The sequence below is a fragment of the Alexandromys fortis genome, unplaced genomic scaffold, assembly GCF_014885135.2.
Source record: "Alexandromys fortis isolate MF-2015 unplaced genomic scaffold, M_Fortis_MF-2015_v1.1 scaffold_130, whole genome shotgun sequence".
NCBI classification, from domain to species: Eukaryota; Metazoa; Chordata; class Mammalia; order Rodentia; family Cricetidae; genus Alexandromys; species Alexandromys fortis.
In genome coordinates this window covers 449268-563684 of record NW_026068016.1, presented here as the reverse complement: position 1 = coordinate 563684, position 114417 = coordinate 449268, and the positions used below count along the sequence as shown (strand labels likewise).

General features: G+C 42.1%; 4 protein-coding genes across 12 annotated transcripts in view; 2 read left to right on the top strand and 2 right to left on the bottom strand.

The window, feature by feature from the left end:
- The first annotated feature begins 32779 nt into the window (after positions 1–32779).
- On the top strand, positions 32780–44798 carry Gnpnat1 (glucosamine-phosphate N-acetyltransferase 1). Of its 8 annotated transcripts, none has more exons than XM_050162365.1 (7): positions 32780–32904; positions 33959–34028; positions 36967–37134; positions 38639–38701; positions 40231–40358; positions 41019–41080; positions 44230–44798. In XM_050162365.1, exons 3-7 carry the CDS (start codon positions 36981–36983, stop codon positions 44375–44377), a joined length of 555 nt encoding a protein of 184 aa, XP_050018322.1. In that variant the 5' UTR covers positions 32780–32904; positions 33959–34028; positions 36967–36980; the 3' UTR covers positions 44378–44798. The 8 variants fall into 8 exon arrangements, with proteins under 8 accessions (XP_050018322.1, XP_050018321.1, XP_050018325.1 ...); XM_050162364.1 differs by having other exon boundaries at positions 33959–34045; XM_050162361.1 differs by having other exon boundaries at positions 32782–32904; positions 33959–34016.
- Positions 44799–45941: 1143 nt separating this feature from the next.
- On the bottom strand, positions 45942–73386 carry Styx (serine/threonine/tyrosine interacting protein). The gene is made up of 11 exons (XM_050162360.1): positions 73016–73386; positions 67537–67569; positions 66113–66166; positions 62171–62268; positions 59838–59898; positions 58874–58910; positions 58257–58296; positions 58133–58183; positions 54791–54863; positions 51685–51778; positions 45942–49188 (listed from the first exon to the last, which is right to left on the bottom strand). Exons 1-11 carry the CDS (start codon positions 73070–73072, stop codon positions 49115–49117), a joined length of 672 nt encoding a protein of 223 aa, XP_050018317.1. The 5' UTR covers positions 73073–73386; the 3' UTR covers positions 45942–49114.
- A 1947-nt stretch (positions 73387–75333) lies between these two features.
- On the bottom strand, positions 75334–100009 carry Psmc6 (proteasome 26S subunit, ATPase 6). Its single transcript, XM_050162418.1, has 14 exons — positions 99852–100009; positions 98979–99058; positions 98853–98892; positions 98234–98286; positions 94475–94542; positions 93720–93834; positions 90612–90699; positions 87906–87967; positions 87700–87823; positions 87302–87363; positions 84272–84392; positions 84084–84164; positions 77804–77875; positions 75334–75821 (listed from the first exon to the last, which is right to left on the bottom strand). Exons 1-14 carry the CDS (start codon positions 99976–99978, stop codon positions 75703–75705), a joined length of 1212 nt encoding a protein of 403 aa, XP_050018375.1. The 5' UTR covers positions 99979–100009; the 3' UTR covers positions 75334–75702.
- Positions 100010–112409: 12400 nt separating this feature from the next.
- Positions 112410–114417, top strand: part of Ero1a (endoplasmic reticulum oxidoreductase 1 alpha) — a 45214-nt gene continuing 43206 nt past the window's right edge. For both annotated transcript variants that reach the window (XM_050162358.1, XM_050162357.1), the window contains exon 1: positions 112410–112606. In XM_050162358.1, coding sequence (XP_050018315.1) covers positions 112493–112606 — 114 coding nt within the window. In that variant the 5' untranslated portion in view covers positions 112410–112492. The remainder of the gene's footprint in view (positions 112607–114417) is intronic.

Genomic DNA, 114417 nt, shown 5'->3' with positions numbered 1-114417 from the left:
ATGACACTCTTTACAAAATAGAAACAAACTTTCTCAAATTCATACGGAAACACAAAAGATTCCAAGTAGCCAAAATCATCATGAGAAAAAAAAATGGCACTGCTAGAAATATCACACCAGATTTCAGACTCAACCATAGAGCTGTAGTTATAAAGCATTGGAGTTCTAACATTCAGAATTATGATGTTCAAGAATAAAGTTCAAATCCTTAAATATACTCATGAATTTCCCTGTTGTTCCTACTTATTTTACATTGCAGTAAACTAGTATTTAATATTTAGATTTATCAAAATTTAATAATCAGGTTTTTTTTTGATTTTTCGAGACAGGGTTTCTCTGTAGCTTTTGGTTCCTGTCCTGGAACTAGCTCTTGTAGACCAGGCTGGCCTCGAACTCACAGAGATCTGCCTGCCTCTGCCTCCCGAGTGCTGGGATTAAAGGCGTGCGCCACCACCGCCCGGCCTCGAACACCTGATTTTTGACAAAGAAGAAAAAAAATATCAAATGGAATAAAGAGAGCATATTTAACAAGTGGTGCTGGCATAACTGGATATGAACATGTAGAAGAATGAGAATAGACCCATATCTATCACCAGATTTTCTCTGTGTAACAGCCCTGGCTGTCCTGGAACTCAGTCTGTAGACCAGGCTGGCCTCGAACTCACAGAGATCTACCTGCCTCTGTCTCCCTAGGACTGGCATTAAAGGTGTGCGCCACCACTGCCCAGCTATTGAGTTCACAAGGCCAGCCCTTAATTGTGGTTTGTGTACACAGTGAGACTCCACTGGAGAAAACTAATTTGTCTTTTGTAAGTGGTCATCAACTGGAGGCAGCTTCTGGGTTAGGGATGGGGCCTCATGTCTGCTTGCCCACTCTGTGCTGGACCGTCTTGGTCTGCTTCTGTGATAGAATGCTTTTGTCGATTTACATATGCTGAAAGATCCCTCCACATCTGGGATGAAGCCTAGTTGATCATGACAGATCTTTTGGGTGTGTGCTTGGATTGGTTTGTAAGTATTTTATTGATAATTTTTACATCTATGTTCATAAGGGAAATTGAGCTATAATTTTTTTGTTGCTGAGTTTTTATGTGATTTAGTTATTAGGGTAACCATCTTAAAAAATAACTGGGCAATGTCCCTTCTGTTTCTATTTTGCAGAATAATTTGAGGAATATCGGCAGTAATTCTTCTTTGACTATCTGGTAGAATTCTGCACTGAATCCTTATGAAATTTGGCTTATTTTAGTTGGGAGACTTAATTACTTCTCCATCACTAGAGGTTCTGGATGGTTTAAATTGCCTAACTGACCCTGATTTCACCTTGGCAGGTTGTGTATATCAAGAAATTTATGCACTTCTCTTAGGTTTTCCATTTTTGGTGGAGTGTGGATTTTTAAAGTAGGTCTTTAGGATTCTCTGGATTCCCTTGATGTCTGTTGTGATATCCCCTTTTCATCTCTAATTTTTTAATTTGCATCTTTCTCTTTTAGTTAATTTAGCTAAGAGTTTATCAAATTAATTTTCTCAAAAATTCAATTCTTGGGGCTGGAGAGATGGCTCAGAGGTTAAGAGCACTGACTGCTCTTCCGGAGGTCCTGAGTTCAATTCCCAGCAACATGGTGGCTCACAACCATCTGTAATGAGATCTGGTGCCCTCTTCTGGCCTGCAGGTGTACATGCAGGCAGAACGCTGTATACATAATAAATCTTTTTTAAAAAATTCAATCCTTCATTTCATTCCTTGTATTGTTCTTCATTTGTTTGTTTCTATTTTATTGATGTCAGCCCTGAGTTTGATTATTTCTTGCAGTTTACTCCTTGTTTTTGCAGTGTGGTTTCTCTGTGCAGTCTTGGCTGTCCAGGAGCTTGTTCTGTAGACCAGGCTGGTCTTGAATTCAGAGATCTGCCTGCCTCTGCCTTCCGAGTGCTGCTATTAAAGGGGTGCACCACCACCTCTTGGCTTGTTCTAGGTCCTTCAAGTGTGCTATTAAGGTGGTAATACATGAGCTCTCTCCAGGATTTTGGTGTAGGCACTTGCTGCTGTGATTTGCCGTCATCATTGTGTTCCAGAGGTTTGGGTGTTGTGCTTTCATTTTCAGTCAACTCTAAGAAGTTTTAAACTTCCTTCTTTTTTGTGTGACAGGTTTAGCTATTTAGCTCTGGCTGTCCTGGAACTTGATCTGTAGACTAGACTGGCCTCAAACTCACAGAGATCCTCCTGTCTCTGCCTCCTGAGTGCTAGGATTAAAGATGTGCACCACCACCTTCTGTCTTGAACTTCCTTCTTAATTTCTGTCTTGACCCAGCTTTCATTCAGTGATTAGTAGTCCAGTTTCTACAAATTTGAAAAGTTCCTGCTGTTTCTGTTGTTGATATCCAGCTTTAATCCATGATGATCAGGTAGGATGCAGGGCATTATTTCAACTTTCTTATATCTGTGAAGATTTGCTTTGTGTCCAAGTATGTGGTCAATTTTGGAGAAAACTCCATGAAGTGCTGAGAAGGTGTACTCTTTTGTGTTTGGACGGAATGTTCTGTAGATGTCTGTTAGGTCTATCTGGTTTATGATGTCAGCCAGCCCCAGCATTCCTCTGTTGAGTTGTTGTCTGGCTGACCTGTCTGTTGGTGAGAGCGGGGCACTGAATCTCCCACTATCACTGTATGAGGGTCAATGTGTGATTTCTGTATAGGAGTGTTTCTTTTACAATTTGTTTGGTGCATGAATGTTTAGAAATGCAATATCCTCTTGGTGAATTTTTCCTTTGGCTGTCAAGTTGCAAAACCATACACTGATTTATGCAATAATCATATCTAACACTATAATTCATTTCCTTCTATATAAGTATGTCCATACTTCTGATTATTTCCTTCAGAGAGGATATTAGAAGTTGCAGTGTTAGGTTAAAGTCTGGCCATTTTAAGATTTCTCTTTCTGTCTTGAGACAGGGTCTTACTATATAGTCAAGTTCTCCCAATGCTTTAGCTTCCCTGGAGGGGACTGCTTTACAAGACCTATTCCTAAAACGGACACCCCTCACTTTAGTGTTGGTTTGATTGCTAGTGAGCTTGCGTGTATTTTCATACAATTATCTGCATTGTATTTCCCCTTTAGTAAATCATCTTTGTGTTCTTCATGCATTCGGAGTTTCTAATAAAGTAATTTAGGTGTCCAGGAAATAATGTCCTCAGTCAAAAGAAATGTTTTCCTTTAGAGTTTTCTGAGGAAAATTTTATAAATCAATAAACTGAATTCTTAAACCTATCACAATAGAACAATGCTGCGTGGGGCTGAGAGACGGTTCAGTGGTTACGTTCGGCCCCGTTCTTATAGGAACCTGAGCTCGTTTCCCAGCACCCACATCAGGCCGTTCACACCTGCGACTCCAGCAGCTAGAGGATTTCACCAGCCGGGCGGTGATGGCGCCCGCCTTTAATCCCAGCCCTCGGGAAGCAGAGGCAGGCGGATCTCTGTGAGTTCGAGGCCAGCCTGGTCTACAAGAGCTAGTGCCAGGACAGGCTCCAAAGCCACAGAGAAACCCTGTCTCGAAAAACTAAAAAAAAAAAAAAAAAAAAAAGGATTTCACCAGGCAGTTCACGCCTGCGACTCCAGCAGCTAGAGGATTTCAATACTATGTGAAAGAACCTGCTCTTAGGTGCACGCGCATGCACACACGCACGCACACGCATGCACACACACACATAACTAAAAATGATAAAATTGCTGTTTAAATAAATATAGCATGACTAAATTTTGCCAAATAAATAATATGTTGATATTAATATTTTGTCTCCAAGCCATAATTTTTCCTCTGTTGGCTTTTTGAGACAGAGACTAAATAAATAGAGATTCAGTTCTCTCTCCTACTTACTGCCTTTGCCTGCTGAGCAGTGCTATGACAGGCATACCCCGGCATGCCCGGCTCCCAACCCTAAGTTTTTACTCCAAAATTTGTCAAAAGCTGTGGTGCCTTCTGCTTATTTAAAAAAAAAAAAAAAGAAAAGAAAGAAACATAGCGCCATCTAGAGGTAACAAAACACTTCTCTATATATTTTTTTATTTTTTTATTGAGAATAAGAAAAAAAAGTTTCCGCCTCCTCCCAGCCTCCCATTTCCCTCCCCCTCCCCCCACTCTTCTCCCCCTCCCCCCCTCTCCTCTCCCCCTCCCTCTCTAATCCAAAGAGCAGTCATGGTTCCCTGCCCTGTGGAAAGTCCAACTTCTCTATATTTTTTACTTATTAAAATTTTTATAACTAATCATGTAGCTCAGTTGTTAGAGTGCTTGCCTAGTATGCATGAAACCCTGGGTTCAAGGCCCAGCATCACGTGAACCAAGCATCCTGGCACACACCTGTACTCCCAGCACCTGAGAGGCAGAGACTGAAGAATCAGCACAGCACGTCGGTCGAAACTATCTTCAGTTACATACAAATGTGATGATAGCCTGGGATACATGAGGCTCTGTCAAAAAAAAAAAACATTAATAATAGAAGATATTTCAGGGGTGAAGAGATGGCCTGGGGGTTAAGAGCATATACTGCTCTTCCAGATAACCCAAGCTCAGTTCTCGATCAAGTATCTCACAACCACTTATAACTGGGTGACACACACAATAAATAAATATAAAAAATAATAATTTTAAAACCAAATTGTCAAGTCAATATACTTAAGATTCACAAAAAAACTACCTGGGTAAAAATGTCAGGGTTTTCATAGAGCTGTCATGTGCGATGAACTTGGTGCGAATATGTGTGGTTCTGGGAGTGAATTTAGGGCTTTCTGCATGCCGGGCAAGCCCTACCACCAGGCTGTGTCCCCAGCTTTGAAGACTGTATCTTGTTTTGTTTTTGATACAAAGTATGTAGCTGTGGCTAGCCTGAAACTTGCTAGGAAAACAAGCTAGGCTGGAATTTGTGTTGTCTCTTTCTCTCAAGTACTGATACTACACACAGAGAGCGCCAAGGATAAAACTCCCGGCCCCCACCCCTTGAGACAGGGTCTCACTATGTAGCTCCGGCTGAACTGGAGTTCCCTCTGTAGACCACTGGCCTCTAACTCAGATATACTCACCTGCCTCTGCCTTCTGAGTGCTGGGATTAAAGGTGTGCTCCGTCACCTCCTGGCTATGGACAAAGTTTTTAAAATGAATCCATCATAGCAGCTACAAGAACTCTTGACTCACATGCGACTCTCAGTGGGTTTTCTTTTTCCATATTTAACTCTAGAATAAATGCTATTTTCTTCAGCCTCCTTTAAGAGCACCAGGAACTAAGGCGCCGAGTGCCATAGGTGTCACCCTTACCCAGTCCGGGGACACATTCTTTATCCAGAGGTCTGTGGGTGGGATGATGAAATTTATGTGTCTGTGTTCACGCACACTGACATCACATACATACAGGTACCCACGGAGGACAGAAGAGGGCATCAGATCCCTGGTTCTGGAGCTACAGGGAGCTGTGAGCAGCCAGACTTGGGAGAAGGAAGCTCAAGTCCTCTGTCAGAACAAGCAGCGCTTTTAACCCTGAACCTCTCTCCAGTCTCATCAGCCACCCCCTCCCCCCCAGTTAAATATCCAACGTTGTTCCAACCTTCACAGCAGAGAAAGAATGCTTGAATTAGGAATGTGGAGAAGAGCAACCGAAAATTGCAGTGGTGATGCTCTGAATCTACTTAGACCTGGAAAAAAGAAAAGAAAAGGAATCGTGTACACACATGAGATCTGTGGATGTCTAGTTGCCATGAACACACAGCTTATTAGGAGAGCTTTGTTTCACATGTGTGGGTGATGGTTTCTTCCCCATGATCCCTTTTGGAACTGCTTTGTTTTAGTTTTTCTTTTTCTTTTTTTTTTTTTTTTTTTTTGTTTTTTGAGACAGGGTTTCTCTGTAGCTTTGGTGCCCATCCCAGAACTAGCTCTTGTAGACCAGGCTGGCCTCGAACTCCCAGAGATCCGCCTGCCTCTGCCTCCCGAGTGCTGGGATTAAAGGCGTGCGCCACCACCGCCCGGCCTTTGTTTTAGTTTATACGTCTAAGTTTTTCTGTGTCTCTCAATTTCATCATGATTTGCTTTCTATTGGAACTGGGAACTCTTCGAGGGAAAGAGCATCTTGTGTGTGCTCTCACAGACCCCCCAGGAGTGTCATATTATAATAAACATGTGTGTGAACTGTAGGATGAAGTTTGTTTATGACCGCGGAGACCCACTATCTCTGGTAAACTCGATTGTACGAAGTCCAGTGGAGTCTGGGTAAGTAGTATTTGATGATCGTTGTGACAAAGGTCAGGAAACTGTTGCTTCAGATCTGTGTTTACCCTTGAGTAATGATTTTTAAAACACACACAAACACACACATATACAAAATCTGCTTGAAAATTCTTCAAATTTGTATGGTCTCCAATTTCTAATTCATATTTTGGGAAGGGATTCCCTTTGGGGGAATTACATAATCTTGTTTTTGACAGAGAAAAACAAAACTAATGAAAATCTTTCCCAAAGTTTTTCTTCTGAAAACAGTTAGGCAGCCAGAAAAGCTTAAAAGGAGGAGAGCAAGCTGGGGTGTAGGTCCAGGCACAGGTTTGCCAAGCATGCCTGAGATCCCAGATTCAGTCCCAAGTACTGTAAACCTGCGCATGTAACTCCTGTTGTTCTTTACAGCCATTATTACCCACTGTTAACATACCACAATAAATAGTACCAGTCACCCGCATTTAGCTATTTCTTCCATTAGAACTCTTATTAGCTATTATTAACACTCTTCTTCATCTAACCATGTTTCTTCTTTATTTGTTGGTTCATTTGAGACAGGGTCTCTTTACAGAGCCCTGGCTGTCCTGGAACTCACTCTGTAGACCAGACTGGTTTCAAGCTCACAGAGACCTGCCTGCCTCTGCCTCCTGAGTGTTGGGATTAAAGACATGTGCCACCTTGGCTGACATCTAACCGTATTTCTGAACCACTGAAAATAACTTGTAGATTGTCATGACGATTTGCCTCTAAATACTTCCTCCATCCTCACTTAAGAACAAGTGTGCATTCTCCTTCAAAGCCCCATTGTTACACCTGAGAAAACAAACAATGCCCTCGATTTCCAGCTCAAACGCAAATGTCTATAACTGTCCCAAGGGTGTGCATTAGAGATGTTGTAAAAATCATGATCTATTGGATATTTATATTCCTACGCTGCAGATGATTGTGCTGGCATTGAAGTTTCAGGTACTGGGCACTTTCGGTGTCCCAAGGCGCATGGCTAGCCTGTTTGCCACAAGAAGGTTAGAGATTGAGTCTTGGAAAATGCTGGTGAAGTGTTTATCTCTGAATACTTCAATGTCTCTTAATGATCTGCCATTGCGGTCACAAAACCTCGGCTAGTTCTAGGGACTAAGAACTGTGGGACCAATGCGGTGGCATGCTTTCCCAGTCTGGGGGAGAAGCTGTATGGAAGTGTGGTGGGATGCCCCCCTAGTTCTTGTGACAGTGTGCCAAGACAGCCTCACCGACCTCTCCAGACGATCAAGGGGGTAGGTTTGAAAAGCCTCGCATCAGCTTCCTAAAGCTAAGGGTGCAGGAGAACAGACACAGTTTATGTTGATGGGACCTAAACTGTGAACTGTTGTTCACCTTACTGTGGTCATTGTACATGTGTGTATGTGATTGCACGTATGTATGCACGTGTGTGCTCATGTGTGTGCAGTGAGCGTGCCCCTGACCGTGGACTGACGTCGGGTCAGGTATCTTCCTCCATCACTCCTTCTTATTTATTTGTTGTGTTTTTGAGGAAGAGTCTCCCGTTGGTTTTCGAGATACACTGGATGGCTAACAAGCCCTGGGACGCACCTTTGTGCCTCCCCAGTAGGGGACTGCAGGCTTACCCTGCTACAACCAGCTTTATGAGGTTGTTACAGATGGGAAGTCGGGTCCTCATGTGTGCAAGGCAGGAACTTTACTGCCCTAGTTCTCACTCAAGTCCAACATTTCGTTCTAACATTTTACATGGCTCTTAACATCAAGGAAGAAAGAGTTTCCCATCTGTCTTGTTTGTCTATGAGTTGTATTAAATTTGGACACCAAACTACTCCCAAACCAAACACTGGGTTTAGTATCCAGACAACTTCTCTTTTCTTGGGTCATGGAATTTTAAGAACCTGGAGTCACATAAAGATATAAATATAGAGTAGCTGCCCGCCGCGGGAGCCAGAGGTGGGCTGGCAGGCCTGCGCATCAGAGGACAGACCATGTTCCTGTTGGCATAGAAGATGGGCGCCTAACCCAGCGCACATATCCAGGATGCCTGCAGGGGGCTAGCACTCCACTCCTCGTCATGGGCTGCCCAGGCTGACCATCACTCCTTGTGGGCATCTCCTGCTGTGATCTGGGGAGACCATGTTCAAGCCTCCCGACTGCCTGCTGAGGATGCTCCGGGGCACCCCCAGACAACGGGTCTTCACTGGAAATGGCATAGGCTCTGGAAACCTCAAGCTCACTTAAGGTAACACATCTCCTCTAACAAGGCTACCCCCTCTAATCCTTTTCAAACCAGTCCACCAACTGGAGACTGAGGATTCAAACAAGAGCCTGTGGGGGCCATTCTCATTCAAACCACCACAGACAGTATTAAAGGTGAGCAGTGAAGGCATTCACCCTACAGTGGGTGAGCAGTGAAGGCATTCACCCTACAGTCGTATTAAAGGTGAATAGTGAAGGCATTCACCAAATTCACACCTTTTTATAAGGCATTGTGCTATTTTTCAGTTCAAAGACGCTCCTTCCAGCATCTTCCCCTAAGGTAGTTCACCCCCCCCCCCCCAAGAGCAATCATCAGTCCTTTTGTGTCTTACCGATTGTACAAAATGGCCAGCATTTCTAAAAACAAGCAAATGATAACAGATACAAAGCTTGGTGTTACCTGCCTGTGACAAACAAGCAAACAAACCCCAAACTTGACAGCACGGATCCTTTCTCCTTTTCTTTATTTAATCACGCACTCAGGAAGTAAAGAGGCCAGCTGGGCGTGGCAGTGCACACCTTAAACCCAGCACTCAGGAGGCAGGCAGATCTCTGAGTTCAAGGCCAGCCTGGTCTACAGAGTGAGTCCCAGGACAGCCAGGGATACACAGAGAAACCCTGTCTTGAAGAACCAAAAAAGGAAAAGAGATCAGTTCTCTTGGGTGAGGGAGACCAGAAAGGCTGCTGGTTGGATGAGGCTTTGGTGGGGGCCTCTCGGGATCTCTCCATTACCAGGTGCTTTGCCTCTGGGGAATGATGAGATCACTAAAGCATTAACTTGGTCTAGGAAATAACACAGTGTTTACCCAGCAAATGTAAGGCCCTGGGTTTAGTCCACTAAAACAAAACCAAACAATAAAATATTTCACCTTTGCTGGGTTTTGACCCAAATAACAAAGCTTGTTTTCAGATTAACATGTTCCCATGGCTCAGATGGCCAAGCATGTCCTTCCACAGGTCCATAGGCAGAAGGCTTTGATAGTGTTGGAAGGTGGCAACAAGCTCAAAGAAGCTGGGCCTCCTCATCAGAGAGTGGAATGATGAAAACGGGAAGTAGAAATTGGTTAGGCAGTTTAGGGTGGAAAAGACCCCAAAGAGAAGCAATCAGTTTTCTTCATGACTAAAAGGTAGTGTGAGAGGGCTGGAGAGATGGCTCAGAGGTTAAGAGCACTGCCTGCTCTTCCAAAGGTCCTGAGTTCAATTCCCAGCAACCACATGGTGGCTCACAACCATCTGTGATGAGATCTGGTGCCCTCTTCTGGCCTGCAGGCATGCACACAGACAGAATATTGTATACATTANATAGTAGTGTGAGAGAGAAACAGGAAAAATGCATCATGCAGGTCAAGGGATTGCAATCGAGACAGTTAGGAATAAGTTCCTGTTTGTCTGACCCATCTGCACAGATGTCCTTGTTCACATGTGGATGGTAGGTATGTGGGCAGGAAAAGTGTCAGGATGTATGCTTGCCCCTGATTGAATGTGGGTGTGAGGAACATGGGCAGGAAGGATCCAGCTTGCCCCTGACTAGACCTGTATGGAAATATGGTAGTCCTGTGGCTTTACCCTTTTGAGTCCCTTCAAAAACAAAACTCATGGCCATTTCCTAGGAACCCCGGGAAGTCTTGGCCAGTATTTAATTAAAGCTTGCTTCAAATTTGGCTCAAAGTTGTGGCTGTGGTCCTAGCCCAGTGGGATTAACACCCAAAATGTTCTTGGGCCACTTGGGCCTCATCCTCTCCACAAGCCAGAGATTTCAGTACTGTTTAGGGGGTCTGATCTCTGATCTAGTTCCTAAATGATTTTAGAGAAATTAGACTATTTTATAAGTGGTTAGAGCAGTAATAAAGGCCCATTAAGAAAAAAAAGAAAAACTCTTGGGTGTAGTTAAGAGGTTTCTGTTCTGCCCGGTTCCCACAGTCCTTAGGTCCCAAAGAAAATCACACAAAGGTCTGCATTAGTTATAAACTGGTTGGCCCATTAGCTCAGGCTTTGTATTAGCTCTTATAACTTATATTAACCCATTATTCTTTTTTTAAATGTTTATTTATTATGTGTACAATATTCTGTCTGCATGTATGCCTGAAGGCCAGAAGAGGGCACCAGACCTCATGTGGTTGCTGGGAATTGAACTCAGGACCTTTGGAAGAGCAGGCAATGCTCTTAACCGCTGAGCCATCTCTCCAGCCCTAACCCATTATTCTTATCTATGTTAGCCACGTGGCTTGGTACCTTTTTTGGCAGGGCAGGTCATAATCCTGCTTCTTTGGTGTCTGGGGAGGACTGCGAGAAGAGCTTCCTTCTTCCCAGAATACTCCTGTTCTCATTGCTCCACCTCTATTTACTGTCTGGTTTTCCCGCCTATACTTCCTGCCTGGCTACTGGCCAATCAGCGTTTATTTAAAATATAATTGACAGAATATAGAATTGTCCCACACCACTTGAGGGCCAGAGAGATGGGTTAGTGGTTAAGAGTACTGGCCACTCCTCTAGAGGATTCAAGTTCAATTCCCATCACCCACATGGCAGTTCACAGCTGTCTGTAACTCTAGTTCCAGAGGATATGACACCCTCATACACACACACATACATGCTGGCAAAACATCAATGTACATAAAATAAGAATAAATAAATCATTTTTTTAAAAAGCTGGCAGTGGTGCTATATGCCTTTAATCCCAGCACTCCTGAGGTGGAGGCAGGTGGATCTCGAGTTTGAAGCCAGTCTGGTCTACAGAGCTAGTTCTGGGACAGTCAAGGCTATGCAAAGAAACCCTGTCTCAAAAAATCAAGAAAGAAAGAAAACTCCTAGTCAAGATAATATAGTTCCCAGCCTGGATAGAGACCTAAGATTCCCATTTGAACCAGATCAATCACCTGGGTAAAGGACCACTCTCAGGAAGGCAGGCAGGCTCACCTGAAGTCATGCTAAAGAGATGGGCGGAATAATTATTCCTTTAATAAGATGCTGTACTTCCTTGAGTTCACATCTCCAGTTCAGCTTCACCAAGCGCAGCTGGCCTAAGAGTACCCACCTCACCTCTCTATCTGTGCTCTGGAGTGCTTTTCCTAACTAGACTCTGGGCTTCCTCAGACATTCTGAGATTCACTCTCTAAAACTCCCCAGTATATGACTGCTCATCAGCCATGTGTCTCCTCCTTGATGTGGCTTTTCTTCATTCTCCTCCATTCTCCTTTCCCCAGCAGTTGCTGAGATTTAGAGTTTGCCTGCCCTATTTTTTTTTGCTTTTGTGTAGTTTTTTTTTCGAGACAGGGTTTCTCTGTAGCTTTGGAGCCTGTCCTGGAACTAGCTCTTGTAGACCAGGCTGGTCTCAAACTCACAGAGATCTGCCTGCCTCTGCCTCCCAAGTGCTGGGATTAAAGGCGTGCGCCACCACCGCCCGGCTTTGTTTTGTTTCTTTTAAACACTAACAAAATTGCCCTCAAGCTTCAGAAGAAAATGAGGAGGAGTGAGGGAAGACCTCGTAGCCCAAGGTCTCAGTGTCTATAGAACGGAGGAGACTAGAGTTTTCAGGGGATCCTTTGGTAGTCCCTGAGAGTTAGGAAAGGAATGGCTTCAAACTCGAGATCTACCTGCCTCCACCTCAGGAGTGCTGGGATTAAAGGCGTATGCCACCACTGCTACGTATCCCCTCCGCTGCAAATGCCATTGTCATCAGTAGGTGACACAGCAATCAGGATACCTCTACTGTCTAAACTTTGAGCATCCCAAGCTGTGAATTAAATAAACTTTTTCTTCATCAGTACCCTGCCTAGTGTGTTTTATGAACCTCGTGAATACTTACTAATGCACCTGTGTTCAAAATGTTTCCAACACTTCTAGACTAGACTATAAATGGCGCACAATCGGCCCTTTGTCTAGCTTGACTACAGTTGCAATGCTACTGTGTAGCAGCATTTGACGTGTTTACTGGATGTTTTATCTCTTCAGACAGCCACTCATCTCTGGGGAGATAAGGGGTCACCAACAGAGCTCAAGGTGCCTCAAAACAAGTACTTTCTGATCCACACAAGTTATGATCTAAGATAGTGCTGGCAACCAGATAAAGACTCAGAATCTGAACCAGTACTTGAAGACATAAATAAACTTTAAGAGACGGGAAAGGAGGGAGTGAGGGAGACGGAGAGGAAGAAAGAGAGAGAGGAAGAAAAAGAAAAGCAGGCACTGGGAGGGACAGAAGGAAGGAGGGAGACGGAGAGGAAGAGGGAGAGAGAGGAAAGCAGGCATTTTATGTGCTCACCCTACATACTCTGCCACACTACTGTTCCCCATTCTACCTTCAGCTATGGTACTATGGGAACATCTCTGTAATCAAGAACTGAGGTAAGAGCTGGGCGGTGTTGGGCTGGAGAGATGGCTCAGTGGTTAAGAGCATTGCCTGCTCTTCCAAAGGTCCTGAGTTCACTTCCCAGCAACCACATGGTGGCTCACAACCATCTGTAATGAGGTCTGGTGCCCTCTTCTGGCCTGCAGGTATACACACAGACAGAATATTGTATATATAATAAATAAATACATAAATAAATAAATAATTAAAAAAAAGAGCTGGGGGTGGCACATGCCTTTAATCCCAGAGGCAGGTGGATGTCTGTGAGTTTGAGGCCAGCCTCTATAAGAGCTAGTTCCAGGACAGGTTCTAAAGCTACAAAGAAACCCTGTCTTGAAAAACAAAAAAAAAAAAAAAAAGAAAGAAAGAAAGAAAGAGAGAAAGAAAAAGACAAAAAATAAAAAAAGAACTGAGATAAGAAAAAAGCCAAACTTACCGAGTGGAGGTGTCACAAGCAGGTAGCTACAGTTCTCTTTCTCTAATCTGGTAGAAATCATAAACAGGCAAAGAGTGTTTGAGGCTTGGCACCCTGTGCCAGGAGCTTGTTGAACTAGCCTTACACTCCCCAAGAATTATAGCGCTAGGGTCTGAGCACCGTGTGCCTATGGTTCCAGGTGTTAAAAGTAGGTGGATCCAAAGCGACCTAGGTTTGAGAAAGGCCAATTTGAAGCCAACCTGGGACACAGGGGACAGACTTTAAAAATAAGGAAGCGAGCTAGAGCACAGTTGCTCTTGCAGTGAACTACCACGGATGGTTCAACGGTTAGATGGCACTAAGTCATCACACTGTTGTGCGGCTGTCACACAGCTACACCTGGAGCTTTTGGTCTTCCCTTCTGCTGAAGCAGAGGACTGGAGAGGATGAAGCTATGCAGAGAAGGAGCTCCCAGATCTGTACAGGAGACTTCTGAGTCTCGCTAACTAACAGCCTTTGCTGTCCTAAGGTAAAATTCTATGAGGTTGAGTGCAGAATAGCAGACATGTTGGAGGGCCATGAGGCTTCCAGATTCTCCCCCACCCCAGACACTTTATCAACGCGGATCTAACTGTGGGGCAGTAAAGAAAATTCCAGCTGTCGGCAACAGAGCTTAAACATCAACTCTGTGGCCAAAACATTGTAGCACATGCCTGTAATCACAACACTCAGAGGCTCAAGTGAGGAAATCACAAGTTGTAGGGCGGCTGGGCTACACAGAAAGATCCTGCTCAATTAAAAATCAGTAACAAAAAGAAAAAAAAAATCTTCAACATTATCTAGATGGCCCGCAACTAACCTAACTATTAATCTGTATGTCAAAAAAAAAAAAAAAAAAAAAAAAAGCCTTTCAAAACTCTCTGGGAAAACAAAATAAAAATATTCAACAACAGCTTAACACTTATAAAGTCTGATATCCAGCACTAGAACCATAAAAGGACCTTAAAATTATATACATGCAAACATGTGTATATATATACACACGTTTATGTGTGTATGTATACATATGCATACACTTTCTCCTTATCTGAGATAGGGTCTCATGTAGCACAGGCTGTCCTCAAACTTGCTCTGTGACTGGAGATGACCTTAAATTCCTAAGTCTCCTCTCCCGGCCTTTCAAACATTAGGATTATAACCATGAGCTGCCATGCCTGGCTCAAAGTCATGTGTTGTAATAGGAGCGGTGGGGCTGCGTGCCCAGCACCCCGGCCGCCTGCTAGCTTATGCCCCGAAATAATTACACAGACACTGTATTCTTTAAGCACTGCTTGGCCCATTATATCTAGTCTCTTCTTGGCTAACTCTCGCACCTGGACTAGCCCATTTCTAATTATCTGTGTAGCCCACGGGGTGGCTTATCAGGGAAGATCTTAACCTACGTCCATCCTGGGTTGGAGCTTCATCGCGTGTCTCAGGAAGCAGAGCTATTGCGTCTGCCCAGGAGAGGGGAGCATGATGTCTCTGAGCTCACTTCCTCTTCCTCCCAGCATTCTGTTCTGTTTACTCCTCCCACCTATGTTTTAACCTATCAGGGCCAAGCAGTTTCTTTATTGCTTAACCAATGAAATCAACAGATTGATATATGACACTCCCACATCAGTCATGTATCTTTATATTTAATAGTATGTAAGACATAAGTGCTCAACTACATAATTATATTCCTTTTTCACTTTGGCTCACCTTTAGTACTAATGCCATCAAATAAGGAATGACTTTTGTTTAAACAGTATGAGGCATTAATGTTGCAGAAAAGTAAATGGACTCAAAGTATATTTTATGCTTGGATTGGGAGAGGGACATCGGGATGTATTGTGATCTTCCTTGCTTTAGGTTTTAGATGATGAGCTGTAAGGTGACTCAGAGCTGCCCTTCCAGAGGACTCCAGTTCAGTTCCTAGCGCCCCAACATCTGGCCACTCACAGCTGCCTGTAACTCCAGCACCAAGGGACTTGTTGTCTTCTTCTGGTGTCTGCAGGCCTCCACACATACATGGCAAACACCTACACAGACACATAGGCAAGCATGTAAATAAAAATACCTTCAGGAAATCTAAATGAGGAAGGGCTGTGGTGGTGCACAACTTTAATCCCAGCACTCAGGAGTTTGAGGCCAGCCTGGTCTACAGAGTGAGTTCCAGGGTAGGGAGGGCTGTTACACAGAGAACCCCTGTCTTGAAACAACAACAACAAAACAAAAACCAACCAAAAATATTAGGAAACATTGGTGTGTTTATTAGGTGATATTAACATCATAAGACCAGAATCTTTCTCAGAAAAATTTGCAGGAAGATCAAAAAAGAAGAGGAAGAGGAGGAGGAGGGCTGAGGCAGTGGATTGGAGAAGTAGTTCAGTTTGGTAGCAGAGCACTTGCCTAGCATGGACAAGATCATGGGCTCAAACCTCAGCATCACAGAGGCATGGTGGCATATCTGTAATCCCAGCACTCTGGAAATGGAGCAAAGAAATCAGAAGTTCAAGGTCATTCTTGCCTATAGAATGAGTCTGAAGCAAGCCTAGAATTCATGAGACCCTGTCTCAAAAAAAAAAAAAAAAAGTGGAGGGGGGAATAATTTCAGCCGAATAAAACCTTTGGGACAGGCAAAAGCAGACTCCGCCTCTGAGTCACCGATGCTCATGTTCTCTCTCTCTCTCTCTCTCTCTCTCTCTCTCTCTCTCTCTCTCTCTCTCTCTCTGTCTCTCTCTCTCTCTCTCTCTCTCTTAGACTTTGCCCTTGAAAACGTGGTTGCTGGAGTAGGCCTGTGATCCCAGCTAATCAGAAAGCTGAAATAGGAGACTCAGGAATGCAAGGCCTTTCTGGGCTACAGAGTGACTCTATCCTAAACTAAAAGGTATAAAGAGGGTTTGGGGTCTACAGAGAAGGCTCTTGAGTAGGATCCAGGTACTGTCCCCTACACTCACAATAGTCTCTATCTCCAGTTCCAGGGGATCTGACCCCCTCACCTTACTTCTGTGGGCTCACAGACACATGTGGGGTGTATAAATCACCTGGCATACACACACAAACACACACACACACTCTCACAGACACACACAAATAACTCTTTCAAAGTAAAAGGGGGCTGAGGATGTAACTCAATGGTGAGGCCTTGCTTAGCACCTAGGAGCACAAGGTCAATCCCTACAGCCTGGCAGTAGGGTCACCCTTCTATGTGTTACTATCACAGCAAGAAAGTTTAAAAGATATAGAAAGAGCAACGGAAGAGTTGTCTTCTTTCATTTTTTATTTAATTTAATTTATTCATTTATTTATTTATTTATTTATTTTAGATAGGGCCTCATTATGTAGCCTTGGCTGGCCTGGAACTTGTTATATAGGCCAGGCTAGACCAGGCTGGCCTTGAATTCATAGAAACCTGCCTACCTCTGCTTCCTGAATCCTGGGATTAAAATTTGGGCCACCAGGCCCAATCTTTCTCTTTAAAAGGAAAAAGGGTTTAATAACTTGCATCTGGAGCAAGTGAGATGACTCAGCAGGTGGTTAACCTGAACGTACAAGTTCAAGTCTGGGATCCACAGGCCGCCCTCTGCCCTCCACGCGTGTGTCCTGGCATATGCTTGCACGTGCACACAATAAACTGATAAAAATGTAGCAAACCATCCAGAATGGATATTTGCTGCCCGTGCTCGCCACGCAGCCTCTCCCTTCTTCTGGCTCTGATTTTGAACCAGGAGAATTGAGGGTGGAGGAATAAAGGGCCCTGCAAGGTGGGCATCTCCCTTGCTTTAACCGAGACGTGGATGTAGGAGTGTGCTGGACGTTATAATAGAAGCAGCCTCTGTCAAGGCACAAGGAAGCATTAGGCTCATAAATTTTCCTCTGTTCTTTGGCATCTGTTAATACATACCTGCCTGGCTTCAGCATAGTGAGGGGAAATGGGGCCTCTGCCCTCAAGATTTTTTTAAGAAACATTTATTTTTATTTAATGTGTATGGATATTGTGTTCACATGTATGTCTTTGTACCAAATCCATGCTTCTGACCTACAGAGGTCAGAAGAGAGCGACAGATCCTCTGGAACTAGAGTTATGCATGGTTTGAGCCACGATGTGGGTTCTGGGAATTGAACCTTTTTCCTCTATAAGAGCAACCAATGCTCTTAACAGCTGAGCCATCTCTACAGCCCAGCCCTCAAGATTTATACTGTAACTTATTGTCAGGAGCCATTTCCCCCCAAAATTGGCAGAGCCTATCCCACACCCAATTATCTGTTAATAGAGAGCCATCTGTTAGCGGAACCCGCCCCACACTCCAATAATCTAGAGAACTAGGAGTGTCAACTTGCGACTTCCTGACCGTGGAATCGTGACCTGACCGATCATAACCTCCTGGCCAAGGACCTCGCGACCGGCTGGAACCACCGCTGCAAGAATCCTTCCTGCCCATGCCCCTGCCCCCCAAATTCCTCATCCTATATAAACTGTAACCATGACTCTAATAAACGGAGGAGGCTCTGACAAACCTAGCATGGTCTCCTTCCTCTCTCCCGCCCATGTCTTTCAGATAGCGCCTCTCGGGGACCCTGGAATTACTGACCTGCCAGGCGGGTCACAACCCTAGACTGAGTGACCCGCCAAGGGGGTTTACAACCTTCGTCATGAAATTAGCAGACAGTGAAATCCATTAGACTGAATGCAATCAAGGACTGTATAATGGGACAGAGACCTTGGGGTGGCGAGGTTTGGAGCTCAGGGTCTAGCCCAGCCAGTCGTGTTTATAGGAGCGTCTTTCAGCCTGGAGCTCAGACGATCCACACTGCTAAAAGGACCAGGACCGGGTAAGCGCTCACATTCCTAGAGCAAGCATTTACGAAGAACCCGGAAGGAGAAAGCAGAGGCGAGGGCTGTGTGACACACACCAGGAAACTGTGGCTGAGGGAGAGGCAAGGCAAGAACACGAAGGGAGGTCTTTGATGAAGAGCTCTGTCACCTCCTGCCGCTTTATTCTCTGCCGTTTTCTTTCTCATTTCTTCTGTCAGAAGCAAATGAGCGTGGCCCTGGAAACAGTAAACGCATCTGAACGCTGAGCATTCGGCAGGGTGGGCAGTAATGAAGGACTCAGACACTGGCTACCCTGGACGCGAGGCTGTAGCTGTGAATCCCGAACTAGGTTGGCGGAGGGAACGGAACCAAGGGGATCTAGTGTTTACATACATTTCTGTTAAGAAGGAAACAATATTTACATCTAAAAGAAACATTTTTAGGTAGATACAGCTGGGTATTATTAGTACACCCCGAAAAGGGGAATTTGGTGACTGTGGGCACGTTACAAGGATTTCGCTCTGAGAGTGTAGTGCACTCACGCAGCGTGCATCAGGGCCTGGGTTTAAGTTTGAGCGACAGAGAAGGGACAGGAGAGGCGGAGCTGAGGACACGGGGAAGCGCAGGGATGGGGAGAGGGAAGGAGGGAGAGGGAAAGCAGTTTTGACTGAATGTTTATTTGTGGGGTTCTGTGGGAGGGAGGGCATGTATGTAAGGTTTGTGCCTGTTTAAGTCGCTGTTGTGGGCTGGAGAGATGGCTCAGAGGTTAAGAGAACTGACTGCTGTTCCGGAGGTCCTGAGTTCAATTCCCAGCAACCACATAGTGGCTCACACCCATCTATAACGAGATCTTGTGCCCAGAACACTAATACATAATAAATAAATTTAAAATAAATAAATAAATATCGCTGTTGTCTATCACTTGCCTGCTTACTTTCTGGAGACAGTCTCGCTGAAGCTGGAGCTAAAGATCAGCCGGCCTCAACCAGCCTCAGCCGGCCTCAGCCAGCCTCCGGTGTCTGCCTTGCCCAACCATCAGCCTTTACGTGAGTTCTGGAGAGCTTAAAGCAGGTCCTCAGGCTCTTCGCACCGGCAAGGGCTCTTGCTGCCTGAGCCATCTCCTTCGCACCTAATTTCTGTGGGACCCTCACCCCTATTCTCAAAGGGACAAGAAGGAATTTCCTAGCAGAATGTTTTAAAATTAGAAACACAGACTAGCTTCACGGTCCCAGAAAGATAGTGCTTTCCTTGCCCCCTCCCACCCGGGAAATTCCTGGTGATAAAGATGGCAGAGTGACCTTGCTCTAAAACAAAGCTAACGTTGCTGGATGGGAAAGAGCAGAAGACCTTGCACCCGAACCACAGCAGCTCTGAAAGGCTCGCCTTTAAAAACTAACCCCCCCCCAACCCTCAACCCCCTCAAAGGAACCTTTTAACTCCTCTCTACCTCACTGCAACTGGGTGTTGGAGTTCTGAACTACTTCGTATATTACGCTGGCAATAAAACCTTGTTAATTGTTTTGGGTGGTCTCCCTGGGGGGTCGCAATCTGGGCACAACACTTCCTGCATGGTTTTGGTTGAGATAGGGTCTCCCTGTGCAGTCAGGCGGCCCGAGGCTGAAGGCCTCCATCAGCCTCCTCCCCCACCCCCTCACCCCCCCACCCGTGCTCAGATGGCAGCTGGGCACCACCACACTCAGCTTCTACCCGTTTGTATTTGTTGAATTATGTGCCAAGTGTTTATATGACCTACTTAAAAAAATAAATAAATGGCTGAGAAGAGATTTAAGAATCTTTTTTTTTAATTTATTTATTATGTATATAGTGTTCTGGGCACCAGATCTAATTATAGATGGGTGTGAGCCATCATGTGGTTGCTGGGAATTGAACTCAGGACCTTCAGAACAGCAGTCAGTTCTTTTAACCTCTGAGCCATCTCTCCAGCCCGAGATTTAAGAATCTTAATCCTTTCTTCTAAGAGGCATCATTGCCAACGAGCCTTGGTTTTGGAGGTTGGCTTTTGTGTTTTTGGTTTTGTTTTTTCCAGACCTGATTTTGAAACCCAGTCAGTTATTATTACTTTTGTGGTCTTCGCCAAGTTTCTTAATTTGGCAAGTCTCAGTTTCAGCATTAAAGTCATCGATATAACAAAAGCAACTTTGTGTGGCCCAAGCGCCGTCTAAAACTGCCCTGTGCTCACTGGATGGCAGCTGTTGGTCTACGGATCACTGCAAACTCTGCTACCCATGACTGCCAATTATCAGCTAGCTGTTGATAAAGGAAGCCTGATACAGACCAGCTAACGATAATACCTACGAGCGAAAACTAGTCACCTTTAAACATTCTCCAGGAGGGGAGTTTGGAGTGTTCAGGTACAAAAGTTCAAAGGTTCCTATTCTATCCCGACAGACCAAATAATTGCTGACATGAGCGCTGTCACACCACTTCCTGTGGTTCTTCCATCTTAGGTCTGACTCTCCTTTCTTAGCCCTGATCCTTGCCAGAGATCCCCTGACTAGAGGACAGAAGACTTTTACTGGCAGCTGCCTGATCTTACTGAAAACAGTCTGCAGCTGCTGCCCAGGCCCTCTGCCATGAGCTTTGGGCCTATCTATCTCCTGTCCACACAGCATCCTCCCTCTGCTCAAGGGCTTTGTCACCTGAGCCATTATGTTCTTCTGGGCAGCTTGTTGTCTTTTCATTTTCTTTCTTTCAAATTTTACACACAGGGTATAGATATTGAGACGATCTCAGGACTCAGCTCTAGAACTTTCCATGTAGATCAGGCTGGCCTCAAAATGGCAGCAACCCTGCTTCTGGCTCTCATGGGTAGGATGAGAGATGTACCGATACCACTATGCCTGGCTTCTTTGGTTTGACATGGTGTTGGTGTCATTTAGTCCTGGCTGACCTGAAACTCTACTGTTATCAAGGGTAACCTTGAACTCCTTATTCTCCCATTCCCACCCCTAACACAATAAGATTACAGGTATGTGCCATCCAATTCAGCTTGCTTTGTTTGTTTTTGTGTGTTTACTGTCTAGTTAGTTCAATGTTTATTGAGATGGTGTTTTACAAGGTACCTCTGCCTTGTCTCTGTGCTCAGCATGATGGAATCACAAGTGTACTCCTCCCCCTCCAAGAGTTTTTTTTTTTTCTTGATGAATGCTGATGTCTTCCTGAGGTTTCTGCTATTTCTGGTTAGTCATGGTCAAAAATATTAAATAGAAAATTCTAAACATAAACAAACACTCTATAAGTTTTAAATTGTACCCTGACTGATACTGTAATATACTATCAGTATATTATGTGCGTGATAGTCTCTGAAGCCAATGCCACCCAAGTCTGCCCTGGAAGTGAATCAGCGAGACCCTTCTTCCTGGTCAGCCCCACAGCCAAGGAGTCATGATGGTTGTGTTCAAGTAGATTTTATTTTATGTAACAATGACACCAGCCGTTGTCATGCTGGCAATTTGGTTTTCTTTTTTTTTTTTTTTAAGATTTATTTGTTTATTTATTATGTATACAGGGTTCTGCCTGCATGTATGGCTGCCCACCAGAAGAGGGCACCAGGTCTCATTATAGATGGTTGTAAACCACCATGTGGTTGCTGGGAATTGAACTCAGGACCTCTGGAAGAACAGCCAGTGCTCTTAACTGCTGAGCCATCTCTCCAGCCCCCATGCTGGCAATTTGGATGCCAAAGAGAAGCAGTAAAGTGCTTCCCTGAACCCTTGGGATGACTCAGCAAAGACACCGCCAAGCCTGAGGATGCAATAGCTGCAGGAGTGTGTGTTAGGGCTGCTCCCCGATCCCGATCCCGCGGCAGACAAGAAGCACAGAGAAATAGCCATGGATCAGCCTCAGCCTTCAAACCACGTCCTGAGTCTTTTCAGACACATTCAGATGGGCCTGCCCCCTGCAGTTCACACAGTCTGTGGAGGCCGGCTTATAGTCGAGCAGTGACATGGAACAATGTGTGGAAGCTTTCTGAGTAGTCAGACTCTTGTCCTGCTGGACTTGGGCTGCACAGCCCTTCAAGCTCAGAAGCTCAACGATCTCCTATCTAAAAGGTGTAACAGAGAGTGAGGTCCAGGTCCTACCCCAGCTTCCTGTGGTTGAATGAGCTGAAACCTCCAAACCTGTCATCCTGTAAGTCCTGGGGCATCCAGGAAACCTGCTCCATGCTGAACTATTATTCCAGTCTCAGATCATGTCATTTGTCATCTCACTAGGATACATTCAGGTGTGAGCTCAAGGGAGCAGGTAGATAACATCCCCCTGAAGTGTCAAGAGTTTAGAAAGTTTGTACAAGAACCAAATTGCAACAAAGTGTGCTCCTATTGTCTGTCTCTCGGAAAATTAGGAGGCAGGTAGGAGTTTCCACACCATGGGTTGAGGACAAAGACTAAATAATATACACAGCAGTTTTCAGCAACACAGTTTGCAGAGCCTTGGATTGGTTGGTTGGTTGATTGATTGATTGATTGATTGATTTTGGTTTTTAGAGACAGGGTTTCTCTGTAGCTTTGGAGCCTGTCCTGGAACTAGCTCTGTAAACCAGGCTGGCCTTTGAACTCACAGAGATCTGCCTCCCTCTCCCTCCTGTGGGAAATTTTCTGCTTGGTTTGGAGTGGATGAATCCACTTCTAGCTCAGACCTTTGAGTAAGGAAGGCACTCACCTTTGATCCATATGCTGGGGCAGGAAGGCATATGCCTTTGATCCGGATCTTAAGGCTGGAAGACACAAGCCTTTAATTCAAATCTTGAGGTGGGAAGTGGAAGTCTGTATAAGGGCATAGAAGAAGGAAGCTTCTGCTCGTTCTCTGCTTGCCCTCACCTTACAGTACCTCCATTCCTTCACTGGCGTTGGAACCTATTTCTTTGGGATTCCAGCACATACTGAAGACCAACTGAGACATCCAACCTGTGGGACTGAGCAAATACTAGACTCTTTCTTTCACAGCCAGCCATTGTTGGATTAGCTGGAAAAGTTTGTAAGCCATTACAAAAAACATATATATATATATATATATATATATATATATATATATGTGTGTGTGTGTGTGTGTGCGTGTTAATAAATATAATATATAAAATACAGATAATTTATATTAGTAATATATTATTAATAAAGATAATATAAATATAAATCATATATATATATATTCATGCCATAAATTCTGTGAGTCTAGAGAACCTGAATAATAAAGACTATCTCTCTCTCCTTTTTCAAATGGGAAAATAGTATTAAGGTTCAGGGACTAAGACCACTGCTTCTCTTCTCAGGGGAGTTTGAATGAAAACCATTCATCCTAAACCCTAAAACTGCCCACAACCTGATGGCAGCTTACTGTAATAACCGCTCCTTCTGAAGGTGACAACATCCTCCAAATAGAGGTTTTGCCTCATACAAAACGGAATCTGATTAGGGTAAACTGCATAATGCAAACCAAACGGATTTTAGTGTTGCTGGTGTCATGAACTCACCCTGCCTGATTCTCTCCCACGTCCTCCCCTCCCCTCATACCGGGGGTGGAGACCAGGCCCTCACAGCGCTAACAAGCATTTTTGCACTAAGCTACATGCACCCTGCCTGCCATAGCTGTTTCAATACAATGCCTCAACAAGTGGTGTTTTCTTCAGACACCATGCCTTCCTTAGTTGTCTTACTAATGGTGAAAACATGTCTGTGACAAGAATTCATTCTTTGTGACCATCCTGCTCAGGAGTGGTGTTTCCAGGACACTCCCTGTACTCCCTGTGCATCTGGGAGTTGTTCCACAGGATAGTCAGTCCAGTGAGCTGAGCCAACACTCGGGGCTCAGCCTGGGTGGATTCTATCTTCTGCGCAAGTCATCCCCTTCTAGCTCTGAGCTAGCTCTAAGTCGTGTTAGCCAAATATGATGGAAGTTACCAAATGTTTATGTGGTGTAGCTGATTTCTATGACAACAGAAATCAAATCATGGAAGAACATTTAAAAGTCATAAACATATGACTAAGAAAAGTCTTTGAGCTGAGCAGTGGCTTTAATTCCAGCACTTACTTAGAGGTAGGAGGATCTCTGCAAGTTCAAGGCCAACCCGGTCCACAGAGTGAGTTCCAGGACAACCAGAGATACAAAGAGAAACCCTGTCTTGAAAAAAACAAAAGAAACAATTTTTTTAGTTATTTTTTGAACTTAAATTTTCCATGAGAATTTTTAGATAAAACAAGCAAAATGTAGCTTTAACCAGCTCTAGTTATTTTGTTGTTTTATTTTTAGTTTATATTTTACTATTTGGTTCTGACATTGAACCCAGGGTCTTGCACACGTTAGGCAGGCAAAAGCTCCACCCCTAAATCAGAGTCCAAACGCTAATAATTTTATTTCCTTGAAATGTTCCTTCTCTAACGATATTTATAAGGCTTACTTCCTTTCAGACTTCTACTCAAATCACACCCTAGAGAAGCCTTCAATGACCATTCCATTTTAAACTGCAAATGAGGTCTGGGGAGAGGCCAAAGCTCAAAGCCAACCTGGAATACATAGTAAGAATGGATAAATAAATAGAACTATACATTTTCTTCTTGTTTGTTTGTTTGTTTTGAGCCAGAGTCTCTCTGTGTAGCCCTGGCAGCCCTGACCTGAAGGGGAGTGCAGGTCCCGTGGAGGCTGTGTGTAGTTCGCTGGGGTGGGGTGCATGGACCCGAACTGAGGGTGAATTGGGATGGCTGCCAGCAGCGTTTATTTAAAAAGAATACACCTTTTATACTCTCTAGTTGCAAATAGAATTAAATGAGGGGGGGAGGGCTGGAGTGTTACTAGAGATAGGGTTTGAGGAAGCATTGACCTTGACGAGTTAACAGGTACCAGCCAAGTGTTAACAGACGGGCCACAAGTGCTTTACGTCAGAGATGAGGAGAATGAGTGCTTTAGCAAGCAGGAACTTTCCTCAAGCCCCTGAGTGGGTAGAGGTCCTTATCCAAAGGCCTGACCAGGGGATCAGACAATACACTACAATTTCAGAGCAGTTTTCATTCCTCAAAGGGGTGTGGGGGAGTGTCCCTTTCTGTCTTAGTCTTACTGTCTGGGCCATTCCCCTCACAGGCTCATAAAAGGGAAGGTCCTGATTGTTAAGTATTTTCTTAAACACCAAACCTCTCGGCCGATGCAAATAATCCCAATCAGATGAAATCAGACCCAATTAAAAGATGCCCAGGTTTAATATATGAGAATACTCCCGGGTGACCCCAGAAAACCATGGAGAGGGGAAGAGAGAGCAGGGGACACCACGGGTAACCCAGAGACCATGTGTTCATTCTCTGGGGGCGGTTTAAATGGGCTGTAGGGGTGCCCTTGACCTTCCCTGGGGAGGGGTTACTGTTTGTGGGCCTTCTTGACTCTCCCTGGGGAGGGGACAACACGTGGCCAGCTTTCTCAGAGGTGGAGTTTGGACTGAGGCAACTCCCAGGGGAGGGAGCTTATGCCAGGAGCTGGGGTGAAGCCCCCAGCCAAATACTCCTGACTTTTTGTATAAAGGGGTGCCAGCAAGCTGAGGTGAAGCCCCTCAACCAAACATGTTAGACTCCTTGAATAAAGGAGCACTGGCTCAAGTCAAGCTACTTCCTGTGGACGTGGGGTGACATGGGAGAGGAGAGAGCTGGGAGTTGGTGAGTTCACACTCAGCGAGAGGTGTGGTTGGAGAGGCATCCAGTTCACTGTCATCCTGGAGACCTCAGGCAGCTGTTTCTTGAAGGAGATGGGAAGGCAGGTGGCAATCAATGGTGAAGTCCCTGCAGCTGGTGCAGGTGTTGGCATTGTTGGGAGAGTACTTTGTAAGTTGGTCTTGGCCCAGACAGCAGGAGTGACTTGTAAAATATGCTTAAAATGGGTGGGGTTAAAACAGGCTTTGGAGTCTGTTAGTTTTTACCAGGCCTGATTTTTCTTGATAAATCAGCAGAACTTTTTTGGGAACTTCAGGTATCTGTAAGAGAACTGGAACAGGAACATTTTAGAAGACAGTTAAAGGGAATTCACACAGACATAAAACAAGCACACTGTGACCATATTATTTTAACAGACAGACACATAAAACTCTTTTTAGGAACCTGTGTCAGCTGATCAACTTAAAAATCCTGCTGTAGCTGGGAGAAACAATTAATAAATGGGACCTCCAGAAACTGAAAAGCTTCTGTAAAGAAAAGGACATGGTCAACAAGACAAAATGACATCCTACAGAATGGGAAAAGATCTTCACTAACCCCACATCAGACAGAAGTCTGATCTCCAAAATATACAAAGAACTCAAAGCCGGGCGGTGGTGGCACACGCCTTTAATCCCAGCACTTGGGAGGCAGAGGCAGGCGGATCACTGTGAGTTCTAGACCAGCCTGGTCTACAAGAGCTAGTTCCAGGACAGGCTCCAAAACCACAGAGAAACCCTGTCTCGAAAAAAAAAAAAAAAAAAACTCAAGAAATTGGTCAACAAAAGAACAAATAATCCAATTTAAAAAATGGAGTACAGACCTCAATGCTCAATGGAGCACAGAGGTGGTTTAAGAACCGGATTAGCAGACGTTGCAAGGGGAAAGAAAAACAAAAGGAAGAACTATATGGTTTTAGAGAGGAAGGACAGCGGGGAAAAACAGATCCAGATCCACTGTAGAGAACAAACACTGAGAGAGATTTGGTGTTTCAGGAAATACTTAACATTTGGAGGTGCTGGGGGGGGGGGGCTGTATTTCCCCATGGGCCCAGGGCCACGTGTTGGAAAACGTCCTTCTCTGCTCTCTGCCAGGCTAAGACTGGCTTTGTCTCAGTGAGCTCTCCTTTTTGAATACATGCTGCTAGGGCCCCGGCCGGTTCACGTTTGTTTATGCGTTTGTTGATTTTCGGGCTTTCCTGTTGGAGTCATGGCCTGTGCCAGGTGCCCGAAGCAAGCAAGCCAGGTCTGGTTGAGGTGGGACTGAGTGGCTAGAACCGTCTGCCACTCATTTCTCACAACCCCTCCTGTTTTTGACTCTAGGGCCCTATCCAGGTAGTGCACTATGACAGACTTGAGTACCAAGATTTGACATAGACTTTTAAATAGGCTCTTGCGATTCAAAGCTTTATCCTCAAATGCAGTTGGGCTGCCTTTTACAAAAATCCTTTTAAATTGGGTCTAACACCTAATGTAAAAACCAAGGCTCCAAAAGCCCATGGTTTCTGGATGCATGCTCCCCCCCCCAACTCCTATTCCCCACTCCCCTCCCCGCTTCTCCGGCTGTTTGTCTCTGTTTGTTCTCTACAATGGATCTGGATCTGTTTCCCCCTGTCCTTCCTCTCTAGAACCGTTTAGTTCTTCCATTCTTTGTTTTTGTATTAGCATCTGCTAATACAGATCTTAATGGGACCACCTCTGTGCTTCCCTGGCTTCTGCCGCCTGTCTACACCTGGAGTTTTAGGTTGGTCAGCTGACACAGGTTCCTAAAAGAGTTTTATTTGTCTGTCTGTGTCAGGAGCCATTTTCCCCAAAAAGTATTGCAGGGACCATTGTCCTGGGGATGTATGCAGAGAGCCCCACACCCCAACTGTATTGAAAACTATTTGTTGGCAGAGCCCACCCCACACCCAACTATCTTGAGAGCTATCTGTTAGCAGAACCCGCCCCACATTCCAACTATCTAGAGAACTGTTTGTGTTTGGAATCACAAAAGGAACGATTCCCCTTGCGTAGAAAACTAGGTGTGTCGACTCGTGACCTCCTAACCGAGGACTTGTGACCTCCTGATCAAGGACTTGGGGCCTCCTGACCAACAACTCGGGACCTTGGGACCATTGCTGCCCAGGCTAGATCCCATGCCCCTGCCTCCTGCCCCCATCCCAAGCCAAATTCCTCATCCAAGGGCTATATAAGCTGCTGCCATTATGCTAATAAATAGAGGCTTTGACAACAGATCTTGCTTGGCCTCGTTCCTCTCTTGCCCATGTCTTTTTCAGACAGCGCCTCTTTGGGACCCTAGACTAACTGACCTGCTGGGCGGGTTACATGTCTGTTAAAATAATATGGCCACAGTGTGCTTGTTTTATGTCTGTGTGAGTATGGGGGTGTGTTTCCACAGTATGCTTGCTTTATGTCTCTGTGAGAGTGTGTGTTTGATTTCACAGTATGCTCGTCTCATTTCTCTATGTGTATGTGTGCATGTTTTAAGATCTGTAAGGCTTAATCTGTAACTCCTGATTACAACAGCTCTGGAAAAATGCAAACACATGGGTAACCTCCATTTTGACCCCACCACCATCTTGGGTAAGAGTACCCACATGTGCTAGTATTCTTTGACTTATTAAAATATTCCTTTTAATCTTCTTAAATTTACTAGCACTGGTAAGCTGTAACTAATTGTGTAACTAATTGTGTAAAATAGATGTCTAGTTTAAATATAACAGGTACTCAATTCTCACGTGCCTTTACATATTGGAGAGTATGGCATTTAACAAAAGAGCTTCTAACATAGAGACATGCCAGCTCCTGCAGCAACCTATAGCTCCTCCAAGAAGATACATGGTTGCAAAAGACCTGCCTGGAAGCTTGCCTTTGGGTTTGGGAAAGCCACCTACACGGCAAAAAGTGGCCTTCTACCTCTTCAGCTTCCTGGATACAACACCTGGGGAATCAATCTTCTCATCATACCAAAGACAGACTAAATCTTCCCCCCACAGGAAAATCTTTGGGCCCCTTGGACTCAGCAGCTAACAGCAAGCACTGCTTCTAAGGCTGGTGTTCTCCAAGGACTACGAGAGACCTGGGATTGCCTGCGGCACTAACACAAGCTGTCTCATTTTCGCTCATTCATCTCTCTTAGCTCTATCTAATGGCATTTGATGACTTAAGGTACTGGTAGCCCATTACTTCATTTGTTAAGTTTTCTGCTAAAATACAGACAGGTATGCCTCTTTAGCAGGCTTCATAGTCCAGGACTAACAGGTTTTAGGTTTATCTTCAGAGGTTTAGAGTTTCCAATTCCCTTTAACTGTCTTCTAAAATGTTCCTGTTCCAGTTCTCTTACAGATACCTGAAGTTCCCAAAAAAGTTCTGCTGATTTATCAAGAAAAATCAGGCCTGGTAAAAACTAACAGCCTCCAGAGCCTGTTTTAACCCCACCCATTTTAAGCATATTTTACAAGTCACTCCTGCTGTCTGGGCCAAGACCAACTTACAAAGTACTCTCCCAACAATGCCAACACCTGCACCAGCTGCAGGGACTTCACCATTGCCACCTGCCTTTCCATCTCCCTCAAGAAACATCTGCCTGAGGTCTCCAGGATGACAGTGAACTGAGCATGAGCTCACCAACTCCCAGCTCTCCCCACTCCCATGTCACCCCATGCCTGACGTGTTTGGTTGAGGGGCTTCCCCTCAGCTTGCTGGCACTCCTTTATCCAAAGAGTCTGGAATGTCTGGTTGGAAGCATCACCTCAGCTCCCTGGTACCCCTTTATATACAAAGTCTGGAGTATTTGGTTGGGGGCTTCACCCCAACTCCTGACATAAGCTCCCTCCCCTGGGAGTTGCCTCAGTCCTGTAAGACTTTAAGACAATCCTGAAGCCATTTTTGACAATTCTGAATCCTCTCAGCCTCTGTGCTATGGTGCTTCCCCTCCTCCCCTGGGAACCAAGGACCTAACAGCTACACTCGCACGTACTCAGTTCCTGAACAATTACCCATATACGTATGCTTTGGTTCAATCCCCTGGGAAACGGGGTCAAAATGACCTCTTACCTCATCTGATCTGGCAACAGCTCTCCAGTCAATTATTGGTAATAGCCCTTTCAAATAAGCCAATCAGAATAGTCAAAGAACAACCCCCCTTGCTTCTGTGGCCCCTTTAAAAATAGACTGTACCCGCTTTTCGAGGTCCCTTGGCTTCCCGAATGCTGGGGGACTCTGTCATGACAGAATTAATAAAATCCTCATGCTTTTGCATCGGCTGTAGTGTATGAGATGGTCTCTGGGGGCGACTCCTCCTCTGTGTTTGGATGCTAGAGTCCAATAGTCCAAACTCCACCTCCGAGAAAGCTGGCCAAATGATGTCCCCTTCCCAGGGAAGGTCAAGAGCACTCCTCTAGGCCATTTAAACTGCCCCCAGAGAATGAACACGTGGGTCTCTGGCCGGTTTCACATGGTCTCCCTTTCCCTCTCTTCCCCTCTCCATGTTTTCCCAGAGCCACCCGGGGAGAATTCTCATCTATTAAACCTGGGCACCTTTTAATTTGGTCTGATTGGGATTATTTGTATCACTGGAGAGGTTGGGCATTTAAGAAAAAACACTGATTCTTCCTCTTTCCCCATTTTACCTTACCATCTTGATTTTTCTGTATTTCTGAATGAAAGTCTTGTCCTTATGTTGTGCCTGAGTCCAAGGACCCCCAAGAAGACCACCACGGAACCACACTTCTGAATGCAAAAGCAGGTTTCGTTTATTAAGTACAGGCTAGCACGGGTCCTCTGCCTCACAGTCTGATACAGCAGATGGAGGGAGAAGGACCTGTCTACACAAAGCAGTCACAAGATTACAGTCTCAAAATACAAAATTACTTATCCTGTACCACAATTGGCTAAAGGCAAGGTCACAGCTGAAGGCTGTTAGCTTCCTTTAGGCTATTAGTATAGCAACAGCCTCCCTGGTTAAGTCCTCCAGACATCTGCTGACCCTGTGCTAAGGCAGGGGCAAAACAGTGGTTAATCAGGTGCCTACAAGGACGTTTGAAACAAGCAGATGTAAACAGATGTTGTTTGGGTACCCTGTGGGGGTCACTTTGACCAGGACAGCACAGTTTCTTGAGCATGTTTATGACTTTGCTGGACTGCATTCACCCCCCTGGTTAGGTCCTGTCTAAACCGGGTTCTTGGTCAAAATGGCATTTGTTTTGTTCCTTCACTTAATGGCCTCAGGCTCTGAACTGTAGGCATTTCATCCATTAGGCGTGCCTGATAAATCTCCAACTTTCCTTCTCGCTCTTGGTGTAATTAGGAGAACACCGTCCTATTTCTGGTTCCAAGGTGGTGGGGATCTTTTTCCCAAAGAATTATTTTGTTTAGGAGAGGCTACCATTTTACACATTTTCATCCTTTATTAAAGTCCCCACAACATTTTTCAAAGGGAAAGGCATTAATAGTTAGAACCATTAAAAATGAGAAGTTAAAATGTGTTGGAGAAGTGTGGCCTGCAGTGTCAAAATGCAATGGTTACTATGCTGTCCACTCATTGTGTGTAGACCAGGTTAGCCTTGAACTCACAGAGATCTGTCTGCCTCTGCTTCTCTAGTGCTGGAATTAAAAGTCTGAGCCACGATACCAGACACTTGTTTGCTTTTAGACAGGGCACAGGTAGCCGAGGCTAATCTTGGCAACAACAACAACAACCACAACAAAACCTTTAAATTTAAATCTCAAAATGAGAGAAAATACAACTTTTTTTTTTCCGAGAAGGGTTTCTCCATAGCTTTTTTTTTTTTTTTTTTTTTTTTTGTCCCTGTCCTGGAACTAGCTCTTGTAGACCAGGCTGGCCTTGAACTCACAGAGAACCGCCTGCCTCCGCTTCCCAAGTGCTGGGATTAAAGGCGTGCACCACCACTGCCCAGCAAAATACAACTCTTGTTGATAATCCGTTGTGCCTTTTGAACCTATGCCTTGAGAATAAATACCTTCTAATTTTAACAAGAGCTACCTACCACTTGTGTAACTTTCTAAAAAAGCAGGGGCTCCAGATCTCTGCTTCCTCACCGTCAAATGGTATTTAGGAAAAGCACTTCAGAGGTGGGAGCCCACAGAAGGGCTGTCTTTCTTCTCATAAACCGTATTTCTCAGTTTCCCCACTACTGACATTACAGGCCAAGCGCTCTGGGTACGGCGCACTGTAAAATGATTTCTTCAGAGGCCTGGCCTCCGCATCTGCCCATTACTGTCTGGAGAACCCAGCGCCACGTCTTCCCCAGAGCGAGCTGAAATGCTCCTGAGATCATGAAGTGCTGCACTTGCGGGGCCCACCATGCTCACCAGGCACGGTGGCACACACGTTTAATCCCAGCATTTGGGAGACAGAGGAGACCCAGCCCAGCCTCCTCTGGACAGTCATCGCAATGTGGAGGGACTCAATAAAAATAAATAAAGATATGCAGAAATGAAAGAACTGTCCAGACGGGGGAGGATGAATGGCCCAACTCAAGTGTCTAGAAGACAAGAGCCCTGTGTCAGACATTTGGGAATCAGAGGCCATGATCCCCAGTAAGCAACCGAAGTCCTGCTTAACGGACTGCACGTGAAGGGAGAGGACAGAGGGGACTAATGAGGCAGGAGCCTTAGGGCTCTGAGAATCAAAGGAACCCGCAGGGGGCATAGCAAGACGCTGCTTAAACTCCTTTGAATTTATTCCAGGTAAGGAGTGAGAGGCACAAGCTTGCACCTAGCCAGGGGCGCGCCTGGAAGGTAAACTGGTGACGCACCTCAGAGTCGCCAAGGAGCCCCGTAGCCCCGCCCCCGTAGCCCCGCCCCTCCCGCAGCCCCGCCCCTCCCCGCGCCCCCCGGAGCCCGGGAATAGTGTGCGTGGCTCGGCCTCCGCGCCCGCAGCTCGTGCGTGAGGGCGGGGTGGGGCAGGGCGGAGGCGCCGGTCCTGCCACGTTTGGCCCGGCCGTTACGGCTGCGGCGCGGGGGGGCGGGGGGGGGGCGGCGCGGGAGGGGGTGGGGCTGGCGCTGCAGCCGGATCCGGATGCGGCGCTGTGACCGGCCGGGAGACTGACGCGCCTGGAGGGGAGCGTGGATCGCTTCGGTGTGGTGAGGCGACCCGGGGCTCAGACGGGAGGAAGGGTGGGCTGGGGACCGTTTTGGGGCTGCAGACCGCGGAGGCCGGGACGTCCCTGCCCAGGAGCCCGGCGCCTAACATGGTGGCCCGCGCTCCGGCCGGGCAGGGTCCTGGATGGCCTAGGAACCGGACTGTTCGTGGCAAGGGACTTGAGGACAGTCCTTGCCCTGTCTGCCGCTTTTGCTTTGAAAGGGCGCTTAACACTGGGGTCCGTTTTACTGGTCCAGCGGTGAGAGCTGCTGAAGACACGCTCCGGCTCGGAAGAACCCCACCTGCTCAGACTGTCTGAAGCCTGGGGTGGGGGATCTGGGGTTTGTACTCCTACAAACGCCGTGTGATTTCTGTTTATGTGTAGGAACTAATGTTTGTGAAAGGCAAACACAAAATTTGTTAATGTAAAAATAAATGGGGATTCGTTTTGTTGGGATAGTCACCCCTTAATTAATCCAAGAATGGGTCTCAGGAAATTGAGGTATTTTAAGGCAGAATTCGTGGATAAGGTCGACCACGTAGAAGCAGATATCGTGATGCAAAGATTGTCGTCTGTTTTCTGTTGGAGAGCTCAGAGGGACAACGGGAAGACCCTCATCGCAGGCACCTTTAGGCTAGTCTTGGGAAAGCCATGCTCCAACTGTCCAACTGATTGGAGATAAAAAGATGAAGTAGATCAAATACTTCAAACCTTGAAGAGCTCTACCTGCCTGTCACCTATCACAGGAATTTTGATATGGCTGTAGATCATATTTAGAAACCTGTAGATCTTGGTCTTCAGTGTTCACTACTTGTTTCTCCTTTTTGTTTTCCTAGGAGCAACTGCTCCCCATTTGTATCCAATCTCATCCAGAGGCCAGGAAGCCAAACTTGAAATTGTCGAGAGTTCAGTTGGGTGAAAAAGAACAAAACAAAAACCTCGATACTATTATAAATGAAGTTTGGTGTCTGGCTTTTGTGATGTCACTTGGGGCAGTGTGGCAGTCTTTTTTCTTTGTGACTTTCTGAAGTGTTTTCGTTCTTCTTTGCCTCCAGGTTTGTTGCACTGTGGCCAAGGCAATACTCACGCCTTCTCCTCGTGCTAACTTAGCAGGTAAACCAGCAGGTTGGTGGGCCAGTGCTGTGAGTTATTACATTTTGCATATTTCTATTCATAGAACCAAACTTTAGTTAGCTGGCGATGGACCTTTAAAGAATGAAGATTTTTATGTAGCCGGGGCTAACCTTAAGTTTACCCCTACCCAGTGCACGGGTGTGGAGGTGTGTGTGTGTGTGTGTGTGTATGGATGTGTATATATGTATGTATGTATCCAATCTCATTCAGAGGCTGGGAAGCTAAACTTGAAATTGTCTCTAAAAAAAATATACTCAGTTGGGGAGAAAAAAACAAAAAACCTCAGTACTATTATAAATGAAGTTTGGTGTATGGCTTTTTAAAAACCAACTTTAAAAATAATTTTTCATGTTTACTCCAATCCTTAGTAGTTTTTATATGTGTGGGTTTTTTTTTGTTTTTTTGTTTGTTTGTTTTTTGAGACAGGGTTTCTCTGTGGCTTTGGAGCCTGTCCTGGAACTAGCTCTGTAGACCAGGCTGGTCTTTAACTCACAGAGATCCACCTACCCCTGCCTCCCCAGTGCTGGGATTAAAGGCCTGCCCCACCACCGCCCGGCTGTTTTTAGTTTTTTTGTTTGTTTGTTTTTTGAGACAGGGTTTCTCTGTGGCTTTGGAGCCTGTCCTGGAACTAGCTCTGTAGACCAGGCTGGTCTTTAACTCACAGAGATCCACCTACCCCTGCCTCCCCAGTGCTGGGATTAAAGGCCTGCCCCACCACCGCCCGGCTGTTTTTAGTTTTTTTGTTTGTTTGTTTTTTTGTCACTGTGATAGCCCTGCTGGCCTTGAATTCCATTGTTCACGACCCAGCCTTCCTAGCACCGGATTACAGGTGTTTGCCACCTCATCTGAATTTTTATTAGCTTGTAATGAGGCATGAATCATATCCTTATGACTAGGAAGATAGGCTTTTTCCTGTTTGAGGTTTTTAAATCCTGTTTTAAAAGGAGTTTGACTATTACTTAGATCTTTCCTGTTTAATGGGACCAATGACTGTCTGTTTAGTAATGTGCTGGAAACGGAGTCTGGCTTGGTGGGACACTGCTGGAATCTCAGCATGGGGAGTGTGGAAGCAGAATCAAGAGTGGGAGGTAGACTGGGGAGGTGGCTGGGAGGGTAAATCGTTTGCAATGCAAGATTGAGGACCAGAGTTCTTTGAGGACCAGAGTTCTGACTGATTGCTAGAACCCATGTAAGGAAGTAGGAGGGCTTGTGCTTGCAGCATCAGGAGACAGATCCTGTGAGTAAACTGGCTGTTCACACCAACCTAAAAAGTGGGTTCAGGGTTTGGGAGAGAACTGGTTTCAGTATATCCAGTGGAAGTGATTGGAGACACCTGATGTCAACATGGGGCCTCCTTGTGCACAGTACCCAACACACAGACAACAGAGTGGGAGGGCAACCTAAGCTACACCGTGAATCCCTCTTCCTAGAAAGTGGTGACGGGGTTGTGCTGTTTAGTCCTCCTCCACCATCATTTATGTGGCTTCCCGGTAGATAATGTGCCTTTGGACAACGGGTGGCTGATCAGCAGAATGTGGCTAGAAATTACCATGCCGACCACAAGTTACCTTGAGCTCTGACCTTTGGCTTTTTCAGCAAGTGTGATGAACCAGTTTAGCAAGGGTAAGGGAGGAAGGAGCAGAACTACAGAGTGAGGCCCTGGGGGGGGGGGGGGGGCACAGCTTGCATGTCTTCCCTGTGCAGGCCTAAGAGTCACTATGTGTTCAGGTACCTGGGAGCTGCAGGTTTTACTTTGTGATGAGACTGAACTTCACAGTTCAGTGCACATATAGCTTTTATCTGGGAGCCTTTAAGGCATTTCTTTTGGAAATCAATTTATTTATTTTTGATTTTTCAAGTCAGGGTTTCTCTGTGTATCTCCAGCTGTCCTGGAACTCACTCTGTAGATCAGGCTGACCTTGTCCCTAAGTACTGTAACTAGTAACTGGTTAAATTTATTATGACTATAATTTTTTTTCCTGAGACAGAGTTTCAGTATCACATTGGTCATGTGTGTTTTGAGGCAGTATCCACAGTGTACCCAGACTAGTCTAAACCCCTTCTTTCAGTGCCTGAAGTTCTGGTATTACAAGCATGCACCACTATGTCTGTTGCAAAGGATGAAACAAACAAAAATCCACTGGTTAGTCTTAAACTGTTTAGAAGCAGCTAACACACGCTTTTCAAAAGAAAGCCGTCATGAAACAAAATGCAGACACTCAGTGTCTGTCATGGCTAAGAATGCAGAGAATAATGAAGCAATTTGAATAATTCCCCAGTTACGGTTTTCGTGATTCATGTAAAACAAACAGGTCACATACTCAAGTGAGTATTGATGGGGATGCCGAATAACGGGGAGCTTAGCACCAAGATGCAAGATTGCAGCTGTACAAACACGAGGGTCCACAAGACGTCGGTGTTCTACTAGAGAGCAGTGGTTCTCACACTCCCTGATGCTGGATCTTTAATTCAGTTCCTTGTGTTGTGAGACACCCACCTGTAGAATTATCTTTGTTGCTACTTCATAGCTGTAATTTCGCTGTTACCATAATAGAAATCTCTGGTATGCAGGATAGCTGGTATGTGGTCCCATATCTGGTATGGGGTCATTTGACAGCCCCCACCCCTACCCCACAGGTTGAGAACCACTACACTATTAGCACCAGCCCGCAAGGATAAAATGTCTTCAGGGACCTTCTGGAAAATGGAGATTTAAAGTTTTGTTTTTGATTTCATCCATTATTTTCACCCCTAATGGCAATCCATTTTCCATCTGATAGTAAAATTGTTGTAGATTCTAGGTAGCTAAAGTAAAATAGCTCATATAGTGTTATAAAATTCATTTAATGTGATGAAATTAACTTTCTTATCAAGCACACTTTTTTTTTTTAACTAATAAAGCCTCTTAACATTTGAAATTTTATTTTAGATTTTACTGGAAAGATGAAACCCGATGAAACGCCTATGTTTGACCCAAGTCTGCTTGAAGAAGTGGACTGGAGTCAGAATACAGCCACATTTTCTCCAGCCATCTCTCCAAAGAATCCTGGAGAAGGCTTGGTTTTGAGGCCTCTTTGTACTGCAGACTTGAATAAAGGTATCGCTCCAACTTTAGTTTGCAAAACCTGACTAGAAACTGATACATTTTCATAAGCATGATGCTAACTTAGTACAGTACTTGAAGGGCTGGAGAGATGGCTCAGAGGTTAAGAGCACTTCCAGAGGTTCGGAGATCAATTCTCAGCATCCACTTGGTGGTTCTCAACCATCTATAATGGGATCTGGTACACTCTTCTGGCCAGCAGGCATACATGCAGGCAGAACACTGTATACTTAATAAATAAAATCTTAAAAAAAAATAAAAGAACAGTACTTAATTTTGTACTTAAAATGACTGGAGCACTCACTTGTAATAGGTTTGTATCATGGAGGCCAGATATTATTATAATGTATTAAAATAACTAAATACAAAAAGATGTCTCAAAAACAAAAGTGAAGTTATAATGTATAAACACATGTAAGAGTTTTTCTCCAAGAAGCTAGACAGTCAGAAATAACATTCCTTGGACAAATTGAAGGACAATATAATTTTTTAAAGACTTATTTATTTATATTTGCATTAGTATTTTGCCTGCATTTATGTCTGTGAGAATGTCAAGGTCCCCTGGGACTGGAGTTACAGTTTTGAGCTGCTGCGTAGGCATTGGGAATTGAACCTGGGTCCTTTGGAAGAACAGCCAGTGCTCTCAACTCCTGAGCTATCTCTCCAGTCCCTAATTCTTTAATATCTAAATTAACCAAAATAATTTTCTGGAACTTTGGTAATAAATAACATTTTACCTCACTATTTTCTTCTTCATGGGTATTTGAAGAAAGTAACTTTGGTCAGAATTACTGCATGTAGAAAAATGAAGACTCAAAATTTTAAATGTACTTTTAGCATTATCATTAGTGTTTCTGTTTTGTTTTTTTTTAAAGACTGGATCTCTATAGTCCTGGCTGTTCTAGAACTCACTTTGTAGACCAGACTGGTCTTGAACTCACAGAGATCCACCACCCTCTTCCTCCTGAGTGCTGGGATTAAAGGCGTGCACCACTAAGCCCCAGCTACATTAGCATTAGTACAATTAGAAATTTATAGTTGTCTCAACAGTGTTGTGTGAGTTGCACTTTAGCTTACAAATGATATGTGGTGGAGGTGAGAATCTTGCACTGTAAGTATTTAGGAAAATGCAGCATCTCTTTAAAAAAACTTCAATAGCAATGAACACGTGTATATGCAGGTTCTGGAATTACTGATATTAAGGTCTGCACGATTCTAGTTTTATGCGGGCGATATTGTTGAAGGCTGTTATTTGCTATTCTGATTGTAAAAAAATAGGTGCTAGTACGAAAATGTCTTACAGTGCTATGTACGTGACACAACAGGATCTGCGGGAAATTTGTAGGTTTAATCTACAAAATTTGATTAAGATTATAATGGAAACATGATTATGGCATTTTGAAAAAGTAATTTCCTTTAACCCACCCGGCAAACATTTTGCTTCTTTTCATATTTTAATCTTTTACTTTTCTCTTGACTTGAAATGTTTTAAATCTAGGTTTTTTTAAGGTACTGGGTCAGCTGACTGAGACTGGCGTCGTCAGCCCTGAGCAGTTCATGAGTAAGTACCACAGCGTACCTTGTCTGAATGGTTAGCATGCTGTCCAGTCCCGGTCATTCAAAGAGCTGAAGGTTATGAACTAGCCATCCACATTTATAGAATGCAAATGTTTGCAATGACTTGGTGATTACTAGGGGACCACTTTATTTTCCTTTTATTGTAGTTATCTCCTTCCATGTGATTATGTTAAGCACAGAAATTTCATTATCAAATTAAACTTTTAAACTTCTGGGTTTAGCTGGGCGGGTGGGGGCGCGCGCCTTTAATCCCAGCACTCAAGAAGCAGAGGCAGGCAGATCTCTGTGAGTTCAAGGCCAGCCTGGTCTACAAGAGCTAGTTCCAGGACAGGTTCCAAAGCTACAGAGAAACCGTCTTGAAAAACATAACCAAAACCAAAAAATAAACAAACTTTGGCTTTGCATACCTATCAGGTTAGATGAGAACTGTCGTTTTCCAGCAGTTTAAAGTGTTAAGCATTATTTGTGGGAATGTAGCTTTGCTTCCACTTGTTGTACAACTTGGGAAAAACTGCTTAAGTGGGGACGTATCTGTGTCATCTTTGTAAGGTGCTTTCAAAGCAAACAAAGATCCTGTTTCTAAAAGAAGAAATATGTAATCATGAAACACTGGAAAAACAAATGGAAAACTGTTTAGTCAAAAATATTTTGAAGCCAAGACTATGTATGGATCGTGAATATAAAAGCTCTTGTAAAACCCTGCAGTTTTGTTCCTTGAATATCTTTGAGTGTTAGTTTTAAATAAATATAAATTAAATTGGCAGATATTGACATTTTAAGTAGTCACAGAGACGGCAGCATGCAAAATTTATCTGTCATATGGTGTCGTTCATCTAAAATATCCCCGAGTCTTAGCTTTGCTAGCAGGTTATATGTGTTTCCGGCACAGAGGGCAAGCTCTCTCTCCATGCTCTAACAACAGCTGACTTTAAATGTATGGACCACTCAGTGCTGATTGCTGGTATTTCTGCGCCTTGGCATTTTAAATAAATAAAGTACTTTTATAAGTTTAAACTAGCCAGGTGTAGTGGTGTTCACTTTTAATCCAAGAGCTTGGAGGCAGAAGCAGGCAGATAGGTCTCTTCTTTGAAACTAGTCTGGTCTACACAGTGAATTTTAGAATTGCCAGAGCAACATGGTGACACCCTGTCTCCATAAACATACAAATAAATAAATATCTCATGTTCAGTCTACTTCACTTGCTTTGTCTTAAAAAAAAAAAAAGTGGCTGGGCGGTGGTGGCGCACACCTTTAATCCCAGCACTCGGAGGCAGAGGCAGGCGGATCTCTGTGTGTGAGACCAGCCTGGTCTACAAGAGCTAGTTCCAGGACAGGCTCCAAAAAACCACAGAGAAACCCTGTCTCGAAAAAAAAAAAAGTGGAAACCAAAGCCCTGTGGGAAAACAGCTTTAATATTTAAAGAAGAAGTCAGATAAGCCTGGTATTTTTCTTGAATTTAATAAGATAGAATGTCCACTATCTAACAGATTTTTTTTTTTGACATTTCCACAGAATCTTTTGAGCATATGAAGAAGTCTGGGGATTACTATGTTACAGTTGTGGAAGATGTGACCCTAGGACAAATTGTTGCTACGGCAACTCTGATAATAGAACATAAATTTATCCATTCATGTGCTAAGGTATGTGCTCACATTAATGTCTATGAGCAAAATGCACAGATGATTTCTAATGAAACCAACTTAGAAGCTTCATTAGCAAAATCAGTTTTTCCCTAATTTTTCATTGCTGAAATTCTTCAGTAGAATACACTTTTCTGATGTTTTTGTGAGTTATAATGCAATCAGATAGATGAGCCAGTGAGATGGCTTGAGGGGTGAAGGTACTCGCCACTGATCCTAACCACCCAGGGTTCCATCCCTGAGACCCACACAGTGGAAGGAGACAACAGTTCTAAGTTGGTCTGACCTCCACACACACACACACTCTCGCACACTGACTCATACAGAAATGTGAGGGTGCTCACCTGTAGTCCCAGCACTGGGAGACAAGGGTAAGGCCAGCCTGGTGAGTTCCAGGACAGCCAGAGCTGCAGAGAAACCCTGTCCCCCCAAACAAAAACTAAATAAAGCACTCTGTAGGTTATTATTGGTTTTGGTTTCTGCACTTGAAATTGGTAAATTGTTACTAAGCAACAAGCTGGATATACCATCTTTATGACAAGATTACATTATGGTGATTGGGATTGGAGCTATAATAAAGACTGGAATTGTAACTCTTACTTGCTAGCTTAGTGGAAAACAGGCTGACGGCTCATCTTGTCCAACTGTGCTTGTTTGCAGAGAGGGAGAGTAGAAGACGTCGTTGTTAGTGATGCGTGCAGAGGGAAGCAGCTCGGCAAACTGTAAGTACACATAACCCCGGCAAACCGGATGGCCTGTCCCAGATTGGTCTCTTGCCAAGAAACTTATTTCATAAGACTTTCCTGATTTTTTTTGATTTTCATTTATTCTAAACTCATTCTTACTCTGTATCTTAGACTGAGTTTAATGAAAAATGAAAGTGTTATTAGTTTCACCCCAGAGTTTGAGAACTGAAAACACATTCTGTTTACCAAGAGTAACAAGTAACTGAATTGCATTGTCACTAGTGGCACCCACTCTACACTGTTTTGGTTTTTCAAGATAGGGTTTCTCTGTATAGCCTTGGTTGTCCTGGAATTCGCTCTGTAGACCAGGTTAGTCTCTAACTCAGAAATTTGCCTGCCTCTGTCTTCCTAGTGCTGATATTAAAGGTGTGCCAGGATTAAACCTTGCCTAGCTTTTTCTTTTTGAGACAAGTGTCTCATTAAGTTCAGTCGCTATGAACTTGTGACCCTCTTGTCTCAGCCTCTGGAGTAGTGGAAAACAGTGCTTATAAAAAGTAACCTCAAAAAAAAAAAAACCTCTTTAACTTTTAATACTAGCATTCTCAGACTTGAGCAGTTACAAGTTACAGTGAGTACCCAGTGCCTATGTCAGATTAAAATCAAATGGAATGTTTAATATTTGTATAGGTTTATAGCCAAGTTATAAGCAGAATCTCCCTTTAAATATAATCTGAGTCTTCTCAAGTATGTATCAGATAGTATTCTAGGTATTTGTAATACTTGACTGTATGAACTATCAGTATAGTGATATTTTATTTGTAATCTAATAAATAAAGCTTGGCTGAAGATCGGAGTGCAGCGCTAAGCCACTAGTTAGCCATAGAAGCCAGGCAGTGGTGGCACACACTTTAATCCCAGCACTTGGGAGGCAGAGGCAGAAGGATCTCTATGAGTTCAAGGCCTCCCTAGGATATAGTGACTGACCAAGTATCAAAGAGCAACAGCCAGGCAATGTTGGCTCACACCTTTAATCCAAGTACATGGGAGTCACATGCCTTCAAACCCAGCACTAAGGAGGTGGCGAGGGGAAGGGATGGGGCTGGACTGAGAGGAATATAATGTGATAATGTGGGACGAGACAGGAGCTCAGATGCAATCTTGAGGATTCAGTCTGAGGATTCATAGAGACAGGATGGCCCCTTCAGTATGAGCATTGGTAGAGTGGCTGTCTACTTTTCTGATCTCTCACTTTTCACCCCCAATATCTGATTCTAAGTTTTACTAAGATCAATTAGAATTTGTGCTACATATCAGCATTTACTATTCCTCCAATCCATTTAACTAAAATCTTAGAAAGTTTTGTTTTTCAAAAATGATAATTGTTTATTAAAACATAAAAGGCAGATGTGCTGGTGGTATCTAGCTATAAAATTGGCACACAGGAAACTGAGTCAGGAGGACCACATCAAGTTCAAGGCTAGCCTGGGCTGTATGACAGGATCTGTCTAAATATACAGGAGAAAACCCTTTAGTTAGCACCTTTGGAGTTTTTAATCTTAGAGCAGCTAGATCACTTGCTTTCTTTTTAGTTTTTGGGACCAGGGTTTCTCTGTGTAGCCCTGGTTGTAGACCAGGCTGGCCTGAACCCAGTGATCCACCTGCCTCTGCCTACTGTGTGCTAAGATTAAAGGTGTACACTACACCCCACAGCCCAGCTTAGATCATATATTTAATGTAGGATTTTGATTCCATGGGCTTGGAAAGATGGTTTCTGAATAGTATGTCTACAATATTATTCAGACTAATCTTGAGTTTATCTGATATACATTGTCATTATAAAGCAGCTTTTAAAATGATTAAAGAAGCTTGGCATGGTGGCATGTCCAGCCAAGGCTACAACTCAAGACTATAGCTATTACTCATTTGATGTGAACATAGCCAGTGTATAGTTGAAGTAGACTTAGAACAAAGGTACCTTAATGTGCAACCTCTTACAGTGTTAGATGGGAACTCAGGGCGTTCTGCATGCTAGGCAACCATCATTACTGAGCTACATCCCCAGCCCCTGAAACAAAGGTATTTTGGGGTTTGTCTTTTGACTTATGGTCTCATGTTGCTGTAGAAAACGATGACCTTCAATCTCACACCTTCCTGCTTTATTTCACCTTTGGGTGCCACCACAGCCAGCTTGAGGCCTTTCATAAAAATAATGCAGGCCCTGGCTCTCAAACAATGAGATTATAAGTGTATGCCGCTCACTATACCTAGGCTCATGCGTAAATTCTTTTTTAAAAAATTATTTGAGGTATTTGACCAGCATATATATCGCTATACCACATGTGTTCCTAGTGCCCTCAGATGCCCTGAGACAAGAGTAACAAATGATTGTGAGCTACCATGTGGGTGCTGGGAATCAAATCAGGAGTCAGCCAATATTTTTTTTTTTTATTTTCAAGACTGGGTTTCTACGTAGCTTTTTTTGGTTCCTGTCCTGGAACTAGCTCTTGTAGTCCAGGCTGGCCTCGAACTCACAGAGATCCGCCTGCCTCTGCCTCCCGAGTGCTGGGATTATAGGTGTGTGCCACCACCGCCTGGCCGCAGCCAATGTTCTTAACTTAATGCTAAGCCAGCTCTGTAGCCTTTGTGTGGATTTTTGTAAAAATTTTATGCATATAGGTTATTTTGCCTGGATATGACTGTGACTCACTTGCATGTCTGATGCCTGTAGAGGTTAGGAAGCCAGAAGAGGATAACAAGAGGATAACAAGTGGAGATACAGTTAGCAGCTGTATGGGTCCTGGGAACTGAACCCTAGTCCTCTAGAAAATCATCTCTTCAGCACCTCATAAATTGTTACAATTTATTAATAATAAATAAAAAGGTTTAGAGGCTGGCAAGATGGGTGGGAGGGCGACTGCACTTGCAGGATAAGCCTGAGTTGGATTCCCAGAGCCCATCTACAGGCGAAAACTACACTAAATTGTCCTTTTCTGACCTCCATTCATGCTGTACTTGTACCCCTCCTCCCATAATAAAAAAGAGGTATAGGCTGAGTTAGTTACTAGTAGGCTGGGAACCGCTGTTTGAAACAAGATAAAAATGCTTCTGGAATTTAAATGCTTATCAACTTAATTTGTATATGTAAGGGAACACTAATAAATGCTACTTTTATTTCAAAATTTCAGGTTATTATCAACTCTGACTTTGCTAAGCAAGAAGCTGAACTGTTACAAGATCACCCTTGAATGTCTACCACAAAACGTTGGCTTCTACCAAAAGTTTGGCTATACAGTGTCTGAAGAGAATTACATGTGTCGGAGGTACCTAAAGTAAAGAACACCATCAAGATAATGCTCTGGGGCTTTCCTGTTCAGCTGCAGCCCAGTGAGCGCCATTCCTTCTAGACTGGAAGCAACTGTAGTAGTGACACAAGAGCATGCCTGTGGCTGCTGCGGCTGCTCTGCTTCACAAGAATACAGATGATCATAAAGGGGATGATTTTTAACCAAAGGAATATATTTTCTACTTGAATCTTTTCTTTCATTGTATTTTTCTAAAGTTTGTCTTCATTTCTGAAGTAGTCAAGAGGAAGGGTGGTAAAGAGTTGTATCTGCTCTGTGCTGCTCATTTCTAAATGTGTGTATATATACTGAATAAGGCTTTTATCACATGAAATTATCTTTGCCTCATATACCTAAATAGACTTAAGGGTGTGTCATTTCTCACATTGTAGGGAGCTGGACACATCTATTGTTATAACTAGATACTTATTTGCACATCTAAACATTGCTGATCCTAATACTGCATACACTTGGACAAGGTACAACAGCTGAAATAACCATTTTACTAAGTGCTGGTATAGTTCTGTGCAGACATCCCACCACCTGTCTCATCTGTCAAATGGTGTCAGAATTACCCAAGGGCAGGTCTAGAGACCCAGGGTTCTTTCATCAGTGTGCGAGCAGCTCTCGCTCAGTGGAGGTACTTTCACCCTGGTCTCCATATCATGGGCATCTGAAGCTTTTGAGCTGCCAAAATAAATAAAGTGTGGTACTGTCTTTGTTCCATCCTTAAAAAGTAGCTTTTCTATTTATATGATTATAATGGTATTCTGATCATTGTCCTGTTTTATTTATTTTAATGATTTTAAAGGTAGAATTAGATACTTTTTAACAATGGTTCTAATCTTTTTTGTATTCCATGTTATTTACATTAAACTTGTTTATATGAATAGTCTCATTAGAATCTTGTGTTTTTCTTTGTTGAGACAGGGCAACCTGTAACCCAGGCTAGCAGGAACTCACTATGTAGTACAAGAAAGAACCTTGACTTCCATGCATGTTCCAAGAGCTTGTATTACAGGCATGCATCACCACAATAGGCTGGAGTCTTTGATATGTATTTTGGGGTTATTTCCATTGGATTTGGATTTCCCTCTAATCATTAGTTGACTTTCCAGAATAGAAATACTTTTACTGTAGAGGGACAGATTTTACCTCTGACAGTTGGTTCAGTGAACTAAGTGACCTATCACTAGTGAAAATAGTTTTCATGAAGTTTTACCCATGTTAAATAAGCCTGCCCCCAAGGGAAAACTGAATACCGTATTCTGTATCTTACCATTAGACTCTGAGGTAAAACCATTTATGTTAGTGTTTCAATAATACCATGGGGTTTTGAGGTCTTCTCTTAAATCCCCCTTTACAGAAACAGTTGCATTGTGTCACCAACTGAAAACAGTTTCAATATTAAATATTCAGCACACTTAATTTGTGGGAATAAAGCTGGGCAGCTTTTACCCAGAAGGCTAAGACATTTTGAGGCCTAAGGAGTATGAGGGAGCTTCTCAATCATCAGTTGATGTACAATAGCACAGCAGTTTTAATACAACCACCAGTCTTCACAAAATAATTTTAATACTTTGTGCCCAGGCTAGCAGCATCTTGCATCTGTGACATTCCTATACATACAGAAGCATTTTATCTGAGTACAAATGTTAAAAGCAGAGTAACGTAAGCAATTGCCTATACAGAGGTAACTAGACACTGTATGTTATTCTTCTTGAATCATTTTTTGCTGCATAGTAAATTGCAATTACATGTCAGTATCATGTGTCTGATTGAGAAAACACTTTGAACTGTGAGGTATGGCCGCTCCCTGTGAGAGAGCTTAACATGTAAACCTGAATATTTTGAGTGATTTTTTTTGTTTTAGCTGCCATGAATGGGAAAGACAAAGAATATCCAGCACTCAAGACTCTAGAAACTTCCTAATTAAAAAAAAAATAAATAAAATCCTTGCGTAAATCTCAGCTATTTCCTATCATTTCCTTATTGGAGTGTTGTTGAATGGACAAAAATAACGTAAATACTGAAGTGAAGCTATGCTTTAGGATTATGGATTAAACCAGTTATTAAAAAAAAAAATCCGTCAGGTAACTGCTCATTTACTTTACATCAAGTTGAGATCCTAATATATACATCTCAACTTCATAATTCAAGATTGCACTTAAATACTAATTAATTTGAATTATCATAGTAATTAAACAATTAGGAACCTTAAGTTTTCTTACAAAGGACATGCTTAGCATTTCTGACATTACTTCTAGACTGAGATTAAGCACAACCCCATACCCTTGCAAATGAATTCTGCTCTACAAGTGATTCAAAGTTGGTAGCAAAGCTATCACACTTGAACATTCCTACTACAGAGTTGGTACAAGTCAACATCTAATAGACAAGAAATTAACATGAACCAGTTAAAATAAGAGGAGATACCCCACTCCAAAAGTTCAGTATCTGTCTCAAAACTTTCAAAAAGGGAAATGAAGTTCCCTATATTTTGATAAAAATCTTAATTCTGAACCCAGATTACATATTAATGTTGAAACTGGGTGAACATTCATGTATCATTCAGTTTGTCTAGAGAATAAGACATGATTGGTTAAGTTTATCATAGCTGACTGTTACAAAACATCACTGGAAATGGAACCTAAGACAGCTATTTAGTAAATACAGGCTTCTTAGGAAAGAACAAACCTCATTTGTTCACATCAACTGTGCTCAAGGTGATAGCAGTCTCTAATATCTGAGACTGTCTCCAGTATATCGTGCTGGATAGGCACTTTATGTGAAAACATAAAAATGACTGGTTAGAAAAATGACAAATTACCAGATATAAATGACTATCAACAACCTATTCCATAATTCTGGCCAAACTCTTAAAGAGATAGAATATGTATTTTTATGAAACTTAAAAAAATAATTTCAAATGTCTCATTTTGAAAAATCATTTTTATGGAGATTACTTTAAGCACAATTTCTGTTCAATGAATCATAGGACTGTGAGAGATCTCTGTTGACCTTTCCAGTGATGATGTGTACACAGGAATTTTGAACACCCAATATAATCTTGACTCCACTAGTCCGCCATACCAGTGACACAAGAGAACAGTGATCACAATGCTGGTTTTAGGGTGGAATGCGAAATCCAAAGAGAAATTAAGTCTATTTAATAGTACTTCTGGTTTACATTCGGCTCCCACTGTTGTAGGACAGAGCCTTCTCTGTACTGTAACACCATAAGAATGGAGAGCAAAGAAAAAGTAACACGCCATCTCACACCGTGCCTCACGGTACCCCGGAAATGTAGACATCATTCCCAGCAGTAAAGCACCTCGAGAGAGGACTGAGCTACAAGGAGCTGTGTCGTCTGCTACCCTAAAGTCACCAAACACAAAAGGCTAAAACACTTCTCTCTTCTGCACATCACACTTAAAATAGCAAAATGGTTTTTATAGAACAACTTTTATACAAATAGATAAAATCATGGAAAACTAAAGAGCCATAAAGTGACTTTGCAAATTATGGGGTAAATTTGAACTAATTTAAGAACAAATTAAAACAGTAATTTACAAAACCCTGAAGCCACCCACAAACTGCTCTTTATCCAATGAATTTTCAAAGCAGTCAAGAACCTCACAGAAGCAAGACAACATGAAATGAAGTAAATGTCTCATATTATTCCAAATAATTTACTTTCTTCAAGCTTCACAGATTTAATTTATGGTTTAAAAACAAAAAAAATTACAAAAATGTTAATAGCTTTATACTGCTATCTAATTTAGAGGTCATGAGGATTTAATTGGTTGATGCAAGGCACTTTTCTTTTGGGGGTTTCATATTGAAGAAACAGTGCTACATTGGTTTGGTTTCTTAAAAGTCTACTTTGAACCATCTTGGACAAAAGTTAAAAGGGCTAGGCAACTCTGTAAAGACCAAGTCAACATTTGGCTTAAACAAACAGCAAAAAGAAAAACAGCAGGTGGAAATATAACACTATCCTTATTTTTGAATAAATAAGACCTCTTTCATCATTACAACTTTTTTTCTTGTTTACAATAAGGAAGGCAATTGGAAAGGAAGTATTAATTAAATTAGTAAAGTAGGATAGTTGGCTAAAATCATGATTTAAAAATAAGGGACAAAGAAGTTTAAAAAAATGGTAATTCAGTTGCTGAATTATATTAAAAAATGTGAAAGAGTTCTACATTTTGTTACTGTTTCTGTAAGAGGCTCCATCAGAAAATTTAACTGTAAAATTACTTTAAATGTAATATATAACACAAATGAGCTTTTAGGAAACATTAGGAAATTTGTTTGTTATAAATTATCCAAAAATTATAAACAAATCCCCTAACTTGCATTTTGTTTAAAGTAATAACTTTATATCATACAAATAAACTTCAAGTATGAAAAGTGCATTATTGCAATAATACCTTTTTGCAAGTCCAAAATTCTTGGTTTACAATAAAACCATAAAGTGTTTTTTGTTTTGTTTTGTTATTTTAAAGCAAACCCATCACCCACCAGCGCCATCTACTGTAGAAGTTCAACATCTTAAAGTGTTGCTCAACAAGTTGCAGAGAAACATGTCTGGAAGCAACATATAATTGAAAAGAAACTACTTGTGTTTTTACCACTTTACATTATCATCACTAGGATCTCCTCCTTTCTAAACAGAAATTCACATCCGTGTGACACATTCACATTTGTGTGACAGTGCTCAGAGTCAGCCATTCTGTGCAGCTGCCACTTGCATGTTTCCAAAATCCTCCTCCTCTTCATGTGTTCTCTTCAGACTACCTGAGTGATATAAAGTGAAAACTTATATAAACTCATGTTCAGATACTACAGGGAGCCAAAATATATTCTTCCACTAAGTGATATTATACATAAGTATTACAAAAATCTCATGCTTGAATTTATAGCAAACTTTAGTAAATTCTTTTTGTTGTATCATGAAGTAAAGTTACTTTAGTAACAGTATCTTAGGTATTGCACATAATAAACATTAGTTTTAAAATAGCATGAAAAGTAAAACATTTCAAGAGTCAGTGGTACATTAAATCTGGTTACCACCAACTTTATGCTTTTTAGGCAACAATAACATGTCATAGGATACCACATCTAGTAGGTGAGTTTGTGTTTTTTCTATGATTTTTAGATATAGTTTTTCTGTTCATAGAGCTGCTGTATGAAGGATAGCAGTTGAAAATACTTTCTCTTAAAGCTGTGGCTTTTTATAATCCAGACCTATGGGTTAAGAGCAAGGGCAGTATATAGCAGATTGAAAGTTCTGATTTATTCCCTACACCAGAGTCAATTTTACAAAAACATCCCAAAAAGGATCAGAATTCTCTACATGCCTGTAGTTACATTCAGAAAAGAGTCTTATGAAGGGGAACCTGAAGGAACAGTTAAGCCAGCAGCTAGCTGTGTTCTGTGACTAACAACAGCATGGCTTTAGATTTAGAATTGTGCTAAGTCATAATTTAGATTGCAAGTTCTAAACAAGTTATTCTTCTCTAGAAGATCAGTAAAGATGCAAATACAGTATCAACACAGTCAAAGTGGAAAGCAACCCCTAAGGCTAAAATAGGCAAAGTAATGCATTTCTCCAGAACTCTATGCCTGGGGATTGGAGAAGACTGCACTTACCCCGCCTCATCTGAGGAGATGGTGTCTAAACTATGTGTGAGACCAGGGAAGAGGAATCTTATGCATTGTAGTAAGAAAAACACCGCAGAAGACCATCCATTTAGTTTTTTGGAGTGTAGACACAAAGAAGAGCAATGAGACAAACTGAGAAGTCAGAAGGGTTTTTATTACACATTTACTACGTTGGCTGTCCGTGCCTCTGCATGAGAACCATTAGGGTTCTCTTAAACTGGCATGCTCATTTTGGATTTCCCCATCTACACTTCTGTAAGAATAGTCAATGAAGTCTTTGCCAAAACAAAAACATCATTCCAAATAATAAAATAAATTTGAGCACAATGTACAGAATATACCAGGATAATCTAGCAAAAGGCTTGTGTTGCCCTAATTAGCCTTTAAAGTACTATTTAGAAGGAAGTGTGCTTTAAAGATTCTGAAAAATATTATAGTGTTTAAACAGTGATTAGAGACAGGGTCAAGATTAAAGAGTCAAGGAAGCTGAGCCCAAGAAAGAACATCTGGCCTGAAAGGTGTGTTTTGGACTTGTGCTTAAATGCCAGCTCAACAAGAACAGTAAGTTACAATGAGTAGCAAGAACTTGGAAAAGATTAAAATTTGAGAGTCTGCTTAGACTGTTAAGTAAGAAATAAGTGGATTTGAGTTATTCTAAAACTAGAGGAGAGATCAAAGTAGTAGTTGGGTACAGTGGCTTTCAACTTTAATTCAATCACTTGGAAGGTAGGGGCAGTTCTCACCTACAGCATATAGGTTCAGGAGACCAGACAGGTTGTCAACTTCAGTAGCAAGCTCTTTTTTTTCCTTTAAAGATTTTATTTATTTTATGTATATGAATGCTCTATCTGCATGCACACCTTGTATGCCTTTATTCCAGAAGAGGGTATTAGATTCCACTACAGATGGTTTGAGTCATCATGCAGTTGCTGGAAATCAAACTCAGGACCTCTGGAAGAGCATCCAGTGCTCTTAACCTCTAAGCCATCTCTCCTGCCCCCAGAAGCAAGCACTTTAACCCACTGGGCCATTTCACCAGCTAAGTTTCAGGTCAGCCTGTCTACATAGCCAGTTCTGGGACAGTCAGTGATACATAGACCCAGTCTCAAATAAACCATTGCGGGGAAGGGATGTGGCTCAGCAGTTAAGAACACCGGCTACTCTTGCAGACGACCTAGGTTTGGTTCCTAGTATTTACTTGGTGGCTTACATTCACCTATACCTCAAGTTTCAGAGATCTGCTGCCACCTTCTTATCTCTTCAGAAACCAGGCATGTACATGGTGATGTACATGCAAAACACTCATACACACAAAATAAAGCTTAAAAACAACAAAAACTCAAAATAGTAGTAGTGGGAAATTGAGGTAGCTCTCATTAGCTACACTACTGAATTTGAAATATAGTTTTACATACAACTTAGCAGAAAGTTAAACCAAGTGATCTTCAAATGATTACTGTAACTGGCTATGAATTATAGTTTATGAACATCAGAGGTACACACTGTTTATTACTAGAAAGCTGATCCTTCTGAAATCTTATTAAAAGTTTCTAAACAACTTAGATTGCCCAGTAGTACTACTTCCCCCACCATTACCCTTCAATTTTCCGAAAAAGAAAACACCCTTACCTGTGGTACCAGAATGAACAGATAAGGATCTTTCTATCTGGAGTGGTGACATCATCTGTATTGTTAATTTTGCTAGGTAGATGGCTTCATACTCCTAATAAGAAGATTTTAATTAGTTCAGATATACATTTATATTCTTAAATACCCCAAATAATGATTAGGTGGATATTTGTATTCTTAGGTTACAGCCAAAAGACTGGTACCATACTCTCACAAAAGGAACGAAGGTTCACAATCCCTATCTGGTAACTGTCAGTTACTGATAACTAGAAATTAAGTAGTGCCAATAGCTCACTGCCAGACAGATACATCTTCTGTCACTGGAGCATTAGCTATAATGGTCTAATTCTATGTTAAACTTAGTACAAATGGTAGAGCTCAAAACATCCCCCCCGAACCTAGATCCATCAGGTAACAAAGATTCATCTTTATCCCTACCCCCTCAGAACCTATATCCATCAGGTAACAGAGATTCATCTTTATCTCCACACCCTCAGAACCTATATCCATCAGGTAACATGTCCTACTAAGCTATCAACACTTTCAAATAAACCTTGATCTATTTTCCTCCACTACCACTTTTGTTTAAGCCAATCTTGGTGTGGGAGAATTGTCTGTATTCTGTCAATCATGTTTCCTGACTGACAGGAAGTATAGGCGGGAAAAACCAGAAAGGAAGTAGAAATGATGCAATGAGAACAGGAGAATTCTGGGAAGGAGGAAATTGATTCCTCCCAGTTCTGCGCAGACCACCGAGGAAGCAGGATGTGACCTGCCAGCTGAAAAAGGTACCAAGCCATATGGCAAAAATAGATCAGAATAATGGGTTAATATAAGCTACAAGAACTAATAAGTAGCCTGAGCTAATGGGCCAATCAGCTTTATAACTTATAGAGATTCTGTGTGATTTTCTTTGGGGCTTGCCGGCTGTGGGGTACTGGGCGGGACAGAAACCCCAACAAGCAGGCCCTGTTCATGTTACACAATCTTTTTTATTATTCTTGTTTGTATGTATGTGCATGTGGGGACATGTTTGCTACAGTACACACGTGGAGGATAGAGTACAAATGTGTGGAGCTGGTTCTCTTTACAGGAATTCCTGGGATCAGAATTAAGTCTCTGGCTTTACTGTCAGGTGGCAAGTGCCTTTACTCACTAAACCATCTCACTAGCTCAAGTATTATTCTCTCTTGACTTCTCTTAATACAACCTTTAAACTGGTCTACTTCCTTTTGGCAGTTGCTTTCAATTTTCTTCAGTCTTCACTGAGGATATTAGCCAGAATGACCTTCTCATAAGAGAGCATTGCTCCACTAGAGTGTCAACTATGGCAGGAAGGTTTCTACCAGCATCACAATAAACCCAAGAATAGCAAGCTGTGGGGGTTGGAAAGATGCTTAGTGATTAGGAGTTCTGCCTGTTCCTTCTAAGGACTGGGGGTTCAGTTCTTAACACCAATATGGTGGCTCACAACCATCTCTAACTCAGTCCCAAGGCATCCAAGGACAACAGGCACATACCTGCTACAAAGACACCCATGCAGACAAAATATCCATACACACACACAAAAAAAGTAACACACTGCACTGAAATGGTATCATGACTCCAAGGCCATTATGTAATAAGATACCTTCAGCTCTACTGTAGATCTTATGAGATCACCATTGTATATGCGGCCCATTATGCATGGAAACATTCTGTGACCAATGACTGCATTACAGAAATATGCTCGATATTATTATTTTAAACATATTTATTCAAGTATATTTAATTTCTATTTACCTGTCTCTACTTCCTAAATGAGATTATAGCATATGATACTACACTTGGTTTCTTCAAGATATATTATTTTTTAAATATTTATTTATTTATTATGTATACAATATTCTGTCTGTGTGTATGCCTGCAGGCCAGAAGAGGGCACCAGACCCCATTACAGATGGTTGTGAGCCACCATGTGGTTGCTGGGAATTGAACTCAGGACCTTTGGAAGAGCAGGCAATGCTCTTAACCTCTGAGCCATCTCTCCAGCCCCCTCAAGATATATTATAAAAAGGACTTAACTTTACATCTGATTCTTACACAATGCTAAATTTTCATTTTATTTATCATATTATACCCTACTTTTTCAAGTACAAAAGTATACTGTAAAATGTTTTTGTACAAGGCGCCAAAAAAAAAAAAAAAAAAAAAAAAAACAGAAAAATGAGCTCATATACTTAGTATGTAGTGACTTCCTTTAATTTTGAAGTTTTCAGGGCTGTAAAATTTGGGGGAGGGGAAATCACCACATTTTCTACCTTGTATATATTTTTTATTTACATTCAGTCATTCATTTAAATTGACTTACTGGGGAAAGAAACACATTTGATGTGTGTGAAGGTCAGGACAATTTGGTTCTTTGCTATAAAGTACCTCAACCTAGTAAGTCATCTTCCCAGTCCTTCTCTGTGTAGTCCTGGCTATTCTGGAATTTGCCCTGTAGACCAGGCTGGGTTTAAACTCACAGAGATCTGCCTGCCTGTCTCCGGAGAGCTGGGATTAAAGGGGTGGGCCACCACCGCCTGGCCTCTACCTTGTATTTAACCATGTACTTTTAACCCATTTTCTTGGTAACTACAACTGCAGTCCAAGTTTGCCTGAATTCATGACTATCTTCTTGCGTCAAGTGTCTTGATTACAGATACGAGTCACCAAGACCAGTTTAAGAAAAAAAGGGCTTGTTGAAGAGGTATATGTTTTTAATCCTAATACTCAGAAGGCAGAGGCAGGCAGATCTCTGTAAGTTTGAGGCCTGTCTACTTTACATAGAGGGTTCCAGGTCAGCCAGGGCTATGTAATAGAAACTATTTCAGAAAACCCAAACCAAAAGAACATTTCAATAAAGATGCAAACTAGAATCATCAATTTAGTCAAATTATAGTAATATCAAGTATTTACAAAATAAATTCTATACCTAAGATGCACAGACAGGTCTTTTTTTTTTTTTTTTTTTTTGAGACAGGGTTTCTCTGTGGTTTTGGAGCCTGTCCTGGAACTAGCTCTTGTAGACCAGGCTGGTCTCGAACTCACAGAGGTCATTTTAATCTTTAAAGAGAGTTATTACCTGGAGTTGGTGGACAAATCCAGCATTAGGATTAATACAAAATCTCCTTTCTTGGACATAAGCAAATGCATCTCTGAAAACAGAAATAAAATTAATATAAGGGAAGTATTTCAAGAAAGAAAAATTTTAATCACTAAGAATTTATTTTAAATTTCTCCTAAGGCTGAGGATAGAGCCCTGTAGGATCTTAGCTATGCAAGGCCCTGGGGTTCAGTCCCCAATACAGCAGAAAAAAAACTACAACATTAAAAACCACCTAAAATTTTTGCCAAAGTAGGAAATCATATTCATACAGTTTAATAATATAGAGAAGTAGTAAGTTGTAATGGATAGAAGCTAGGTCAACTAAATTCACAGTTCCCAGGCTTACCACCTATCACAGGGAACTTGCACCACTTTTTCTCGCTGGTAAAATAGATAATATAATGCTAATTTTGGGGGACTACAATGAAGGTGAGAGAAGTGTAGAGCACTTTGTACATGTAGCATACCTGTCACATGTTCAAATATTAAATGAGTAATTAACTGTCTTGTAATAAAACTTCATGTGACATCTAGTAGTAGCACAATGGAATCAAGAGATGATGAATACTACTGACAAGATTCCAAATAAAAAGAATATCAAATGTAGTCTATTGATGTATGTTAAGTATTTTTTCAAGTACTTGTATGATGTGGGAAGTCCTATATGTGTTGCTTTTATTGGTTAATGAATAAAGAAGCAGCTTTAACCTGTGATAGGGCAGAATAGATGTAGGCAGGAAAACTAAAGTGAATGCTGGGAGAAAAAAGACAGAGTCAGGGAGAAGCTTCCTTGGAGCCCGCTGAAACTTTGCCAGTAGGCCACCGCCTCGTGGTGATGCACAGATTAATGGAGATAGGTTAGTTTAGGATATAAGAGCTAGCTAGAAATACGCTTAAGCTATTGGTCAAACGGAATTGCAATACAGTTTCTGTGTGATTATTTTGGGTCTGAGCAACCAAGAACAAACGAACAGCCTCCCATCTACACTTGTATTCAAATATTTAAAAACTGTATCGATCAATTACTTTTGACAATTTCACACATGTATACAAGCCCCCCAACCCTCTTATCACCTGCCCATCCCTATCAACCCACCCCTATTTCCCTCTGGGGCTTTGGACCCTGCCTCTTCAGTCCCTAATCCTTTCAGGGATTAATCATTTTTGGTGTTGTGACCCTGTTGTGTAACAGTTTCCTCCAAGGAATCTGCTAAAGCAAACAATTCAATAGCTTCAGAAAGTCCCTGAAACTGACCAGATTGACAAGCCCCTAGCTCCAAAGAGTAAAGAATACTCAGAGATACTCTCAGACAAGCTAAGCTGCCTTGAAGAAGCTGAAAACTACTAAATTGCCTGAAAGGTTTACACACAAGAACTAAGTCACATGTAAAGTATATTATTCTCCAACCTGTACAGTGTGTTCCAGGTTTCCAGCTTTTGTGAGCTGTCACCCAGGCTGGGGTATATTGTCATGTGTAAGCAAGTCCACAAAAGCCCGCAAGCTAAAAGAGGTGGTTATTTATAGTGAGTAACACTAACAACAAGGTAGAGAGCCATTGCAGTCCTCTGCTGTGTTTGTGCTAGGAGCTGCGATCAGATCTCCAACCACCACCCAAGAAAGCAATATTGCTTCCTGTCTGTGCTTATAGTACCTCAGATCACACCCTAATGGGTTAGTATTCAAAAGGCTATTGGCTGAAATGAATTCCCACACCTCCCCCTTAATCTCTGAACACTCTAATTTTTTCAAGGTAAACACTATGGGCGCCAAGGGACACTCAGCTAAGAGCTAAGAGCATCAAAGGGATGCCGCGGACTGCCACCAGCTCCCAAGATCCAAGTATGAGCTTTTTAACTGCAGCAACTTTTAATATACCCTACTGGTGCTGGAATTACTGCGGTTGCTGGCAGCAAGCAGATTTGCCTTCTAATGAATCCTTGTTAAAGGACTTAACGTGGACTCATTCTAATTACAGGGCCTCAAAAGAGTCCTATGTATAGAACCACGGTCCTATTCCATTATTCCTAGTTGCCATATCCATACCAAGCCACATGGCTTGGTACCTTTTCTCAGTAAGGCATTCTCATCTTGCTTCCCCTGTCTTTGGCTGACAACTGAGTATCTGCCTTTCCTCTTCCTAGAATTCTCCTAGTCTGTAAGTCTCACCTATACTTCTACCTGTCTACTGGCCAATCAGTGTTCTATTAAATCAATACGAGTGACAAATCTTTACAGTGTACAAGAGCATTAGTTCACAGAAGGGTAGGCTTAGCGATGCAGCTGTCTGATTTATTTTTCTTCTTTAAATAACTCCTCACTCATTTTTCTGTAAGTAACCCCAATAAAATTCAGTGGTTCACCAAGCTGGGCTGTGGTAATAATATCCATACTTTGGCTTGTCATGGGCTCCATACCTGAGGTAAGTAGATGTGTATATTACATCTGCACAGGAAAAGTCTTGTCACACAACAGACCAATTTAGTGTATGATTTTGAGTTGGAACTATGTATCAGAGCCTGGTAGGGTCATCAATGGGTATATAACTAAAAGCAACGTTTTCTATGCTCCTTAAATCTATCAGAGGCAACTACTTAAAAAAAGTGTGTATGAGAGCTTTGTTTGCATCATCTATGTGTGTGTGGAGCCTGAAGGAGGCAGAAAAAAGTGTTCAATCCCCTGAAATTGTTAACAGACAGCTAGATGCCACCTGGGTACTGAACCAGGTCTTTAGTCATTTCTCTAGTCTAAATAAGGAAATACTTTTCAGTTTGGAAGTGACATATATAGACTTATTAACAAGGACAGGACAAGATTTCCAGCTTTCTTTCATAAGAAAGGTAATACTCCATACCAGCTTGGTTTATAAACAGGTGGTACAGACAATTTCTAATTAATTTTTTATTCATTGCTTAATAAAAGAGTGTGACTTAAGTTTCTTTTCTTAGACACAGTCTTGATCTGTAGCCTTGGTTGTGCAGTCCAGGCTTTTGCTTGAATTTGCAGTAATCCTTTTACTTTAGTCTGCTGAGTATTTTGATTACTGGCATATTCTATCACACCTAGTATTACATCAGTTGAAATAAACACCAAAATTTGTACCAAGAGTTTTTAAACTGAGACAAACCAATTCTCAAAGAAAAATGGGTGAGGAGTTATTTAAAGAAGAAAAATAAATCAACAAGTTTTCCAGTTTTGTCTAATCAATTATGACTGTGTATTTTTTCAAAAAGGAATATTTAGCTGTATATTCCCAACTATTTCTATTAAGTCCATTTAGGTGAGGTGAAGTACTACTAGGTTTGAGTATGCTCACTCACCTGTACTTCATCCCGAATGTCTCCATGATGTATGCAATAACGAAGGCAGCACTGAAGAAAGAGAAACAATTAGAAAACAACTCATAACTAAACACAAGAGACCCAAGATTGTCTACCTTCATACCTTCTGGAGATTCCTGCATTCCCATGGACAAGAACTTTTCCTGAAAAAGTTTAAAAAGCAGAGTTCAGACATATACCAAAGCTACATCAGGCTGCAGTGAGTCTTCCTTAAATATTTTATATCATGTACATGCCACCTAACTATTAGTTTTCAAGTCTTTATTTTAATTATGCGCAGAACACAACAGATTGAGAGAAACTGAAAGTAGTTGGGTGGAAAATTTTTTAAAGGTTTAACAAGATGAAGTAGCTGGAAAATATAGAAAATATAGAAAATGTAGTTGTCTACCATATAAAAATAGAATTCCCCTATCCTACATTTCAAAAAATTATCAACCAAAAGATAGCTGCAACAAAATAATCTCCTAAAAATAAAACAAACACTATAGTCTAGAGAGATGGCTCTGTAGTTAGGAGCATTGTGGCTCTTGTAGAAGACCAGGTTCGATTCTTAGCACCCACATGGCAGCTTCCAACTGCCTGTACTCCAGTTCCAGTGGATCAAGTGATTTCTTCTGACCTCTGCAGGCACCAGGCACGCATGTAGTGCAAATACATACATGTAGACAAAATACTCCTAACCTAAATAAATCTTTTAATAACAGAAAATATATTTACCTCCATTTTGTAAGCTTCCGTCAATAAATTCTTTAGTCTGTGGGCAAGAGACAACAGGTTACAGTAAAACATGTGGAAAAAGATAAACATATAGCCGGGCAGTGGTGGCGCACACCTTAAATCCCAGCACTCGTGAGGCAGAGGCAGGTGGAAGTCTGTGAGTTAAGGCCAGCCTGGTCTATAAGAGCTAGTTCCAGGACAGACTCCAAAAGCTACAGAGAAACCCTGTCTCAAAAAACCACACACACACACAGACACACACACACAAAGATAAACATATATAACAAAACAAAAAGAGTTGAAAAGATTCAAGTTTAAAGTCACCCTGAGTTACAAAGAAAGACCTAATCTTTAAAAAATATTTTTAAAATATTTAAAAATCAAAACTCTTGAGTCAGTAAGATGACTCAGCAGATAAAGCCACCTACCACCAAGCCTGACCCTAGTTCCATCTTAGGAAACATGGTGGGGAAAACAGACTCCCAAAAGCTGTCCTATGATCTTCATACACACACATGGCATACACAATTGTGTTCATGCATAAGCATACATACATAAAATGTAATAGATTAAAATAACAACAACAAAACACTTCAGTGAGGGGGCTGGGAGATGGTTAAGCAGTTAAGAACACTTGCCACTCACTGTCCATGCAGAAGACCAGGGCTGATTCCCAGCACCTAAACTGGCTCATAGCCATCCATAACTCCAGTTCTATGAGATTCAATACTTCTGAGGGCTTTTGCATGCATGTGGTACACACACATATATTCAGGCAACACACAATAATAAATATAAAAATAAAAAAATCCTCAGTGATACTTTTAAGGTTTAAGTAATTCACTTTCTTTTTAAAAGAAACCTACATTTTTTTTCAGCCATAATGAAGTAAAAGTAGTTTTAGAATCTAAATTAATAGGTCTAAATCATAAATATTAAGTGATATTAAAATACTTATACCTACCATAGGGAAAAAACGTATTATGTTTTCAACTGGATTATCTGCAATATCCAAAACTAAATATCTGGAAAAAAAATATTTATGATAAGTATACTCTCAGATAAATCTCCATATAAAAACTTGATGCTTTAAATCCCAAATAAATAACATCCTATCAGTAAGATAAACGAGAGAAGCTGGGTGGTGGTAGCACATACCTTTAATCACAATACTCAGGAGGCTGAGAAAGGTGGATCTCTGTTCAAGGTTAGCCTAGTCTACAGCACAAATTCTAGGACAGCAGGGCTGTTATATAGAGAAACACTGTCCCGAAAAATTAAAATAAATAAATAAAAATGAGAAAGCTAAAATTGTATGAAAAAGTATTTAACTCCAGCAGACTGGAAACAAATTTTCCTATTTTATAACTGTCTCGGAGAAGTACTAAGAGAGCAGTCACTCATTCTTGATAGTGAAATATCAACTGATACATTACACTGGAAGGTAATCTGCAACCTATTAAAATGTAATGTGCTCATATTCTTAGATACAATTCTACAAATTTACCCTACCAGTATATTTACATTTAAATTAAATGAAAATTATTACATGTCATATAGACATATGAATATACAAAAAATCTGCAAACACAGAAATGCACAACAAGACATTGATTAAAGCTGGGCATAGTATTCATAAAATCCCAGGCCTTAGGAAGCTGAGGCAAGAGGATCATTCATTTAAGATCAGCCTTGGCTACATAAGACCCTGTTCTCAAAAAAATTGAAAAGAATAAATAAAGAGAGGGTTTGGGGGAGACTGGGGAGATAGCTCTGTGGGTAGTGCACTAGCCAAGCAACTGTGAGGGCCTGAGTTAAAATTCCAAGACCCACCATAGAAAAAGCTGGGTGTGGGGGCTAGAGAAAGTTTACTTAATTACTATTAACTGTTAATAATTAAGTATTAATTACTATTAATTATTATTAAGTGAACTGGTTTCTCTTTCAGGACTGAGGTTTGATTCCCAGCATCTATATAGCAGCTCACAACTGTAATTTCAGTTCCAGGGGATCTGATGTCCTCTTCAAACCTCCATGGGCACCAAGCACACAACTAATACACAGACATACACGTAGGCAAAACACCATACACATAAAAGGTTTTTCTTTAAAAACAGACACATGCCGCACACATGTGTACACACACCCACATATGCAAAGAATGAGAATCAAAACAAATAAACAAAACCCAACAAGACAAAACATGGTAAAACAAAGTAAAACAAAAAGCACACGTAAAACATGGTGTTTATTTTGTGCTAGCCAACTAACTAGCAATAGTTAGTTGCCCTGAAGTGCAAATAAGAAATTTTTTTTAAAAAGCTAGGTATGAGAGCTAGAGTGATGGTTCAGGGGTTAAGAGAATAGACTGCTCTCAAAGATTACTTCAATTTGCTTCCTACATCCAAATCTGGCAGCTGACCATCACCTGTAAGTCCAGTTCCAGGGGTATCTGCACTCAGTGTACATATCCACAGAAAAACACACACATAATTAAAAACAGTGTCTTGAGCCAGATCAGTGGTGGCACACACCTTTAATCCCAGCACTTGGGAAGAAGATGCAGACGTATCCCTCTGAGTTCGAGACCAGCCTGGTCTAGAGAGTGAGTTCGGGACAGCTAAGGCTGTTACAAAGAGAAGCCCTATCTCAAAAAATCAAAAACCAAACCAAAAATATCCAGTATCTTGAAAAGTAAAGCTAGGCTGGGACGCTCACATCTGTAAGCCCAGTTCTCCTATGACAGAGAATGCCCCAAAGCCTGAGGGCCAACTAACCTGGCACACACTTCTGTGAACAAAAGACCACTTCTCAACTTGGTTGTTCTTTGACTGCTACCATGTGTAAATAGGAGTAGGAAGTGGGGTGAGGAGCAGACTCAAAAAACTAGTAAAACGACCTTATCTATAGGAATTAGCTTGTATGCTTCTGAATGGACACACATGAAGAAATAACAGTAGATGCCTTTGGGGACCGGGACAAACTATCAAGGAGATAAGAGTACAGAAACATACGTTTTATTATACATCCTTTTAAACCTCTAGAATTAGGAACATGATTTAAATATTTTAAATTTTATTAAAATATATTCCATATAGCTGATATTTACAAAATAGGTGGGTACAAAGGAAAGTTATATTATGTAACAAACTTGAAACAAGGTCATTACAGAATACTTGCCTAGCATGCTTGAAGCGCTGCGTTCAATCCTTAACACTTCAAACATCAGTAACAATAATAAAACAATACGTGTTTTGACCTTAACATTTTTCTATAAATCACAGCAATAATTCTTACCTAAATAATTGTTGAAAGTTTGGTTTAATAAAGTTTGCTTCAATATTTTGCCGTATGCAAATTATATGAGTTATCCCATGTCTCTGTAATATAGGAAGCTATGAAAAAAAAGAAAAGAAATAATAGTTTAAAACACAAAGCATCACCTCACCCTAACACAGAAGTTTGACAACAGACAAGACTCATATCTACTCCTTAACTACAGAAAATAAAAACTAATTTTATGGTAATTGACCTGACAAGATCCATAAGCATTTCAATGATTTAAGATTAACACATTAAACTGTTCTCTAGAATTTAACATGGGCGGGGCTGGAGAGATGGCTCATCGGTTAAGAGCATTGCCTGCTCTCCCAGAAGTCCTGAGTTCAATTCCCGGCAAACACATGGTGGCTCACAACCATCTGTAATGAGGTCTGGTGCCCTCTTCTGGCCTGCAGGCATACACACAGACAGAACATTGCATACAATAAATAAATAAATAAATAAATATTTGAAAAAAGAATTTAACATGGGCATTATTTATGTTTAACTCTAGAGCTTGAGGAGAACTTAAAGATAACTGTCAAGAAGCCAGTACTATTAACAATCATGGCTAAAACCATTGAGTTTAGAATCGTGAGAACCTAAGCTAGAAATCCCAGCTCTGCCCATGACCTGTGGCTCAGTTCTGTTATGTGAGAATGGGGAAAAACACTACCTTTACCTGAGTAGCTACAGCTATACACAGAAAGAAAAAGTGTACTATAAAGACTTAGTTTAAACAGGACAGGCTCCAAAGCCAGAGAAACCCTGTCTCGAAAAACCAAAAAAATAAAAAAATAACCAGGACCATGAGATGGAAAAGAACCTGCAGCCGGGCGATGGCGCATGCCTTCAATCCCAGCCCTCGGGAGGCAGAGGCAGCCTGGTCTACAGAGCTAGTGCCAGGACAGGAACCAAAAACTACGGAGAAACCCTGTCTCGAGAAAAAAAAAAAAAAAAAAAAAAAGAACCTGCTCACTTTGTGCCCATATGACTACAAAGCAAAGCGATACTGTTCAAAGGCCCAAAACAGGCTCCCAGGAGCATATTGTGTGATGCGGGCACTAATGTAGGTAGCAAGTCATTCATGCCTTGCTATTTTATCACAGGTGTCCAAACTGACTGAGACAATAGGGTTTTTAAAGTCTTTTTTTTTAACAGTCCTGGCTGTCCTGGAACTTGCTTTGCAGATCAGGATGGCCTCGAACTCAGAGATCTGCCTGCCTCTGCCTCCCGAGAACTGGGATTAAAGGCATGCACCACCACTGCCCGGCAGTTTTCAAAGTCTTAAATGTTAATTTTGACAGCAAACTTTGTCAGTATAAATCAGAGTTCAGTTATCTTTGTATTTTCTAAGTATATCCTGGGATATAAGCAGGAGTGTTTAATGGATTACTTAGAAGTGTTTGATAGGATTAATAATAACCCAACCTTCTATATTCACATGTATGCAACCTCCAAAATTAACATTCATTTCTTAATTTACACTTAATGATCAAGATGGGGTTTCTGTATCTATTTAATTTTACTAATATGAAAAACTGCAAGAGTACATAAAGAAATCTGCTGTAACTTGACATGGGGGCAGAAGCCTTTAATCTCAGCACCTAGGAGGCAAAAGCAGGCTGTACTGGGAGGTTGTGTACGTCAATTTGACACAAGGAAGGAGCCCCAGCTGAGGAAATACCTCCTTGAGATCCAGCTGTAAGGCATTTTCTCATTTAGTGATCAATGGGGGAGGGCCCAGCTCACACTGCAGGTGATGCCATCCCTGGGTTGTTGGTCCTGGGTTCTATAAGGTGGGCTCAGCAAGCCATGGGAAGCAAGTCAGTAAGTAGCACCCCTCCATGGCCTCTGCATCAGCTCCTGCCTCTGGGATCCTGCCCTGTTTGAGTTCCTGTTCTAACTTCCTTCAGTGATGAACGCCAACGATGATGTGTAAACCCTTTCCTCTCCAACTTGCCTTTTGGTTTTGGTATTTCGTCTCAGCAAAAGAAACCCTAACTATGACACAGCGGTGGAGCTGAGCGAGGTCAGCCTGATGTACATGGCAAGTTCCAGGTCAGCTAGAGTTACATAATGAGACATTGTCTCAAACAACAAACTAAAAGCAAAGCAAAGCAAGAAATCTCCTTTAAAAACTTTGAAGGCACATTAAAGAAAATAAAGCAAATCTTATCAGAATGAAATTCTAATGTAAGAGCAAAAAGAATATTTATACCTTTTAACAGATGCATTAATATTACAAAAATTATAACCTTATATACAAATAGACAAAAATTATAAAACGAAATAGATCACTGGTTACCAAGCACTTGAATTTATCTGTTTTATTTAAATGGTGTTTGAATGTAGTAAGAGAAATGCCTTCTTGAAAAAGGAATTTATCCCTCTAGGTTTCTTTATCCTTGTTGTTACTTTTTATTGTTAAAAGGTACATTTTTGGAGGTGGTATCAGAAGAAATCTGGGCTATATTAAGGTAACTCTGAGATATATAAACATACACAAAAGTCTGTGGGGTAAAGGAGAGGATAACAGATAGGTGTTTGAATATGATCAAAATAGTTTATATACATGTAACACAAATGTCAGTGAAACCGATTATTAGGCATAATTATACATTTTAATAAGGGTACAACCAGCACTTGATCAACATTATTTTACTGGGGCAACAGCTTTGCTGACACTGTCTTCTAGAAAGTCAAATTTCTATTGCTGACTCACTTTTTATATAACCTACCCTTTCCAAGCTTCCTTGTTAGCCACCTCAATTGTCATGAATCCCCCATTTCAAGATGACTCTGAAAACTATTTCATGGAAGTATCAGACTGAACTATACTGACTTTGGAATCAACAAATCCTTGGGGAAATATTTGCTACACAATGTTCCACACTGTGCAACACTCAAAAAGAATTACTATCATCCCCGTAATCCATATAATGTATCCCTTAGGGAGTGGTAGGAACAACATTATATACTAAAATAAAGACACCTCTCTTGATTTTAACTGAGCAACTGAAAAAGTCAGTTTCTAATCTATAGGGTCTACAGGACAATGCTTTCCTAACTAAATGAGCCTTAGACTTCGGTCTTCTGGAAGAAGACTAACTTATAAAACATGCACTCTTATTTTGATAAAAGTTAAAAAATGCTGTTTCCTACTTGATACTTTGCATGTATCTGATATTTTTACACAATGTCTGGTAAAAACAGATATAACATTTATTTATTTACTTAACTTTCACTGATTCTTTGTGTCTTTCACATCATGTATTCTGATCCCACTCATCTCCCTGTCCCCTTACATCCACCCTCTGCCCTGGCAACCTCCCCAAGATGTGACATTTTTAAGATAGGAAATAAATTACTAAAGATTGTAGGATTGGCAAATCTAGTGGCGGTGCATGCCTGTTATCCCAGCACTCAGGAGGCAGAGGCAGGAAGATCTCTGTGAGTTCAAGGCCAGCCTGGTCTGGTCTATAAAGCAAGTTTCCGGACAGTGAAATTGTCTCAAAAAAAAAAAAAAAAAAAAAAAGATTTCATGAGAAAAATAAATTATAAAAACTCACTTGTAATTTGTGGTGAAACACTCCAATTTTTTTTTTTTTTTTTTTGAGACAGGGTTTCTTTGTGTAGTTTTGACTGTACTGAACTTGCTCTGTAGACCCAGCTGGCCTCTAACTCAGAGATCTGTCTGTTTCTGCCTCCCAAGTGCTGGGATGAAAAGTATGTGCCATTACCATCTGGCTCACTTCAAAACTATTAATGGTCCAGTAAATTTGGAAGTGGGTACAAGTAGTATGAACACAGTTGTATATAAATGTTCCCTAGTCTAAAACTCTTACTGTTAAAAACTTACCTGATAAAAAGTTGGTTTACTAAAGCCTCTTGGAGAACCTAAGCTAAAGTTCATACCTTGCTTTTCATAGCAGAAGAGTATGGGCCTAAGAACAATCCAGGCAAAACTTCCTAGAAGAAAAAATACTTATGTCAACCTTAAACCTATAGTAAATGCATAACATATACCTGGATTTGTCTGTGTATGCAGGGGCTTTGCAATATTCTGGTTAAAACTTTATTCAGGGAGCATTTCCCAGGCACATTTAGCAAACTGGTATGAGAAACACAGGTGTGCCTTTATAAATCCAAGTGAGATGCTCCAAATTTAAATTTCATTCTAAAAAGCCAGAGATTTGAGATCCTATAGTACTTTTTATAAGAAGGTTGGATAGAATCAGCACATTATAAGACCTCTCTAGCTTTACCCTCTGCTATGTCTTAAAAAAAAAAAAAAGACAAAGAAAATCCTCCTTTTAGAATTACACGTACACTAACTTTTATTTGGTCAAAACAAAAGCAATACAAGAGCCAAGTACAGTGGAACATACCTATAATCCCAGCACATAGGAGGCTGAGACAGGAGGATCTTGAGTTTGAGTAGGGCGGGTTACAGATTAAGTTCCAGGCCAGCAGGAACTCACACTCAGACCCAGTCCTCCCCTCAAAAACAAGTAGCACAAGATGAAACAGGACCCAAATGTCATCCCAGTAAACAAAAGTAAAACCAACCATAATTAATCACCGTGGACAGCACTGAGCCCACTGACTTCTAAGGCTCACCCTGAAATCCAGGCAGTCCTCCTGCTCAGCATCTTGAGTGCAGAGATTATAAGAATGGCCCCAACAGCATTTTATAAGTATAAATCACATTTTACTTATGTTTACATTCCTCATAGCATCAAGTTAGCTCTTATATATACTCACATATGGTTAAAAGTTTAAAAGGGAGCTTTTTTCTCTCTCCACATTATAAGGGTTGTGAGAGGGAGATTCAGTAGGAAAGCTGACACTTGAGCAGCAAGTGCTCTTAAGCACACAGAGCCATCTCTCCAGCCCTAAACATTTCATTTTTGAAATGAGAGAAGCAGTGGCTCCTTAGGCACATCCATATATTGTTCTGACCCTGAATCTAATCCAAGAGAGAAAGAATTCATTTCAGCTGGGCGATGGTGGTGCACGCCTTTAATCCCAGCACTCGGGAGGCAGAGGCAGGCGGATCTGTGAGTTCGAGACCAGCCTGGTCTACAGAGCTAGTTCCAGGACAGGCTCCAAAGCCACAGAGAAACCCTGTCTCGAACCCCCGCCCAAAAAAGAATTCATTTCACATATTGAAATTTTATTGACACAAATGGCACGTAATTCATATATACATTATATAATATTCATAACTAGGTAAATATGACAAACCTACATATTATGAGGCAGCGGGTCTCCTTTGTAAAGTAAGAGTTATTTAATAATGGGGGGGGCTGTCTTGAATAAAGTAAAAGGTGTCATACCTGCATCTCTCGTCTCATAGGATAAGTCCACTCCTTGAAAAGGCAAACAAAAAAATAAAAATAAATAGCATGAAAAATATCACAGGCTAATAAGATAACTCAAGTCTGATAATCTAAGTTTGATCCTTGGAACCCAGGTGATAAAAGACCGGAATCCTGAAAATTATCCTCTGACCTCCAAATGCTCTCTGAGCATGGAGAACACAACTCAAGCACATACATGTGTATACACACACACACACACACACACACACACACGCACAATATAAACAACAAAAAAACATTATTTTTTAAGTGCCACATAGATGTGACCAAAAAATTAGATTCATGACCAGCAAGATGGCTAGCCTGTAAAGGATGCTTGCCACACTCAAGTCTAACTCGTTTGGGACAATGGTCTGTATTCCGTCAATTATATTTTAAATAAGTGCTGATTGGTCAGTAGCCAGGCAGGAAGTATAGGCGGGTCAAGGAGAACAGGAGAATTCTGGGAAGAGAAAAGCTTGGTCTGCAGTCTTATTCCAGCCACAGAAGAAGCAAGATGTGACTGCCCCGCCGAATAAGGTACTGAGCCACGTGGCTAGCACAGATAAGAATGGGCTAATATAAGCTATAAGAGTTAATAAGAAGCCTGAGCTAATGGGCTAATCAGTTTATAACTAATACAGTCCTCTGTGATATCTTTGGGACTTAACAATTGTGAGAACCGGGCAGGACAGAAACCCCGACAACATCTGACAACCTGAATTCCACAGTAGCACCCATAGACAGATGAAATCAGAGAACCAATTCCACATTAAGCATAAGTAATTTTTTAATATAGATTTTAAAAACATTATACCGTTGTGTGTGGTACTGGGAAAGCAAACCCATGGCCTTATGCATGCTTGGCGAGTTGTCTACCATGGAGTTGCACCCCCTAAACACAAACTACATTAAACTTGAAAACATTTTACAACACTGGATAAGAGTTCAGTGGTAGAAATCTTGGCTGACATGCATGAGGACACAAGTTTGAACTCTAGAACTGCAAATAAATAAAAATAGCCTGGTATGATGGCATATGTCTACAATCCCAGAATTTAGGGGGCAGAAGTAAAAGGACTGCCAGGAAAGTCTAAGACAGTCTGGTCTACATAATGAACAAACCAGGGCTGCTTTGTGTACACACACACACACACACACACACACACACACACCTACCCCTACAGCAGATATCTTTGGTGACAGAAGTCAGGGTATAATTTGCCTGGTATTATGTCTGAACAGATATAGGACACTTTTCTTCTTTTAGTTTTATTTTCTTTTGCTTATTACATTGTCTTAGTGCTTTGCCTGCGTTCTGTGTACCACTGTGTGCCTGGTTCCCTCAGAGGCCAGGAGCGAGTGTTGGACTCTCTGAAAGTGTTACAGATGTTTGGGAGCTGCCATGTTGGTGCTGGCAATCAAACCCAAGTGTCCTACAAAAGCAGCAACCACTGAGCCATCTCTCCAGTCTCAATGATACCTTTCTATACTTACATATTCTTCAATCTTGACACAACAGTAGTCAGTCGTAATGAGTACAGCGTATCTACCAAAACTCCTTGAGTTACACATTTAATACCTGTACACTGCACTCTAAACAGAGCATCTAAACTGAGCATGGTGGCACGTGCGGCACATGCCTTTAATCCCATCACATGAGAGGCAGAGGCAGGGGAGTCTGAAAAGTGATTAGGTTTAAATAATGTTATTAGCATAATCTTAATGACTATATCCTGCTGAGGAGGAAATCAGATGACTGACATACAAGACAGAGATGTATGAATTGACACACACACCATTCTTTGTCTCTTATAATATGATACCATATATTACCTGGGGACTCTACCAACAAGGCCCTCAATTGATCATGGCCCTTGATCTTGTACTTAACGACAAGAGGACCAAATAAGCCTTTAAAAAAACAAAAAACCTGCATTGAGCTAGATCTCTCTAGCCCATTTCTTTTTCTCTTCTCTCTCTCTTTGTGGGTGGTGGTGGTATCCTGCATTATGGCTAAGGTAAGCCTGACATAGGACTTACTATGTAGCCCAGACAAGCCCTGTTTGGTACTTGTGGCAATCTTTTTGACACTGCCCAAATGCTGGGATTAGAGGTATGAACAATCATGCCTGGCTTTCCATTATTAACTGTCTTTTTTTTTTAAAGGGGGGGGGGGAGGTTGTGGTATATGTAGATGCACGTGTGAGTGCAAGTGTGCTTGTGTGTAGGTGTATATGTATAGAGGTAGGAAGTTGATATCTAGTGTGTTCCTCCCTTGCTCTTTATTTTCTTTTTTCTTTTTTTTTTTTTTGATTTTTCGAGACAGGGTTTCTCTGTAGCTTTTTGGTTCCTGTCCTGGAACTAGCTCCAGGCTAGCCTCGAACTCACAGAGATCCGCCTGCCTCTGCCTCCCGAGTGCTGGGATTAAAGGCGTGCACCACCACTATCTATTTGTTTGTTTTATTTTTGAGACAGGGTCTCACTGAGTAGCCCTGGCTAACCTGGGACTTACTATGTAGATCAGGCTGGGCTGGAACTCAGACATCAGCCTGCCTCAGACTCCTGGGTGTTAGGATTAAAGGTGTGTGCCCATCTGACTATTTTGCATTACTTATTAAGGTAGGGTCTCTTGCTGAACTTGGAACTCTGACTCCTCTTGCTAGCCAGTTTGCTCCTGGATCCCATCTCTCCAGCTCCAATGTTCTGAAATCACAGCACATCTCCCTAGATTTTAGTGAGCTCTGGGGACTCAAACTCTAGACCCCATGCAACCATATCCCCTTATGGAAGGCTCAGCCTATCATGAAAAGAGACAACAAAAATGTAGTAAGTGCAATAATTTTTATGACGGTAGGTATATAAAATAAAAACAAGGGTTACAGTAGTATGGGATATTAAACGGGTCTGGGGTAAAGAGGAGCTGGTAAAAGACAGGGAAAGTTTCTCTGAAGAAGTACTACCTAAATCAGAGGTGGTAGTGGCCTATGCTTTTAATCCCAGAACCTAGGAGACAGAGGCAGCCGGATCTCTAGGCTAGCCTGGTTTACAAGTCTTCTAGGACTATACAAAGAAATCTTGTCTCAAAAAAACAAAACAAAAAAACCTTAACTATTGCCTAAACTTAAGCCAAGTTAAACATCCCCATCCCCACCATTTCTCTGTGTAGCCCTGGCTGTCATGGAACTTGTTATGTAGACAAGGGTAGTCTCAACCTGGCAGAAATCTGCCTGCCCTCTGCTTCAAGAGCAGAGTATACTGGGATTAAAAGTGCGCACTACCACGTTCAACTTCAAATCTCTCTTCTTGAATTTCACTTTTACCAAAGCAGGATTTGGTTTGAAATTTTGGTTTTCTATGTGGAAGAAAATGCTGATTGTTCCTGATGCCTTACATATATCACTGAGAAATAGTAAATTGATATTGTTAATCAGATAAAAGTTATTATTCCCAGTAAGAAGTTACAGTTTTTCCAGGGAATAAATATACTATAAACAGAATAAAATATGAAAAAAAATTTAAACGAGAATTTCTAAGAATAGGGGAGGGAAGAAATAAGGTGTATTTAAAAAGCCTAAAGAACCAGGCTGAGTCAGGCTGGAGAGACAGCTCAGAAGTTAAGAGCACTGGCTGCTCTTCCAGAGGTCCTGAGTTCAATTCCCAGCAACCATATGGTGGCTCACAACCATCTGTAATGACATCTGGTGTCCTCTTCTGGCATGCAGGGATACATGGAGGCAGAATGTTGTATACATAATAAATAAATAAATAAATCTTAAAAAAAAAAGAACCAGGAGTCAAGACTGCAAAGTCATTGTGTACTGGATATAACCCTTATTCTAAGTAAACCTCAATCTGTGTGTGTGGTTCCAAACAACGCCTGAGTGGAGGGCATAAGGCTACGTGTTCTTCCACCATGTTCCATCACAAGGGAAACTGATTGTAGAATTGAAATTACTCTTCTTTGAAGACAAAAAGTATACCTAACTCACAAAAAAAGTGCAAATTTCTTTTTTATGATTCAACTTTAATATATTCACGTCTCAAGCATCACTTCTCCAAATGCCTGTTATCTACTTGGGGGATCAGAAGTTAAAGGTCATCCTTGGCTACAGCAATTTTCAGGCCAGCCTGGCTACATAAGATCTTGTCTTAAAATTAAAAATCATTTAAAAGAAGTAGTTAGGTTTGGTGGCACACACCTTTAATACCAGGACTCAGGAGACTGAGAAAGGCGGACCTCTGTGAGTTTGAGGCCAATCTGGTCTACAAGAGCTAGTTCCAGGACAGGCTTCAAAGCTACAGAGAAACCCAGTCTCAGGGAAAAAAAAAAAAAAAAAAAAAGTTTAAGACAGACCTCTACAGAGTGTTCCAGGACAGCCAGGGCTACATAGAAACCATGTCTCAAAAAACCCACCACAACAAACACCAAAAAAGTAAACATCAAATGAAGATATTCAATAGAATTGAGTATGTGGCATAAACGCAATCCAAAATAAACCAATTACTTTTTTGAGACAGGGTTTCATGTAACTCAAACGGGCCTCAAACTTGCTATACAAACCAAGCCTGCCCTGAACTCCTGATCTTTCTGCTTCCGCCTCCCAAGCTGTGGAAATACACGAATGTGGCAGCTCTACCACCCTCCAAATACCCTTTGAGCACTTGGAGGGATGAAAGGGTGCACGCGGTTAAAATCCCATTCCTTGGGATTGGGAGGCAGGTGGACCTTTGTGAGTCTGTGGACAGCCTAGTCTACATATTGAGTTTCAGGGCAGTCAGGGCTATATTGACAGACCCTGTCTCAAAACACACAAACAAAACTCTAGAATCCTTTCTTGGTCCTATTCAGTGTCCCAGCTGAGAGTCCTTGTCTTGTTACTAACAGCCTCTACTGAACTCCAAGTTGTTTCTGATACCATAAAATACTTACAACAAAGGGGGGGGGGGGTCTCTGCAAGTGGTAGGTAGAGAAAAATCAAGGTGGAGTGAAAAAGAACCCTGAATTAAGGAATCGGGAGAAGGTAAAGGTAATTTGCTCTCCTCAACAGTAAATTGCCTCCTAGGGCAAGACTTCATAAGTTTTAAAATTCAAAGCTAGGTTTGTGACTTTTTTTTTTTTTTAAACTTGGGGAACTATTACGAGGGTGCAATTCCAGAGTTCACGCCTCCGGTCTATTCCACACGTGGGGCTATGTGTCCCGCGTGTGAATTAAATATCAAGCTCAGATTAAAAACAACTCCACAGCGTGTTGCTTTGGCAATCAAAAATGAGTCTATCTTCAAGTAAATTCCCAACGCCGAGGCGAGAGGCCAGGGGTACTCTTCACGTTGGGTACTCTACCAGGACCTCGCGGGTGCCCCCCAAAGGGAAAGGGAAGCGTCTACGACGGTTGGGCTAGAGTCGCGGCTCGGCCGGAGTCCCGGGTCGGCCTGCGGCGGGGCGGGCACTTACCTCGGTGTCGTCTTTGCACTGTGGGAGCGAGGGGAACTCCAGCTTCACGTCCTCCATGGTCCCAGGGCCCCGGCGGGTGGGCGCGGCGCGAGGGACAGCGGTGCGCCCGGCCGTCCCCCGGGCTGGCGGAGGCGACGCGGGAAGGAGGGCGGGCGGCGGGCAGACGCGCGGCGGGCTCACAGCGAGCACTCGCGGACCACGGTGTCCAGGCGGCTGCAACAGGAAGGCAGAGGGCAAGGTGACGCTCTGCCGGCCGCCATGCTGCGGCCGTCTCCCCCCGCAGGTCTTCGCGCCCCTCAGACAGCCGGGATCCGGCCCAGGCACGAGCCCATAACCGTCTCCTCCCGCCCCCACCCACGCGCCACAGCCAATCCCAGCCCACGCTCGCCGACGGCCCGCCCCCGCCGCCGCCAGGTGTCAGCGTGCCTCCGCCCCGCCCGTCCGCGAGCGCGCAGACGCGGGGGGCGGGGCCTCCTGCGGGGCGGGGTCGTGGTCGGTGGAAGGGAGGGGAGGTCCCAGGAGAAGACTGTCCGCTGTCAGGCCGGCTAGGCCGACCTTCCCAGATGGGCACCGATGGGCTGCCCACCCAATTTGTGAGGGAAGTTATAACCCAGACCGGAAGAGTTCAGTTTAAATCCATGTTAGACTATGCAGAAAACGAGATACCCATTTCCTTAAAACAATTTAAAGTGGCCTCTAAGGAAACTCCCGAGTGTAACAACTCAGAGAATTCTGGAAATGATAAATAGTAAGTCACCAGAAATGATAGCTCCCTTTGAGTTAAATTTCTACATATAACATGCTTGGGTGTGTGTGTGTGCCATGAGTTAAGGTTTTAAAGGTTAGGAATATACTTTCTTAGGATCTCACTCTGTCAGCCAAGCTTTAAACCCACAATAAATCTATCTAGTCTCCTCTTGAGTCCTGGAATTAAAGGACACCATCAGGCCCAGCTATAACTTCTGGAGAACCCTTGGTCTTACTGCCTGCAAGGTGTGTAACTAACAGTCTTGCTGTTTTATATTATATTTTTAAGAGTACTTTCTAAAGACCTTGGAACTTACTATTATTAAAACTCATCCTTTAGAAAAAGTGGAAGGGCCATACAGGTATTTAACTTAGACGTCCTCTCATTCTCTTCATCTTGTGTATGGAATGGATCCAGAAGTAGAATTGTTCAATAAAGTAGATGACCAGCCTACTTTATTGGCCAGAGTGTTCCGTGTTCTCTAGTACTACATAACTATTATCCAGCCTGAAAAACTGTAAAAGGCAAGAATACTGTGCGAGTAATTTTTAATTAAAAAGTAATCAGATGGCAGGTATGGTGATGAATGTCTTTAATCACAGCACTCGGGAGGCAGAGGCTGGAGAATGTCTGAGTTGAGGCCAGCCTATTTCATGTAGTGTTTCCAGGTGAGCTACCTAGGGCCACCTAGTAAGACCCTGTCTCAAAAAGAAAGGGGAAACATAAAGAATTATGTAGCTAGACAGGTGATTTATGATTGGTCCTTTGGTATATGAAACTGAAGTTTGATAACTTTGTCTAAACAATCCTTAACTATAAATAATCTCAATCTTGCCAGGCGGTGGTAGCACACGCCTTTAATCCCAGCACTCCGGAGGCAGAGGCAGGCGGATCTCTGTGAGTTCGAGACCAGCCTGGTCTACAAGAGCTAGTTCCAGGACAGGCTCCAAAACCACAGAGAAACCCTGTCTCGGGGAAAACCTCAATCTTTAGGCAATGATGATTTCCTTATATAACTTTGATTGCCACATGAAATTAGAAAGAATTGTGTGCAAGTAACAGAACTTCTAAATATTTCTGACATTAACATTCCCTAAAGTAGACAATCTCAGCCTGGTCCACCCACAGATATGTATAGAATCCATGGGTGAGCCTAGGAAATAATGCATCTCTGGAAACCATGTATATGCAAAATTATGTATCTCTGTAATACGGATTTTTCCTGGATCTAGACCATAACAGCCTCAAAAGAAACTATTTTTTCACATTACCAAATGAACTATAAGCAGTACTTCTAATCATAAAAAGGTTAAATTAACTATCAAGTAGGCTAATGGCAGTAGGTAAAGAGTAAGTACTTCCTGAAAGATGCAAATGCATGTATGTTCCCATTTATGTACCCACACGCACACATAAGGTGTATAGGACAATTTTGTGAATGTCATGAGTACTATTTTAAAAAAATGCAAAGCCCCATTTCAATTTTCAATTTCATCCAGGCTCTCAAATCATTCACTTACTGAACCAGAAAGACTAGAATAAATGTGCTCTTAGAAAAGACAAGAATATATATAGGACAACTAAAACGGATTTTATTCCATTTTTTCAGAATGAGGAAAACAAAATATAAAATAAGTCATAAGAAATGTTCTCCTGTACTATCTCAAATCATTTAAATGTTGTACAAAATGCTCACAAAGCAATTATGAAAAGCTTCAACATGTCTTTTGTAAATTGTGCTGCAGTAACTGCAACATTAACATACAACTTTCTTCTGTATCAATTTTAAAAGAACTACTAAATTACATACTATTATGTTGCTCATACATGTTTATTCACTTTTAATGAGGTCACTGCCAATACATACATTATTTTCCTTAACTTTATTTTTACATTAAGCCAATGTCTGTCATGCAGCCATCAAAAACCTGACAGCAAATCACACAGGTTTGTAGTCTAGTTTGGACTCCAACTTCTTAGAGTCAGCCACTTTCCTGACTGCTTTCATGAAGTCTTCCTGAACTACAAAATCATGATCAGCACGAATGGCAAACATACCTGTGGAAACAAAACAAATTTGCTGCTTACCATATGTGAATTACAGATCCATAAGAAAATCAAGCTACCACAGTGGCACACACCTATAATCTCAGCAACTAGGGGACTGAAACAGGAGGATTCCAAGTTTGAAACTAGCCCAAACAACTATCCAGACCTGCTCTCAAAAGAAAGGAGGAAGAAAACTGTGGAGTAAATGTGAAGCTGTACTACTTCTGACCAGCAGTGCTACCTTACTAAAATACACTATCTCCATTCAAATCATTTTCCCAAACAGAGTAGCATAATTTTTAAATGAAGCAGATAATGCAATTATCTGAATATTTAAATATTTAAACTAAATATTTAAATATCTGAAATTTAAATGTGGATTGAAGCTGGGCAGTGGTGGTGCACACCTTTAAGCTCAGAACTTGGACCTCTGTGAATTCAAGGCTAGCCTGGTCTACAAGAGCTAGTTCCAGGACAGGCTCCAAAAATACAGCAAAGCCCAGTCTCATAAAAACAAAAACAAAGCAAAAGAAAACAAAAATCTAGATTGCACGTGTCCAATGGTAATTTCTTTTTTTTTCCCAAAGAGCAGTCAGTGTTCTTAACCTCTGAGTCACCTCTTCAGTCTCCAAGGTAATTCTGTTTCCCCCTCCTCCCCCAAGGGTTATTATGTATGCAGTGTTCTGTCTGCATCTATGCCTGCATGTCAGAAGAGGGCACCAGATCTCATTATAAATGGTGGTAAGGTACCACGTGGTTGCTAGGAATTTGAACTCGGGACCTGTAGAAGAACAGTCAGTGCTCTTAATCTCTGAGCCATCTCTCCAGCCCCTCTCCAAACACACAACACTATCAAGACTTACATATTCTAGGCTGAAGTCTCTTAATAACATATGCAACGATTCTCCAGAAGAACAAAACCCCTGGGCTAGGGATGTGGAACAGGTCAGGTGTTTGCTTAACATACCCAAAGCCTTGGGTTTGATTTCCAGCAATGCAAAAACTAAACAAACTCCCAATAAATTTGGTAATGACTATCTGACACTTAGCAAGGCTTGAGGTTGGGGATATAGGAGTCAGTGAAGTACTACCTAGACTGTAAAAAGGCTGGTTTAACCATCAACACTGTATGCTCTAAGTCTATAATTACAGCACTTGGGAGGGAGAGGCAGAATAATCACTGGTTACTATGTATTTCTAAAAGTTAGAACAAAGGATTCGAGGTATTTTCACCATGAAGGAAAGGTTACATGTTTGAGGAGACATGTACGTTTAATCTGATCTAAGTGTTATGCGATATATACATGTATAAAAATGATTCCTATTAATGTGCATTTTCCATCAATCAGTTAAAAAATAGAAAAAACAAAAACACTTTTCAATGTGAGAGGAGAAAAAGCATCTATCAAACTTTCATAGCATCAGGTCTTGGGTGTGGAAATTCTGCATGGAAAGTAAAAACCAAATGATTCTAGCTAGCTAGGTAGGGCTTCAAAGTATCTTGTTACCAAAAATAAAACTAGAATAAAAGAATTCAGAATTGTATTTTAAAACTTCATTTTAAACAAATCGCAGGACCACAGACTTTTAAAGTAATTCTTTCAAACACACGTAGAACTGTCAAACAGTCCTGCAACTCAGTCTTCCCCCAGCCTGCTTGTAGGAATCAGAGTGCCTGGAGACAATAACCCCGAGGGCAGATTCCGGCCAATGCGAGAGGAGTGCTAGCAAATAAATGTTCTAGGCTCCAAGTTTAGCCACACAATCCTCAGAGGGATCCTGTGGGTCTCCCGAAGGCCCCTACAAGAAATCATGATCAACCACTCCAGTGGTATTCTCTCCTTTGGGCTATTCTGTTCTGCTTCTTGAAATCATATCTCAGAAGCAAAACAAAACAGGAAACACTGAAATCCTGAAAAGGTGCAGCTCTGCTCTTGGAAAAACTTACAAAACATTGTAACAGATGGTAAAACTATGCTTTGTCCTCTCACCTGCTTCAGTACAAACATTTCTCAGGTCTGCTCCATTAAAGCCATCGGAAAGCTTTACAATTGCTTCATAATCTGTTTAGGAAAAAAAAAGAAATTAACAAAATAATAATAAAGACTCAGTCTTTATTTCTGCCCACAGAGAAACTTTTTTTTTTTTTTTTTTTTTTTTTTGGTTTTTTCAAGACAGGGTTTCTCTGTGGCTTTGGAGCCTGTCGTGGAACTAGCTCTGTAGACCAGGCTGGTCTCGAACTCACAAAGATCCGCCTGCCTCTGCCTCCTGAGTGCTGGGATTAAAGGCATGAGCCACCATTACCCGGCCTAAGAGAAACTTTAAACGGACTAGTTGATTTGAATTTGATTAGCATTACCCTTGCTACTATTCTACTATACTAAATAAAAATGCTGCAAAATAAACCAGAATCAAGGAGACATACATCTGATTTTTTGGTAAAAAAATGTCAAGATTTAGGGGCTGGAGAGCTGGCTCAGTGGTTAAGAACACTGCCCACTCTCCCAGAGGTCCTGAGTTCAATTCCCAGCAACTACATGGTGGCTCAACCCTCTGGAATGATATCTGGGGCCCTCTTTTGGTGCAGGTATACATGCAGACAGAATACTGTATACTAAATAATAAATAAATAAATCTTTAAAAAAAATGTCAAGATTTGAAGTAAAATCCTAGTGGCACATGCCTTTAATCTCAGCACTTGGAGATTAAACCTCTGCGGCAAGCCTGGTCTCCAGAGAGTTCCAGGACAACGAGGCCTCTTACGCACAAAAACCCTGTGTCAAAAACAAACAAACAAAAAACTACAAACAGCTGGGAGGTGGTGGCGCACGCCTTTAATCCCAGCAGGGAGGCAGAGGCAGGCGGATCTCTGGGAGTTCGAGGCCAGCCTGGGCTACAAGAGCTAGTTCCGAGACAGGCACCAAAGCTACAGAGAAACCCTGTCTCGAAAAACCAAAAAAAAAAAAAAAAAAAAAAAAGAGAGAGAGAGAGATTTGAAGGTACCTGCTTTAAGTAGTAAAAATTGAAGTAAATACAAAGCCATGACTCATTAAACCTGTTGCACACCTGTAATCAACCCCAAGACTTAGGAAAAGTAGCAGGAAGACAAATTCCAAGCCAGGTGGGCAACAACAGACCTGAGCTCTAGAGACACACACACAAGAATACCCCTTGCTGAGAATATATAAGTAGCTAATGGTTAAGGAGGAGGGAGAGACATTTTTTTCAGTGGCTAACCACTGGAAAAGCATCCATACTCTTGTAGGCAGTCATAATTAAACACTGGATCAGGGACTGGAGAGATGGTTCTAGAGGACCTGATTTGATTCTGAGCACCCTCATAGTGGCTAACAACTGTAATTCTAGTTCCAAGGGCTCCAACTCCTCCTTCTAGTTTCTGTGATGCACATGGTACACAGACACATATGCAGGCAAAACACCCATACAAATAAAATAACCACACATATAAAATAATAAAAACATCTGGGCATGATAACACATGCCTTTATTCCCAGCAGCCTGGTATGTGGAATGAGTTCCAGGACAGCAAGGTAGAAACACCTTGCCTCAAATAAATAAATAAATAAATAAATAAACAAACAAATAAATAAAATCAAGAGGTGGAATCAGTTGAGGTGGGAAAAGTACAAGAGGAGAAATAGGATGAATATGATCAAAACACAAAGCACACACACATATGAAAATGGTAACTAAATCCTGAAGGGTACGGTATGGCTCAATGGTAGAGTACATGCCCAGCATTTCTTTCTTTCTTTTAGGTTTTTCAAGACGTTTTTTCTGTGTAGCTTTGGAGCCTGGCCTGGAACTCAGTTTGTAGACCAAGTGGCCTTGAACTCTGGTAGATCTGCCTGCCTCTGTCTCTTAGGATTAAAAGCGTGCACCATCACCACTTGGCTAACAGAGAATTCCTCCCCTCCCCCAAGACAGGCTTTCTCTGTGTAGCTTTGGAGCCTGTCCTGGAACTCGCTCTATAGACCATGCTGGCCTCAAACTCATAGAGATCCACCTGCCTCTGCCTCCCAAGTACTTGGAGTAAAGGCGTGTGCCACCATAGCCTGGCTGCAGGCCTAAGCATAAAGTCCTGAGTTCAGTCACTGCCCATCAAAAAAATAAATAAAATTTTAAAAAAATCAAACAATAAAAACATAATACTTTGGTGGCTGGTGAGAAGGCTCAGCAGTTAAGAGCACTTGCTGACCTTGCAGAGGATCCATGTTTATTTCTCAGTACCCACAAGGCAACTAACAATTGTCTTTTACACACATACACACTTGTGCACAGACATATACACATAAAATAAATAAATGGAATATACTTTAGTTATGGAGAGTAAATGTAAAATTTACTAACGGCAGACATTATTTTATCAAAATAAGAACTATAATAATGAAGAAAGCATTTATTAGCTTTCTGATTTTCTTTGCTAACTCCAAGTTGTATCACCTGAAATAACAGTTATAGTGAAGTCTCTACTTCCTCACAACAGACATGACCTGAAGAGCTACAGCTTTGTGCTAGTTATGAGCCTGACATAGATCAGTGGGGAAAACTACAGCGCACAGGCTACTTGGTATGAATGAACGATGGGACACCTTTGCCAGGCAGGCAGTGCATGGCAGATCAATCTCTATGTGCAATCTCTAGGTGATTAGTTAGCACTTAATCATATTCATGTCACCATAAGCTTCCTGAGAGGATTCCCAAGGATAACACAGTATCTAACATAGAGAGAGATCAGTATTTATAGAAGCTACTTAGAAACTGGCACCCTTTGTTTACATCACTCTTTCCAACTTAAAATTCTCAAAGGAGCCAGGCAGTGGTAGCACACACGTTTAATCCCAGTACTTGGGATGCAGAGGCAGATGGATCTCTGAGTTCAAGTCCAGGCTGGACTACAGAGCAAGTTCCAGGAAAGACTCCAAAACTACATAGAGAAACCCTGTTTCGAAAATCAGGAAAAAAAAAAAAAAAAAAAAAAAAAACCTCAAAGGAACAATGAAATGAGCAGTGAGCAGTAACCTTCAATTATTTGTAGCTATTTGTAACCATTAAGTTATAAGGGTTTTCCTTTGTTGTTTTGAGACAGGGTCTTGGGTCTTACTTTGTAGCCCTGGCTAGTGTGAAACTTTCTATATATAGACTCACCACACCTGAAATTCTCAAGAGATCCTTCTGTTTCTGCTTCCAGAGTGCTGGGATCAAAGCTGTGACACTATGCCTGGCTCTAAGAAGTTCTCTTGTTTTGGTGGTAATGGTGATTGAACCTAGAACCTAGAGCACTGTAGATAAGCAATCTGCTGCTGTGTTGCCCCAGCCCATTCTAGAGGGTTTTATAAGCTGTCAACCAATTATATTAGATTCCCTAGTTCAGAAGTCAACAAGAATTTTATGCAAAAGGACAAACAGAAAGAATTTATTTACTTATTTATTGTTGTTTTCTTTTTTTAATATTTATTTATTTATTATGTATACAATATTCTGTCTGTGTGTATGTCTGCAGGCCAGAAGAGGGCACCAGACCTCATTCCAGATGGTTGTGAGCCACCATGTGGTTGCCGGGAATTGAACTCAGGACCTTTGGAAGAGCAGGCAACGCCCTCAACCCCTGAGCCATCTCTCCTTTGTTGTTTTCTTTTGAAGCAGGATTTCTCTGCATAGTACAGGCTGTCTTGGAACTAAGAGATTCGCCTGCCTCTGCCTCCTGAGTACTGGGATTAAAGGCGTGAGCCACCATCACCTGGTTACTTATTCATCTATTGTGTGTCTGATAATATACATGTCCATGCCAAGGATTCCATATGGAGGTCAAAGGAGAACTTGCAAGAGTTGGTTCTCTCCTTCCACCATACAGTGCTGATCAATCACAGGTTGTTGGGTTTGGCGGCAAGCACCTATACCACTGAGCCACCTCACCAGCCCTCCAAACCTAAGTCTTTCCTGCTTCTTTCTGTAGTCTGCATCTGACATTGTATAGTCCTGACATCTTATCCCCATAAACTAAATCCAGAGTTTCTTTTGTTTACTGATGAAATGCCTGGCTGATTTAAGGACTCATGGAGCTATGGCTGGATCAAACTCACCCTGTAGCTGAGAATGATCTTGAATTTCTGACCTGCCTGCTTGCCTCCACTTCCCAAGTGTGGGCATCACAGGCCTGTGTCATCATGTATGACTTTCAAGTCTCACTATTTCAAAGACCGTAATTATATCTCAGCAAATCTGGGAGGGAAACCTTTACTGATGTGGGAGTGTCATATATCAATCTGTTGATTTCATTGGTTAAGCAATAAAGAAACTCCTTGGCCATGATAGGTTAAAACATAGGTGGGAGGAGTAAACAGAATAGGATGCTGGGAGGAAGAGGAAGTGAGCTCAGACCCGACAGCTCTGCTCTCTGGAGCAGAGACGCCATGCTCAGCTCTCCCAGGTAGACTCGACAGCTCTGCTCTCTGGAGCAGAGGCCCTGCTTTGCTCTCCTGGGCATACGCGATGAAGCTCTGACCCAGGATGGAGGTAGGCTAGAATCTTCCCAGTAAGCGCACCTAGCGGTGCTACATAGATGATAAGAAATGGGCTAAATTAATGTGTTAGAATTAGCCTAGAAGAGGCTGGATAGAAATGGGCCAAGCAGTGTTTAAATGAATAGTTTGTTGTTATTTCGGGCATAAGTTAGCCAGGCGGCCGGGGTGCTGGGGACGCAGCCCTGCCGCTCTTATTTCTACACTTTACCACATCACCACCATTTTTTATCTGACTTACTGAAATAATGTCTTATTTCTTTCTTTGTTGTTCTCCAATTTGTCCCCAGCAGGCTATCAAAGCAATTTTATGTGAACTGAAGTATTCATACATGAAATGGTATGCCTAAAATTCATTTGTTTGTTAAACATGCAACAGGCAGCAGAAATTATGGATGAAACAAGACTGACCACGAATAATACTGAAAGCAAAAAACAAAATCCAGCTTTCAAATTAACTTAAACATGTACCTGTTAGTAATGGCATAGAAAGAGAAACTGAGTAGCGATTTTTAAACACAGTACTATTATAGCTATACAACCTTTAAGAACAAACTAAATTTGAGGTCGGCATCATGATTAACAGTCAAAGTTCCTACCTTATGACTGCCACAGGCCCCGCAGCCTGGTCTACACCATCACTTCCAAGGCTTCTACTACTCCTCACAGCTCCCTACTCTTCTAGAGCCCCTCCTTAGCTTCTTGCTTGGTCCTTGGATGCGCCAGGTCCCCATCTGCTCAGGGGCCTTCCCCGAGTATCCACGTCTAGTTAACTCATCTTTTCAAGTCATAGCTTAAACATGACCTCCTTGGTGACCAGAAAGAGGGCTCAACAGTTAAGAGCACACACTGCCCTTGCAGAAGATCCAAGTTTGGTTCTAATAACCCACATCAGGATCTCACAACTACCTGTAATTCCAGCTCCAAGGGATCCAACGCCAGACACCTATGGTCTTCTGTGGGCTCCTGTACTCAGGTGTACATGTCTACCCACAGACATACATGCAAACACTTTAAATAAATGAATGAACCAAGTGAATGAATAAATGGCCTTCTCGGTAAAGCCTTCAGCCTACTAACCTTTCCCCATTTCAACATCTCCCCGACACTTCCCATCTCCTTCTCCTTGCTTTACTTTTCTCCACACCATCTATGGCCATCTAATCTGCATCTGTTTTGTGAAATAATCAAGGTTTTCTAAAGGCCAGAATTTCATTCAGTGCCATGACATTCTTAGCACTTCCACCTCCTAGCATTCACTATAAGCTCAGCAAAAATTTACTCAATTAAAACTACCATGTTTATTTGGTCTAAAACTAGGCTCAAGCTGGGTGTGGTGACACATGCTTTTAATTCTAGCACTCAGGAGGCAGAGACAGGCAGACTTCAGAGTCCAAGGTCAGTCTGGTCTACAGAATGAGTTTCAGGACCGCCAGGGCTACACAGAGAAACTCTGTCTTCAAAAAACCATAAATAAAGCTAGGCAGTGGTGGCACATCCCTTTAATCCCAGCACTCGGGAGGCAGAGGCAGGCAGATCTCTGTGACTTTGAGGCCAGCCTGGTCTACAGAGCGAGTTCCAGGACAGGTTCCAAAGCTACACAGAAACCCTGTCTTGAAAAACCAAAAAAAAAAAAAAAAAAAGAAAGAAAGAAAAAACACCCATAATCCCATAGTGCTGTGCTTCATTCACTAGATGTATACATGAATAAAACACTCAACTTTCTTACCTATTTCACCGTGCTTTGTAATAGGGCCTGCGTGAATTTTCAATATATCTAATCTTGCTTGTTCATTTGGTAAGTCGATATCTGAAAATGACAAGAAATGACTTTGTACTCCAGTTGTTGGTTTAGAAGGTGAGAGGAAGGTGGGTGAGAAGAAAAAATTGACATAGACCAAGAAAACAGTGACTCACGTATTTTTCTGTCTAATCTTCCTGGACGGAGCAAAGCAGGATCCAGTGTATCTGGTCTATTTGTAGCCATGATCATTTTAACTCTATGCAGAGTATCGAACCCATCCATTTGATTTAGTAACTAAATAAAAATTCAAGAAACAGACTTTACCAAACACATGCATGTATGTGGATCTACACACAAAAATTAATGAAACAGTAAAATAAATTTAAAGATAATTAGCTAGGCTGGGTTGTGATGGTGCAGGCCTTTAACCCCAGCACCCGGGTGGCAGAGGCAGGAGGATCTCTGTGAGTTCAAGGCCAGCCTGGTCTACAGAGTGAGCTCTAGGATAGGCTCCAAAGCTATAGAGAAACCCTGTCTCCAAAAAACAAAAACAAAACAAACAACAACAACAAAAAATAACTAGATAACAGGCAATGCCTGCTAGTTGGTAACATTATCAGTTATATGAATTAATTGTGTTGTTCTAAAATATTTATTATGGTTTTGGCTTTTGTTTTGAAACACAGTGTCTCGTACCCTAGGCTAGCTTTAAATTTACTATGTTGCTAGGGATAACCTTGAACTTCTGGTTTTCCTAAATCTACCTCAGGAGAGCTGGATTACAGCCATGGGCTACTTAAGGTGGTTTATTTGGAGTTAGGGACCAAACACAGAGTTTCATGCCCACTAGCCAAGAACTTTACCAACTGCACCGGACTCCCAGGACCCAATTTAAGGCTTCTAAGCCTGTAGTTTAAATTTAAAATACTGTATATAACAGTCATAAATTCACGGTCAGCCTGGTCCTTAGACGCTATATGCTAGCCGGGTGGTGGTGCCGGGAGGCAGAGGCAGGCGGATCTCTGAGAGTTCGAGGCCAGCGTGGTCTACAGAGCAAGTTCCAGGACTGGTTCCAAAGCTACTGGGTAACCTAACCCTGTCTCGAAAAACAACAACAAAAAAGCTCCAAGCTACTCAAGTTACATAGAAGACAGCCTGTCTAAAAATGCAACAGCAAAACTGCTCATCTGAATAAATGATTATAATTTGTGAAAAGTGGTTTTTCAAAGACGACAGTAAAAAGAATTAAAATCAAATGTGTGACCTATGCTACCTAGTTTTCACTGGCAGCAATGGGATCGTGCTTCTTCATCACCTATCTTCTCCATTACTAAACCCAGCTTTTCCCACCAGGCTCAGACACCACTGTGAGAGATGGGCAGAAGAGCCTGAGAATGGGATCTTCGGGATATGAAATAGAATTGCGATTACCTGCCCAAGATTAAGCCAGTCAACAATTCCTACACGACTGGTGGGCTCATGAGGCGTTACTGGTAACTGATGACAGCTGGGAAATGGAGTTACTTTTCTTCAAGAGTGTCACCCCTAACTAGTACGTTGTCAATGCTGACGCAGGATTAAGAAAGAGAATATGAAGGTGGGATGGCTGGAAGGAGTGGGAATGAAGAAGGAAGGGTAGACATAAAGATATGTCTTATGTATGTACCAAAGAATAAAAAATAGTTTTTAAAAATCTATTTTAGTTCCCAGTCTTAGCAATAAAGAGCAGAGTGGTGTTTAGAGCAGCCACACATAAATGTAACATACTTACTGCTGATAATTTTAATACCTGTTACTCATACCATCACCAAACTAACACAAAGTCATATGTTTAAGAAACGATATAATTTGTACATTTGAATAGCTGATATATTAAAAATTTATAGAATGGTGCAATTTTACCAAGCACAATTTGCAGATAACTTTATTTATTTATTTATTTATTTGTTGGATTTTTCAAGACAGGACTTCTCTGAGTAACAGCCCTGACTGTCCTCGAACTTGCTCTGTAGACCAGGCTGATCTCAAAGTTAGAGATTCTCCTGCCTCTGCCTCCTGAGTGCTGGGATTAAAGGTGTGCGCCACCACACCCAGCCCAATAACTTTACTTTTCAGTATCAATTTTTCTCTTCATTTTTTCCTTTTTTTTTTTTTTTTAACATTTGAATTTACTTCATGTGCACTGGTATGAAGGTGTCAGATCCCCCTTAATAAAAGACAGTTGTGAGCTGCCATATGGGTGCTGGGAATTGAACCCAATGCCTCTGGGAGAACTACCAGTGAGCAATCTCTCTAGCCCTCATTTTCCCTCTTAAACAATAAAACTGCACATCTCTATGGTACCATGTCTTACTATATGCATACATGTATAATACTGAAATCAGGTGGAACATGTGTTTGTTTCCTCCCTCATCCTTTCTTCATGGTGAAAACACTAATTTTTCTTACTGTTCTGAAAGAGACATTACTTGATTTATAGAGATACCCCAGTACACAACAGACAAAAAAAAAAAAAAAAGCTTGCTCTTGTCTACTTGCTGTCTACTATCAACCTTTCCTGTCTTTCCCTGCTCTCCAGCAGCAGTCACTTCCTCCTTTGGTGTATGTGTGTAGATGTAATATGTGTGTGTGGTGGGGTCATTCTGGAGGCCACCCATGGAAGGATGTCTGCCTTATGCCCTGGAAACAGAATCTCTCACTGAACCTGGAGTTTCACTGGCAAAGCAAATCCTAGCAATTTTCCTGTCTCTACCCCTCATGCTGGCGTTAAATGTGCACACCTGCCAAGCAAATTTTTTTACGAGTGCTGGGGATTTTAACGCGGGTCCATACTCGCAAAGCATTCACTCTTGCCTACTGAGCCAATGCCCCAAACAACAGAGCAGTAATTATTATTATTAGGGATTATGACATATGAAAGTGTTCATTACTAGCAACATTACAAATTTCATGTTTAACTCTTCATCTAAACTGCTATATACACTTCAACTTCAAATATGCAACCTTCACTTTTTCATTATTAAGTAACTTTCTTAGCTGGTGGTGATGGTGCACTCCTTTAATCCCAGCACTCAGGAGGCAGAGACAGGAGGATCTCTGTGAGTTTGAGGCTAGCCTGTCTTAAACAAAACAAAACATAAAAAGTAACTTTCTATATACATACATACATATATACATATATATCCCTCTATAACAAATATTACCTCCATTAAAGTTCGCTGAATCTCTCTGTCAGCTGATGTACCCTCAGAAAACCGACGGCCACCTAAAGTAATATATTTGGAAATATATACACATTATTCTTTTGCTTTGTGCCCATCATTTAATAAAACAGAATGTAATAGTACTCAAGTTAAAAATACTATGTAGAAATTGAGTGAGGAATTACTTTGGTATAGTTCTGGTTAATTTACTAAAAATGGTCACACTCTTTAGCCTCTGAGAAGTCCTATTCGGGCAGGTGGTACTCTGGGAATACCCACTCACCGACTTCATACAAGTCATAACTACTGCTCAGGCAGGAGGTTCTTTCAGGTTTAAACAACTTCTTCTAATACTTACAAAAAAAGTTAAGAAAAAATTTAAAAGGTGTCATTCTTACCAATAGCATCTATTTCATCCATAAAAATGATGCATGGCTGGTGGTCCCTGGCATAATTAAACATTTCTCTAATCAAACGAGCACTTTCACCAATGTATTTGTCTACAATAGAACTAGATACAACCTGATTAAAAGAAAAAGAGTAATATAAATTAGACAGTTCAAATAAATTTCATTTCAATAAGTATAAAAGAATTTCCCCTTACCTTTAGGAAGTTGCAGTCCAGCTGGCTAGCAACAGCTCGTGCCAAGAGTGTTTTTCCAGTGCCTAGAAATATCAAATGTCGTTAGGTTAAAAGCAGAAGTATTTTTAAAAGTCTTTCAACATCATCATCTTGGAGCTGGAAAGATGTCTCCGTGGTAAAGAGCCCACGGTCCAGCTCCCAGCACATTGTTAGACAGCTTATAATCATCTGCAACTCCACTTCTAGGAGAACTGGCTTCCCTGGGCGCACACAGAGCATTCACATACACAGAGACACACAGACACATACAACATAATCCTATTGATAGTAAATTTTCTAAAACTTAAGCTAAATCCTAAATAGAATTTCCTTTTAAACTTTAATTTTAACTTGAGGTGTCACTCCTGATTTTAATTTGGAAATGACTACAAACATTAAGAATATAACACTAGGGGCTCAGTGCCTAAGAGCACTGAGCTTTCCCAGGTGACCCAGGTTCAATTCCCAGCACCCACATGGCAGTTCACAACTGCCTGTAACTCCAGTTCCAGGGGGTCTCACAACTTCAGATATATCCGCAGGCAAAACAAAATAAAACAAAACAAAAAACAAAAACAAACCCCCAAAACCCTACTGTATACACTGTTGAATGATTAAATCAAGCTGATTAACATTATCTATTAACTCATAAGTTTACTTTATGATGGGAATAATTATAGCCTATTCTTCCATCAGCCTAGAAATACCCAATACAACAATCGTCGTATTTCTGTAATCGTCTGTAAACTCAATCATCGCCTTCCGTGGCCGCTCTAAAATAAAACCATTCTCTACAATTCCACCTCTCATCAATCTCCCAACAAGCGAGATCATTGGTATTTGTCTTTCTGGGCTGCTCACTCCACTTAGCATCACTTCAAGATTCATCTGTGGTGACACAAACAACAGAATTTACTTCTTTCTGAAGACGAAACCATACTTTACTGTGTACACATGCACACTGTCTTCTCCTTTTACAAGCTGATTGAGGACAATGAGGTTTGCTCTGGCTATTGTGAATATCACTATAACGTAACATGGGTGCAAATGTCCCCTCAAAGTCCTGACTCCAGTCGCCTTGCACACTGGCTGCTAGGTCACAGAGCAGTTTTATTTTTAATTTTCTGAAAAACACCATACTGTTTCCTAAAATAGCTGCATCAATTTTCATTCCTATCAGTGATATAGAATTTCTCTTTCTCCATATCTTCGCCAACACCTGCTATTCATTGCATTCATTCACACATTCACTCCTTCCTTGAAAGCAGCCATTCTAATAGTTGACAGCATCTCATTTTCTAATTTTAGGCATAATGTAAATAAAAAAAATATTCTTACAACATGGGCTATGCATACTAAACATTTTTTTTTTTTTTTTTGGTTTTTTGAGACAGGGTTTTTCTGTAGCTTTGGAGCCTGTCCTGGAACTAACTCTTGTAGACCAGGCTAGCCTCAAACTCAAAGAGATCCGCCTGCCTCTGCCTCCAAGTGCTGGGATTAAAGGCATGGGCTACCACAGCCTGGCTAACAATTTTTGTTTTTAATTATTTATGTTGGGTGGTGGTTTGGGAGGCAGAGGCAGACAGATCTCTAAGTCTGAAGCCAGGCTGGTCTACAGAATGAGTTCTAGGACAGGCAGAGCTACACAGAGAAACCTAAAAAAAAAAAAAAAAAAAAAAAAAAAAAAAGCCAAAACAGGAGGAAGAAAAGAAAGAAGGCTACATTAGCCCTATGAAGAGTGAGCCAGTAAGCAGCACCCTCCTTCAGGTCTGAGTCCTGCCCTGACTTCCCAGTGCGACCTGAGAGCTATAAGTTGAAATAAATCCTTTCTTCTCTGAGTTGTTTATGGTCATGGTGTTTATCACAGAACAGAAACCCTACCTAAGACACACAGATTCATAAGAATAAACTATTTTAAGAGCTAGTTCCAGGACAGGAACCGAAAGCTACAGAGAAACCCTGTCTCGAAAATCCAAAAAAAAAAAAAAAAAAATTCTAATTTGACTTGAGTTCTCAAATTTTATGACTCAACAGTTTGTAGAACTCATTTCAATCATTCCAGAAAACTGTAGGCTAAATAATATCTAATCACCATTAAGCACCAAGCAGTCTGAGTCACCACAGCCTGCAAACTGTCCTTTCAGGTAAAGTAGAGCCTCTCACTTAGATGGCATTCAAATAATTAAAGGAATGCTTTTTCTAAACACACTGTACTTCTCAGCATGCAACTGTCCAGACATACTTTATGTTTTCCCACCTGAAAATGTAACAGAATAACTCCTGCCCTCTAGCAGCACCCCGCGAGTGAGAGCGCCATCTCCGCTGACACCGCAAGTGTGTGGTACCACAACTGCTGCATGCCAGGGCTGAGCAACTTTACCTACAAGGCCTTTGGACCATCAGGAGATGTAACACCAGGAAACAGCCAAATAATGTATCAGTTTGATGACAGTAGTTCTGATTCTGAAGGCTCTATCAGAGTGTCTCTGTAAGCTGCTCGTCTTGGGAACATCCATACCCATGAACTGCAGTTTAAGGACTATCGTCTATAGAATTACATGGTCTGTGACAAAGTTCAGAGGGACTCCACATGACTGACTGGGATTGCCTACATTAAATTCCTATCTTACTATTTTTTCATTCCTTCACCCACTCCTTTACTGAAGAGGCAGAGATAATGATACCAACCTGGTGGTCCATATAGCAAACAGCCTTTTGGAGGTATTATTCCTACACGCTGGAATAATTCTGGGTTTGTAAGAGGTAATTCTATTACCTGAAAAAGAAGTTGCATATTTCTTAAACAGTAAAAATTTTAATATATTTTAAAATATTTAAAGTCTAATACCATACTTATTAATCTATAAGATGATTTAAATAGTTTTGGGTTTATTTAAGATAGAGATGTCTTAAAACTAAAAACTTAAAAAAGTTTTGATTATACACAGGTATGTACTTTGTAAAAATTTATTAGAAATGCATACTTAAAACTTATGCATTTATCAGGTTCACATTTCACCTCAGTAAAAATTGCACTATAAAGAAATCAGAGAAGCCGGGCCTGGTGGCACACGCCTGAAGAAGGACAATGTAGGAGGACCGCAAGGTCAAGTCCAGAGTGGGTACTATACCAAGACCCTGTCTCAGAAGACAAGGTGAGAAAAAACTAGCAACTAGCATGCAGCTCAGTGGTGGAACGCCTGCCTGCCATATGGGCGGTACTAAGGTGAATAGCTGGTATTAAAAAATTATAGCCAGGCAATAGTGGCCCACACCTTTAATTCCAGCACTTGGGAGGCAAAGATAAGCAGATCTCTGAGTTTGAAGCCAGCCTGGTTTACAAAGCAAGTTCCGGGACAGCCAGGGATATACAGAGAAATCCTGTCTCAAAAAACAAAACAGTAGGGGCTGGAGAGATGGCTCAGCGGTTAAGAGCATTGCATGCTCTTCCAAAGGACCCAAGTTCGAATCCCAGCAACCACATGGTGGCTCACAACCATCTGTAATGAGGTCTGGTGTCCTCTTTTAGCAGGCATATATGCAAACAGAATATTGTATCCATAATAAATAAATAAATATTTTAAAAAACAGTAATAATAATAATAATCAGCAAAGAAAAAAACTTTACAGAATACTATGCAAATAATCACAAAATAAAAAATGATTTGATGTCATAAATGGTCACTGAAAGAAAATATATAAAATTTCCTTTGTTGGCACTGTGTCACAGCCTAAAACAAAAAACAGTTCTATTTCCTACTCTTTAATTCACAGAAAGAAAAATGAAGAGCTGGACATATACTCAGTTGGAAGAGTGGTTATTTAACATGCCAAGGTCCTGGGTTTATCTCCAAAGTGTGCCAGTGAGTGCCTACAACCTCATCTGCAACACTAGGAGGTGAAAGCAGGGAGACCAGGGGTTCAGAGTAACTTTCAGATACAGTGAACTGTAGCATGAGGCTAGCATGAGATATATGAGATACTGGCTCCAGGGAGGAGAGGAGAAAGGAAAAATAGGAGAAGCAGGAGGGAAAGGAGGAGGAAGAAAAGAAGGAAGAGAAGGAAAAGGAAGGAGGAAGGGGAGAAAGAAGAGGAGGAAAGGAAGGAGGAAAAGGAAAGAGAAGAAGAGGAGGAGGAGGTAGAGGACTGACTATCCAATTCATTCACAGTACCAACCACAGGAGATAAAGTCTATGTGAACTATGCGAGTACATAGACAGATGACCCTCCTCCATCAGGTTAGGATAGCCAAAAGTATAGTGGGATATTATTGTGTTTTAATAAATAAAGTTTGCCTGAGATCAGAGAGCAAAGCAGCCACACTAGTCAGCCACACAGGCCAGACAGTGGTGTCACACACCTTAATCCCAGCAGCCACAGTAGTTAGCCATAGAGGCCAGGTGGTGGTGATACATGCCTTTAATCCCAGCACTAGAGAGGAATAAAAGACAGGTCTCAGACTCAGTCTCAGTCTGAGGATTCGTGGAGGCAGTCTTGCTCATTTCAGTCCAAGGTAGATGTAAGAAGAGTCAATGGCTGGCTGCTTTGCTTTTCTAATGTTCAGATTGAACCCCAGTATCTGTCTCTGGGTTTTTATTATTTGTGCTATACAGAAGTGTGGGGAAAAAAACCAACATCCTAAAATATCTAAGGATAAAAAGCATGTGCAGAGGAAATGCAGCAAGGCACTGGTAGGAGGCAAGTTTCATAAAAACATTTCCTCTTCCTTCAGCTTCCTTCCTCTAGCTCAAACATCAGGGTATGCTTTGATTTTCTAATCAGGCTAGTGTTTCCTCAAATATTGCAATGAAAAACTTGATTTCACAAAGGTGCACATGCCACAGCACACTAGAGGACTTTATGAAGTCAGTTCTACCTTCTCTTTTAGCTGTACCCCAGAGCTCAGACTCAGGTTACCAAGCTTGTAGGGCAAGCATCTTTACTGGAGATACTATCTTAACAGCTCAAGAAGCCTATACTTTAATAACTGTTTCAGAAAGTGTAATGAGCCGAGGTCTAAGAATTATGAATGACTATGAACTACCCACCCAAGAACTACTCCCAACCCTTCTCAGTCATTCCTACTTAGGCTTGCATCAGGAAAACAATGCAACTTCCTGGGTCAGGAGACAAGGAGATCCCAATCGGATTCATCACTTCAAAGCTTAAAAATTCAGTCTGATGGTGGTGGTTCTTGCCTTTAATTCCAGCACTCAAGAGGCAGAGGCAGGTAGATTTCTGTGAGTTCACAGCTAGCCTGGTCTACAAAGGGATTTCCAGGACAGTTAGGGCTACACAGAGAAACCAAAAAACTTTAAAAAAATAAATAAAAATAAATATATATAAAAACTTAAGTCACTTCTATAGCCAGTATTTTCCTAAAGAGCAAAAAACAGTTTGAATAAAATAAAAAACATAAATGCTACGGCAAAGGTAACAATAATCCTATTGGACTGAGATGTTAACATTACTGGCTTTATAGAAAAATCACATAGCGCTTTGCCCTACGAGCTCTGACTCAAGTACACTAAGACACTGAGAACTATACATGGCAAGGGCATTAGACTGTATCAGTTAGTCTCCGCTTTCCCCTACATTCTCCTCTATTTGTCATAAAAGAGATTTTCCTAACACCAAACATCTCCAAAATAATATGGACCAGCTATGCCTATAGCCAGACAGTCACTGCTACTGCCAGCTGGAGTTTCCTGTGTGTAATATTACATCCCGTTTCTCCCTTCAGGTATCCTAAAAGCAGTACTGCAGTAGTCTTAGATAAATAAACACAACACCCACCTCTCTTAACTCCCGAATCTGCTCTGACAGCCCTCCAATCTCAGAATAAGAAACATTTCCAGGGTCCTCATGAGACATGTTATAAACCAAAGGATCCACCTCTCTTGGCAAATATCTAAAATGAAAAAAAAAAAAAAAAATCAGGTACTTTTCTTTCAAAAGACTTATTTTCTCTCTGCTTACATGGTAAATATAAATAATTTATTTATACAAGCACCTATAAATAAGTACCTTCTAAAAACATTTAACTTGCCAGGTTGTGGTGGCGCACACTTTTAATCCCAGCACATGGGAGACAGAGGCAGGCAGATCTCTGTGAATTTGAGGCTAGCCTGGACTATAAGAGCTAGTTCCAGGACAGGCTTCAAAGCTACCTGTCTTGAAAAACCAGAACAAAACAAAAACAAAAAACATTCAACTTAGTAAGAAGTAAGTAAAGAGTAAGAAGTAGTAAAACTTTTGATGACTCCACAAATCATGTATTTTTAGAAAATCTTCCCTGGGGCTAACGAGATGTCTCAGAGGTGAAGAGCACTGGCTGCTCTTCCAGAGGTCCTGAGTTCAATTCCCAGCAACCATATGATGGCTCACAACCATCTGTACTGACTGAGATCTGGCGCCCTCCTCTGGCATGCAGGCATACATCGAGGCAGAATGTTGTATACATAATAAATAAATCTTAAAAAAAAAAAAAGAAAGAAAATCTTCCCTGTGAAAATGACACTCAAAGTAAACAATAAGAATAAGAAACCCACCTCATTATGGTTAGTGTAGTCATATCCAAAGCAACTCTCGTTCCTGGCTTCAGCTTACTTTTATCAAGCTAGTTTTATAAAGCAAAAAGGTCACACAAACATTTAAAAAGGAAAACACTACTTAACATTCAGAAGTCATATATAATATATCACAAAAGACCCAAATATCATATTATAAATGCCCTGTCGACCCAGCACTTGGGAGGCAGAGGCAGGCGGATCTCTGTGAGTTCGAGACCAGCCTGGTCTACAAGAGCTAGTTCCAGGACAGGCTCCAAAACCACAGAGAAAACCTGTCTTGAAAAAACAAAAAACAAAAAAATTTAAATAAGTGCCCTGTCAATAAAAGAGCTAATAAAGCAGTAATTCTGAAGTTCTTTCTATGTGACCCTTATAAGGACGTCCTTTGTGCAAACTCAGCGTGAAATCAGAGATCACTAATACATAAAACCTGGGGTAACAATTGCCTTTTTAGTTTTTTAAACTTTTTTTACATTTATATGTATGTGCATATGTATAAACAATAGTGTGCATATATAGAAAGAGGACAATTTGCAGGAATTGGTTCTCTCCTTCTACCATTACCATGGGTTCTTGATATTGAATTCATGTGGCCAGGCTTGGTGGCAAGTGTCTTTATCCATTGAAGTAGCCATGATTTTGAAGAAAGGACAGATTTTGAGATTTTATTCTCAAGGCTCATTACTTAATATAATTTTGTTCATTATTTTGATTCAAAATCTATAGAAAAAAAGTTACTTTGGGAACTGGTACCAGAATATTTACAGGGAAAAAAAATCCCTTAGTGAACATTTGGGTAAGAGGAAGGGAAAATAGCTTGTAAGTATATCCATTAAATATATTTTTAAAATCTTCTAGAAGGAAACATGCACATGCATAATCATAAAAGATAAGGAAAGCCATTGTTTCCTCTCAAGAGATTTCCATCAACATACTAAGGAAGGCAAGCCTGTGGTGGTGGCGCTGGCATTTAATTCCAGGCCTGTAGGGCAAAGGCACGAGGATCTCTGAGTTCAAGGCCAGCCTGGTCTACAGAAGGAGTTCCAGTACAGCCATGACTACACAGAGAAACCCTGTGTTGAAATCCAAAACCAACCCAAACCCAACCAAAACTAAAACCTAAGGAATGCAGAAACAAAACAAAAAGTCAACTACCTCATCTTTGTACACAACAGACCTTACACTAAGTACATCAGGTCGAATAATTTATCAGCACACCTCTGCATGGTAACTTACTGGACATTATATTCAACTAATGCACATTATACTTAAGATATCACTTGTCAGAAATAAAAAAGTTTCCAATAGTTTCAAAACTGTTTGCCATTACATTTTCAAAATCATAACCTACTCTGTATAAGACTTTACAATGAGCTACAAATTTAGGAGATTGTGCTCATTAAAACTAAAATAACCCAACCAAAATAGTTACTGATAATGTCACTGACTAAATCAATTAAAAGTATTGAGTCCTTTATTAATGGCCAGACCAAGAACTGACTCTCATGTCTGGAAAGTTTCTTTGTGCCCAAGCTCAAGCATATAACATTTTTAGAGACAAAACCTTAATGACATCAGTGCTGGAGGGGGGGAGGGGAATTAGTGTGGGATTTGGAGTTGCCTAGTAACATCTGCTTCTTTGTAAGGTCCATCAGTATCTTCCAGGCACTACATAATCATATTTGGACCATGGTCAAGGTTGTGGACAGTCCCAGAAGCATTGTCAAGGTAGCTGTTAGGGGTGGAAGGCTGAAAAGTGACCAGGCAGGGACAAAATAACACCAGGAGAGGGTGGTGTGACCTTAGTCATTTCAAAATTAAGTAAGGGGTAAGGAAATGGCTCAGCTTGCAAGAGCACTGTCTACCTCTCTTCTGTAAAAAGCCAGGCACGGCTACTGATTTAGCCCAGAGTTGGTAGGTAGAGAGAGGCAGATCCCAAGATCACTGGCCAGCCAGACTAGCCAAGACTTCCAGGTCTATATAAAACTCTGTTTCAAAGCAGTAACACAGAGAATGATGTCCTGGCCTTTCTATAGGTGCATCACAATCACATGCACGCACCACACGCTTAACACACACACACACACACAATAAGTAAAAATAGGCAAAACACTAAATTTAATGGCTTGAGTAGTTTTAAAAAGTCCTTTTTCTTTTTTGGTTTGTTTGTTGTTGTTATTGTTTTGAGACAGGGTTTCTCTGTGTAACAGTACTGGCTATCCTGGAACTCATTTTTTAGACTAGGCTGGCCTCGAACTCATGAGATCTGCCTGCCTCTGCCTTCCAAGTGCTGGGATTACAAGGCGTGTGCCACTACTGTCCAGCTTTAAAAAAGTCTTTGTAAGGCATACCTGAAGAGAGGTAATCAGTAGGAAGCTACTTCAATACAATCAAGAAATAGCTGAATAATGCCAAATATTTGCATCTCGAGAGCCTTGAAAGGACTACAAAAGCCCTCCTGCTTAGGACATAACAAAAAAATACATTTTCATTACTAGTGGCTGAACCTCAGGGCTCTCACATGCTTGTCATGCATTCTGCTACTGAGCTACAACCCTGACTCTACGCCTGTAATATTTTTTAAATGTTTATTTTATGTATATGGATGCTTTTCTGCATGTACGCTATGTTAACACATGCACGCCTGGTGCCTGCAAAGACCAGAAAAGGATGTCAGATCCCTTGGGAATGGAGTTCAGATGGTTGTGAGCCCATTTGTGGGTGTTGGGAACCAAACCTGGGATCTTTGGAAGAGCAGCTCTGAACTGCTGAGCCATTTCTCCAGCCCCCAGACTTGTAAGATTTGATTAGAATACTATTCAGTTATACACTGAAATCCTAACATTAGATTCAGTCTCAATGTTAAATACTCTTCCAGAATCATGCTATATCAATGTTTTAAAATCTGAACTTGGAAAAATGGCATATGTTACCCTAGCACTCAGGAGACCAAGGCACCAGTACTGTTAGTTTAAAATCAACATGAGCCACATAGCAAAATACAGTTGCATAAAACAAAACTAACAATGAAAGCATAAACTCAATATGAGAAATGTTCAGAGTCTTCAAGTCAATGCTTAAAACACTTCCTAAAGAACAGAATGGTGTGCAGACTGCAGATGCTACTGGATCACTCTCAGTCACTTGTCTAATGTCTGCAAAATGAAATTCAAAGGTATTTCAATTTGCCTATTCTAGGCCGGGCCTTTAATCCCAGCACTTGGGAGGCAGAGGCAGGCGGAGTTCTGTGAGTTCAAGACCAGCCTGGTCAAGAAGAGCTAGTTCCAGGACAGGCTCCAAAGCTATAGAGAAACCCAGTCTCAAAAACAAACAAACAAACAAACCCAATTTGCCTATTCTGGTCTAAATGCCCGCCTATAAAATTAACTACTGTAGAGTCTATAAGTACCATTTTTGAATATTTAAATGTAAAACACAGGTAGCCTAACATGTTTAACCCTCTTCAAGAAGGACATTATATTAAAGCATTTTTCTAATTATAAAATGCTTTGATTTCTAAGTACTCATATCTGACTAAGAATGTGAAACAGCAGGGAAGGAGAAATTCCAGGAGCAAAATCTGACTTGAATCCAGGCTTTGCTAATCATTTGCTGCATCTGAATAAACCACCATTGGGAGTTATGGGCACAATGCCTGACCTGCCATCTCAAGAATTAAGTAACCTATGTGTAAGTACCCTTTCTGTTACAGAGCCTTATGCAAACGCAAAGTATTACCTGACGACGACAACCTACGACGTATCTTGGTCCATTTGTGGCTTTAACAATGACTAGAAGAAGAACAAATTGAAAAACAAAGTTAGAAAACAAATATATCTACATCTATGGTGGGTACAGTTTTACCTCTGACCTCCAAGAACAGGAAACACCAAATCTGGCTTAGGAACCACCAACTTTGCACTGCTGTCACTAGAAGAGGCACTGCAGGGCTACCCTGATGGCTCATCAAATAAAGCCCACTGACCCGACTGAGTCCAATCCCTGGGTCTCATTGGTGAGAGAGGAAAACCAACTCCCACAGGTGTCCTCTGATCTCCGCATGTGTGCTGCAATACATGAGCACACACCCTCACACATTTTCACAAACGGAGAAATGTAACAAAAATTAAAATAGCTTCCAATGACAGTACACAACTTTAATCCTGGCACTGGGAAAGCAAGGGCAGGCAGATCTCTTATGAGTTCAAGGCCAGCCTGTTCTACAGAGTCAGCTGCATCCAGAGCTAAGTAGGACCTGATCTCAAAAATCAAGACAAAATAGGAATTTCAAAAGTTGGGGAGGGACTGAGTCTTTTTGTTTTTGCTTTTTAACTAATTAGTAAATTAACCCACTTACATTTTTCTTCTGTTAACTGTTTAAGCACTTCACCCACAATCTACGAAAGAAAAAAGTCACATTACCTTCAGCTTTAAAAAAAAACAAAAGCGAATTACTCATTCACTTTCAAACTTTATAACCTACCTGCCCAACACTTTGTAGTGCCTTCAGATCGTTTTCAGACTTCTCATACTGCTTGGTAAGTTCTTTCAACTGTTCCCTTACTGAAATAATAAAATGTCAACATTTTAAATAACAAGAACTGCGTTAAAATGTCTACTCATGTATCGTTCACTTTATGTAGGTTTCATACGCACTGTACCAAACTACAAAATATGACATCCTGCCACCCCCGGATTGCTACAAAACTAAATGATGATTCGTGGAATCAGACCTTTCACTGCTACCCGGGATCACCTGGCTTACTCTATGTTTGCCCATACTAAAGTCAACCAACGCAATTCTTCACCGAATCATAGAAGCTGCGGCCTTTTTTCATATAACTCAACTATGCAGGCTTTTCAAAACCCAAGTGCTCAGGGTGGGCGAACTAGGCAGCTCGTATAAAAACTGAGGAAAGACGAGAAAGGTTATTACGGCCACTGGACCCTTTTTCTTTAAGGCTTCACGACTGGCTTTCTGCTCACTGAGTCCCACGTCCTGCTGGAGCTTCTTTGACCCAAGCGTCTTCCCGTCCCAGAGTCCCGAGACTCCAATTCTACTTTCCTTGCACCTGGGATAAAGTCCCCAGCCCACTTGATCCTCATTCCTCTAGTCCTCCCCTCCCCTTCCACCTCAGAACTGTGGCTATTCCCTATGCCACCTGGACCGGGAGCGGGCCATTTCCACAGTCGAGGCTGTGCTGCACCCCAGCTCAGGGCGGGATGACAAAGCGCCTTGCCCTGGACTCAGGCCTTCCAAAGCCGGGCGCTCTGTTTTCGGGCTCGGCCGAAGCCTCCGCTCTATCAGAGACGGAAGCGGGTCCAGGCATGAGAGAGTGTGGAAAGGTTCACTCACGCTCCTTAAGACGGCCGTCTATCTCCTTGTGCTCTAGCAGCTTCTTGCGGTAGTCCTGAAGCGCCTTATCTCTAGGGTCCGCCATGATGAGAAGCCGTCGCTCATAGGGGATGCCGGGAATGGCCATGGCAGCCCGGGCGGGGGAGGGGGCGGGGCGAGGGGCAGAGGCGGTCCGAGGGCGGGATCTCTGTGGCACCGCCCCTTCCGCTTGGCTTGCCTCTCGCTCCCGGTGGCCGCGACGCGTTTTAGCCTAGAAAGCGCAGAAGGAGGCCTCCGGCCGCACCGTCCCCTGCAGGCCAGAGTGGGAAAAGCCGGGCGCCGCTATCGACTGGCCTCGGTATTAAGTCACTGCTTTCCCGGAACCGCCAAAGGCTCTGTAATAAAATGAAAAAGAAGAGGAAGTCACAAAATTTCTTTCTTTTCTTTCTTTCCTTCTTTTCTTTCTTTCCCTCCCTCCCTCCCTCCCCTCTTTTCCTTCCTTTCCTTCCTTCCTTCCTTCCTTCCTTCCTTCCTTCCTTCCTTCCTTCCTTCCTTTCTTTCTTTCTTTCTTTCTTTCTTTCTTTCTTTCTTTCTTTCTTTCTTTCTTTCTTTCCACCATTTGTTATAACCCAGGCTGGTTTCGTTACTCTCCCTGGAGTTGAGGACTTGAACTCTGGTCCTCCTGCTTTCTAATGGGGCGGTGGAAATCAAATCCAAGGATCTCTTGCATGCTAAGCAAACACTCTTCCAACTGGTTACATTTCCAGATACAGCCTTTTACTTTCCCAAATAATTTGTGTGTGTGTGTGTCTGTGTGTGTCTGTGTGTCTGTGTGCCTGTGTGAGCTTATGCCACACGACTGCAAGTGCCCACAGAGGCCAGTAGATGGCGTCGGATCTTCTGGCACTAGAATTACAAGCAGCCTTGATTTTTTTAAATTCTTATTTATTTTATTTTATGCATATGAATGTTTTACTTGCATGTAGGTATGTGCACCACATATGTGCCTGGTGCCAAAAGAGGTCAGAAGAAGCCCCTGAAACTGGAGTTACAGAGCTGCTTTGTGGCTACTGGGACTCCAACCCAGATTCTCTGCCAAGAGCAAGGAGTACTCGGGGTGTTGGTGGCGCACGCCTTTAATCACAGGAGGCAGAGGCTGGCAGAGCTCTGAGTTCGAGGCCAGCCTGGTCTACAGAGTGAGTTCCAAGTTTGCTTCCCAGTATCCACACCAGTGACTCAACATCCTGTAACTACAGCTCCACAGCATCTGCTGTCCTCCTCTGGTGTCCACAGACAACTGCATTCATGCATGTGAGTACACACACACACACACACACACACACATGCACACCACAATTAGAATAAATCTCAAAAATAGTCTAAGAAATGTCACCAATACTCAAAGAAGTTTAAATATCAGAGTAAAATAGAAGGGATATGAAAATATAGGATAGTCTTAGTTTATTTGAGAGTCATTCATAGTAATATAACAGAGGACTAAAGAAATGGCTCAGTGGTTAAGAGTACTGACTGCTCTTGCAGAGGAGCGGAATTCAATTCTCAACAGTTACATAGCAGCTTACAACCATCTATAGTCCAGCCCCAGAGGGTCCAATACTCTCTTCTTGCTTCCAAGGGTACTGTGCACATGCACATAGTGCACAGATATACATGCAGGCAAAACACCCATATGCAAAAAATACTAAATAAAAATGTTTAGCCGGGCGATGGTGGCGCACGCCTTTAATCCCAGCACTCGGGAGGCAGAGGCAGGTGGATCTCTGTGAGTTCGAGATCAGCCTGGTCTACAGAGCTAGTTCCAGGACAGGCTCCAAAGACACAGAGAAACCCTGTCTCGAAAAACAAAAACAAAAAATAAATAAATAAAAATGTTTAAATTAAGTACAGACTTAAGACCTCATAAACCACACATAGTCTTCTATTCTGCACCCTATAATTTACCACTGATGGGTCTGATGATTTTAGAATGTGTGCACAGCCATGACCCTTACCACTTTAGGAAATGGAGCCTAATTTCTCTTCCCCAGACCAGTGACTTCCTCCTGATGATTAAAGTGGATGTGGCAGCCAGCATACACCTGCTGAGCCTGGGTCATTATAAAAAACCAAGGCTTCCCTTCTACTCTCCCGTGGGTCACTCCCTCAGGGGGAAGCCAGCTGCCAACCATGAGGCTACATCAGCAGAAAGTCCCACATGGGAAGAAAAGTCAACAGGGAAGCGAAGCTTCCTGCCAACAGTCATACAAGTGAGTTGTTGTCTGAAGGTGTCCAGCCCTGGGATGACTTCAGAAGAATGCAGCCTTACTCTTGATTGCAACAGCACGAGACTGAGTCACAGAGCTCAGCTCAGTCATCAGCTCCTAGCTGCTGGCCCAGCAGAGCTGTGAGATGAAATGTTTGTGGTTTGAAGTCACTAAATCTGGGAGTAAATTGTTGCACAGTGATAGGTACAATAGAAACTGCTTTTTTTAAAAAGAGAGAAATCAGAAGATAGAGAGACAAGCAGCAAATACTTTGGCTCACATATCACATGTGACCCCCAAGGTTTTGCTTCATGTTTTTATGCCCCCCCCCCCCCGATGTATCTCTTCTTAAATTCATGGACTCATAATTCCTCATACGTCAGCCTCCTAAGTTATTTGGTAATAGCCAGGACTACTGGGATATGCTGTGGGTGGCCAGTACACTCTCAAGTGTTTAGAAGTTGTTCATCCCATACACGCACTCCAAATATCTACCAAAATGCCCTTAATCAGATGTGTCTGTTGCTAGGCAATAAGATGCTTAGGTGGGAATGTAAACTAAGTTCCTAGGCTTCTGAGAAATATCCTTATTTGAATCAGCAAGATGAATCTTATGAAGAGCAGTAATGTGGCCATAGCTCTTGTTTTCATCAAAGTATCATATACAGAGAATCTTTTAAAATGCGACAAAGATTCAAGTGGAAAAGAGCTGGACACGCCTTGATACACGGTGTGGGTTGGCCTGGAACTTTCTGAAATCCCTGAGCTTTAGTCTCCTGCACTGTGGTGTTCCTGGCATCCACCATGACACCAAGCCTCAAATTTTCTATCTCGGCTTCCCAGAGAACCACAATTGCACACCTGTCTACTATGCCTGACTTAAAAATAGTTACATCTTAAGTCTGCCTTCAGATATGATTAACAGTCTGTCTGGGTTTATAATTCTGTCAAGATTTTGAAGGTTCTTGTTCATTGTCCTGTGGCTTCTAGAATGTTCTGATTCTCAGTTCTCCATAAGGAAACAGGCTTCTGGCCTTTCACTCTAAGCGCTGGTTCTGATAGAGACATTTCCAGTCTGTATGCTGGGTACCCAGTGGGCCGCGAGTCTAGGGAGTCCTTCATCCTTCCAGTTTGTCTTTCTTGTTGCTTAGTTCTGGATCGTTCTCTCTGTCTTCATATTTTCACTTGGTGGTTAGATTCTGTTCTTTTAAGTTTTTCATTTCATCTCCCCGCTTCCTCCCACCCCTCTCTCTGTCTTTTTTTTTTTTTTTTCCCCAGACAAGGTTTCTCTGTGTAGCCCTGGCTGTCCTAGAACTTGCTCTGTAGACCAGGCTGGCCTCAAACTCAGAGATTTGCCTGTTTCTGCTGAAATTAAAGGCATGCACCACTCCCGCCTGATTCATTTCTCTTCTTTAAAATTATATTTTATTTATTGTGTGTGTATGCGTGTGGTGCCTTAGTTCATTTGTCATACGGGTCCTGGGCACTCAACTCAGGCCTTCAAGTTTGGTGGAAGGAGTCTTTTACCCACTGAGCCATCTCCCTGACCCTCCCATTTCATTTACTCTCCCTCTGCCTTTTTATATCACTTCTTAAATATTTTTTTTCTCAGTGTGTGAAGCCCCTCTTCACCTTTTAAAATGGGATAATTATAAGAAACCTTTCGTTTTAAAGAGAGAGGTATTAGAAACAAAGCTGGAAGTAGGTGGTGTCAGATCTTGGGGAACTTTGTCATGCTGAGAGTCTTGAACTTTCAAACTGGGAGCATTGCTAGTTTTCAAGTAGTTGTGTGATCAGATTTACCTTTGGAAGTGGAGTTACAGGTAATGTGAGCCAATCGATGCGGATGTACGTAACCAAATGGGGTCCTCTGTGAGAACAATATGCACACATAACTGTGAAACCATCTCTTAGGTTCCAAGTTTGGAGATTTGTATGTCTGTTACATGCTTAGCTTCTTCTGTTTGTTTTGTCTGGAGGCAGGGTGCCACTCTACAGCCAGGGCTGGCTCCAGAGATGGATAAAGGGTTGAGTAGGATGAGGGGAGTGGGAAGAGAGTAAGTGCGCTCTCTCTCTCTCTCTCTCTCTCTCTCTCTCTCTCTCTCTCTCTCTCTCTCTCTCTCTCTCTTTTTAAGGGACTGTTTTATTATGTATACAACATTCCTTCCATGTATGCTTGCATGCCAGAAGAGGGCACCAGATCTCGTTACAGATGGCTGTGAGTCACCATGTGGTTGCTGGGAATTGAACTCAGAACCTCTGGAAGAACAGTCAGTGCTCTTAACCTCCGAGCCATTTCTCCAGCCCAGTAAATGCTCTCTTAAGCTGAACCCTGCAGGTGTTCTGGGTGGAGCTTAATAGTGTCTCCACAAATCCATTTTTGTTTGGTTCAGAATTTTTCATCTTTTCCCTGGACGATTCCAAGTCAGTAGTCTTTGAGTCTGTAGCCACTCCTGACTGCACAGTCTGGCTTTGAGATGTTAGAGAACTATTCAGTATGCAGAACATGAACTTGAATGGCTCTGCATACTGAATAAGCTGGTAGTTGGAGCTCGAGTTTGCCATCATTTTCCCTACATCCATACCTCTTTGTAAATTTTTCCCTGTTAATTTTAATCATATTGTGTTCTCACCCTCATGAAAAATTATTGCTGTCCTCTAATGGCCTGCAATTGGCTTCCTGTCTTCTCAGCTTACAACATTTCCTCAAATCTGTTTTTGGATTTTTTTAGATGTTATAATTATGAATGATTAAAATAGCAAGTTTTTTATTGATGTTTTTTGAGCTCTACATTTTTCTCTGCTTCCCTCCCTACCTCTCCCTTCCCTCCAATCAACCCTCCCACAAGGTCCCCTTGCTCCCAATTTACTCAGGAGATCTTGTCCTTTTCTACTTCCCATGTAGATTAGATCTATGTAAGTCCCTCTTAGTGTCTTCATTGTTGTCTAAATTCTCTGGGATTGTGATTTGTAGGCTGGCTTTCTTTGCTGTATGTTTAAAAACCACCTATGCGTGAGTATATGTGATAATTGTCTTTCTGTGTCTGGGTTACCTCACTCAAAATAATGTTTTCTAGCTCCATCCATTTTCCTGCAAAATTCAAGATGTTATTTTTTTCTGCTGTGTAGCACTCCATTGTGTAAATGTACCGCATTTTTCTTATCCATTCTTTGGTTGAGGAGCATTTAGGTTGTTTTCAGGTTCTGGCTATCACAAACACTGCTGCTATGAACGTAGTTGAGCACATGTCCTTGTGGCACGATTGAGCATCCTTTGGATATATACTCAAAAGTGATATTACTGGGTCTTGAGGAAGGTTGTTTCCTAATTTTCTGAGAAATCGCCACACTGACATCCAAAGGGGTTGTACCAGCTTGCATTCCCACCAGCAATGCAGAAGTGTTCCCTTTTCCCCACAACCTCTCCAGCATAAGTTGTCATCAGTGTTTTTGATCTTGGCCATTCTTACAGGTGTAAGATGGAATCTCAGAGTTGTTTTGATTTGCATTTCTCTGATGACTAAGGATGTTGAATATTTCCTTAAGTGTCTTTCAGCCATTTTAGATTCCTCTGTTGAGAGTTCTCTGTCTAGGTCTGTACTCCATTTTTTTATTGGATTATTTGTTCTTTTGTTGACCAATGTCTTGAGTTCTTTGTATATTTTGGAGATTAGCCCTCTGTCTGATGTGGGGTTAGTGAAGATCTTCTCCCATTCTATATGTTGTCATTTTGTCTTGTTGACTGTGTCCTTTGCTTTACAGAAGCTTTTCAGTTTCAGGAGGTCCCATTTATTAATTGTTTCTCTCAGTGTCTGTGCTGCTGGGGTTCTATTTAGGAAGTGGTCTCCTGTGCCAATGCATTCAAGTGTACTTCCCACTTTGTCTTCTGTAAGGTTTAGTGTGGCTGGCTTTATATTGAGGTATTTGATTGATTTGGACTTGAGTTTTGTGCATGGTGATAGATATGGGTCTATTTTCATTCTTCTACATGTTGATATCCAGTTATGCCAGCACCACTTGTTAAATATGCTTTCTTTTTTCCATTTAATATGTTTTGCTTCTTTATTCAAGATCATGTGTTCAAAGATGTGTGGATTGATATCGGGTCTTCTATTTGGTTCCATTGCTCCTCCTGTCTGTTCTTATGCCAGTACCAGGCTGTTTTCAGTACTGTAGCTCTGTAGTAGAGTTTGAAGTCAGGGATTGTGATGCCTCCAGAAGTTCTTTTATTGCATAGGATTGTTTTGGCTATCTTGGGTTTTTTTGCTTTTCCTTATGAAGCTGAATACCATTCTTTCGAGGTCTTTGAAGAATTTTTCTGGGATTTTGATGATCATTGCATTGAATCTGTAGATTGCTTTTGGTAAGATTGCCATTTTTACTATATTAATTCTGCCTACCCAAGAGCATGGCTCCCAGGGACTGTATTTGCTCCTGGCTTCTGCTCCCTGTGGAGCTTGTTTGCTCCGAGTCGTAGGTAGCTGGTTCTGGCCCACTCCAGTTCCGGTGGAGATCGATGACTCTGAGTCAGGTCACTGGCTCAGTCCTGGTCAGCCAGTGTCCTGGGACTGAGTTGGCTTCCGGGACTGGATTTCCTCCAGGCTTTTGCTCCAGGTGGAGCTTGTTTCCTCAGGCCCTGTCTCTCCTACGGAGCTCATTCATAGCCACTCCTGTGGAGTTTCTAATCTGTTTTTTTAAACAACACATTGTCCTGTGATAGCTTAAGCTGTCATTACCCTTTTAGATTTGTTATTTGGTCAATTTGCTTGTACAGTCATCAATCCACCCTGGAGTCACCTTGTGAAACACACACTCTCCTGAGCAATAAGGGCTGAGGAAGCTAAAAATAGCCAGTCAAGATCTCTACCTTTTGATGAATGCAGGAAACCTATACATCAGCAGGTGTATTTCATCCCATATAGTAAGGACAATTATGGAAGCATAGGACAGAAGAAAAATGACGTCTGGAAACTCATTTCAAGTGAGAAAAGATGTAAAACTTGAGACAAGGCATGGGGGGGGGGACTGTTAACAGTACATCATTTTAAAGAGAGATGCAGGAAACAAAGCTGGAGATCATAAGGGACCTTGAATGTCAGGTTAAGGGGCTTGAGCTTAACTTTCCAAATGGTTGGACGCATTGGAGAACTTACAATTGTAATTTGAGAAACTGGCCTTGGGTGAAGAATTTTTGTGTGTGTGTGTGAGGAAATAAAGTAAGTGAGAAAGAATAAGGACAGGCCCAGGGCAGTACTGCATGTCTTTAATCCCAGCACTTGGGAGGCAGAGGCAGGAGGATCTCTGTGAGTTCAGGGCTAGCCTGGTCTACAAGAGCTAGTTCCAGGACAGGATCCAAAGCTACAGAGAAACCCTGTTTCAGGAAAAATAGATGAATAAATAAAAGGAAAAAAAAAAGACTGCTTTTAAAAAAGAAAGAAAGAAAAAGAAAAAAACAGTCAGGACCAGAGCTCAGTTCTTCCTCATGAAAGTAGAGAAGGAAATTTGAAGATGCATGAAGAGAACAGACATGGCATATCAAAAGGATGTGAAAGATAAACAGAGAGAAGCCCAAAGCATCTTTCTGCTTTCCAGATGACTGGCCACAAACGTTCTCGTCCAATAGACTACTGAATTGTAAAGCTAAAGGGTGAGATCTGAGCTAGAAATATATGCGTGGGAGTCTGCAGTGTAGAGAGAGTATTTAGAACTATGGGATTAAGCAATTTCATTGAAGAGAGTGCACTGATACTAAAGATAGATGGGATCCTAAGGAGCGGTCCCATCTTAAAGGTGGACTGTGGGAACGATCATGAAGTTATAATTAGACAGTATCAGGAAGGTACGAGGAGAGCAGAGTGCGATGGCCTGTTACCCTAGCACTTGGCAGGCTGGGGAAGAAGGATGGTAGAGTCTAGCCTGAGCTATGCGGTGGGACAGACAAAGGAGAGGAAGTCATGAAGAAAAGCATTTCCTACAACGTACATTGAGCCAGGCAGTGGTGGCACATGCCAGTAATTCCAGCACTGGGGAGGCAGAGGCAGGTGGATCTCTGTGAGTTCAAGGCCAGCCTGGTCTACAGAGTGAATTCCAGGACAGCCAGGGCAACACAGAGAAACCCTGACTCGAAAACAGCAACAACAACAACAACATCAACAAAACCCAAACCCAAACTAAAACCAAAACCAAAAGCAAAAAAACATGATCCCTTGAATTTGAAGAGAGAGGAATCAGGACTGTAAAACGCAGCATATATTTCCTGGAAAACTGTCACTGCGTTCAGTGATAATGTCACTTAATGAGGCATAGCAGGACTGGTAACCTGGAAACCACAGTGGGGGTGGAGACAGGAATGGGAAATTAAGAAGTGAAGTCAGACCATAATCCATAGCTAGATTGCTTGTTCAGGGACTGTACGTAAAGACAGCTTAACTGCCTGTGCCTTCCCACTTGGAGAGTTCTAATCATATGGCAAGGAAGGCCTGACAATATGACGTTTGTCTTCAGGAAAGATTAGATAAAAGAGTCTTGTGATGTCCCAGCATCTTTAAGGTTTTGCTTAGTCATTCTTCCTTGACTATATCATTTACTTTCATTTCTTTCTTCTTGTGTGTTTAATGCTGGAAATGATTTAGGCACTGAATTTCCTGTAGATGCCTTCCTATTCCCTTTTGAAAGACTGGCTCAAGCCACTTCTTGCTTTGCTCATTAAAAAAAATAATAGCTGTTATTTACATAGCAATCAGGATTCCATCAAGAAATGCTGTGTGCATTAAAAAAACAAAACAACAAAACAAGAAATGCTGTGTGTATTAAGTCTGTCATGCTGTTGTTCTAGTGGTAGAATAACAAAGTTGTGATCTTGTTTCCCCTCCCCAAAATGTAATGTTGTTGAACAAAGTTGTAACAGATGCGGGGAGCTGGGGTTCCAGAATCAAAGACTGAACTTTGTATTCTGTGGTACTTGGCAAATTTTACGGAAAGACCAGCTAGTTATTTCATTGGCCCTCACACACTCGACATGAGTGCCCAGGAAGGCACTGAAGAAGCAAACACACTCAAAAGACTAATTGGAAGGTTCTTGGGTAGCTTCAGTGATATTCAACGGCACACAAGAGGAAGCTGATACTATTAACTCACACCCGGCTCACAGGCTCTTGCATCAGTGTAAGGTCTTAAGCTGTATCATGCTTGCTTCCAAAACCTTGCGCTCTCCTTACTCAGTACTCCTCCTTTCTTACCTTGTCTCTCATTTTTGATGGCTGATACTTGGTCATAAGAAAGCTATTCATTCAAAACAGAAAAGACTCGGAGTCTCTGGTATGTTTGAGACAGAGGCCATGCTTAAGGGATTCAAGTGTCTGCAATTCCGTGGTAGAAATATGAAGAAGAAAATGTTATCCAAGATGTCACACAAATGTCGACCATGAAGAGTGCAGGTATCTCTTCAGTATAGAACTTTCAACGCTCGGATGTATACACAGAAGTAGGATATTTACACAAATGATCACATTTGGAATTCCATGTTTAGTCTTACATAGCCCAACTGGATCCAAACTCACAATGATCCTCCTGCTTCGGTCTTTCTTCTCTTTTTCCTCCTTCCTTTTTTCCTTTCCTTTTTCTTTTCTTTTTTTAGACAGGGCTCTTGCTGTGTAGCTCTGGGTATTCTGGAACTATGTAGCCCGAGCTGGTCCTGAACTCAGAGATCCACCTACCTCTATTGGAATTAAAAGAATTGAATACCAGTATGGCTGGCTTTATTAGCCATTTTTTGTTGCTTGCTTGGGACTTTTTAAAATTGTGTGTGTTTTCTGGTGTTGGCGGGGTGGGATGGGGTGGGTTGGACTGGGGGGTGGGAGTGGGGTGGTTCTAGTCAGGGTTTCTGTGTGTAACAGAGCCCTAGCTGTTCTGGAACTCACTCTGTAGACCAGGCTAGCCTTGATTAAAAGTATGGCTGAGCCTGGGATTCTTAACATAGATTAGCCTGACCCTAAACTAGTGTTGGGACTATATTTTGGGCCACTCATCTTTTTGATAATATTCCAAGAGGTATGAGTAGGCACCTCATTGCGGCTCTAATTTATACTTCCCTGATGGTTAGTGGTGTTGAAGACCTGCGCACAAACTTCTTTTTCACAGGACCCAGCCTTTGGGAAAAGGCCTGCTGGGCTTCTTTCCCATCTTATTGTACTTGTTATGGAGTTGAGTCCTTTATATTCCCATACTTATTTAAGCATTACACATGGTAGCTAGGAGCAGTATAGTGCCCATAAGTGGATGAACACACATGTCGTTCACACGTGTGTACATCCCCACAGAGGCTGTGCAGGCTTATAAGGAAGGGGATGCTGGGACACAGCTGCAACACAGCTGTAGCCGGAGATCACCGCGCTAAGTGGAATGAGGCAAGTGCAGATGGAGAAGAACTGTGTGAGATTTTAAAATCTGATCTCATGGCATTTGTAGGAAAGTGGTACCCAGAGGCTGGCGGGGGCAGAGGAAGGCTGGGGAAAGGAGAGTTGGTCTAAAGGTACAAAGTTACAGCTAGAATTCGGAAGCTATACTCTATGGCATTATGTGGAGACTGCAGTTTATATACCATGTATTTTGAGGGTACGAACAGATTTTTTTCAAACATTCTCGTAAGGAAATCTGTCGAGGTGATGGATATATTCATTTGACTGATTCTTCCTACAAGGTGCACATAGGTCGAAAACATCATATTGTACCCCATTAATACACGTGCTTATTAATGAATTAAAAATAAAATTGAAAAGTTGCTTGTAATGGCACCAGCCTTTAATCTCGGCACTAGGGAGGCAGAGATAGGTTGATCCCTGTGTGATTAAGGCCAGACTGGTCTACACAGCAAGTTCCAGATCAGTCAGGAATACACAGTGAGACTCTTTATCAAAATAAAAAGCACCCCCCCCAGCAAAACAAAGTGACAAAGAATGAAAAGATGACCTTGTCATTTCCTTGGGTGTCCTCCACACACAGGGGCTGGGCCTTCTGCTTCTTTTACCTCCAACGTCAAGCTCAGCTCTGCAAATTATATCGAATTGAAACTTACTTGGAATCTGAAACTGTGTGAAAAGGACACCAGGTAAACCGCCTTAAAAACAGAGAATGTGTCCAGGGTGGTGGTGCACTCGGAGCTCGAAGCAACTTGAGTTCAAGGTTAGCCTGGTGTTTAGAGTGAATTGCAGGACAGACTTCAAGAAAACAACAAAACAAATAAACTGGGGGCTGGAGAGATGGCTCAGTGGTTAAGAGCACTGGCTGCTCTTCCAGAGGTTCTGAGTTCAATTCCCAGCAACCACATGGTGGCTCACAACCATCTGTAATGAGATCTGGCACCCTCTGGCATGTGGACATACATGGAGGTAGAATGTTGTATACATAATAAACAAATCTAAAAACAAACGAAGACAGGGTGGGGGGGGAGAATGTGCTCTGACTCTAGAAAAGGTAAGTATGAGTTACATTATAGATATAATTCCAGATAAGCAAGGAGGCCATACTATCTTAGTATGTGTACAAGACATGCTATAGGTGCAGGGTTTCCACTGCCTGGCTCCTGTCCTTGTTAACACTGGCTGTTCCCACTTCCACTGTACCTTGCTGTGGCTGTGAATGTGCATAGTTCACAGAAAACACACTATTTTACGAATAAATCTGAAGTTGAGTACACGTTGGGCTAACATCATCCCTCTACTGGCTTAATAAAAATATTTATCATCTATCTATCTATTTATTTATTTATGTTTGTTTATTTATTTATAATAAGGTCTAACTCTATAGCCCAGGCAGTTCCCTTAGTATGTAGCTCAAGTTGTCTTCGAAATTGAGCAGTCCTCCTGCTGCAGCCTCTGGAGTGCTGGGATTATAGGTGTAAAACCACGACGGTCATTCTGAAACCAATTTCACCTGTTCCCTATTTGGCACAGCCACTAGAAAATTCTAAATCGTTTGTGCAGCTGTGTCCTCCAAGCTGAACTCCAACATCCTTTTGGCGTTAGGCAGCCGGGAGCACGGTGGACACGTAAACCCAGGCTCGATTTCCTCGTAGTGACAAGGGGCTGTGTCGGGCAGGACAGCGACGACGGGGAGCAGTGGATCTTGGGAGGCCCCGAACCCGGAAGGACCGCATCTCCGCGCGGGTGGAGCCTGCAGGCCAGGTGTCCCGTAGGCGAGTGCGTGAGCGGGGCGAGCAGGAAGGCAGGCGCCCGAGGCTCGCGTGGGCAGAGGCGCGCGCCGCCGCACGTCCGCAGGGGAGGCGGGAGCGCGGAGGGCGGAGCGAGGGACGGGGCGGGGCGGGGCCGGGTGCGGGCTTCTTCTGCGGGCGCGCGGCCTGCGCCCCGGAGCCGGGGACGTAGGCGCAGGCTGAGGGCGGCGATGGGCCGCGGCTGGGGCTTACTCGTCGGCCTCTTGGGTGCTTTGTGGTTGCTGCGCTCGGGCCACAGCGAGGAGCGGCGACCGGAGACGGCGGCGCAGCGCTGCTTCTGCCAGGTGAGGCGCGCGCGGCCGGCCCACGGGCTGCGCATCCCCGGGCGCGGGCGATCCCGGTGCGCGGCCCGGACTGCGTTCGCGGTCGCCCGGGCCGCGGGACCCTGCGATGGGCGTGGGCTCCTGGCCAGCTTGTCACGCAGCGTCCCGGTGTCCTGCTGTGGCCTCTCCGCGGGGAGGAGTCGAGTTCACAGGATCTGGGGTTCTGAGTGCACCCGGTACCTGGACACCTCGTGCTCGCTGTGTCCTGGGCATCCCCAGCCTTCCCGCTCGGGACCGACTCGGGGGTGGGGGACCAGCTGCTCTCCTAGTCTTGCTGTTGTTGTTAAGAGGTTGAATGACCTTGTGTGGCCCTTTAGGTGCCCTGGTCCAACTGCCTTGTGTCTTTGCGGCCGTTGTTGTCCTTTGACTCCTCGGCCTGTGTTTGGTGCACTTTCTTCTTCCTGAAGCTTGTTCTAGCATCCTGACACTCTCTTAGCGGTTTGAATCCTAGGCAGGCCCCAGCTTCAGTTTAATTATGAGCTGTAATTATTTATTTCTATGGGAGATGTGAGCAAAACATCAAAAGAATTTTTTCTTTTTTGTAGTGTAGCCTGTTAATTTTGTATGAGGCCATTTAGGTTAGACGTATTGGACTGACTCTGAATGTCGTTTTGCTGTCTTCAGAAAACGCCAGCAGGTAGTTTGGAAACATCAGAAGAACCTGGAATCAATCGGTGTGTTAGTCTCTAAGTGGTGTGTTAGTCTCTAAGTGCGGTCTTGTAAAGTCTGGAAGAACTCTTGAGTATTAGTGGTCCCCCGCCTTTCTTCTATTTAAAACTCTATCAGATCATTCTATTATTGCGTTTCTTGATAGGTAAATTGTATTGCTATCCAGGTTTTCCAAACCACGTCTCGTGCTGGCCTGTTCGCTTTCTTACTCCTCTTGTTTGTTACTGCTCTTTACAGTGTTTAAAACATTGGCTTGCTTAATTGGAGTGTATTGTTCGTGTGGGTGTTTGCATTGCAAGGAGCTCTCACCATCCACCACGTGGGATCTACCTCAGTCCTCAGGAGTGGTAACAAATGATTTTAACCCGTTGATCCAATTCTCTTTAAAGTCACCTTTTGGTGGACTTGGAAATTACATTTGTAAAACATGGAGGGATAAACAGGCAAAGCATTCTTGGGTCTTACTATTTATGACCAGAAATAACGTGCATGCTGGATGTGATACTATAATGTTGGAATCACAGTTGACGTTCAGAGGGAGAGGGCGGGGTCATCTCTTTCCCCACTTTAAAGTTTTTTTTTTTTTTTGGTTCTCTCTCTCTCTCTCTCTCTCTCTCTCCCCCCCCCCCCCCCCCAGGGTTTCTCTGTGGTTTTGGAGCCTGTCCTGGAACTAGCTCTTGTAGACCAGGCTGGTCTCGAACTCACAGAGATCTGCCTGCCTCTGCCTCCCGTGCTGGGATTAAAGGTGTGTGCCACCACCAACCAGCTCCCCACTTTAAGTTTTGGATTTGGTTGTTATAAGTACTTGGGAGCCGAGGTGAGTTGTTGGGGGAAGTTCCTTGGATCATAAATTTCGGGTATAAAAAGTTTCAACTTCTAAACATGAGACAGGAACAAGCAACTTGTAACTAACTATCAGTGCTGAGAAAAGATACTAGGTGTTAAACTCAAGTGTGTTCTCTGTGTTTGGATAATGGTATAAAAATACCATTTGGCTCTACAACTTTTGTTCCACACTCAACCTTTTTAGAGATCTCCTTAAAATTAAGAAATTTTAAATTATTTTGCATTTTTCTTGAATAGTTAAAATTTTTTTGGTTGTT

What these genes read in the sequence shown, in the direction of transcription:
- Psmc6 (XM_050162418.1), bottom strand. Translation starts at nt 99,978, where the DNA reads ATGGCCATTCCCGGCATCCCCTATGAGCGACGGCTTCTCATCATGGCG. An exon ending in TCGTAGGTTGTCGTCGTCAG is followed by an intron (nt 94,543 to 98,233) that starts GTAATACTTTGC and finishes TTATAAAACTAG; the next exon opens with CTTGATAAAAGTAAGCTGAA. An exon ending in GGATGAAATAGATGCTATTG is followed by an intron (nt 87,364 to 87,699) that starts GTAAGAATGACA and finishes ATATTACTTTAG; the next exon opens with GTGGCCGTCGGTTTTCTGAG.
- Styx (XM_050162360.1), bottom strand. Translation starts at nt 73,072, where the DNA reads ATGGAGGACGTGAAGCTGGAGTTCCCCTCGCTCCCACAGTGCAAAGAC. An exon ending in AGTGCAAAGACGACACCGAG is followed by an intron (nt 67,570 to 73,015) that starts GTAAGTGCCCGC and finishes TGCCTTTTCAAG; the next exon opens with GAGTGGACTTATCCTATGAG. An exon ending in TGTTCATTCTGGTACCACAG is followed by an intron (nt 49,189 to 51,684) that starts GTAAGGGTGTTT and finishes TATATCACTCAG; the next exon opens with GTAGTCTGAAGAGAACACAT.
- Gnpnat1 (XM_050162365.1), top strand. Translation starts at nt 36,981, where the DNA reads ATGAAACCCGATGAAACGCCTATGTTTGACCCAAGTCTGCTTGAAGAA. An exon ending in CAGCCCTGAGCAGTTCATGA is followed by an intron (nt 38,702 to 40,230) that starts GTAAGTACCACA and finishes ACATTTCCACAG; the next exon opens with AATCTTTTGAGCATATGAAG. An exon ending in GGGAAGCAGCTCGGCAAACT is followed by an intron (nt 41,081 to 44,229) that starts GTAAGTACACAT and finishes TCAAAATTTCAG; the next exon opens with GTTATTATCAACTCTGACTT.